Source organism: Spinacia oleracea, chromosome 4, assembly GCF_020520425.1.
Source record: "Spinacia oleracea cultivar Varoflay chromosome 4, BTI_SOV_V1, whole genome shotgun sequence".
NCBI classification, from domain to species: Eukaryota; Viridiplantae; Streptophyta; class Magnoliopsida; order Caryophyllales; family Amaranthaceae; genus Spinacia; species Spinacia oleracea.
The window spans coordinates 140,332,286-140,476,464 of NC_079490.1; the positions used below are offsets into that span (position 1 = coordinate 140,332,286).

Consider the following 144,179-nt stretch of genomic DNA (forward strand, 5'->3'; position numbering starts at 1 on the left):
TTAGTTCACTTAAAATCTAAACAACATAGTAAGAGCCTTAAGTTCCAAACTTAAAAAAATTGAGTTAAAAGGTGCCATGCCAAAATAAACACTTGCTTGGATATCCTTTACATCAATCTAGTAATAGTTTTCGCTCAGCGAGGTGTTACTTATTGGTCCTAAAGGGGTAAGGTACACAAATAATTGTGAGTACATGTTAGTTTTGGTGAAACTCAACGATATAAGTAAGGAGTCCTTTTATGTCGTGGCAAAATCGATAGGTTTACCTAATAAGTTCTTAGACGTACCTATCAACCAAGAGTAGTTTCTAGACTATTAGCAAAAGGCTTTTGCTTACCTAAAATATTTTAGAATTGAGTCAAAATTCATAATGTGCTTAATTCTTCAATGATTTTAGGGTCTTGAGATCATTTTATTCACACCTGCCGGAACATTGATTCGAATAAAATGCTAATAACTTGTTTAAATTGCATGAATGCTTTAATTTTCAAGTTATTACTCATGATAAATGTTTAGACTTTGCATGCTTCAATGTATGTTTTAATTATTGTTTATAATTAAATATCTTGCACTGCAGTAAACCCTTTTAGAAAGGTAACAGTAAATTTCCTCGATTGGTAGTGAATCCAAGAACGATTCACGAAAATGAGAGAAAATGAGCAATTTAAAATGTACGTTTCTTATAGCGACTTTTATGGTTGTTTTCGAGTATCAAAATCGAATGGCAAACCAATTGGTGCTTGTGAATTCAAAATACACTGTAGTTTTGAGATCATAAAACATTGAGCTTAAACGCTCAGCTTTACCAATGGTTAACAACCTAACATCTTTGTCCATTTAATTCTCGAATGAGTCTAGTCCCTAGACATTCGAACAGATCGATGCTTAGAGAACTTTAGAAGCTTCTGGTAAGATCATCTAGTTGAAACAAAATATTCAACATAAATTAAAATGGCAAGAACCTTGTTGGAGTGACATTGGACATGTCTAAACAAAATATAAAAGTCAACACTAAAGAATACAATTCTTAAGACTATAAGAAAGGGTACAAGAAATAGGAAAACAAGGAACAAATGAAAGAAATTTTACGATTTCGTTTCTACCTATAAGTTTATGTTTAAAGAGAAGTGACCTAGCAATCAAACTTCCTTGGTATCATATACCGCTTGAGGTTCTTACTTCAGTAATAACTCAAACTATGGAAGCTAAGCTACACTAATGGCCTATAAGTGGGAAAGGAAGCATGGCAATGCTACATTAGTTGTAGGGTCATCTAGTTTGTTTTAAGTCCTTTCAAGGCTGGAACTTAATGGTTATTTTGTTCCATAATCAGCATACCTAAATTTCTGTTTCAAACACAGAAAGACTCACATTCAAGAAGAACAAAAACAATGTTTGTTTGTTTATTTGAATGAAATGGTCATTTACGGGTTGAGTCAATATGCTTGATTAAAACAAACAACTCTTTAACAAAAGGAACTTTACTAGGTTCAAATCAACCCCTTGGTTTGAGTTCCACTAATCTTTGGCATTGTTACTTAGACCATGTCAACAAGTTAACGTTTAAAAGCTCTATTTTGATGTACTTTTGAAAGTTGATTGATTTATAGATCAATTCAAGACCACTAGTCTTACTTGTTGAAAGTAACAAAAGATATGAACTATTGTTAGAACGCCTAGACGATAGAGTTCAAAGCTAAAGAAAGGTTTTATGACTTTATTATTTCACACAGATTTGAATAAATATAGGTTTATTTACTCAAATGTGATATAAGTTTGAATCTGTTTGGCTAGTTCAAAGATTCAGAAGTATAAAATCCACTTGGCAAGAAATCAAACAGATCTAGGTTTGATCATGTTGATGATTACTTGAGAACAAAAATGATCATCAATGATTTTGTGTTGTAATTTCACAATCTAGCTCCATAAGATATGACATATCTAAGTTGGAATGATTGAAGTCAATTAGTACTTGATTCAATCAATGATGAATCATAAAGACTCACTAGTAGAAAAAATGTCATTTGCAGCGCGCATAAAAGGGACTTTTTGCAGCGTTTTTGAGCGCTGCAATTGTGATGGTTGCAAATAGTGGACTTTTATTTACAGCGAACACAAACGCTGCAAAAAGTCATTAATTGCAGCGCATGGGGTTTTACACGCGCTGCAAAAAGTCTATTTTTGCAGCCTTTTGCAGTACGTTAGGCGCTGCAAAAAGAGAATTCAAAGCCACATTTTTGAAACTATTCGCAGCATTCGCTTGACAGTGCGTGCTGCAAATAGTACATTTATTTTACAAAAAAAAATTCACTACAGTAATAATGCTTTTTTTTTGGTAAATTAGCAAAATTTATTACCAAAAGGTAGGAACCAAGAATCCAAACAAGAAACACCATAAAAGGTTAAAGGAGTACAGACCACTCCTTAACAACCAAACACTACAAAAGCGAAAAACAATGTATCAGGCCTAACTGCTTGACTGCACACACCCCAGCCCACTCCCTGCAGAACATACTGCAGATCAGGAATACAGCCCACATCCAACACTCCTGCAACAGCACCTGGAGAAGCTGAGTAGGCTACAACCAGCACCAAAACGGCCTCAACAGCAGCCAAAAACTGCAGGAAACAAGCAGACGCAGCATCAACAACATCAACCAGTAACACACAGCAGAAAGCAAAAATAGACGAAGTAAAAACAGCAGGCACCAGCAACAATCCCTAAGGAACAAAACTAGCCCTAAATATTATCTCCACATTAAAAAAAAACTAGCCCTAGTTTCAATTTCAGCAAAAAATTAGCAATTTAATTAATTACCATAACGATAATATGACAATGGAATTCATGATATGCAACTACAATGTTCAAGGAATTGTCAAGTTTAATTAAGACTTGTTTCTTTAACAATCTCAAGCAATATACAGAAATCCAATTACCAGAGCATCAATTGAATCATACAGAGTAGTTTCTAGAGTAAACAATTAAACAGGTTTGAACATTGAAGAATCTAAGCACATAAATTCAAGACGTTCTATAAGGTAATGGAAATTCATATTAAAATCTATGAGAACCATGACAAATTGCAATTAAATATAGGGCACTTAATGTGAAGAATAAGAATTACAAGAATCGCTAACACTCTAATAATGTCAAGTATTATATGTCAAACTCGATTTGGTTGCTACAAAAAGTTTACATCTAAATTTGACAAGATGGTTTGAGTGAAATAAAATCCAAAGTTCACAAGGCACAAAAGAAGAAGAGTAGCTTGTTATTAATATATACAAGAGAGGCACAGATTTTGACTAGAGTGCATGTATAGGTGTAGCTTGTGCATTCAGAAAATGGAATCCCTTCACATATAGAAATTAACCTATGTATAGACAAAAAATATTTATTTCACACCTAATCAAATGATAAAATGACGCCATGACCTAACTTCTGAAATATACCAAGTCAATATAAATTGAGGTGTTCAAATGACAAGTTAAGTAATCACTCTAGTTGCTTTGCACTTCTTCTCCCTAACCCTCTCCCCTCCCCCAACATCCCAACCCAACCCAACCCCCCCCCCCCCCCCCAAATGACAAAAAGATTCAGAAACTGTTATCGCAGTCCAATTTAAGCTCATGCATAAAATCTCCATAAAGCAATGCAGGCATAATTGCTATCTTCAGATTCTTCAAAAAGGTGAATTTAAGATCTTGTAGCTGTAGCCTGTAGGCAGTTCACATCATAACTCTCTGACTCCCAGTATAATGTCTTATTTAGTATTTAACTGTTTACCAATATGACAGCCCACATGGAAGAACTAGAGACAACATGTTACATTGCACGAGCAACTTTACACGGAACCGGCTACCTAGGTATAATGAGGATATTAAAAAAATCATAACACCAACCATCTCCAAGGTCCACACATGACACGCCTGAGACACTTCCACAATCTTGCACCTAAGCAGCCGAGCAGGTAGTGTGGTGCTCTGCTCAAATAATTCATGACAAATGAAACCGAAAAGCATAAAATGAAGCACTTCTATCAGCAAACAACAATTTCTGTCAACCGAGTGCTCCACTAATTCTTAAGTGAGCACTGAACCCTAAAGTCCTCACTTGGTCTCCTAAAATACTCTAGCACCTTTATTGTAACCCTAGACAAGAGTTTACACAAAGTAAAACTTCAATTTTGCAAGTGAACAAATAGAGATTAAGACTCAAACCAATTCGGCTAGAAAAATTAACAAAATCAACCTAAATAACATACAACAAAATTAACCCAAAAATGACCAGAATCAGTCTCCCGTCAATAAAACCACCCAAACTACAACAAAGACCAGATTTGGTTCCAATTTGTACCAGACTCAGACCAGCTAAAATATTAACTCCAGCATGGAACCGTCCCAAAGAGGAAAAGACCAAACCAATCAAACAAAAATTCAACAGCAAGATAGAGTGACCTAATCACACATGGTGAACATCATGGTTTCTATAGCCTCGGCAAGAATACAACCAACTTACTCCCAACACAAAATACATCACTAAATCTAACCCAACCTAGCTCATCCAATCAAGTTATCTCATAAAACACAAAAGTTCAAGAACACTAAAAAATCAAGTTATCTCATAAATTCGGCTTGCATAAGTAACAAGATTTATTCTTACATCCACAACCATGACATGGTCTGCCATATCTCAATGGAAAAGCACATTAATAAATTAAAAAAAAGAGCTAAATCCACACAAATGACAAAAAGAACCATAAAAGGTGACCTTTGAAGCATCAGGATTTGGAAACTCACCCTAGTAGAGGTCGGCGAGTTCTTCTTCTCCGTAGTTTTCGTTCTCCTTCATTTGAGATTTTTGTGTAAAATCAAGAAAACCTACGAGTAAAATTGATACCAAAAATCACAGATCTGATAATAAAAGAAACCATAAAACAATTTATGATAACGACGAAATCCAACCTTAACGCTAAGAGTTACTCGTACAATCTGCTACTGTACTAGTGTAATACACCTCCAAATCCCCCAAAGTAAGCATAACTTAATTATATACTTTTCATTTAGAAATTATAGAATATCACATACTACGTAGAGATGTCAAAACTGACCCGACCTAAGAACCACAAATGAACCAACCTATATTCGTAACCTCGTAACTGACTTATACCTGAAATTTGGGTAAAACAGGAAACCCTTAACCTAATCTGTATCCAACCCGATAAAACTGACAACCGATGTTGTATGACCCAAACCCGAACTCGACAGAAAGATGATCGATAATCAAATTGACCCGACCCGAAAGTGATCCGAACCCGATCAACACCTGACCCGCTACGAACCAGACAACGATTGTAACCCAAAACATGTTGTTATTGTTATTACCCGACCTGTGAGGACTCATTACCCGATGTTCAACCATATGTGAAACATGTAAAGTGTTAAACTAAAATTATCCTAAGCTTAAAACTTTTGTAAATTCAAATAATTAAAATTTTGAATCAATACTATTTGTAGATTTGGTGCACTAATGCTTTTTGTTCTGACAGTAAACGAAGAATTCTACAAGTATTATTGAATTGGGGTAAGGAAGAAATTGTGTCGTTGAGGTTGAGTCATACCAAGCTCGTACCTGTTAGGATGACATCTCCTTCCATAAGTGTCATGAAAGAACTGATATGGCTAATCAGGAATGGGATTTTGGATATCATGTCTTTTGTTGATCCTTTCTGCTTCGATTCTCCATCAACCTTTTTTCATATAATTAAACTTGTTTACATTTTTATTAATACAATCACAAACAAGTACATAGAATGTATTTAATTACAGAGTTGAACTCACATCCAACCACGGCTCCAAGTTATGAGGATCAGGCACTGCAGATACAGGAATCTGCACAAAATTGACAAACCAAGGATAAATGATCAGTCATATGCTGTCCTAGTTATTTGTCGAATTCGATATATCTTGCCATTTCACTGATAGAGGTAAACGTGTCAAGTCCTTTAGCTAGTAGCCATGGAAGGCCTGTTTCCTAACAGAAGGAAAGGAGAAAATGTGAAACAAAATGTCAGGGAAGTATCTGAAAGTTCACATCCTATAGTTTTAATGATAATGTTATAAATTGACTGTATAGATAACAGGAATACTGAAAATGGAAAGATTTCTATTTAAGCAAAGAATCCACTTACACTGTGACTAATTAATGTGTTTAAATTTTACTCTGGTTTGGTCTCACATTCCATTCCAAACAAAAAGGTGAAGGACATCTCTCACAGTGGATTCACATAACAAACGCATCTAGAATATGCTGCAGCATTGCTATTCCACGGTTAGCTTTGAAATTTTCTCCGTGAACAATGAAACTACTAATCAATGATTCAGTGTACTGTTGGCTATGCTATGATGGTTTGGTTGTGTATAATTTTGTTGGTATCCCTCCTAAAACACCTTCTGCAAGCCCATATCAATCGACACAACACCCCTTACCCTACACCCTCCATCCTCTTTCGTGTATCTCTCCCGTCTATCTCCTTCTCATCTCTCCCGTCTATCTCCTTCTCATCTTCCCCCTTCGGACCTTCCCCACCCTTACGGCCTTACCACCACATGACTGCCCATAGTCACACTGGATGAAAACTATCTCCTCCAAAAAGATAAGAAATCCAAGAACCCAAACCATTTGACCACAAATTCAACAAGATCGACCTAAATAACATCAAAAACAACAAATCAAGCCCTAAAATGACCTGAATCAGTTTAACATAGGGTTTTCCCCATATCATGAAGAAGGATTTCGACTTAGTTGTAGATTTTTATTTTAATTGCATTTTGTAAATTAACAGAACCCACCAGATTTTCATCAAATTAACAACTAAAACGAAGAACATTAAATCACCAACAATTCAACAATTAAATCAGCGAATCTTCATAAATCATAAATTCGAAGAAAACGAAGAGTTTAAAAACCGAAACCTTACCGCAATAGCCGAAGCGAACGTCGAGTGTAGTACGAGGTCGACATCGTTCTCTCTCTATAGATCGGCTTGAAAATATAACACAAAATTGTAAGAGATGAAAATATTCTACTCATCTAGATTATGAGAGTTGGAAGAAACAGGATTGTAGCGCGATTTATCAAAAAACCCATTGAACGATTTGGAAGAAAGCGGTATCAAGGAGAATAGAGAGATGGCGAATTCTAGGGTTTGACATGAAATGGGCGGAGAGTTCTAGGGAGAACGAGGGAGCTAAAATTTTAGATCTGATGAAGGTTCAAGCAACGCGTTTGTTTGGTTGGAGTTGCAATACACGGCCAATTCGCAGCGTGGGCTCACTGGGTGCGCTAAGAATGCACCGTTGATTTATTTTTTTCCAATAATCGCAGCGTTTGATAGCCCATAAAAGTTGTAATTAAATCATTTAACCTTTGACCCGCGTTGACCATGACATTTTGCAAATTCGCAGATTAGCTGAGTTGCAAGAGGAGAGTTGCAAATGATGTTTTTTCTACTAGTGACTTTTCCTATAATTTCTAAAACAAATGCTCAACTACCACCAAACTAAACCAAATTCGTCAAAGCTATTGAAAAGTAATTTCAGAATATCTTTTCATAATATATATCTAGAGAGTTGCTAAACTCAGTGGGAGCTTAGTGTTTGTTATTCGACAAACTAAGGCCCAAGAATAGATATATGTTTCATTGTGATTTATTCAAATGAGACACAAGGGTATTGTTTCTACCACAAATTTTTGAGAACATAATGTTTGTTTGCTCAAAACAATGTCCTTTTGGGGATTCGTTTCCAAAATGACAAGTGGGAGAAAATAGACCTCGAAAGTCCTCGAGGCGAACAACAAACATAAACGGACATTCCGGAGGCTTTTCGAAGTGCTTCAGAAAATCCGAACTTATTCTTTAAGGACTTTAGAAGTGGCTTTAAAGAATAGACATCTCTTAGAAGACTTTTACGAGTGCTTCAAGGAGAACAGAATATTCAAAGGACTTTCAAGTGGCTATTGATATTCTATTGTTTGATGTTCTATACCCAAGTAGGAATAGAGTTCAAGTCACTGAAACTATGAGATTCTTCTATTAGATAGTGAAGAATCATGGAGTTCAGGTCAATGAAACTATGAGATTCTTCTATTAGATAGTGAAGAAACCTACAACTTGCAGTCAAACTATTATCACATAGATTAATGAGTTTGTGACTTGTAAGAAAGCTATGACGAAACCCAGATTCCCTAAAATGGTTAGAGGCCATATATAGACTCAATGTTTTAAATGGTTAGAGGCCATAAAACATACTCAATGTTTTGATGACAAAATTGAAATTTTGTTGATTTGCAAGAATAGTTTCACACCTATTGGTTGCAAGTTTGTTTTAAGGATAAAAACCATCAAACATGAAATTGTGTTCACACACAAAGCTAGATTAGTTGCTAAAGGTTACAAGCAAATTCACGGCGTGGATTGTGTTGAAGCCTCATGCATAATCGTAAAGCTCAAGTCTATAAATCAAGCAATGATTGCATATTGGTACATATGGCAATTGGATGACAAAACTTATTCCTCAATCAAATGTTGGAATAACTATGTACATGGTATGTCATAGGATTTGTGGATCCAAATAAATGCTTGAAAAGGAAAGCTAGTTTATGAAATCTAAGTACAGATTTAAGCAAGCAATTGGGAATTGGAAATGTATTTTAGTGAAACTAATAAGTATTTTAGTTTCATAAAACGTACATAATTCTTATATATAAGAAGTTTAGTGGGAGTACATAAAACTTAATTGGTCCTATGTGTATCACACACATATCTCTCTATTGTGAAATAAACATTCAAATGCTAATGACTTAGATTTGAAATTATTCATCAATGATGGACCATGGCGAAACTTAGTACATACTGGGTATTAAGATCTATTTACAAAGATCTTATAATATTGTTTTGGATTAAGTAATGGCATTTACTAAATCAAACACGAAATACTCCATTGGAGATATTCGACCCATGTGAATAAATCTAAGTAAAAGATGTCTGAACTATGTATAAGAGTTTACTAAGTTAAACATCAAAGGATCTAAGTAAGATTCTTAACCTATATTATATGTCAAAGAATTTAGCTAGATTTAGTATCTACTGAAACTAGATGAGCTAAAGTTACATGAATAGAATTCTATTGGGAATTATTCTGCAAAAGAATTTATTATGTATGATATAATATGAGGATCGCCAAAAACGTATCGTATGACTTTAGGCATGACGAACATATACCAATCTCTATTGATCTAAGTAAAGATTAACTAGATTGAAATCAAGGAAAACTTATGGTACTTGAAAAGGTACATAAGAATAGTTCCTGATTCAAGGAAATAAAGATATGCTAAATATTGATGCTACACGCATAAACACTGGCAAAGGATCAAGCAAGATCCCTTTGGAGTTAACCATTCGGAAGGACGAGCTATAGAGCATCGTGTTTTGAAATGGCAACATGGATCGGAGACCATGAGTTATTGCGTGGGAAATTAAATATTAATTTCTATGTTCTAAGATACAGCTGGAAAGTCTTCCACATATCTATGAACTACTTGGATAAGTAAATCCAAACAAAGCATCACTAGCAACCTAAACAGTTGAAGTAAAAGTACTTATTGCCTAAGAAGCAATAAAACAGAGTTTTTTATATTAATGAGTTCTTCATTGAACTTGGGAAGATCACATGTCTGTTGACTTAATGGCTCTTCATTGCAAAATGCGTAGAACCACTAATGTAGCAAGAAAGACTAGATCACAAAATAAACATACTCAAAAGATCTTATCATCATATCTCGAAGAACATTTCGATGAAAAGGATATTAAGATTGGCAAAGCATGATAACTAAACCTATACAACAAGTGAGAAGCAACACTCACGTTGTAGCACTGGAAATCAAGCATAGCTTTGAATTCCATGAACTGTTTTAAAGATGGGTTTGAGGCCCGTGGTTGTAAAACATTGGGGTTGAACATTTATCATATATGAAATGTATTTTCATATTCCATTTAATCTTGGTTTAGTATTAAATGACGAGTCCCTTCAATTTGACGAAATATTCAAGATAGACTGTCAGGACCAGTCCTGTGACTAAGAAATGTCTATCAAGTGAACTTGAATGTCAAAAGTTGAAAAAGGTCCCTGGTCTGAGTTTTCTATAAAGATGGACGCATAGAAAACGTTAGCCGACTAGAATGCAAGATGACTAGTAGTTCTGTTTCTTGAACTATGTGGACATGGCAATGTCGTAATCATTTGCATAGATACTTACTTTGGGAAGACTAGTATCGGACAGACCTATGAAACTTTACTGTAAGAGATGAAAATCTGTCATAAGTAAATTTCATTAAAATTATTAGACACTAAATCCTCAATACCTGAGTGATTTGAGATTACTTGTTTGAGAACTAGTTACTTTGACGTTGACCAACCGTCGCACCGTAAAAGGAGGCTATAAAGGCAACGCTCAGGTAATCACCTATCAAACGAAGTCTAATATCAAGATCGCAAGATTGGGATTGTCCTCCCATAAATCGGGATGAGATGCTTAAAAGTTGTACAAGGCCACTCGGAGAGCTAGAAACTGTGAAATGTATGGCCGTGCTCGGATGAATCATAGGCTATGATTATCTGTTTATTTGATCAGTTGAACTCTGAAACCGAGAAACACCTCTGGACATAATAAGGATGACAACTCTTACCTTATGTTCAAGAGCAAGCATCGAGCGACAAAGGAATTAGGTAAATGCACACTTGTCCCTAAGGACAAGTGGGAGACTGAAGGAAATAATGCCCTTGGTCCAAGTATGCATTCAATGATAAGTCTAATAAATGCGGTTCAGTATTAATTAACAAGTTAATAATTCAGTGAGATCAAGTGAGCTGAATGCCTAGCTAGAGGCCGCTTCAGTTCAAGTGGAATTAATGATATTAATCCACAGCTTACTCTTGACTGAACCCGTAGGGTCACACAAATAGTACGTAAACAGATCAAGTATTTAATGGCATTAAATACTCTATCTATGGATATTCGGAAATATAAATATTATCCAAGTCGTAGATGTTGCCGGAAACGGAAACATGGTACGTATCGGAAAATATTATCGGAAATGGAAATATTGCCGGAATCGGAAATATTGTCGGAAACGGAAATATTGTCAGAATCGGAAATATTATCGGAATCGGAAAATAATTCCGGAAACGGAAATATTAAGTATTTGTTCGAAACGGAAATTAATTCCGGAATCGGAAATATTAAATATTGTTCGTATCGGAAATGAATTCCGGAACCGGGAATTTAATCGGAAGCGTATCGTACGAATTAGCATCGGACGAGGCCTGCTGGACGAAGGCCCAGCACGAAGTCGGGCCATCGCCCAACAAGCAAGACGCACGCCAACACGCACAGCCCATGGCAGCGCCAGGCCCACCGCAAGGCAGGCCCAGCGCGCCAAGGCGTGGCTGCGTAGCGTGGGCTGCGTAGCGTGGGCTGCGTAGCGTGGGCCAAGCGCACGCACGCGTGGGCGCCCTCGTGGCTCCGTGCGTGTGTGTGTTTGTGTCCATGCACAATTCCTAAATCTATTAGGATTTGGTGTATGATTAAATTCCTATTCCTAAAAGGATTATTTAATTAATTAGAGTCAAGGGCCTAGGGTCATAATTTATGGACATGGGATTGAAGTATTCTAAGGGTAAGTTTTAAAAGAAAAATAAGTCAAACACTTGCAAACACTTAACCGAATTTCCTAGTAACCTTAAGGGCGATTCTAGTTGGTCTAACTTGAGGCGGATCTGGACGTACTGTGGACTATCTACGGAGGGACGACATTTGGAGTCCTAAAGATTTGTTCTTGTTCGGTTCGGGCGCAGCTAGGGAGGGCACGCTACAAAGTGTATGCTCCTAAATTATGCTAAATTATTATGTGTAAATAATATGTTTCCTGCCATTAAGGTTTTTCCGCATGATTTATGTTTTGTCATATGTATCATAACCTAACATCAACCTCCCGGGTTTGTTCATCCAGACAAGCCTAAGCATGTTTGTCTACTTCGCAAGTCTATCTATGGTCTAAAACAGGCTCCTAGGGCGTGGTACCAACGGTTTGCCACGTTTATTCTGTCTCTGGGCTTTGTTAACAGTAAGAGTGACACCTCCTTGTTCATTTTTTGCCGTGGTACGGATACTGCCTACTTACTGTTGTATGTTGATGATATTATACTTGTTTCTCCCTCTTCTGCACTTCGGACTCGTATCATTGCCCAGCTCAGTTCCGAGTTCGCAATGAAGGATCTTGGTCCTCTTTCCTATTTTCTTGGTATATCTGTCACTCGTACCAAGGACAAAATGTTTCTTTGCCAGCGAAAGTATGCACAAGAAGTCTTAGCCCGGGCTGATATGTCCTCTTGCAAGTCTGCCGCCACACCTGTTGGCACTAAGTCCAAGCTTAGTGCCACGAGTGGCAAGCCGATCCCTGACCCTTCGTTCTATCGTCAGCAAGCAGGGGCCCTCCAGTATCTTACTTTCACTAGACCAGATATATCGTATGCCGTTCAGCAGGTTTGTCTATTCATGCATGACCCTCGTGAATCACACTTCCATGCTCTGAAACGGATTCTTCGCTATGTCAAAGGAACTATTGATTATGGCATGCATTTCTCTTCGGCTTCTCCTACTGGCCTGGTTTCGTATTCTGATGTGGATTAGGGCGGTTGTCCGGATACTCGTCGTTCTACATCCGGATATTGTGTTTTCCTTGGTGATAATCTGATTTCTTGGTCGTCTAAACGACAAGCTACTTTATCTCGGTCCAGTGCAGAGACCGAGTACAGGGGCATGGCTAATGTCGTGGCCGAAACGGCATGGATTCGAAACCTACTGTTGGAACTCCATTGTCCTCTTAGGCGCGCCACAGTTGTTTATTGTGATAATATTAGTGTGGTGTATATGTCCCATAATCCGGTACATCATCAACGCACTAATCATGTGGAGATGGATATTCATTTTGTTCGGGAAAAGGTAGCTCTTGGTCATATTCGGGTTCTCCATGTCCCGTCATCGTTTCAATACGCGGACATCTTCACTAAAGGTCTACCTTCTCCTTTGTTCGTCGATTTTCGCACCAGTCTAAGCGTCTGTCCTCCTCCCGCTCCGACTGAGGGGTTGTGTTAGACACAATAATATAGATATATTATTGTTACATAAATAGCATTGTAAATATAGAAACATGTAAACCCTAGTTGACTTTGTAAACTATATATATGTTGATAATCAATGCATAACCTCCTAAGGGAGAATTACACAATTCTACATCTGGTATGGAGTATTCTGTACGTATATGAATCATGTATGTATGTACAATTAGTAGGTACTCCGTAGTCCGTACTAGCTAGAGATTTAGGTGATGGAGTACTGATATAGTAATATCGTTGTTCTCGACTCCTATTTTGGTCTGTGTGGTCTAAAGATCCAATCTCATCGGACTCACTTGAGGGATTTCTCTTATTTGCCTCCTTCATCGTACCAGTTACAAAATAAATAACTTAGATACTACTCCACTAACTTTTTCAGAGGAATAGATATAACGGAGTAACTTATAAATTAGTTCATGTTCTTACTTTGTGAGGAGAGTATTCTAATGATTTACTTTTTCCCTACCTTATTAAAAAACATAGATAAAATAGTTTTTTTTCCTTTACCTTGTTAAAAACAATTCAATACTATCAAATTTTGTTGGTAAATAAATAATGCGGGCAACCAAAAGAAAAAGTAAAACGAACAAGAAAAAAAAAACGTAATCCAACTACTCCGTAATTTCGTATTATACTACTGTCCGTTTGATAGCCAGTAATAAATGGTGGGAATGAATGTAAATAAATCTAAGTGTTATTGGCAAGAAAACAATATCATGACTTCCATAGTAATGAAACGTTGTCTCAAACTTGATGTTTTTCTTCATAAATTTATATTTCCATCTAATAACACTCCCCAAATGATAATGGATGGTAATGGAAATTTATAAAGAAAAATATATATACTTTTGAGTGAACTAGCATTACCATAAGAATGTATATTAATTTTTCTTACAAATTTATGTAAAAATTCGCTCCGGTTGACACCATTTATGGCCAGCTAACAAACGGGGATTCGAGTAATCCTTTTAATCAGAATCATGTGATCTCTTACTTATTACTTTGTATGAGATATCAAAATATTATGAGAATACTAGAACAAAAAACTAGTACGAGTACATAGTTAAAAATGCATATATTCCATTCTCATAGTAGAAGTCGCCACTACAAGACACTCCTATTTTATTTTCTTGTTTTCATATGATAAAATAGGACAAAAGCAATAACATTGGAAAATCAAATTTGCGAGCTATTTATATTGTATCTCTATTATACGAAACGGCAACTTTTGTGTAAGACCGCCTTACTAGAAAGGTCACTTTGATTGTTTAATTAATTGGTTTCATTGTTTAACTAATTAGTTTTACTGTTTAACTAATTAGTTTCATTGTTTAACTAATTGTTTCCAGTGCTTAACTAATTGATTTCATTACTTAATTTATATAACATCAAGGCGGTCTTTTGTGTAAGACCGTCTTATATAAAAGTTTGTAAGACCGTCTTTTTGTTGTTCCCCTAAGGAATGTTGGAGGGTTTTTAAGAAAACTGGAATCTGGGGTTGTATTGGGATATGAGTAATGATTGGGTGTAAGAATAATGATTGGGTGTAAGAGATTATATATTTAAAATAAAGTAAGGAGAGAGAAAATATTAAATAAATAAGATAAATGGGAGATATTTTATTATTAATAACAAAAAAATCAACAAACAAACACTACTCATTAAACTCCGATTTGAAATAAAAAAATCACCCAGATTTCGACAAAAATTCGAACAAAAACCACCCAGATTCGACCATTTATCTCCCCTTGATTTCGACAAGCAATCAAAATTCGAACAAACAAGAAATCAGCAATCTGGGTGAATTAAACCCAAATAACAACAAAAATTCGAACAAAAAAATCAAGAAAAATCAAACCAGAATATTCGACTCACAATCAAGAATTCGACCAAATCAACAATCAAGAATTCGACAAACATGAAATCAACTAACAAACAAACAAACCATCAAGAAAATTCAACAAAAAAAAACCCAGAATATTCGACAATCAAGAAATCAACAATCAAGAAATCGACAAACAAACAATCAAGAAAATTCGACCAAAAAACCCAGAATATTCGACAAAATGAACCCAAAAAATCGAGAAAATTCAACCCAAAATTAAACCCAGAAATTCGAGAAAATTCAACCCAAAATTAAACCAAAAATTCGAGAAAATTCAACCCAAAATTAAGCCGAAAAATTCGAGAAAATTAACCCAAAATTAAACCCAGAAAATTGAGAAAATCAACCCAAAATTAACCCAAAATCAAACCCAGAAATCGAGAAAATTAAACCCAAAAATTCGACCAAAATCAACCGAGAATTTCAACAAAATTCAACCCAAAATTCGACCAAAATTAACCAAAAAATTCGACATAAATCTACCCAAAAAACTCGACCAAAATCAACCAAAAACTCGACCAAAATCAACCCAAAATTTCGAGAAATTTATCTAAAGTTCGACAAAAATCAACCCTAAAAATTTGAAACATGTACACAAAAATAAATTAATACCCGATTGATCTCAATATCAAGATTTTGAGGATTTCGAGGTCAAATTCGACCATCACCATCTAAAGCCATAATACGTATTCCGGAGGGTGGTGGCGGTGGCAGAGGTGTGGTGGTGGCGGCGATCTAGAATGAAACGTTAGAGGAAGATGGAAAATGAAGAAAATTTTAGTGTTCTTGAGAGAAATAGAGAGAGAAAAGTGAGAGAGGAAGGAGGAGAGAGAGAGAAAAGTGAGAGGAGGAAGATGGAAAATGAAGAACATGTTGATGTTCTTGAGAGAAACAGAGAAAGAAACAGAGAGAGGAAGGAGGAGAGAGAGAAAAAGTGAAGGAGATCTGGTTGAAAAGAAGAGGGAGATGAATATAGGGACATGTGAAATTGGGAATGGGGGATGAATAAAATAATAAAAGTGGTGAAATTTAGGTTGGAAAAATGGTAGAATCTTAGGGTTTTTTGGTAAATAGTGGGGAATCTTAGGGTAATTTGGTAAAAAAACTATGGCAAAAAATAGTAAAGATTCAATAGGGGAACAACAAATAGAAATGCCAAAAAAGGAAATGGGAACAACAAAAAGGAATGGAGGGAGTATTTTATAGTGTCTATATAAAATATCGATAACATCCTTGTTTAAGATTTACATTGTTAAAACTTAAAAATATTTACTACGTACAATGTATTACTCCGTATTCGGTAGAATATATTGCTTTATTATAAAATCAAAAGTTTAAAGGGAAATTTTCTTTGGTAACCATAAGTTTCTTATTTTTCTCTTTGGTAAAATAGAAATAAGAAATTTCTCCTTGGTAACCTTATGTTTATATATGTTATTAAACAATGACATTAATGATGATTTTACTAATTTAATTAACCATGCTTAATATTTGAATTTACGAAAACACCCTTTATAATTGGTATTCACTCACTTCAGTTGAAGCGTTTAACAAAACCATCCACCTTCTTCTCCCGCATAAATTCCTCTCTATAACCTACAAAATTCCCTGCGATAATCTCAACGAAAATCAAACAATGAAATTGAATTGGGGATTTCGCAGCAATTAGGGTAAAAATTTCAGGGTTTAAATTGTTCTTATGAGTATTATCTCGTTGCAAATTTCGGAAAATTAGGGCCAAATTCAAAAGAATTTGGGTATTTGGGGGGACATAATTGATCTTTGGATTGAATTGAGGACGACCTGGTATGTATTTACCCTTTACAATCAGATTAAATTAGCATGATTTATATGTCATATGCTCTGTTTTACAAATTATTTCAGTAAGTGATTTGGTGATATGCGCAGTACATAATATATGTATTCGAAAGCAATTTTTTATGTCTTGGAAAAGTTTCATTTATCTGGTTTGTTCAAGTAAATAGTGATTGCTTTATGGTTAATTTAGTATGAAAGTAATGGATGAGTTTGCTCCTTATTTGATATGACAGTTTGTAACTTGTGATGATTTTTAGTCTCAAATGAGTAATTGTGATAATTAATCTCAAAGTAATGCTATTTATGGGGTAATGTTGTATTACGTACTGTTGGATTTCGATTTTTGATTTCTTTAATTTGTGTAGGCATGTAGTTATGCTGGAATGTTTCTTAATTTTTTAATTGTGTAGTTATGCCTGAATGTTTAAATTAATGTGTTTCTTTAACTGGTTTAGTCTGAAAATGGATTTTTCTTATTGTTTATTTCCCAGCTTAGGATCTCGATTCTCAGCAGGAGACTTCATGGAAAAAGGTCGTTCAAGGTCGAACCTGGTCCCCACATCTACTAGGATGGTAAGAAGGTCTGTATTGTATTCAAAATATTCTCTTTCATGCGGTCGTCCTCTCTTTTGCACAAGAGAATGAATCATGCTCTTTGGAGAGAGCCCAAGTGCCGTTGACCCGTGTGGGCTTCCTATCAGTCTTTTCTTTTTTCCCGGATGAGTCTGTCGCCTCTCCAGCTTTTCCATCTTTGGACACACTGCATATCTCTGTGGCATGTATGAAGGCCTTGGCCTCGTCCAAAACTTCCGCCATCGTTCGCACACTCTTCTTGACTATGTCAAACTTGAATGATCCCTTCTTTAGACCCTTGACAAATTTGTCGAAGGAGACGCCACCGGGCAGATCTGAAATTTGTCTAGCTTCCAGATTGAAGCGTTTAACATGACTTCGCTAAGACTCATCCTTCCCCTGTTGAATGCGTCCTAGGTGCATACTTGTTTTCCTTTCTTCCTTGCATGCCATAAACCTGGTGGAGAACAAGGCTTGTATAGTTCGTTGAAGGAAGCGATTGATCTTGCAGGCAGCCGCTCAAACCATTTGGACGCTACCCCTTTGAGAGTGGCTGGAAAGTACTTGCACCATGTGGCTTCGTTGGTTCCTTGGACATACATGTGGTGGCAGTACGCAACTAGGTGCATATCTGGATCTGTAGTGCCGTCATAGGCTTCAATGGTAGGAGTTTTGACCTTAGGTTCCTTGGGAGCGTTCATTATAGCCTCGCAAAAGGGAGTGTTCATATGCCTCAACGTCAGACTATTCAAACCTTGTTGGATGTGATAAGTGGGTTCGCGACGACTTGAGATCATACGGGGACGCGTACTTACTCGGGTGGTGTCATCTGAGTGTGTCCTCGAGTGGAGGGGTAGAAAGGATGATCTTCCATAACAGGGGTGGATCCCGTGTCAGATAATTCAGACTCGGCTTCATAATGTTCTTGTCTTCTTGATAGTGGGCGCAGGGTGACCGAGGGATTTGCTCGGGAGATCGGCCGGGCTGCCGGTTCCCGCCGAGGTGGAAGGGCTTGATGACCGCGATCCGTTTCCGGAAGCTCTGCCAAAGGACTGGTTCCTCGGCTAGCTTGGGGACGGGAACTTTCCCCTACTCTCAAGACATTAGACTTGAGTGGCATCCTGCTTATCCGATTGACTCCTAGGCTGAGAGGCCTTTGTGGGGCCGATCTCTCAGTGTTGTATATTAGCATGTTCCTCCGTATTTCATCCTGCAGCGTGGTGCTCATCTGCTGTTGGAAAGTTTGATTTATTTTTCGCTGGAATCCTGCTAGGATTTCACGCAGCGATCCTACCGAGACTGGTAGGTCCAAATTCTCATCCAGCATGGCATCCCTTATGCTGGGACTGAGATGGCCGCCTGGGGGAGGTGCCTCGACGTCCGACTCTTCTTCAACGGTCACCTCGGCTTCCTGGACTCGGCGAGGTGTATTTCCAGCATTGGCGACTCGATTAGCTTCCTTTATATAGCGTTGACTCCTTTCTCGAGGTCGCCTTTCTCCCGAACTGTCGTTGTGCTCTTCGCCGTCAGATTGCAGTTCCGCCATGATACTATACCTCCCCACAGACGGCGCCAAATGTTGTGGGATCTTTTGTGGTGATGGCGTGTCACGCGTTGCTCGGAGGTATCAAGTATGCGCTGGCATGATCTTCCTGCAACCTGCAAAACAATAATATTCCCGTAGGAATATTCCCTCCGATGCCTAAGTAAGTATTGGCTAGAGAGAGAAGTAATTTGTAGAGAGAAGGCAGATCAAAGATAGTTTAAGGTATGTGGGAATGAATTGAATGCCCCTTTTACCTTGGGATCTGAACTAATTATAGGAGTATGATTTCTTGGGAATTGATTCCAAAACCCTAGCTGCATGATTGGATGACCTCTGTGATTGAGACATGTGTCCTTTAGAGGAGGTTTATAGGACTTAGCGTGCCTTCCTGTGTTGGGCCTGCTTTTGGGCTGCTATTTTATTCCCTAAAATGCGAGGCTTCTTAAGTATCCATTTCATCATAAGAAGGCCACGCGTCACTCTTAGAGAAACTTTTAGGTTAGGCCATCAACAATGTTCACAGAATTAAAGATTCGTGACCTTGTGACCACAAAGAAGATCCTCTTTTGACAGAATTTGCATCCCTCTTGCACTCATGTGACCAAGCCTCATATGCCATAACTTGTTCTTGTTCTCCGATCCTTATCAATCTCCGAGGATGCAACAGCAACAGAACCTGATAACGTAGAACCTTGAAGAAAATACAAGGTACCACGTTTTACACCTTTCAGAACCACATTCGAACCCTTGCAGACATGTAAAACTCCACCTTCACCTTGAAAACTGAAACCCTTGTTGTCTAACATACTCAAAAATATCAGATTCTTTGTCATAAGTGGAACATGCCTAACATCATTCAATGTGCAGAATTTACCATCATATGTCCGAATTTTAATCGAGCCTACTCCAACCGCTTTACAAACAGAACTATTATCCATAGAAATATTGCCACCGTCTACTTGCTCGTAGGTTGTAAACCAATCCCTACGCGGACATATACGGTAAAACGCTCCAGAATCAAGGATCCACACATCACTGTGATGCGTGTGCTCATCAGCAACTAGAGAAATATCCTCTTCATAAGTGGTATCAGCTACCGCAGCAGTACCTGGCGATTTATCCTGTTGCCTCTTCTTCTTGGGACAATCAGATTTTCAGTGTCCCTTCTCCTTACAATAATTACAGACATCATTAGGTTTAGGACCCTTAGAAAATGGTTTCTTGAATTTCTTCTTCCCCGAATTTCCCTGTCCATAACTCCCACTGGCTACTAACCCAGCAGCCTGATTATCTGTACCTATACCAGTCGCCCTATGGCGTAACTCTCTAGTATGGAGAGACGGTCTAACCTCCTCTAGAGAAATAGTATCTCTACCAACAATAAACGATTGCACAAAATTTTCATACGATAATGGTAAAGAAACTAGTAGAATTAAAGCAGCATCCTCATCTTCAATTTTAACATCAATATTACGCAATTCTAATAAAATTGTGTTTAATTGATCTAAGTGATCTCGGAGAGGCATACCTTCCTGCATTCGCAGACTGAACAGACGTTGCTTCAGAAGCAACTTATTGGTTAAGGACTTTGTCATATACAGACTCTCGAGCTTAACCCACAGACCTTGCCTCCTCCGAGACCTCGGTGATGATATCATCGGCAAGACACAACAAAATCGTCGAGTGTGTCTTCTCATCCAGAACGGCCATCTCATCGGTGATTGGATCTGCCGACTTCCTAGAAAGCGGCGCCCACAGCTCTTGTTGTTTCAACAAGGCTTGCATCTTGATTCGCCATAAGCTGAAACTATTACTCCCCGTAAATTTCTCGACCTTCACGTTAATACCAGACATCTTTCTCAACAAAAATTTCAAACCCTAGAACAGATCCGGTTCTGATATCAGTTTGTTATAACGGATGCAAAGAAATATTAAATAACGTAATTTAAGAACGCAGAGATTTAACGTGGTTCACTAACAATGTGATAGCTACGTCCACAGGCAAAGGGGAGGAAAGTTTTATTGGTCTTGAGGAGTACAGATTATATAATACAACTAGGTTATGACCTAAAGAGTTTATATAGTACTCTCTAGCACGGGGATAGCCAAAGCGAGATCCCCGTGTTGGGGCGTTACAGTAAGGGGCTTGACCGATTCAAGGCATTATCTAACACTTTGTAATCCCTACACTTACTCATATCTTCTTTTTACTACAATGAATAATTAAATCACTACTCCACTTTCATCTTATTTTAATAAATTCAGCTCACTGACCTAAAACTACGTATCGGTCAAAGTGTATCATCTATACCTAGTCTATAAAAAGCAAAACCACATTTGATTAGATGACATGTGTCAACACATTTGATTAGATGACACGTGTCGTCCATTCTTTCCTCCATCAATTTCGTTTTTTATTTTATATTTTCATTGTTGTTTGATATATTATACAACTCTAATTGTCTCTTTCACTTCATCTTCCTAATACAACATGAATTGACAATCTATTCATTCAACATCTTCCACTTTATCTTCCCGATTAACACTCAATATTAATACACTATTTAATTTATGTATTCTTTCAACTTCCAAAATTTACCTCTATATAAATCATATATTCTCTTTAAAATCACAAGCTCAACAAAATTAGAACCACTACTACAAATCGCGCACTTTAGGGACGCTTTTTCAGTCTTTTTTCGACGCCTGGGATCGTCGAGAAAATTTCCCACGACGCTTTCCAAAAGCGTCGACAAATCTATAGTCGAGATTTTTTGTCGACGCTTTTTTCCGTCTCCAGTGAAGTCGCTTTTTGGTGTCCACTCTCTTAGTTCTGCGTCGAGATTCTCGACGCCTAAAAGTGTCAAGAGCTACTGTTGGCGCCTAGAGTATCTCCTTATCGCCTCGTTCACCATTTATATTTTCGACGCTTAAAAGCGTCAAGAAGTTTTTAGTGGCAAATATTTTAAATCCAAATGAGCTTGACAACACATCAAAAGACATCCAAATTTATTTGTATAAGCTTATTTTTTTCACACCTATATATAAAATTAAATAAAAAATTTAAGTAAGGCAACAAGATCAGTAACACCTGGATTTTAAATGCTTGGTCTTCGATCAACGTAACATTAAAATTAACTTATAAAATTCTAAAAGTACATAGTTAAAATCCATCATACACGATAATGTTACTAATTAACCAAAATCCATTGCACTAACCAAATTCCATAGTATAAAAATGTTACTAACTAAATAGTCCAGACATGAAACCTCCTAAATTATATCTATGTTACTAAACCGAAGAAGTAATAAAGCCTAGAAAACTAGGATCTAACTGTGATAGTAGGTTATATGATGAAGCTCGAGTGTCCCGGCCTTCATTCATGTTGCTCCTTATCACGTTGAACGATCTTCACAAAATGCTCTATCATCCTTGACTCACACTGTGCTTTTTATCCACCTAGAAACATAAAAGTGCAAGGAAAGCTATGAGCTAAACAAAAAAAAATAAGCTTCATGCATAAATAAGCTTCATGCCTTAACCCTTAAAAGTTACAAAAAATATAAAGGACAACCGGATCAGTTTCCCTCTGGTTAAAAATAGAAATGAATATAGAAACACTTGTTATCCTATGTTACTAAATCAGTGTTATGCATCTTTACACCAAGTCATCAATGGATGTTCTTCTAGACGGAAAATATGTCTTGCTGGACCATGGCCACTAATAGCTACAAATAAGGTATAGAAATGGAAATCCGTTAACTTTATTTCTCTTGACTACATAATATGTTGCATGTCATTAAAGAGAATCAATGAGGTTCTACTTCAGATTCTTTTAATCTGGCCAGCTAGATTTGCAAGCCCAATGAGCTGAGAACCCTTGACATTAAGACCAACTATTCCTTATGTGTGCTAGATTATTAGTAACATCTCTATCTAATGCCGTATATGATAACATGGAAATTTTTTCTTTTCCTTGATCAGAAAAAGAGATGTTTCTGCAGTTCCTCTGAACAAATTATGGCCACTACACTAATCTTTTTAATGGCGTAACTTATTTTGATTTCTATATTTACAGTTTCCTAATAAAAAAAATAGAAAAACTTCTTATAGAGTAGTTCCACACAAAAAAATTACAAAATCGTGAAGGCAGTTAGAATTCAACAAAACTCGGATATCAGACTATATGCGACAGTCAGACAGATCCCACTAGCGTAATAAAAAGTTAAGGTGCTTTTAGAAGCCTTGCATATATTATGAGAAAAAATAGCACAGTGATTAATAGATGCAGGCATAGCATTTAACCATATTATGTCCCAATATCAATGTCAAAGTTAAAAACTCTATCCTCTGCTGAAAATGCCATTCCCAGCTTACAGATTACACTTGACAAACAGCATAGTGTTGGAAAACCATTAGGTATATACAAATTTTTTGAAAAGAAACAAACTACAAACTTTGGTTGTACATTGATCAATTATCAATGTCACTGCATCATTGATCTTAAAGGAGGTAAGAATTGTACAATGACATCCATCTTCTGCTTTATTAACGTAACGGATAAAGATGATTAAAAAAATCAAATTAAAAACTAGACAAAAACTTGAGAGGGGGAGGGGGGATCTAGCAATAACCTGAAGCATTTTGAATGCATGCAGCCGTATTTCAGAAGACCACTCCTTCTTTACTAAAATGAAGGAAGCACTAGCCAACACACGCACATCCCCGGATTTAAACTGCAAAATTGAAACAGTTCACTTGTATTACACAACAAAGGAAAAGAAACGAAAGTAGTAGCAAGCATATGTTGTATTAGAAATTCTAAAAAAAATATTAGAAAAGCCACAAATTCAAAGTTAAATAATCATGTTCCAAAATTACAAACGATAATTTCAAACTTCAGGGATAATAAATTGATTAAAAAGAAGGTAATTAACAAAAATCTGCCAAAAATTTCCTTTCCAGAAATGTGGAATGCAATTGACAGAAACATTGATTCTCTGAATAATCGACAAAAGACCCTAGAAACTAATAATAGGATCTGGAAAAAAAATATGAAAATAACATGTATGAGTAAACCCAGAAATCAAGAACAAGAGAAGAGAGAAAATTTATTACATTTTCAAGATTTTCATCGAGCTTTTCATCTAAGCAGTTCTCAATTGTGAGGCGTGAGAGAAAGATAACGGCGAGGCAAGAGAGAGAATGATTTTGGTGAAACTGTTTTAGGAGTTTGCGAATTGCGAGGGTGCGGGGAGCACTTGGGAGTTGGGACGATGGATACTGAGTACACGTGCAAGGCACGTGCCTTCTCGACGACAAAAGATGTCTACAACATCCTAGACGCCTGTAGGCGTCGAAAAAAAGCGGGAATTGATTTCCCACCCAGCGCTTACACCTGGGCGTCGAGCTCATAGCGTCTAGAACCTATGGATTTTATAGTAGTGATGGTTAACTTATTTGAAGTACTTAACATGAAATCCAAACATAGTTAGGGTACGGAAGAGAAAAATGTAGAGCGATATTCAGTCTAATAATCTGGATAATTATATAGAAAACTCTGTTGTACCTAGATTCCCTTGAAGTGGTAGCTCACTACTTTGCATATGCCACTGTCAAATAAAAGCCTAATTAAAGATATTAAAAGACTATACTTTATCTAACTTGATCAAAAAATATCTGCAAAGAAATAAAAGTGTGATAGTAAGAAAGTCATTAACTTTGCTTTTAAATAAATAAAAAAGAGGTCAATGAACTATCACACTCACCCCATACACATTCCGTCACCATCAATTTTGCTCCAGGAACCCCATTTTGATTGTCCGCATAACCATCGAGGCGACAACATTTGGATCTGTTGACAACTTTTAAAATGTTTTTTCACAAGAGCTTCAATATCCTTGTGTTTAACAGCTCCAGAGGCAGCAATGGCCTGCAATTTCCAGCACCCTCTCAAGCTATCTGCAACAATGGACCAAAAAATTATATCTCTATAAACATCTTTTAGCAAGATCATACCATCCATGGAGCTTGTAGTGAATTGCTATATATATTCTCGGAGATGAGTGTTAGTGATAGTTTTGACATTCTCAATAGGTCCAAGAATGGTTCTCCCAAAAGGAGTGCACTGTAAAGATGTAGCATAGAAATGATCAAAGATCACTTCAACTTATACCAGAAACAAAAACACAGACCAAATAAACTTTTAAGCAGGTGATTACATGCTAGCATTATCCTTTCCAGAATAGAGTGAATTAAATCCTCAATCAATCTAAAGAACTCGTACAAGCATAAATAGACTCCAATAAGTTGATTTAATAATTTAACCAAACTACAACAACAAAGAGATCATAATTTCAATCACAAATAAGCTACTACTGCATTTCCCACAGTTATTCATCCAGACAAGCCATTTTAAGTCCTACGTAAAACGTCTTATTTCCATATTCAAGATAATATAAATATTTAAAAACATCTAAAGAGGAGAACAAAGTCCTGAAGTATAAGTTCGTATTTTAAATTTCTGATTTGATCACCATTAAAAGCTCAACTACAAACATACTCCTAGGATTTATCATCACAAACTCACAAGTACAATTAAATTTGCAATACATTAAAATCACCGTCAAGCCAATCAAACACATAGGGGATAATTTATCTAATAACAATCAACTTAAAATTGAATCTACACAATAAATTTGTATTATTCTTTCCCAAATTTCCTATGCTAAAACTAAAAAGAAAAAAAATGCAGAAACCCTAATTAGACAAATAGAGTCGGTTAAACACATATGGGATAAATTAAATATCAGTGAAAAATCTATCAACCAAAAGCATATGAAAATTTTAGAAAACCTAAAATATACCCCTGAATCAAAATGCAACATTAATTAAATATGAAGTCAGGAGAACTTAATTAGAGAAATCTAGAGAGGAAAACAAAAGAGGAATTTGAAATAATTTCATTTCCAACGGACTCAATTCATAGACTAGAACAAGATCTGGAACATAAACTTCAACTTGAGGAAAAAACCTAAAATATCGAACAAATTCAAAACATGGGAGACAAATTATTACCTCAAAGTCTTTGAATTTCGTCAATAGTTTGCTCCACTTGAAATTGGGGCGGAATCTTAGAGCATGGGAGTAGATCTAGAACTTTCGAGGTTGAGAAGTGAGAGAGTGGTGCGGGCTGAGAGAAGAGTAGAAGACGAAGAAGAGAGAGAAAGAGGAGTGGGGTGGTTTTTTCCCCCAAACATTTGCACGCATCCTTAGCCACGTGCAAGGCATGTGGTATTTCTCTGTAATTCGCGACGCCAAATAAAGACGAGAACTAAATAGACACCAAACAACGTCGAGAAAAACGCGGATATGTAATCTTAGGCTAACGCCTTACTGCAGGAGTCGTGATCAAGGCGTCTAGAAAACGTGCATTTTGTAGTAGTGAACTTAAAAAGATAGATTAAATAACCATTATACAACCGCCGTTCTTTAAACGGGCTCAAAAGCTAGTTTAATTAAATAAGGAGGGAGTGTATGATAATATTGACAAACTCAAATTTTAGGAAATTTGCATATCCTAGCTAACAAACACAATTTGAAAATGAAAAATGATCCAAAATGGTTGGGAGAGAAAACAATTGGATAAGTCGATTTCATCCAATAATTGCATTGTGTAGTAATCAATGATTAACAACACGAAGGATAGCTTTCTAGACAATGCATATACCAAAAAGATGTCCATAACATACTTAGGACCACATTTTAGTTTCTAGCAAAATGGTCCTTCACAAAAATACTCCTAGAAACATGAACCACCTAATTCTTAATTAGTCTCAATTAAGTAACTAAACACTTTTTAGTACTAGTACTACTTACGTGGTACTACATAATTCAAGAATCCAACGTATACATCAATATCCTTATCACGGATGTAACTAATCTATTTTTGTTTCATAATGTATGTCTCATACCTAGTTTTCGTCCCTGTTATAGATCCTTCTCTAGCTCTACGTACTACGTTTTTTCTTTTCCTTTTTGAAGGTAAGTAGAATTCCCTCATTGGGGGGAGTTGGGGATCTTTCTTGTAAGGGGTCAGAATCGAACCCCTATTACAGGGGTTGAAGAAGGGCCTTATTACAACCACTAGGCCAACCATGATCCTCACGTACTACGTATATATATTACTCTCTCACAAGACCAAAAATTATCAATTATTCTCTCGCCCAGAAATGTTACACTATACAGAGTACTAGTGTTCAACTTATTTTAACTTAGCCTAAATTATTTCACACAAAAAAAATAAAATTAAGTTCAAACGAAATAAGCATTATTAATAGGTGAGTAGGTTCCATGTTCGAATTACCCTTCCTTATTTATAATTTGTTTATTTAGGTTTAGAAACATAAAAAAGTCACATGTCAAGTTATCAACGTGGCAGAGAGGCGAGAATCCACGTGTCGAAATGACCGAGAAGCCACGTGGGATGGTCCTTGGATGCTTTTTTCCAATCAGGCTAAAATAATGCAAGAAAGCAAGTGCAGGAAAACATATGATAATGTGGACATAGTAGATCTCTCTTTGCATAATATAATGTGGAAATTGTAGAAAACAAGAACAAATTCGCAGAAACTCCCAAGATATACGTTGCAGAAGCAAACAGACAATTAGTAAAAGAAATTTGCCATCACCCCCATACGCTCGTGCTCACTTGGATTGCGTTAATTAACGTGCTTACATGGCCGGTTAGATGTTAGTGCTTTGCCATTATCACACTAATCTTCCCTAACTTTACATTTTTTTTTGAGAATAGATATGTAGGCATATTATAATGCCAATGGCACGGTAACTTCTTTCGAAATTACTCAAATAGTACATACTCGGTGTATTAATGTTTTTACCGCGAGTTCTTTTTAATTCTTATCTAGTTTTAGACCCGGACATTACAATATTAATAATATTCCCATTTACTTATATTATTATTGTTATTATTATTACTAGAGTTTAGCCCGTGCGATGCACGGATTCTATTAAATTGTTTAGTTTAAATAAAACTCTTATGTATATACCAATTTTATATACGATTAGATTAGATTAGTTTTTGATTTTGCATTGAATTCTATTTTAGAATTATTTTTTTAATTATGAGATTGTTGGTTTTTGGATGAAATTGTATATGCGTAATATTAATAATTAATTAATAAAAATATCTACGTGGCACTTAATTATTTATCTACGTGGAACTCGACTTTTTTTAATTCAAAATTAATTTTGAAATCTTATTTTTCATTGGCCGAAACCATTAGATTTCCTACGTGGCGCTCAAATATTGGATTAATGTTTGATTTTAAATTGATTTTTATTTATTTTACTTCAGATTAGTGTTTGATTTTGGATGAATTTTATTTTAGATTTATTTTTTAATTATTAGAGAGTTTGATTTTAGATGGAGTTGTATATATTAGTAATTAATTAATTAAAATATTTATATGGCACCTAATTAATTATATACGTGGCAATCGATTTTTTTAATTCAAAAATAAATTAGGAATCTTATTTTTCATTGGCCGGAACCATTAGTAATCCTACGTGGCGCTATAAGAATTCAGCAAATATGCATATTGGATTAATGTTTGATTTTAAATTGAATTTTATTTATTTTGTTTTAGATTAGTGTTTGATTTTGTATAAATTTTATTTTAGATTTTATTTTTAATTATTATAGTGTTTGATTTTTGATGGAGTTGTATATATTAGTAATTAATTAATTAAAATATCTACGTGGCACCTAATTAATTATTTACGTGGCAATCGATTTTTTTAATTCAAAAATAAATTAAAAATCTTATTTTTCATTGGCCGAAACCATTAGTAATCCTATGTGGCGCTCTAATAATTCAGCAAATATGCCTCCTTTATATATATATATATATATATATATATATATATATATATATATATATATATATATATATTAGATTATTGTTTGATTTTGGATGAATTTTATTTTAGATTTATTTTTTAATTATTGGAGTGTTTGATTTTAGATGGAGTTGTATATATTAGTAATTAATTAATTAATTAAAATATCTACGTGACACCTAATTAATTATCTACGTGGAAATCAATTATTTTTTAATTATTAGATTGTTTGATTTTCGATGGAGTTGTATATATTAATAATTAATTAATTAAAATATCTACGTGGCATTTGATTTTTTTAATTCAAAAAGAAATTAGAAATCTTGTTTTTCATTGGCCGAAACCATTAGTAATCCTAGGTGGCGCTCTAATCTTTCAGAAAATATGCCTCCTTTATATATGTATATTAGATTATTATTATTATTTTGCAATATAGTTTTTTATCATTATTTTACCCGTCGTTATTAGATTGTCATTAAAAATACAATTTTTTTGTAGTGTATCTTAAATTATACAACCAAGCGAATCTAATACGATTTCATACAAGTATACGACTGTGTTATATTTTATTGAGAATTTTTAGGTTAAAGTTTTTGAAATATGATCCAAAAAATTACAACGAGACAATTTAAAGAGACAGATTACATATAAATGTTGTGACATGTGGAGTACGGATTTAGTGCACTCATATTCAATACGGATTCAATAATATGTTGAAATTTCACCAACATAGAGTTGACTCAAGCGGTAAGCAGCTTGATGCCGCTTAAGGGTTCGAGTCTCGCCTATGCAGATATGCAGAAATTTTTGTTGGGAGACTCAACCACCATAAGCAAAGTGTGAGAATAAGAAGGGTAAGATGGTAAATTTTTATATTAAAAAATATAATAAAATAAAATATAAAAAATATTATAAAATGGAATAAAACGAAAAGCGGACCGCAAATAGAAGCATGGTGCTCCGTAGTGTTACGTTAGTTAAGGGGCATGCCGGCACGGTCAATTGAGAATGGGGCCGCTGGAGTCTGGCAAAGCATGAAAATATGAAAAATGATCAGTATTGTTCTTGTTTCTTTTTGTAATTTTCATGTGGTTGTAAAATTATGTTTTAACCGTTACACGAGTGGGATCTATGTGACCATGTCCATATATATAAGGGCCGTGACTAGTAAACTAAAACGGAGTACTCCAATTATCGAACATGATTAATACCGTATATTGTTTTATAATATCAAGTAACGCTTGTGACTTGGAGGTCAGAAGTTCGAGCCCCATACATCAACTGCAAAAATGCTTGGGAGTGGCTCAAGCGATGACCTGCGGAACTAGACTGGTTAACCTGTGCTAGGTGCTGGTTCAGTTAGGGTCCCTTCTTCTTACCTGATTAAAAAAAAAAAAAAAAAGTAACGCTTGGCCTAGTGGTTATTGGCTTAAATATCACTAGAGGTGAAGATTTTTCCCTTATAGTCCCCCTCACTTCCATTGGTTCATGATCATAAGACAAATGAGTAAACGAATTAAGTAGTACTTCGTCCTTTGTGTTCGTGGAAATATAACCGTTTTCACCATTTATCTTGAATCGATGGATTTCATTTTTCCGATTGCTGGTTTTAGGGGTTAGATATTTTCAGTCTCCCCATCTTTAAGAGTCTGACCTGATAGAAATCATAATTTAGTTGTATAGATTTTCTTGTCAAAGCACCGATTCTTTTTATTTCTAGAGGTGGCAATGAAAACTCGTAATAACATTATATTTGCAATAATAATAATATAAATTACAAATGTGAGAGGAGAATAAAACCTAAGATCTTCGCACATATGCGGATATGCCCCTCATTCTTGGTAGCAATATTCGTGTATAATCGCAATAGAGTGTTGTTGGCAAATATGTTGGCTTATTATCTCAGTTTTGTGTTTGTGTAAAAATAAACTGGTTGAAAATCTCTCAACTACACCCATCATATCTTTATCATTCTCCAAATAGTAATAAGAATAGTAAAATAAGCTTAGGCACGATATTTCGGGCCGATACGAGGGCACATGGACCTGGTGTTAGTAAATGATAATAGTTTAATACTAATATTCGGTACAATTTATCATTTTTTAATGCTAATATTCGGTACAATTTACAATTTCGATAAATGATATTTCGATAAATGATAATAGTTTAATGCTAATATTCGGTGTAATAGTTTAATGCTAATATTCGGTACAATTTACAATTTAGATAAATGATATTTCGATAAATGATAACAGTTTAATGCTAATATTCGGTGTAATAGTTTAATGCTAATATTCGGTACAATTTACAATTTACTATGTGCAGCCATTTTTGGGCGGCAACCTCTTTAAAAAAAATGTTATTTATAAAATTTCAGTTATAGTTGATTATTGTTTTTGAAAATTATTGTTATTATTATTATTAATAGTATTATTATTACTCCCTCTGTCCCTTAATATTCGCATCGTTTTGACTTTTTGCACTATTCACATAATTCACTTTGATCCTATTTTATTTCTAGTATATGCAATTAAATGTTAGTATATAATATATTGTTGGCTTCATCTTAATATATATTTTTAAAATATGAATAGTTTTATAAGTTTTTATAATATATAGTTAAAGATATTGATGGTCAAAGTTGTGCATTGGCAAGCGTGTCCAGTCAAAACGGTGCGAGTATTAAGGGACGGAGGGAGTATTAATATTATTATGGGGATATAATTTTATAAGGGTAAAATTGCCTTTTATGTAAAAAACGCGGGCGACTTTAGCATTCGCGGACGTCGAATAGCGATATACTAGACTTTCTACCTTGTATTACTGTATGTCTGTATTGGTATACGGTCGTGTATAAGGGAGATTTTTGAAAGAAAATATATGAGCCATTGATTTTTCATTCAATGGTTGATATTGATCAAACTCTACCGTGTAGAGTTATTTTAGAACTCTAGAAGATCCAAAACCCAAATCCATCCAGTCAAATCCTCTCAAAAATAAAAATAAAAGTTGAGAACTCAAAACCAAACAAAAAAAGAAGTAAAACACATCGTTTCGTTATCATTTGAAAACTCAATAAAAACCATACGGCACCGTAGAAATGCAGAATCCAATGCTTTTCACCGTAGAAAAATACGTTGACCCCGTATAATTATACGGAGTACATATTCAGACCCCCTTCTTCATCTCCTCTCTTCTTTCCCATCAGAAAATCCTTTCTTTCCAGTCTAAGCTCACTTTCTCTCTCCTCAATCAAACTTTTCCACTTTCTCTCTCCTCCAAAAATCCAAAAAGCTTCGACCTTTAACTTCAATGGCGGATTTAACAACTCCCCATTTGCTTAAACAATGAAGATCACCCCAAACACCGACCTGTCTGCTTTACTCTCCTCGAAAAACCCACTCCAGCCACAAAAAGCCCCAGATCTTCCCAAAAAGCCCCTCCGTAAAACTCCCCGGAAAACCTCCCGGAATACCCCTCGTCTGTCTAAAAAGTCCGGCCCCCCTACCCCTCTGCTTCGGTGGAAGTTCCACGAGGAGAGAGAAAATGGTGGCGGGGGAGGCGGTGGTGGTGTGAAGGATAGTAATGGTTATGATGGTGGGAATGCCGTTGAGGAGAAGTCGCCGGAATGTCGGCGGAAATCCAGGAGAGAGAAAGTGGGTCCCCCTGTTTCAGCAAGGAAGCTTGCTGCTACTCTTTGGAGGATGCAGTTGGTGGTTCCGGAAAATGGCAGCGGAAATGGTGGTTGTGGCGAAGGCGGCGGTGGTGGTGAGCAGCTGAAGGAGCGGCGTGGGAAGAAAGAGAGTGAAGATCGATTAGGGTTTAAGGTGCGTTTTAACTCGTTGTTTGAGACTCAAGATCTGAACTTGAATTTATCCAAGGTTGGCTCATTTTTTGTTCTTCCTGCTAAAAAAATTCCAAAAAAATCGTTTTTTTTAAAAAAAATTTCTTAATTTTTTTTAACAAAGAAATTATATTTTGTTATTGCATATTAATAGCCTAGCTAATTTGAACTTTTAATTGGTGGAAAATATAGCCAATTTATGTTTCGTATAACATTCCTGTATGAACTTTGCCAATCATATATGGTAATTAATTAATGTTGTACTTGGGCTTTAGACCAGTGCAATAATTTTCTTGTTGCATTAAATTATATGGTTTTGGAGTTTATGGGATGTGTTGAAGATGATAAATTAAGCTGGTATTGTCTAGTTTATGTTCTGAAGAAATTGAAGATCATTTTAGGATATCCTGTTGATAACTTTCTGAATTATCATGATCTCATGACGGGCTGGCCTACCCGTAGTCTTGTGTGTGTGATCGCAATGCCTTTTGGAGTAGGGTAGATGTTTAATAATGCAGGTTTTATCTCTTTGCTTATCGAATTCGATCTCAATTATGTTTGATGGATAGTGTAGTGGTTTCTGGTTGGTGTCACATGTAATATTGTTGGGTCTATTCCATAATCCATAGGTGGTTGGTTATTAGGACTCATTTATCTGTCTGTATGTCCTGATTGCATCTTTGTGTTTTGTGTTGATCATGGCATCGTCATTGGCCAAGGATTGTGAATTTGTGAAGGTTTCCTTCCTTGGTGTTACTTTTGGAATCCATAAGAAGCATTTAGCTATAGCTTGATGTCTTTTGTTCTATTTTGCAGCCTGCGAATGGAAATGGTGGCGATAGGTTATCCTGTCATCATGCTAGCAGAGAGTGTGGCTCTGAAGCAAAAGACCGGAGCCCGTGTTCTGTCAATGGTCCAACCAATGGATATCATTGTGAGGTATATCTCTAACATGACCTTTGGAATGATTTCATCTTCTTTCATGATTTGGAGGATTTTTTCTGTATGGTAAAATCTTAGAAGGTTATATAGTATGGTGTATTTACAAACAATTTATGGGCATGGGCTGGAGTGATGCTTGAAGAATTGTTCTAATTGCATCCTTTTGTTCGATATACTTCCTTGCTTGATCTAATGCGTTATGTTTCCTTTGTTAGCGGCAACCTCCATTTCGCTTTACTAATTACGCAATGGAGGGTGCAACAAAGTGGGACCCAGTGTACTCAAAAGAATCAAATGAGCATCATGATGATTTGAAATCCCTTGAACAAAAAGTAAATGCTGCCTCGAAGATCTCTTCACTTGAGAAGGAAGTTGAGCAGGGTCGGGGGAGAATCGAAGAGCTGGAAGCAGAGAGACGTTCCTCAAAGAAGAAACTTGAACACTTCTTGAAGAAGCTTAGCGAGGAAAGGGCAACATGGCGGAGCAGAGAACATGAGAAAGTCCGTGCTATTATTGACGATGTTAAAGCTGACTTGAGCAGAGAAAGGAAGAATCGGCAAAGACTTGAAATTGTTAACTCAAAGTTGGTGAATGAAATGGCAGAAGTGAAGTTATCAGCAAAGAGATATATGCAGGAGTATGAGAAAGAGAGGAAAGCTCGAGAGTTGATCGAGGAAGTATGCGATGAGCTGGCAAAGGAAATCGGGGAGGACAAGGCTGAAGTTGACTCGCTCAAGAAGGAGTGCATGAAAATCAGGGATGAAGTTGAAGAAGAGAGGAAAATGTTACAGATGGCAGAGGTGTGGCGAGAAGAACGTGTACAGATGAAGCTGGTTGATGCAAAAGTAGCTCTTGATCAGAAGTATTCACAAATGAACTATCTTGTATCAGAGCTTGACAAATATCTCAGGTCTAAGGGTGTGAACCTTGATATAAACGAGATGAGGGAAGCTGAGCTGTTTAAACGAGCTGCTGCATCTATAAACATTAAAGATGTAAAAGAGTTTACATATGAGCCATCAAACCCAGATGATATATTCGCTGTTGTTGAAGAAATGGTGATGGCAGAAAGCAATGTGAGAGAGATTGAACCGTGTGTTGATGATTACAGCCCAGTGAGCCATTCTTCCAAAGTTCATTCTGAAACCAACAACCATAGCAAAGAGAGTTTTCACAGACTTTCAAATAATGTATATGGAAATGGCAATCAGAGTGGTGAGATGGATGATGATGGGAGTGGATGGGAAACTGTGAGCCATGCAGAAGATCAGGATCAAGGATCTAGTTATTCACCGGAGGGAAGTATGATGTCGGTTAATAGAATGTACCGGGATAGTAATGCCTCAGGTAGCTGCAGTGAATGGGAAGAACAGGTGGGTGATGAAACACCCATTACAGAGATCAGCGAAGTCTGCTCAGTTCCATCAAAAAAGGTGAAATCAATCTCAAGGCTTTGGCGATCAGGTGATAATTACAAGACAATATCTGTGGATGGGGTGAATGGAAGGCTTTCGAATGGACGGGTTTCTAACATGTCACCTGATCGTGGATCCAGTAAGAGCGGGGTTAGTCCGTCAGCTATAGTTGGGTGGAACTCACCTGATAATAGAGGGATGAAAGGTTGCATCGAATGGCCTCGTGGAGCCCATAAAGGCAGTTTGAAGCATAAGCTCCTGGAGGCAAGAATGGAGTCTCAGAAGATCCAATTACGGCAGGTATTAAAACAGAAAATATGAAGTAATAAAGAGGTGGAAGTACCTCTCATTCTATTCTTCGCCCCCAATCCCATGTAAACTACAGAGGCGCCAGTAGAAGATTGAGATCGAAACCATAGGTAATAATACCGATCTTATGCTAGGAATTTTGGTTTAATCACTCTTGCAACCCACAATGAAGGTGAAATAATGACAGACTTAAGCTTAGAGCAGCTAACTATGTCTATGTTAGTCCTCCATATTCTTTGTAATTAGAATGTAAGGAGTAATGTAGTTATGGTCAAAGTGGGGGTTTACAAGAGAAGATATTTCTTTGTATTTGTACCAGTAGAATCATCTATATTTGTAACCCATCAACAGTTGAGGAAAGTATATTCTCAGGTTCGCCTTTTCCTCAATGGAAGTCTTGTTAACTCATTACTCTCTAACCATGACCAACTATAGTGTTTTTATTCCAAAACTACTCTCCTTGTTTAGTGCTTAAACTCCAAACCACTTCATACAGGGAAAACAAATCGTTTATGTTCTAAATCAAACTACGACACCAGTACTCGCTACTTAGAGCCAAGGTCAGAGAAATTGTTACATTATCATAAATGTGGGAAGTAATTGGTATTATACCCGTATAATAGTAAACTCTAAACGATTGGCTTTGGACCAAAACGTGAAGGAAAGATTAACGAATTCATCTCCCCTCTTACTCAAAAACTCTTCTATCTCTCTAAAAACCCCTTCTCCCAAAAACTCAAACCCTAGCCACCGCCACCGCCCTTAGCAGGCTCGTTGGTGGCCGGAGCACCTCTGCTCGCTCAGGTCGCCGGCGAGCCTGCTAATTTAGCGCTTCACCGTTCCTAGTGAGTTAATCTTTGTAGATAGTGTAGTTTTCCGGCCGAGAAGTGAAAGAGGAACCAAGCCGCCACCGTCTCGCGGTTTCCCCATCCTCTTAGTTCGTCGATCTCGCCGGATTTCTTGTTCAGAATTAGTCATCTCTGTTGTGTTCAAGTGTGGAGTTGCTGTGTTCAAATAAGGAATTATTGATCGGATCAAAGTTCACAACCTCGGCGTCCTATCTCCAAAGCTAACCCAAGCGCCGCCGACGATAATCTCGCTGGTAAAGGTAAAAGTTTAGGGTTAGGGTTTCTTGTTTGGGTTAGGATTTTGCTAGTTTAGAGGCTTATTTGATCTGATTTTGGATTGACTACTTTACCGGATTTAACCTTGTCGCCGCCGTCTTGTGGTGTCGGAGTAACCCGATCTTGACGGTAAAGGTAAAGATTTAGGTTGTATTGGTATTAGTTGTAGTCGTTTTTCTTGAAATCCTAGTTGTCCCTAATTGGTTTAGGGATGTGCGTGGCTTTCTCCATGTGTTGCTTGTTTTTCGACAGGGTTGATTCGTTTTTGAGTTTGTTTATTTTTAGTTCTTGTTGGTTTTGGTGGGTTGTAGTGTGTTGGTTCTCTTTATTTTCGTTGGATGTGTTCCTATATGAGGTTGTTGCATTTGTTGTTAAACACATGTTTTTGGTTGTGTGAGTTGTATTAAGGTGTCCTATGTGGGATAGCCTTTGTTGGAAGATTGATGGAGAAAAGTTGGGATTAGTTAATAGGTTGTTGGAGGCAGTGATAATAGATGTTGTTTCCTCCTTCACAGATTGGAAGTCGTCATGTGGAGGAGAGGGGTTGGGATGTAAGTTGAGGGAAGAAGGTATGTGGGGGAGGGGGTTTTGGTATTCATGGGTCATGGTTGTCTGTTCGTTGTTGAGATTAACTAATGTTAATTCTCAATTTAGGTTAGCGATGACTTTGTTTATCGCTTTCAAAAACTTTTATTTCAACGCTGCTCCCCGTTCTACGGGGGTTCATAGCATGCTTTACGAGTCACTTTTGGTGATTCTTATAGCTTGTGAGCAAATCTCAGGCTCTTTGCAACCGGCTCGTGTCGTTACTACTCTTCTAATTCTTTCCTTGTATGTCAAGTTTTACAGGTTCTTAAGGTCGCCTCCAATAGTTTACCTCCCCAGCAAATCAGTCTTCAAGGAACTCACTAAAAAAGGCTTTGGCACGCTATGTGTGGTCTGGCGTTGTAAACAAAGCCAAGTCAACAATCGAGGGTCCAACGGAGAAGAGCCTATGCATTTAGTTGTTTTGTAGTATGTGTAATGGTCTATAAAGACCCTAATACTTTGTTTAGTGTGTAAACTTTTTAATTTATGTAAAATTAAGCCTATGTCAAAAAAAAGAAAAAAAGAAGTAAACTCTAAACTCTTTTAAGAACCCGTTCAAAAATGGGACAGTTTGGGGCGCTCTTAAAGGGTCTCAACAACTTGATTAGTCTAAAACTCCAAGTTTTGAAATGACGGACTTTATAAGCCTTCTTTAAGAGTTTACATGACTGATATATATATCTTTCCAACCTTCTTACAACAACACCTGGTTTTCACTTTGTCTTATCGTATGTGACACGAAAATTTGGAGATAACTTGAGCAAAACATTATAAGTTAGCGAGAATTTATGGTTATACTTTTTTAAATTTGACCCAAAATGCAATGGGACAAACATTTAAGGACAAAGGGTGGAGTAGTTAAATTAAATTAAGACATATTTAGATTCAATTATTGTTATAGGTTGGTGATACTTTATGGTCAATGTTTTTTAAAGTTAACCAAAAAAATTACAATAGATAATCTTTAAAAGACGGAGAAATGTTAATATAACTATAAAAGAAGTATTAGAAAATCGATAAAATGTTACATTACTATATGAGATTATGGTAGTAATGTAGTATTTTGGAAATTAAACACAAACTTACGTCAAGTACGGACGAGAACTCGAGTCCGAGTGAAAGACGTATTGTTTATTTATGCATACAAAAACAAATACATAGTGTGGAAATATTGTTGCAATAGAATATGGTAACAAATCGGCACATGTACATCAATACATTAGGAAATTGCATCACTTTTTCTTGTTTCTTTGCCTTTTTAGTTTACTAGTTTAATGGGAATTATATTGTGTAATTAGGATGTGAGAATGTAATCTGATTAATCAATAATGATCATATATACAGAGATACGTAATCTAGGGTTAGGGTTTCCTAGGATAACCTAGGGTAATTAAGTAAATACATAATTAATTTATATTACAAATAATACATAAATACATATGTCTAACACACCCCCGCAGTCGAAGCGGGAGGTTTGCGGACGCTTAGACTATCCCGAAAGTCATCAAAAAGTACGCGCGGAAGTCCTTTAGTAAATATGTCGGCGAGATGATAGCGGGACGAAACATGTAATACACGTACCTCTCCACGTTGTACTTTCTCCCGTACAAAGTGTATGTCCATTTCTATGTGTTTAGTGCGTTGATGTTGAACTGGATTGCAGGAGAGATATATCGCACTAACATTATCACAATAAACTAATGTTGCCTTCTTGATAGGACAATGTAGCTCAAGAAGAAGATTTCGAATCCAACAAGACGCGGAGACAACATTCGCGACTCCCCTTTACTCGGCTTCAGCACTGGATTTAGACATTGTGGGTTGTCTCTTTGAAGACCAAGATACAAGATTATCACCAATAAAAAACACAATACCCAGACGTGGATCGTCTGGCATCCGAGCAACCGCCCCATTCTGCATCCGTGTAGGACAATATAGAGTGAAGAGGGGTCTTGTACAAATGCAAACCAAGATCAAGCGTACCTTGCACGTAGCGCAGAATACACTTTAGGGCCTCCATGTGCTCGACTCTAGGGTCGTACATAAATAAGAAGACTTGTTGAACCGCATAAGAGATTTCGGGTCTAGTCAAAGTGAGATATTGTAATGCACCGGCCAAACTACGGTGGTGGGTCGGATCAGTATACGGTGTGGCAGATGTTGAGCTTAGCTTGCCTTTGGTATCAATTGGCGTGGCACAAGGTTTGTAGGATGACATGCCTGCCTTTTCTAACAATTCAGTGGCATAAGTCTTTTGTGACAAAAATAAGCCATTGTCATTCCGGGTGACAGCTATACCCAAAAAGTAACTCAACGGGCCAAGGTCTTTCATTGTAAATTCTGAACTTAACAAAGACATTATGGTACGGCGCAAATGATCGGAGGAGGCAGTGAGTATTATGTCATCAACGTACAATAATAAATATGCAATGTCAAACCCACGATGAAATATAAATAGAGAGCGATCCAATGAACTGTGAGAAAAACCAATAGTTGCAACAAACTTAGCAAACCTTTGATACCAGGCACGGGGGGCTTGCTTGAGACCATAGAGTGATTTTCTCAATAAGCAGACATAGTCGGGATGCGTGGGATCTTTAAATCCCATAGGTTGGTGCATATAAACTGTCTCTTTCAGGTTCCCGTGCAAGAATGCATTTTTGACGTCGAGTTGATGAATGGGCCAAGATTTGGACAATGCAATAGTAAGTACTGTCCGAATAGTTGCTGGTTTGACTACCGGGCTGAATGTCTCATCACAATCAATACCTGGACGTTGAGACCTGCCATCACCTACAAGACGGGCTTTGTGCCTCTCAAAAGAACCATCAGAATTCTTTTTATGTCTGAAAACCCACATAGAACGTATGACATTAACATTACATGGACGAGATACTAAGTCCCACGTCTTATTTTCAATCTGAGCATTTTATTCATCCAACATGGCAGATTTCCAATTTGGGTCATTAAGTGCACTCATCGGGTTTCGGGGAATATGAGAGATGGCTGGAGTTGTGGCACTTAAGGCATGGTATTTTCCATTGGGTTTGAATATCCCATGTTGACTCCGGGTAGTTATACGACTAGTAGTTTGTGGGATTGTGGCAGTAGGAGCAGCTAGGCTTGAGTGGGGGAGGTCCACTCGCATTTGGGCTTGGAGTGGAAGGCCCAATACGTAGATGTGAAGGAAGGGAAGGTCCTTGGGGGCTGCTGCCAAGTAGAGAAGGAGTAGAGTGAGGTGGAGAAAGAGGTTGGGCTTGCTCCTGGCGGATTGGGCTTGTTTGCTCATGATGGGAGTTAGTAGGAGTAGCATGGTCCATTGGATTAGGAGAATGGCCAGCAGTCTGAAGATGGTGCAAAATATGGGGCGAGAGATTGTCATCCAGGAATTGATAATCAATTGGTTTTGGAGAATTTATTTTCGAAAATGGAAATTCATTTACCTCAAAATTAACATGGCGAGAAATGATGGTTTTACGGGATGATAAGTCATAATACTTGTAGCCCCGATGATTAGTAGGATACCCCAAAAATACACAAGGAGTGGACCGGGCTTGTAATTTGTGGATAGATGTAGATGGGAAAAGTGGGTAGCATAAGCACCCGAATATACGAAAGTGGGAATATGATGGATTTTTCTGATATAGAATTTGAGTAGGAGATTGGTAGCCCAAAACCTTGATAGGAAGAATGTTTTGGAGATAAGTTACCATTTGAAGAGCATGGTGCCAAAAAGATGGTGGAATAGAGGAGTGAGCTAGGAGGGTGCAGAAAATGTTATTGATGCTCTTTATTATTCTTTTCGCTTTCTCGTTTTGAGGGGAAGTGTGGGGACACGAGAAACGAAAAGTCATGCCATGTTGAGCACAAAAGTTTTGAAAGGGACCATTGTCGTATTCTCGGCCATTGTCACATTGAAATGCTTTAACTTCCCTTTTGGAATGTGTTTTAATGTATGGCCTAAATGATAGAAATATTTTATGGACTTGAGATTTGTGAGATATTGGGTATGTCCACAAAAAATTGCTATAATTATCAAGAAATAGGGCATAATAACGATGATCGGAGGAGCTCAAAATAGGTGACGTCCATAGATCGCTATGAACAATATCAAATGGCATAGTAGTAAAGGAGAGAGAGTCATAAAACGGTAACTTAATTGATTTCCCAAGAGGGAAAGAATGACAAAAAGAAGTACGAGCCTTATTACATTAAATGAAATTACTATTGCGAAGAGTACTAAGAATTGCATTTCCCGGATGACCTAGGCAGGAATGCCAAATACTAGGGGAAATAACAGTAAAAGCTGATGGAGTTGTTGATGAGGAAATGGCCCGACTAGTGGTTGAAAATGGATAGAGGTCTCTCGTACTCTCACATCTCATGAGGTGGCTCCCCGTCTGTAAATCCTTCACAGAAAACCCAAACGAATCAAATTCAACAGAAACCATATTATCATTAGTAAATTTACGCACCGAAATAAGGTTCTTGATGAGATTAGGAGCTGAGCATACAACACGTTTTTGAGGTTTAGAGATGGGTGAGAATGAGTTAGTGAGGCACTGCCATAACCGTGAATTGGAATTATATTGCCATTACCAACAGTTATGCCATTATTTTTGCTCAATTTAAAATAAGACGAGAGAGTACCTTGATTTGCAGTCATATGAGATGTTGCAGCGGTGTCCATATACCAATTTTGATCGTCCGGTGGCTGCACTGAGAGAGTATGCATGGCCTGCTCTATGTCAGTAGGTGCATACGAGCTTGGGGCTGAGACATTGAAAGATTGGTGGGGGCGAGCACCTAAAACTCCCTGCTGCTGCCTCGGTATCATGGCTGGGCGTTGAGGATGGCCACTGGTAGGGTATGGGCACGGTGGAGTTGCCCAGAACTGGGGAGGCCACGCACCCTATTGTGGGTACTGCCACTGTTGTGGCGGAGCAGCGGGTTGCCACTGTTGCTGCTGGTTGTTTTTCCGCGGTTGATTCTAAGCATCACCTCCACGGCCACCACCGCGGTTGCGGTTGTCATTTCCGCCGCGACCGCGGTAATTGTTTCTCTCCCCACGGTTATCACCACAGATGTTGGAGTTTCGGTTGTGGGCATGAGGCTCATTAGACTGTCCATCATTAACATTAATGTTGCCAATATTAAAATTCACAAGAAGGGCAGAATTTGAACCTGATTCCACTTTCGCTCGTTTCTTCGTGGTGGATTCCTCCATTCTGAGTTTGTATCGAACATAAGCGAAACTTAGAAGGGGGTCGCGCTGCTGCTACAGGGAGACAAAGGTGGAGTATGACTCAGTCAAACCGGCGAGGAGACGCAGCACCAATCTCTGATCCGAAACTTTGGCCCCAACATTGGCCAACTGGCCGGACAGAGCTTTCAAGCGTTCAGTGTAAGCATTGACATTAGGAAAACCCTCTCGAGGTGGATAGCTCGTGCAGCCTTGTTGTCCTGGAACAAATCCTCGAGCCTTTTCCAGGCGTCAGCGGCCTTGTCTTCTTGTTCAATGATGGTGTTGAGGATATCGTTGGAGATGGTGCCATAAATCCATTGGAGGACGATATCATCGAGCCGATTCCATAGGGTAGGGTCTGCTTCCTTCCTAGCCGCTGCGTCCTTGGCTGCTGCATCAGCCGTCGAAGGAATGATATGGTCTATGACAAGGTTGGCTCGGGTGTGAAGTTTAAAAATCGTGGCCCAATTGATGTATTGAGCAGATTCAAAGTCAAGGATGATGGGAATGGTTGTCTTGATGTTGGTGACAGTAGTAGCAGGGTGGAGTTTGGAGTCAGCCATTGAAGAAGAGAAAAGAAGAGAAGAATGGCAGCTAGGGTTTGCGGTTTAGGATCCCTAAGCGACTGATACCATGTGAGAATGTAATCTGATGAGTTTCTCATCAATCAATAATGATTATATATACAGAGATACGTAATCTAGGGTTAGGGTTTCCTAGGGTAACCTAGGGTAATTAAGTAAATACACAATTAATTTATATTACAAATAATACATAAATACATATGTCTAACATAGGAAACTATATATATTTTTGGTAAACAATCAATTATATTATCGAATTGATGTTGGTTAAGGAATCTACTATTACAAAGTCTTATGTCTATTATTATAGTTATGTTATACTGTACTAGTTCCTACATAAAGTGTGAGTGAGGTTATATTAATTGGTAGATTAAATTCTCTTTAGTTTAACAAAAGCTAATTATAATTGGTAATGATGGAGTGTTCAAACAAGAAGGTGGTGAATGAAAGAAGACGGCCTACGGCTTTGGCTGTAGGGGATGCACCATGGCTTGTGTATACGCATGAAGATTCGAAGAAGTATGAATTTCAAAAATTCTGCACGGTTTCTCCCTTACCCCCTAACAACAATATTTATATGAGGAACATCCCTGAATTGCGCGGCAACACTATCCAAGCTTCCTGCCATGGCTGGTTAATACTTCGGGATCTTAACAAATTGAACATGTTTTCTCTATGGAACCCAATCACTTCACAATTACTCACTCTTCCTCCATTGCCATTGCCAGAAGCTGATTTGTCGGACTTATCTACTTGCACACTCACATATACTGTACCCCTTGATCGTGATCTTGATCTTGAAAATACTTGTTTGCTTATTTTGTTTTTTGTAGGCCAAGTTTTGTACTCCCGTCCTAGAATAAATCAAAATAATTATGGTAGTAATAGTATTACTTGGGTGATTCAAAGAGTTGAGCTTGAGGTGAGAGTGTAGTGATAAACAACACTGCTACACTGAATGGGATCATATAGTGAGGCTAATGTGATGGATAGCGATGGTAGTACAGGTAGACAGTGTTTTTTGAGTACAAACTCCATCACCTTAAAGTCCTTGGAGCTGAAGCAACCAGATTATGGTTACAGTTTTATTCATTCAAAGGACTTTCTGCTTGAATCTTGCGGTAATATATACTGCGCAAGTGTTTTAACACGCAATGGAGTGGAAAAACAAATTAGCGCAGTCAAAGTGTGGGTGTTGGATTTGCTCGTTGATCAAAATTGGGTGGAGCTCAAGTCTTTGGATATATGACCGCGCCTTTTTCTTAGGTCAACGTTCTTCTACCTAGTGTTGGTGTTTGTGTTGGTGTTGGGGATCTAATATAAATTCTAATTATAATTATAATTCTACTACTGAATCATCATTATCAACCATATCAGTAGGAAGAGGAGTCCAAGGGAATTGTGTGTACTTTGTTAATGATGATGATCTCAAATTTTTATATTCTTACAGCCTAATAGATGACAGGGTGACCTTGTTTTTACATTGCCCCAACTTACAAACCCCTGTCAAATCTCCTGTCTGGTTTAATATGATGCCACAACATCAACATCAACATCAACATTACCATCAACATCAACATCAACATCAACATCAACATCAACATCAACATCAACAGGACAAGTTAGTAATTAATGTACCCACTCGATCAGTATTCATTCATACGAAGTATATGACTATTTCAGTTGTTATTTTTATTATGTTGTGACAGATTACTAACTAGACTAGGTGATGATGTTTCGGGCCAAGGGATGATCATCAGTGATACGAATGTAAAATTCCCACAACAAGAAGAAGATGAGAGTGAAGGAAGAGAAATTAGCCAAATCACTGAGCTTCCTCAAGACATGATATGTTTATTCTCAGAATATATACATTTGTTCGATCTTGGGAACTTCCGAGCTACATGTAAGACTATTCGATTAGCAGTTTAGCCGATCCCCCCTCGGTGGAAAACTAAAAAAAACATGGTTCCTTTGTTTATCTCCTTTAAGAATGATGATAGTGGATCGTGTTAAGTAATAGACCTATATCGTAATGATTTACATTACAACAACCTCAGAATATCTACAGGTTCTTTTAATGTAGATTTCTCCAAGGATGGTTGGCTTGTTATACTTACTTGGAGGAATTGTATCTTGGAATCACTACACTTCTTCAACCCACTCACTAGGTGAGGGGAGATTATATTGAGCCTAATGATTACCTAAGTATTTCGGATATCAGAAGTATCAGCTTCTCAACTTACCCTAATTCCCGTTACTGTTGCTTTTATAGATGCTTTTGTAGATGAAGGATCAACAGTCGTCATATACCATATTCAACATGGGGGATTTCAATGCAGTTTTATTAGCTGCTGATAGGGTAAATGGCAATGCAGTTACAGAAGGGGAAACTAAGGATTTTGATAGCTGTATGGATGCTGCAGGGTTGGCTGAGCTTAAGAGTTGTGGGAGTTACTACTCTTGGAGCAATAAGGGGCAAGGTAACTTGAGAATCTGTTCCAGAATAGATAGGGCCATTGCTAATGCATTGTGGCATTCTAAGTTTGTTGATGCTGTGGTGGATTATTTGCCTCCAGGAATATCTGATCACTCACCTCTGGTTATGTCTTGCAATATTCATCTGGGAGGAAGGAGTAGACCCTTTAAATTTTTTAACTATATGGCTGATCATGTTCTGTTTCTTGATGTAGTTAAAAAGGGATGGGATGTGTCCTGTCCAAGGGGTGGAGCCATGTTCAAGGTTTGGACTAAGCTGAAAGCAGTAAAGCAAGGATTGAAGGAGCTTCATCATAAATATTTTGCTAAGCTTGATGAGAGAATTGAGGGGTTAAGGGATGATTTGGGTCAAATTCAGATTCAGTTAGCTTCTTGCCCTACTGATAGCAATGTGCAACAAAGTGAGAGGGATTGTAGTGAGACTCTTAAGAAGTTTTTGCATATTCAGGAGAGTGCATATAGACAGAAAGCAAGAGTTCAGTGGTTGCAAGTAGGAGATTCTAATTCTAAGTTCTTTTTCAGTGCAATGAAGGAGAGGATAGCTAGGAATAGCATTGATATTTTGTATGATGATTCTGGGAAGAAGCTTAGCACTACTCAGGAAATTCAGGAAGAAGTTAGCTCTTTCTATAAGAAGTTGATTGGTACTGCAGCTAGCTCCTTGATGGGTGTGGATGTTGGAGTGGTTAGGAAAGGGAAGCAGCTTTCTGCTGCTGATGCAGAAATGTTGGTGGTTCCTGTTTCAGATGCAGAAATTGATGCAGCTATCAAAGGTATTGATATCAATAAAGCCTCTGGGCTGGATGGTTTCAATAGTTTGTTCTTTCTTAAAGCTTGGGAGATTGTGAAAGCTGATGTTTATGAAGCAGTAAGAGAGTTTTTCAGAACTGGGGTGATGTTAAAGCAAGTGAACAACACTTCAGTTACTTTGGTTCCTAAGATTCAGAATGCTTCTTGTGTGAAGGATTTTAGGCCAATTGCTTGCTGCTCAGTTGTTTACAAAATTATCTCCAAAATTCTTACTGCTAGAATGCAAGGTGTTATTGGTACAGTTGTAAATTGTTCTCAATCTGGTTTCATCCCTGGTAGATGACAGGCTAAATCGCACTCCTATCAAAGATAAACCTAACGTTCACCAACTAAAAATATAGCAAGGGAAGCAGGGATCGTATCCACAGGGAAACAGTGTTCTTTCTACTATTAAAAGACTAATCTAGACTATTGGTAACAAGAATTGGATTGGTTTGTATATTAAACTAAAGCAAATAATCAAATCGGAAGATAACAATATTAAAGGAATCTAGGGCAGCGGTTCACCATAAATGCAGACCGGGATTGGACAACGGACAATAACAATCAATTAACAATCATAACTAGGAAAACATGCATCTCTCGAATCTTATGAATTCCTTAGGATAGAACAACTAGCGGGCTCTCGCTACGTACTAGAAATAATTCCTATCTAATAGCCACAAACCAAAAACATCATATTTATACCTCTCGGCGCATAATCTAAGGTTAATCAAACTCAAATCAAAATAGTCCGGCCGAACAGAATTGACGAGCAATAATAATAAGCTATAGAAATTATAATCAATCAATCAATTAATCAAGTCCACATATAATCCCAATCATGCATTCATGGATCCCCTAAACCCTAGAAATTAAACTACTCACTCATGATAATAAATAACAAAGCAATCAACATAATAGAAAACATGATCAAGCAATAAGATAAATTAAAGCAAGAAGCAATACCTAATTGAAGAACAATGAATAATGAAAGCTTGAATTTTTGATTGAAAATAAAACTAAGTATTGGAACAAATTTGAGAGAATAATAAGCTAAGAAAATAAACTCAAGGTTCAAAACTAAAAATAAAAGGTGTTCTCTAAAAACAATTAAGGCTTGCTTATATAGTTTGCCCAAAATAAAGCCCAAAAAAACGGAAAGAAAACTCGCGCATAAGTGCTGGGGGTTGGCGTCGCCCGATCGGGCGTCGCTTCGCCAGATCGGGCGATCCACTCGATAGTCGGCCCGATCGGGCCAAAATCCGCCCGATCGGGCGGTTTGTGAACTCTCCATACAGCCTCCAGATTGACCGCCCGATCCGGATCGGGCGAGATGCGCCCGATCGGGCGCGCGTTGATGATTCCATATTGCTTATAAATCCGCCCGATGGTTGCATTTCGCCCACAGCTTCCAGGGCGATTTGCAATCTTCAATGTAGCTCGCCCATATCACTGAGTCTAACTCCCGGGGCTCAACCATAAGCATCCAAGGCTCCCGAAAGTCGACGATGGAGGTCCCGAACTTCTCGGACTCATATAGTGGCCTAGATCAACAATGAAACGGGTCTAAAACGACCAATTTCTCATAATCAAACCTGAAACTCAAGGCACACTCAATAACACACATTAGTACTAGAAACGGCTCCTAAGAGCACGTTTGACACATAAAAGCACTAAGGGACGGGGGTAAAAATACTATATAAAACATGCATATCAAACCTCCCCAAGCTAGATCCTTGCTTGTCCCTAAGCAAGGAAATCATCGATGAACACAAAACCAACTTCACCCCCGACATAATTCAAAATGAAAAACATAATTCGAGGCGAAATCCAACAAGCATGCATCAATGTTAACCAATCAAATTCATTCAACCGCCAATCCACCTCAACAATCGTCACGCAAAGCGAACCACAAGTGTACAATGGAATTCAAGACTAGTGCTCACACACTCGTCACTCATTTATGTGGCGGATAAAAAATGTACCCGTTCGCTCTCCTCCCAACATATATGTGTACAATGCCCTCCCAAACTCACAACACTCGTGTGTCTAGAAAAACATGCACTCAACCTAGTAGTCGACTCGGAATGTGTCATGTCATAACTTGCATTGATAAACAACTACTTTCACATTAATATGACTCTATGCACAAAGGTCGGAAGGTCTTCAAAGCTTGTAATGTTAGGCTTAGGTAGAGGTGCGGTAAATTTGGGTAAAACGTGAGCTTAAAGCCTTGGCTTTGGGGAGCATAAATCCTAGCAAAACCATGGTCAACCACAAATGATGACCACAACCACAACTTCCCACTCAACACATGATGAAACAACAAACAAACCACACTATACTTTCTTGCCTTTCTTTCACAATTAAAATCAATCACTCATAAAGATAAGAAATTACAATACTTGAGTGAAACAATGCTTTGAATTTTCTTGAGAATAACGATTTTTCCTTCTTATTTTTTTTCTTGCTCAATCTCATTTTTTTTTCTTTTGGAACCTTCACACGATTTTTTTCTATTCTCCTCATCTCATTCATTTTTCATTTCATTTTTTTCAACAACAATCATGATAAGAAGAACTTCCCTTTTCAATACTGATCATAAAATGTACCACACTACAACTCCCTCACCTCACTACTATTAGCTCCCCCAAGCTAGGCTTGGGACTAGTAACCAATGGGGAATTTACGGGCTTGTAATGTGGTTAGTCACCGAATAAATGGCACAAGCACAACATGGGTAGAAAAAGAGGGAACAAACGTATCTAATTTCATCTGAAGGCTACCTAAATAGAAAAATTCCTTCTTCCTCCACAATGTGAATGTATATGAGTCATAAAACATTACTAATAGTTGCAAACCAATACTCAATCAATGGCACACCAGAAAGCTATCACACATCCTAACCAAGTCAACTAGTCAAGCACCAAGTCCACAAGTAGTTAGTCGGAGTTGACTCATGTTTAGGCATCAAAACAATCGAACATCAAATCATGACTAACACATCTACATTGCCCATCATCAAACACCAAGAATCAAAACAATTTTCAATCAAAGGGGCACAGGGAAGCATGATTTTGCATTCATCGGAACGTATTTTTGTATTTTTTTTTTAAAGCAATAAACTAATCTAGAAAGCATTAAACACACCAAAATAAAGAAATGCGAAAAGAAAAGAAAAACATACCTACAATGTACAAGTAATGTGAAACCCCCCCCCCCCAACCAAATCAGACAATGTCCTCATTGGCTCAAGGGTATCGAACCAACTCGATCTCATCTCCATCATTGACGGCCATTGCCGCCATCATCATCATCATCACCATCATCTCGGCCACCATGCCCACTAGGACCCGCTCCCCACCCTCCGTACTGGGTGGGTGTGAAGGTGCCCATAGAACCCGGAGCTCCATATCCCTCCGCGGGATAGGTATATCAGGTAGGGTGCTCGTAATCTGGGGCAATATAGCCCTGCCTGGCATACTGATCATAAAATGGGAACATGGTCCTCTGGTGATCAGCTCCGAACTCCCGGAACCCGAGCTCAAGTCTGCTCAACCTCTCATCAATGGACCCCTGCTCCTCATGAACTACCGGGCCACTCTGGGGCCTCCCCGTGTCTCGACGCCCCCTCCTGAAGTAGGTGCGAGGCTCTGGCTGGTACTGATGGGGCTCTGGCTGAGGTTCAGGCTGAGGATGGGGGTCAGGCTGAGGCTCTTGCTCAAATCCAACAAATAGATAATGAGCCTGACCGGGTCTGAAACTAGTGCGGCCCTGAGGGTCGGGCAAGGTGAAAAGCCTGTTTCCCTCGAACATCCAGTACATGGCTCCCGGCCTAAATAACCCATGCTCCCCCTGTAGCCTACGGAGTCCAGCAAAATAAGCCAAATCAAGCAAGTTGCTACCCAGAACTGGAATCTGGTTAGCCTCAGTAAAGTTGGCCGTGGCCATGGCTATGTGGGTGATCAACCCACCAATGGTAATTTTGGTAGTATGTGTGGAGGTGGCTATGGAGTAAAATTGAGAGGCCATGTGATGTGCAAGGTTCATTTTGTAGCTCTCCTCTCCTTCGCAAACGTAGCCTGTGAGGTTATGATACATATGACAATTCATAAATCATGCGGAAAAACCATAAAGCCAGGAAAGCATATTATTTACACATAATCATTTAGCATAGTTTAGATGCATACACTTTGTTGCGTGTCTTCCCTAGCTGCGCCCGAACCGAACAAGAACAAGTCTTTAGGACTCCAAGTGTCGTCCCTCCGTAGATAGTCCACAGCACATCCGGATCCGCCTTAATCTTGACCAACTAGGATCGCCCTTAAGGTACTTAGAATTTTCGGCTACTATAGGCAATTGTATGACTGAATTTTTTCTCTCAAAAATCACTTTGAATACTTGAATACTCTATACAAAATAATGACCCTAGGCCTTTATTTATAGAGGTATGGAAAGGGAATCGTAATCCTATTAGGATACGAATTAATTAAACTAGAATCCTAATAGAATTCTTATTTAATTAATTCATCCTTTTAGGTTTAGGAATTTAATCATTAGACGAAACCTGATAGCTTTAGGATTCGTATAGCACACCAACACACACGCACGCACAGCAGCCCACGAGGGGCGGCATGCGCGCGCGCGCAGCCCGCCAGCTCGCAGCCCATTGCTGCGAGGCCCACACGCTGCCGCAGCGTTGGCTCGCGTTGGGCCTGCCTTGCGGTGGGCCTGGCGCAGCCTTGGCTGGTGCGTTGTGGCGCGCTGGCTTGCTGGGCGATGGCCCGGCTTCGTGCTGGGCCTTCGTCTGGCAGGCCTCGTCCGATGCTAATTCGTACGATACGCTTCCGATTAATTTCCCGATTCCGGAATTCATTTCCGATACGAACAATATTTAATATTTCCGATTCCGGATTTAATTTCCGTTTAGAACAAATATTTAATATTTCCGTTTCCGGAATTATTTTCCGATTCCGGCAATATTTCCGATTCTGACAATATTTCCATTTCCGGCAATATTTCCGATTCCGGCAATATTTCCATTTCCGATAATATTTTCCGATACGTACCATGTTTCCGTTTCCGGCAACATCTACGACTTGGATAATATTTATATTTCCGATACGATCCATATTTCCGTTTCCGGCAATATCATCGTTTCCGGAGCATTCATTTCTTGCCTGTGACGATCTCAGCTCCCACTAAAACCAAGATCCGTCGATTCCGAAAATCCATAGATGGAGTATTTATTTGTGTGACCCTACGGGTTCAGTCAAGAGTAAGCTGTGGATTAATATCATTAATTCCACTTGAACTGAAGCGGCCTCTAGCTAGGCATTCAGCTCACTTTGAACTAGGCATTCAGCTCACTTGATCTCACTGAATTATTAACTTGTTAATTAATACTGAACCGCATTTATTAGACTTAACATAGAATGCATACTTGGACCAAGGGCATTATTTCCTTCAGTCTCCCACTTGTCCTTAGGGACAAGTGTGCATTTCTTAATTCCTTTGTCGCTCGATGCTTGCTCTTGAACATAAGGTAAGAGTTGTCATCCTTATTATGTCCAGAGGTGTTCCTCGGTTTCAGAGTTCAACTGATCAAATAAACAGATAATCATAGCCTATGATTCATCCGAGCACGGCCATGCATTTCACAGTTTCTAGCTCTCTAAGTGGCCTTGTACAACTTTTAAGCATCTCATCCCGATTTATGGGAGGACAATCCCAATCTTGCGATCTTGAGATTAGACTTCGTTTGATAGGTGATTACCTGAGCGTTGCCTTTATAGCCTCCTTTTACGGTGCGACGGTTGGTCAACGTCAAAGCAACCAGTTCTCAAACAAGTAATCTCAAATCACTCAGGTATTGAGGATTTAGTGTCTAATAATTTTAATGAAATTTACTTATGACAGATTTTCATCTCTTACAGTAAAGTTTCATAGGTCTTGTCCGATACTAGTCTTCCCAAAGTAAGTATCTATGCAAATGATTATGACATTGCCATGTCCACATAATTCAAGAAACAGAACTACTAGTCATCTTGCATTCTAATCGTCTAACGTTTTCTATGCGTCCAATTTTATAGTAAACTCCGACTAGGGACCATTTTCAACCTTTGACATTCAAGTTCACTTGATAGAAATTTCTTAGTCACAGGACTAGTCCTGACAGTCTATCTTGAATATATCGTCAAATTGAAGGGACTCATCATTTAATAAACCACAAATTAAATGGAAAAATGAATTCTTTTCATTTGCTGTGAATGATTAACCAATAATGTTTTACAAAGATTTAAACTCTAAAACTCTAAAACATTAAACAGGGATATCAAAGCCATTCTCCAATATGTTCGCCTGCGGCAGAGGTTTAGTCAATGGATCTGATATGTTGTCATCAGTTCCAATCTTGTTTATCTCGACTTCTTTTCTTTCAACGAACTCTCGTAGAAGGTGAAATCTACGAAGTACATGCTTGACTCTCTGGTGGTGTCTAGGCTCCTTTGCCTGTGCAATAGCTCCGTTATTATCACAATACAGGGCTATTGGTCCTTTAATGGAGGGGACTACACCAAGTTCACCTATGAACTTCCTTAGCCATATAGCTTTCTTTGCTGTTTCATGTGCAGCAATGTACTCCGCTTCAGTTGTAGAATCCGCAATGGTGCTTTGCTTAGCACTTTTCCAGCTTACTGCACCTCTGTTGAGGCAGAAGACAAACCCAGACTGTGATCTGAAATCATCTTTGTCGGTTTGGAAACTTGCGTCCGTATAGCCTTTAACAATTAATTCATCATCTCCACCATAGACCAGGAAGTCATCTTTGTGCCTTTTCAGGTACTTCAGAATATTCTTGGCAGCAGTCCATTGCGCCTCTCCTGAGTCTGACTGGTATCTGCTCGTAGCACTGAGTGCGTACGCAACATCCGGGCGTGTACATATCATAGCATACATTATTGAACCAATCAATGATGCATATGGTGAAGGAAATAATGCCCTTGGTCCAAGTATGCATTCAATGTTAAAGTCTAATAAATGCGGTTCAGTATTAATTAACAAGTTAATAATTCAGTGAGATCAAGTGAGCTGAATACCTAGCTAGAGGCCGCTTCAGTTCAAGTGGAATAAATGATATTAATCCACAGCTTACTCTTGACTGAACCCGTAGGGTCACACAAATAGTACGTAAACGGATCAAGTATTTAATGGCATTAAATACTCCATCTATGGATATTCGGAATCGACAGATCTTGGTTTCAGTGGGAGCTGAGATCGTCAAAGGCAAGAAATGAATACTCCGGAAACGATGATATTGCCGGAAACGAAAATATGGATCGTATCGGAAATATAAATATTATCCAAGTCGTAGATGTTGCCGGAAACGGAAACATGGTACGTATCGGAAAATATTATCGGAAATGGAAATATTGCCGGAATCGGAAATATTGCCGGAAACGGAAATATTGTCAGAATCGGAAATATTATCGGAATCGGAAAATAATTCCGGAAACGGAAATATTAAATATTTGTTCGAAACGGAAATTGATTCCGGAATCGGAAATATTAAATATTGTTCGTATCGGAAATGAATTCCGGAATCGGGAATTTAATCGGAAGCGTATCGTACGAATTAGCATCGGACGAGGCCCGCTAGACGAAGGCCCAGCACGAAGCCAGGCCATCGCCCAGCGAGCCAACACGCACCATCGCATGCCAAGCCTCGACCAGGCCTAGCGCAAGGCCAGGCCCAGCCAAGGCCTGGGGCGCGCGCGCGAGAGCACAACAGCAGTGGGCCCAATATGTACTGTGCTTCTCCTAGATCTTTCATCGAAAAACATTTCCCAAGCCAAATCTTGACAGAGTTCAACATAGGAATGTCATTTCCGATAAGTAATATGTCGTCGACATATAATACTAGGAAAGCAATTTTGCTCCCACTGACCTTCTTGTATACACAAGATTCGTCTGCGTTCTTGATGAAACCAAAGTCACTGACTGCTTCATCAAAGCGTATATTCCAGCTCCTGGATGCCTGCTTCAATCCGTAGATTGACTTCTTTAGCTTGCATAGCTTTTTAGCATTCTTTGGATCCTCAAAACCTTCAGGCTGTGTCATAAACACAGTTTCTGTTAAAACGCCGTTTAAGAAAGCAGTTTTGACATCCATCTGCCATATTTCGTAATCGTAATATGCAGCGATTGCTAACATTATCCGAATAGACTTTAGCATTGCAACTGGTGAAAAGGTTTCATGGTAATCCACACCGTGGACTTGCCTGTAACCTTTTGCAACCAATCTAGCTTTGAAAACTTCAAGTTTCCCATCCTTGTCCTTTTTCAGTTTGAAAACCCATTTGCTTCCAATGGCTTGGTAGCCATCTGGCAAATCGACCAAATCCCATACTTGGTTTTCAGACATGGAGTCTAATTCAGATTGCATGGCTTCTTGCCATTGCTTGGAGCTAGGGCTCGTCATAGCTTGTTTGTAAGTTGCAGGTTCATCACTTTCAAGTAATAGAACGTCATAGCTCTCGTTCGTCAAAATACCTAAGTACCTTTCCGGTTGAGATCTATATCTTTGCGATCTACGCGGGGTAACATTTCTAGATTGACCATGATTCTCACCAGATTCTTCTAAAGATCTCTGAGTTTCATCCTGAATGTCATCTTGAGCATTCTCTAGAGTTTGTTGTTCGACTCGAATTTCTTCGAGGTCTACTTTTCTCCCACTTGTCATTTTGGAAATGTGATCTTTCTCCAAAAAGACACCATCTCGAGCAACAAACACCTTGTTCTCAGATGTATTGTAGAAGTAATACCCCTTTGTTTCCTTTGGATAGCCCACAAGGATACATTTGTCAGATTTTGGATGAAGTTTGTCTGAAATTAATCGTTTGACGTATACTTCACATCCCCAAATCTTAAGAAAAGACATATTTGGAGGCTTTCCAAACCATAATTCATATGGAGTCTTTTCGACAGCTTTAGACGGAGCTCTATTTATAGTGAGTGCAGCTGTATTTAGTGCATGTCGCCAAAATTCTAATGGAAGTTTGGCCTGACCCATCATTGACCTGACCATGTCTAGCAAGGTTCTGTTCCTCCGTTCTGACACACCGTTCCATTGTGGTGTTCCTGGAGGAGTCAATTCTGATAGAATTCCACATTCTTTCAGATGGTCATCAAATTCATAGCTCAGATATTCACCACCTCTGTCAGACCGCAGTGCCTTACTCTTCTTGCCTAATTGATTCTCTACTTCACTCTGAAATTCCTTGAATTTGTCAAAGGATTCAGACTTATGCTTCATTAGGTAGACATAACCATATCTACTGAAGTCATCAGTGAAAGTGATAAAGTAGCTGAAACCACCTCTAGCATTTGTACTCATTGGTCCACATACATCTGTATGGATTAAACCCAATAGTTCATTTGCTCTTTCTCCAACTTTAGAGAAAGGTTGCTTTGTCATTTTGCCAAGTAAACATGATTCGCATTTACCATAATCCTCTAAGTCAAATGGTTCTAGAATTCCTTCCTTTTGAAGTCTTTCTAAGCGTTTCAAGTTTATATGGCCTAATCGACAATGCCACAGATAGGTGAGATCTGAATCATCCTTTTTGGCCTTTTTGGTATTTATGTTATATACTTGTTTGTCGTGATCTAATAAATAAAGTCCATTGACTAATCTAGCAGATCCATAAAACATCTCTTTAAAATAAAACGAACAACTATTGTCTTTTATTAAAAAGGAAAATCCCTTAGCATCTAAGCAAGAAACTGAAATGATGTTTTTAGTAAGACTTGGAACATGGAAACACTCTTCCAGTTCCAAAACTAGCCCGGAGGGCAACGACAAATAATAAGTTCCTACAGCTAATGCAGCAATCCGTGCTCCATTTCCCACTCGTAGGTCGACTTCTCCCTTGCTTAACTTTCTACTTCTTCTTAGTCCCTGTGGATTGGAACATAAGTGTGAGCCACAACCTGTATCTAATACCCAAGAAGTTGAATTAGCAAGTATACAGTCTATAACGAAAATACCTGAAGATGGAACGACTGTTCCGTTCTTCTGATCTTCCTTTAGCTTTAAGCAATCTTTCTTCCAATGCCCCTTCTTCTTGCAGTAGAAGCATTCGGATTCAGAAGTGGGTTGACTGACCTTCCTCTTTACAGATTTTGCGCCAGTTTGCTTAGTTGGGCTGGCCTTGTTGCCACCTTTCTTAGCATTCCTCTTCTTTCCAGATTTCTTGAACTTGCCCCCACGCACCATAAGCACATCCTGCTTATCACTTTTGAGCGTCTTTTCAGCGGTCTTTAGCATACCGTGAAGCTCAGTGAGCGTTTTGTCCAGACTATTCATACTGTAGTTCAGTTTGAACTGATCATACCCGCTATGAAGAGAATGGAGGATGGTGTCTATAGCCATTTCCTGAGAAAATTGTTGATCCAGCCGACTCATATTCTCAATGAGTCCAATCATTTTGAGAACATGTGGACTTACGGGCTCGCCTTTCTTAAGCTTGGTCTCAAGAATTTGCCTATGAGTCTCGAATCTTTCGACTCGAGCCAGATCTTGGAACATGTTCTTCAACTCACTGATGATTGTGAAAGCATCTGAGTTGATGAACGTTTTCTGCAGATCTGCACTCATGGTGGCGAGCATTAGACATTTCACATCCTTGTTGGCATCAATCCAACGATTGAGGGCTGCCTGAGTGACCCCGTCGCCTGCGGCTTCGGGCATCACCTCTTCTAGGACATACTCCTTTTCTTCCTGCATAAGAACTATTTGCAAGTTCCTTTGCCAGTCAAGGAAGTTTTTCCCGTTCAACTTCTCCTTTTCGAGAATTGATCGAATGTTGAATGAATTGTTGTTTGCCATATTTAAAACTACAATTGAAAAGAATAAACAAATAAATAACCATTCACAGTTTCTCTTAATAAACTTAAATTCTAGCATACATGCATAATTCAATGTTCATTAAGCATTTTATTCAAGTTATGTGTTCCGGCAGGTGTGAATAAAATGATTCCAAGATCCTAAAATCATTGAAGAACTAAGCACCGTTTGTCGACTTAATCCTAAAACATCTTAGGTAAGCAAAAGCCTTTTGCTAATAGTCTAGAAACTATTCTTGGTTGATAGGTACGTCTAAGAACTTATTAGGTAAACCTATCGATTTTGCCACGACATAAAAGGACTCCTTACTTATATCGTTGAGTTTCACCAAAACTAACATGTACTCACAATTATTTGTGTACCTTGCCCCTTTAGGACCAATAAGTAACACCTCGCTGAGCGAAAACTATTACTAGATTGATGTAAAGGATATCCAAGCAAGTGTATATTTTGGCATGGCACCTTTTAACTCAATTTTTAAGTTTGGAACTTAAGGCTATTACTATGTTGGTTAGATTTTAAGTGAACTAAAATCCTTAATCATGCAACATAATCAAGCTTTTGATCTCATGCATTCTAAGGCATATTTAAAAGCAATAAATAACTTAAAACATGCATAAGATAAATGTGATCTAGTATGGCCCGACTTCATCTTGAAGCTTTAACTTCAAAGTCCGTCTTGAAAATCTCCGTGGGAGGCACCATTTTCTTCAAATAGGATAAGCTATAATTAAAACTAATTACAACTATTTGATGGTACGCAGACCATATTTGAATTGAAAAACAACTTTGGTTCTTTAGACCAATTACATTCAAATTAATGGTACGCAGACCATATTTTCTATCCTATTTGGGCCATACTAGTCACTTCATAACCTGCAAAACAGTACATATACAGTATATACCATTCACCCATTCATTATCATGAATGGCCCACATAGCTGGTTAGTAAAACACATTATGCATCACATAAACATTTGCAGCAATTAATCAAGGGCACCAATAATCTACAAATTATTCAGTCCTTATTAATTCTAATCAAGTTGTTTTAACCTTAAGGATTTGTAGACCTAATCAAGAGTTTATGACTAAAAAGGGCTCCCACTTAAACCAATAAATTCATATGATTTACTAATTTTAAACATAAAAATGTATTTCTAGTCTAACCGGAAACATACAAATTTAATTAAAATTTAAAGCTCATATAAATTTATAATTGAATCCAAAAAGTTTAATTTAATTTCAGTCGTATTTAAATTAATTCATGATTTTAATTTTAGTAAAATAATTAGAATAAATAAAATTTATTATAATTACAATATTCAAAATTAAAATCCAAGAAAATAATTTAAATTATTAATTTAAAAATTAATTAAAATTACGTAAACTGGAAATTTCAAATTAAAATTTCAAAACGATCTAATCGCAACGCAACAATCTCAAGCAACGCACGCCCATGGGCCACACGCACACAACCATCGCTGCCCATGTGCGCGCAACCCATGCACTGCGTCGCATCGCTGCTGCTCACCATCGCAAGGCATCACGCGAGCTGGTGCTCCCTGCGCGCGCCAGCGCTCGACGCAACAAGCATGCTGCCGCAGCCCATCGCTGGGCGCAGCGCTCGTCGCACGTCGCAACAAGCAAGCTGCTCGCCATCGCTGGGCGCAGCGCTCGTCGCACGTCGCAACAAGCAAGCTGCTCACCATCGCTGGGCGCAGCGCTCGTCACACGTCGCAACAAGCATGCTGCACGCCATCGCTGGGCGCAGCGCTCGTCGCACGCACAATAGCGCTCACTGCGCGCGAGCGATCGATGCTTGGGCGTAGCACTCGTGGCACGCGAGCTTGCGCTCGCTGCGCGCGAGGCTCCGCACGCTTGCGCGAGGCAGTGCGCTCTGTGGCGCAGCTCGCTTGCTGCCCACACGCGACTGCTCGTGCCTTGCTCTCGCCCTCGCCCATTCGCCCATCAAACACAGCCCACGACACAAGGCAGGGCTGCTGCCTTGTGCTCGTGCACCATGGCCTTGCTCATTGCATTCGTACCGCATGGACGTCGAGCTCCCTTGCTCGTCGTCACATGCCCGCACTATACAACACCCCTTAAGGGTAACACGTAGCGTCCATTGCTTTGTGCGTGCAAGTTATATGAGCGAATCGCATAAAAAATTTAAAATTTATATTAAAAATTAATGACAAATTAATAAATAATATTAATTTCATAATTTTAGGGCGAAAAATCGAAAATTTATTATTTAACTGATTTCCGATTAACATGGATTCAAGTCTAGGTCATAAAAATTTAAAATTTATCATAAATTTACAATTTTTATGGTGGTTTTCAATCATAGGTATCTAATTAAATTATAACTAATTATGAAAATCAAATTAATTCTAAATTATTCCAATTTTCAACAAATTAATCATAATTACAAATTAGATTGCATAATTAACAAGGCTAGGCATTCAAACTTGTTAAACATATACAGTAGGTCAATCAAAAATTCAAGATTTATCAACAAGAAACGCAAATATTTAATTTAACATCTTAAATTTACGAAATTTTGCATTCGAAAAACTAAAACCTCCGAAAAGTCATAGTTAGGCTTCGAATTTGAGAATTCTGGGTTCGGCCGAAAAAAACTACTTTTGTCAAAATTTTAGAATGCCTTTTATATGCGGAATTGACACAAAAATCACTCGATTTGGATGAGTAACGAAGAAACTGCCGAAAAACTGCGTACGTATAATTAAATAAACGTAATTTGCAATTAATTAACAATTACGAAAATTAATCATCCCTTTTAATTCTTGCAAATTTGTAATATTTAACCATGTTCATGCAATTTAGATTATGAAAATAATAAGAGGCTCTGATACCACTGTGAGGTTATGATACATATGACAATTCAGAAATCATGCGGAAAAACCATAAAGCCAGGAAAGCATATTATTTACACATAATCATTTAGCATAGTTTTGATGCATACACTTTGTTGCGTGCCTTCCCTAGCTGCGCCCGAACCGAACAAGAACAAGTCTTTAGGACTCCAAGTGTCGTCCCTCCGTAGATAGTCCACAGCACGTCCGGATCCGCCTTAAGTTTGACCAACTAGGATCGCCCTTAAGGTACTTAGAATTTTCGGCTACTATAGGCAATTGTATGACTGAATTTTTGCTCTCAAAAATCACTTTGAATACTTGAATACTCTATACAAAATAATGACCCCAGGCCTTTATTTATAGAGGTATGGAAAGGGAATCGTAATCCTATTAGGATACGAATTAATTAAACTAGAATCCTAATAGAATTCTTATTTAATTAATTCATCCTTTTAGGTTTAGGAATTTAATCATTAGACGAATCCTGATAGCTTTAGGATTCGTATAGCACACCAACACACACGCACGCATAGCAGCCCACGAGGGGCGGCATGCGCGCGCGCGCAGCCCGCCAGCTCGCAGCCCATTGCTGCGAGGCCCACACGCTGCCGCAGCGTTGGCGCGCGTTGGGCCTGCCTTGCGGTGGGCCTGGCGCAGCCTTGGCTGGTGCGTTGTGGCGCGCTGGCTTGCTGGGCGATGGCCCGGCTTCGTGCTGGGCCTTCGTCTGGCAGGCCTCGTCCGATGCTAATTCGTACGATACGCTTCCGATTAATTTCCCGATTCCGGAATTCATTTCCGATACGAACAATATTTAATATTTCCGATTCCGGATTTAATTTCCGTTTCGAACAAATATTTAATATTTCCGTTTCCGGAATTATTTTCCGATTCCGGCAATATTTCCGATTCTGACAATATTTCCATGTCCGGCAATATTTCCGATTCCGGCAATATTTCCATTTCCGATAATATTTTCCGATACGTACCATGTTTCCGTTTCCGGCAACATCTACGACTTGGATAATATTTATATTTCCGATACGATCCATATTTCCGTTTCCGGCAATATCATCGTTTCCGGAGCATTCATTTCTTGCCTGTGACGATCTCAGCTCCCACTAAAACCAAGATCCGTCGATTCCGAATATCCATAGATGGAGTATTTATTTGTGTGACCCTACGGGTTCAGTCAAGAGTAAGCTGTGGATTAATATCATTAATTCCACTTGAACTGAAGCGGCCTCTAGCTAGGCATTCAGCTCACTTGATCTCACTGAATTATTAACTTGTTAATTAATACTGAACCGCATTTATTAGACTTAACATAGAATGCATACTTGGACCAAGGGCATTATTTCCTTCATAGCGACCTAGGATCTCTAGCTCCGTACTCCTAATGTTATGGGTCTCATCCCTACCAAAGATTGTAAATCCTAGGAACCTGTAAAAGACAATGGGTACCGGGTGTTGTATCTTGGAAGCATGCAAATGTTGCATACTCCCGGGATTATCATTGCCCGTAAGCTTTCCCCACATGGTGTAGTTGTTATGGGTCTCCTTAGGTTTCCTACTATATGTGGTAGATAATCCAAAAATCCTACCAAAATCAGATAAGCTCATGGTGTAGGTTCTATTCATCACACGAAATTGAACCGATGACACGGTTCGATAGCCATCCCTACGCACATTAAAACTACTCAAGAATTCTAGAGTCAACCGTCTAAATGTGAGACGGAGCATACTATACATGTTACTCATACCAACACCAACAAAAACACGTTTTACATCACGCTCAATTCCCATTTCATGCAAGGATTTTTGACATATAAAGCGAGTAGGGATTACCTCCCTCAATTTGAGGTGCATGAATCGTGCTCGTTGCTCCTCCGTAATAAAGATGACATCCGGAAAATCCGTGTCGGGCTCGAATTGCGGTGGTGGAGGTGGTGGTGTCGGTTCCCGAGCTCGGCTTGTGGAAGCCTCATGTTGATTTCTTGGTACCCTCGTGAATTTTCTTTGTGGTCTATTTTCCATTGATGAAAAATCTGAATTTTTGAGTTTTTTGAGCTTTTTGGGTGAATTTGGGGATTTTGTGGGGATGAGAGAACACTTAAATCGGTTAGGTGTAGGCTGTAGAGGATGATGAGAGGATGATTTTGATGAAAGAATTGTTGAATTTGGTGGAGATTTGAGGGAGATATGGTGGTTTAAAGTTTTTGGAAGTTGGGGTTTAATGGAGGAAGTGAGAGAAATTTAGGTTGAAGATGAAGAGGAAGTGAAGAAAGAAAGGGTGGAATCGTTGGTTTATTGCTGAAATCGCGTCGCGCCCGATCGGGCGACATTTCGCCCGATCGGGCGGAATGCGATCCTTTTCTTTTCATCCGTGCGCGCCCGATCGGGCGCACCTCGCCCGATCCGGATCGGGCGATTTGCGAATGCTCATTTTCTTGACTTTTTCCTGCCCAGAATCATCCTTGACTTTTCCTCGAAAATTTCATCAACCGCCCGATCGGGCAAAATAATTTCGCCCGATCGGGCCTTCCACTCGTCTTCTGCGCTCGATCGGGCAAACAAACGCCCGACTCGGGCGTTCCACTCGCCAAACCGCCCGATCGGGCGAAATAATTTCGCCCGATCGAGCATTCCACTCGCCGGGCAGCCCGATCGGGCATGCTTCGCCCGATCGGGCGGAAATAAACTGCAAGAAACTCATCCGTGCGCGCCCGATCGGGTGCACCTCGCCCGATACGGATCGGGCGGTTTGCAGCGTGTTTGGCCTTGTGCGTAATTTCACTTTCTCGAACTTGGAGCTTTAGGCCTGCACACTATTAAACACCCAAACAGCGTAATGCCCTCTTCTCGCCTCACTAACACCAAAAACAATACTTAAACACACTTAGGTATGGAAATACTAACTAAACACAAAAAAAAAAATCAAACTTATACTACTTAAAGCGATAAAATATGGGTTGCCTCCCGCGAAGCGCTGGTTTATTTCTAGGTCCCGCTCGACCTTGTTACCTTGAATATGCAGTTTATGAGGCGGAGGGATTGAGGTGATGGACCTCAACCACTCCTACAGTAGCCCCATCATGGTACAACTTCAGACGTTGCCCGTTGACCTTGAATCGTTCACCATTCTCATTCTCTAATTCAACAGACCCAAACTTGCTTACCATAGTCACAGTGAACGGCCCAGACCACCTAGACTTAAGTTTTCCAGGAAATAACTTAAGCCTAGAGTTAAAAAGTAGAACCTTGTCGCCCACCGCGAACTCTCTATGCAAAATGTGATTGTCGTGCCACTTCTTGGTCTTTTCCTTGTAAATCCGGGCACTATCATAGGCTTGTAGTCGGAATTCATCGAGCTCACCCAATTGAAGTAACCGCTTCTCACCGGCTAGATTTGCATCCATGTTGAGCTGTTTGATTGCCCAATAAGCCTTGTACTCCATTTCTACTGGTAAGTGACACGCCTTGCCATACACCAACCGATACGGGGAGGTACCAATAGGTGTCTTAAAGGCGGTTTTGTATGCCCATAGAGTATCATCTAGCTTATCGCTCCAATCCTTCCTAGACTTTGCCACCACTTTCTCAAGGATAGATTTGATCTCTCGGTTGGAGACCTCAACTTGACCACTCGTCTGAGGGTGGTAGGCTAGTCCAGTGCGGTGATAAACTCCATACTTGCGCAGTAGCGCATCCAGATGCTTCTCATGGAAGTGTGACCCTCCATCACTGATCAAAGCGCGCGGAACCCCAAATCTAGGAAAAATGATCTTCTTGAACAGGGAGATGACTGTCTTAGCATCGTTAGTAGGTTAGGCAACGGCTTCCACCCACTTTGACACATAATCTACAGCAACAAGGATATACAAGTTACCCTTGGACGATGGGAATGGTCCCATATAATAAATTCCCCACACATCGAAAATCTCAACCTCAAGGATCCCGTTCTGTGGCATCTCATACCTCCTCGAAATAGTGCCGGCCCTCTGGCACGCATCACAAGCCATAATAAAAGCCTGTGCATCCTTGAACATAGTAGGCCAGTAAAAACCACATTGTGACAGCTTAGCGTTTGTTTTAGACGGTCCATGGTGACCACCATAAGGTGAAGAATGACACCTACTGATAACACCTTGAACTTCCCATTCTGGAATACAACGCTTGTATAACCCTTCAGCAGTCTCACGAAACAAATAAGGGTCGTCCCAAAAGTAGAACCGGACATCATGTAGGAATTTCTTCTTCTGTTGATATGAAAGATCGGCCGGAAGAATTCTACCTACAATGTAGTTAGCAAAATCTGCGAACCATGGTGACTGACTGGCAAGTGCAAGTAAATGATCATCCGGAAATGAATCATCAATCGGTGTAGATCCCTTACCATCGTCATACCTCAATCTAGACAAGTGATCTGCAACCACATTCTCAGCCCCTTTCTTGTCGCGGATCTCTAGATCGAACTCCTGTAGCAGTAGTATCCATCGAATAAGCCTAGGCTTGGCTTCCTTCTTAGAGAGAAGATACTTATGGGCCGCATGGTCAGTATAGACTATCACCTTGGATCCAATCAGATAGGTGCGGAATTTATCCAAGGCATAGACTATAGCTAGAAGCTCCTTCTCAGTAGTTGCATAATTAACTTGAGCTTCATCCAAGGTCTTACTTGCATAATAGATTGCATGTAAAACCTTCTCCTTTCTCTGACCCAGCACTGCCCCAACTGCATAATCACTTGCATCACACATTATCTCAAACGGAATATCCCATCCGGGAGAACGGATGATGGGAGCCGAAATCAGTGCCTGTTTAATCCTGTCAAAGGCTTCAAGACAAGCATCAGTAAACACAAACGGGGCATCCTTGAGGAGGAGCTGGGTAAGTGGTTTAACAATTTTAGAGAAATCCTTGATAAAGCGGCGATAAAACCCCGCATGACCAAGAAAACTTCTAACACCATTCACATTAACTAGAGGGGGTAATTGTTCAATCACTTGGACCTTAGCTCGATCCACCTGAATGCCCTTATCAGATATCAAATGTCCCAAAACCACCCCTTCAGTACAAAAAAATGACACTTTTCCCAGTTCAAGACTAAATTGCACTCTTCACATCTTTTCAAAACTGTAGTCAGATTTAGCAAGCAAGAATCAAAAGAAGTATCATAGACGCTAAAGTCATCCATAAACACTTCCATGATAGACTCAATAAAATCAGAAAAGATACTCATCATGCAACGTTGGAAAGTAGCAGGTGCATTACACAGACCAAAAGGCATCCTACGATATGCAAAGGTACCATAGGGGCAGGTGAAGGTGGTCTTTTCCTGGTCGTCTGGATGTATGGGAATTTGAAAGAAACCAGAATAACCATCCAGATAACAGAAAAACTTGTGACAGGCTAGCCTTTCTAACATTTGATCAATAAAGGGAAGGGGAAAATGGTCCTTTTTAGTAGCAACATTAAGACGCCTATAATCAATGCACATGCGCCAACCTGTGACTACCCTAGTTGGTATCAACTCATTTTTTTCATTTCTCACCACAGTTGTCCCCCTTTTCTTAGGCACTACCTGAACGGAACTCACCCACTTAGAATCAGACACAGCATACACTATACCCGCATCAAGCAATTTCATAACTTCAGCTTTTACAACATCTTGCATGACAGGGTTCAAATGACGCTGGGGTTGAATGCATGGTTTATGATTTTCATCTAGATGTATCCTATGCATACAAAAGTCAGGGCTAATACCCTTTAAATCATCAATACTGTACCCAATGGCCTTTTTGTGCCTTTTCAACACAATAAGAAGTTGGGATAACTGGTCTGCATCAAGTGCAGTACTGATGATCACAGGGCAAAGTTGTTCATTATCTAAAAACGCATACTTAAGGTTAGCAGGAAGAGGCTTAAGTTCGGGTTTCTTTACCTCTTTAACAGAACAAATCGGCCGAACTAACCTCTTCAATTTGGTGCTCTCCGGCTCAGATTCTCCACCATTAAGAGCCAACTCCAGAGCATCCACTTCAGCACTCCAAGAACTGCTATCACCTGCAGAAGACTCACAACAAAGCACTGCATCCAAAGGGTCTCTTTCGAGAACTTGGGAGACGTTATCACGAGTAATAAAATCGACTACATCTATGCGATAGCATTGTTCCTCCTCTAGCATGGGACTTTTTAAGGCACTATTCAGATTAAAAGTCACCTTATCATCCCCAACAGACAATGTCAATTTCCCACTTTTAACATCAATTACCGCCCCCGCCGTGTGAAGGAAGGGTCTACCTAAGATTATGGGAATTTGAGAATCCTCCTGCATGTCTAATACTACAAAGTCCACAGGTATATAGAATTTACCTACTCTAACAGGGACGTCCTCTAAAACACCTAAGGGGTATTTGACAGAACGGTCGGCCATTTGTAGAGTGATATTGGTAACCTTAAGCTCACCCATATTCAGTTTAGTACAGACAGACAAAGGCATGACAGACACACTAGCACCTAGATCACATAAAGCTTTATCAATAAATACGGTGCCAATGTTACATGGGATGGAAAAACTCCCGGGGTCCTTAAGTTTAGGTGGAGACTTGTTTTGCAAATAAGCACTACATTCCTCAGTGAAAGCTACAGTCTCTACCTCACAAAAAGCACGTTTTCTGGTCAAAATATCTTTCATGAATTTAGCATAAGCAGGAACTTGTAAAATTAATTCAGTAAAAGGAACCGTTACCTGCAAATTTTTGACCACTTCCAAGAATCTGCCAAACTGCTTGTCTAGCTTATTATTGAGTTGTCGGTTTGGGAAGGGGAGTGCAGTAGGTGGTACTCGTATATCCGCCCCCTTCTTAACCGCAGTTGTAGCCTCATTCTCATTGACTACCTTTTCAGCTTCCTTTTCACCCATAACTATCTTCGGGATTTCCTCACTGACCAGATCACTAGCAGACACCCCGGAATCAACCTCAACCGGCATAGAATGACCATCATAATCCCTACCACTCCTCAATGTAATTGCATTAGCAGTCTCCCTATTTTCGGGCTGTGAAGGAAGTTGGCCTGGTGGCCTCCCTGCAATAGTAGTAGCCATCTGTGCCAACTGTGTATCAATGATCTTGTTATGAGCAGTAAGAGCATCGATTTTTGCATCCTTTTCACTTAGAGATTTTTGCATTTGTAGCATCATGTTTCTCATCTCTACTAGCATAGGGTCAGGCTGTGTGGCTTGAGGTTGTGGTTGTGGGGGTGATGTGTGTTGTCTAGAGAACCCAGGTGGCCCACTAGACTGTTGGTTGTAGTTGTTTCGGGGTTGGTAAGATTGTTGGTGTGGGGGTTGATATGGTTGTGGTGGTGGATGTTGAACTTGGTGAGGGTTTTGGATATTGTTGCTCCTGTAAGAAAGCAGAGGGTTATTTTTGTAACCCTCATTGTAAGAGTTGGAGAATGGGTTGTTTTGTTTGTAGGATTGAAATGCATTACATTGTTCAATAGAGCTTCTACATTCCTGTGCATAATGACCAGACATTCCACAACTTTCACAAATAGTAGTAGGTTGGGCACTCATAGCAGCTACACTAACAGGTTGGGCAGATTGAGCATTGGCCGCTTGCATATTATCGAACTTATAATGTAAAGCAGTCAATTGGGCAGTTAATTGTTCAATAGAATTTAAATCATGCTTACCACCCCTGTTAGATAGACCTCTAGGATTTCCATACTGGGCATTGTGAATGGCTATCTCCTCAATCACCTCCATAGCTCTAGGCACCTCAAGTTGCATGAACCTCCCACTGGCAGCTGAATCCAACAAACATCTAGACTCATTTCCCAGACCATTATAAAACTGCTGAATCAAGAACCAATCTTCCAAACCATGGTGCGGGCATTCTCTTTGCAAATCCTTGAATCTCTCCCAAACCTCGAACAAACTCTCATCCGCTTGTTGTGAGATACCTAATATATGACCCCTCAGAAGAGCCGTTTTCTCAGGTGGAAAATATTTAACATAAAAAGCAAGAGCCAAGGATTCCTAATTATTGATTTTCAAAGCCGCCCGATTCAACCCATTAATCCACAGTTTAGCTTTCCCACTCAAAGAGAACGGGAAAAGTATCTCCATAGTCTGCTTCGGAGTCAATCCCCTTTGCTTGATGGTGGAGCAATATTGGATAAAGGACTGAATGTGAAGATTCGGATCTTCACCTGGTTCCCCACCGTACTGGCGTCTCTCGATCATGTTAATCAATGCAGGCTCAATCTTGAAGGTCTCAGCTGCAATAGAAGGCATGATCGCCTTTGGTAGCACGGACAGACTTGGCTTAGAATAGACCGTAAGCCGTGGGGTAGGTGGCGGTATCAAATTTTTGTCACCCATCTCTATCTCTGAAACTGAATCTGTATCTGAAGGAAAAAGATCGCCAATATTATGATCAGAATCAGAGTAATTCCCACACTGTGCAATGAAAGTTCTTCGTCTACGAAAGGTTCTTTCGGGCTCAGGATCGAATGGAGTAAGATTACTAGTACCTACGGTCCTGGGCATAGACAAAGACTACAAAACAATGTGAGATCCGGTCTCAAGGAACGTGAGTTCCTTGAGTAGTAACAAACAATAATCTAGGATAAGCAATCAACAACAGAAAATAAAACCGTCTCCCCGGCAACGGCGCCAAAATTTGACAGGTTAAATCGCACTCCTATCAAAGATAAACCTAACGTTCACCAACTAAAAATATAGCAAGGGAAGCAGGGATCGTATCCACAGGAAAACAGTGTTCTTTCTACTATTAAAAGACTAATCTAGACTATTGGTAATAAGAATTGGATTGGTTTGTATATTAAACTAAAGCAAATAATCAAATCGGAAGATAACAATATTAAAGGAATCTAGGGCAGCGGTTCACCATAAATGCAGACCGGGATTGGACAATGGACAATAACAATCAATTAACAATCATAACTAGGAAAACATGCATCTCTCGAATCTTATGAATTCCTTAGGATAGAACAACTAGCGGGCTCTCGCTACGTACTAGAAATAATTCCTATCTAATAGCCACAAACCAAAAACATCAGATTTATACCTCTCGGCGCATAATCTAAGGTTAATCAAACTCAAATCAAAATAGTCCGGCCGAACAGAATTGACGAGCAATAATAATAAGCTATAGAAATTATAATCAATTAATCAAGTCCACATATAATCCCAATCATGCATTCATGGATCCCCTAAACCCTAGAAATTAAACTACTCACTCATGATAATAAATAACAAAGCAATTAACATAATAGAAAACATGATCAAGCAATAAGATAAATTAAAGCAAGAAGCAATACCTAATTGAAGAACAATGAATAATGAAAGCTTGAATTTTTGATTGAAAATAAAACTAAGTATTGGAACAAATTTGAGAGAATAATAAGCTAAGAAAATAAACTCAAGGTTCAAAACTAAAAATAAAAGGTGTTCTCTAAAAACAATTAAGGCTTGCTTATATAGTTTGCCCAAAATAAAGCCCAAAAAAACGGAAAGAAAACTCGCACATAAGTGCTGGGGGTTGGCGTCGCCCATTCGGGCGTCGCTTCGCCCGATCGGGCAATCCACTCGATAGTCGGCCCGATCGGGCCAAAATCCGCCCGATCGGGCGGTTTGTGAACTCTCCATACAGCCTCCAGATTGACCGCCCGATCCGGATCGGGCGAGATGCGCCCGATCGGGCGCACGTTGATGATTCCATATTGCTTATAAATCCGCCCGATGGTTGCATTTCGCCCACAGCTTCCAGGGCGATTTGCAATCTTCAATGTAGCTCGCCCATATCACTGAGTCTAATTCCCGGGGCTCAACCATAAGCATCCAAGGCTCCCGAAAGTCGACGATGGAGGTCCCGAACTTCTCGGACTCATATAGTGGCCTAGATCAACAATGAAACGGGTCTAAAACGACCAATTTCTCATAATCAAACCTGAAACTCAAGGCACACTCAATAACACACATTAGTACTAGAAACGGCTCCTAAGAGCACGTTTGACACATAAAAGCACTAAGGGACGGGGGTAAAAATACTATATAAAACATGCATATCAGTAGATCCATTTCTGATAATATTTTGCTGGCTTGTGAGTTGGTGAAGTGCTATTCTAGAAAACATGTTTCTCCTAGGTGTATGATTAAGGTGGATCTGAAAAAAGCCTATGATTCCTTAGAGTGGCCTTTCTTGAAAACCATGCTGTCAGAACTAGGATTCCCTATGAAGTTTGTGAATTGGGTGATGCAATGTCTCTATTCTGTTTCTTATTCCATTCTGATAAATGGTTGTCCCACTAAACCAATTCCTGCAAAGAAAGGGTTGAGGCAAGGTGATCCCATGTCACCTTATTTGTTTGCTTTGGGTATGGAATATCTGTCAAGGTGTCTTGCTGCTCTTGCTGAAGATACTAACTTCTCTTATCACCCTAGATGCAAAAAGTTGGATCTCACCCATATGATGTTTGCTAATGATTTGTTGATGTTCTCCAGAGCTGATGAGGGTGCTGTCAAAGCTCTTTTTGATGCTTTTACCAAGTTTTCCTTGGCTTCTGGTTTGGAAGCTAATTTACACAAAAGTGAAGTTTACTTGGCAGGTGTTTCTGATCATGTTGCTTCCAATATTGTTAGCTCCATTGGGGTTCCTAAGGGATCTTTCCCATTCAGATACTTGGGTGTCCCTCTTACAACTAGGAAGCTCTCCTTCACAGACTGCAAGCCTCTCATTGATAGAACTGTTGCTAGAATCAAGAGCTGGACTTCTAAGTTTCTTTCCTATGCAGGTAGGCTGCAACTGGTGAAATATGTACTCTTTGGTATCCAGCTCTACTGGTGTCAGATCTTTGTTATGCCTAAAAAGGTGATGAAGGAGATTCAGAGAATTTGTAGATGTTTCTTGTGGACTGGTGTTGATGCAGATTCTAGGAAAGCTTCTATCTCTTGGGAGCAATTGTGTTTCCCTAAGAGTTGTGGAGGGTGGAATCTTAAAGACCTAACTGTGTGGAATAAAGCAGCAGTTTTGAAGCACTGTTGGGCTTTAGCTTTGAAGCAGGATAGGCTTTAGGTGAGGTGGATTCATGCTTATTACATTCAGCATAGAGACTTCTGGACTATGCCAATTCCTAATGGTTTAACTTGGTCATTAAGGAAAATTTGGCATAATAGAGAAGTATTTCTGCAGGCAAATGGAGTGGATCAGTTTGTGCAAGCTGATAAATTCAGAATTCAGAAAATGTATAAGTTTCTTCATCCAGTTGGAGCTCAGGTGGGATGGAAGAGATTAATTTGTAATAGCCATGATAGTCCAAAGAGTACCTTCATTGTGTGGCTAGCAGTGCAGAACAGACTTGCTACAAAAGACAGATTGATAAGATGGCAGCTGAGTATTGATGGTATTTGTGGTCTGTGTCAGGTGGAAAATGAAAGCTTGGAGCACCTTTTCTTCTCTTGCTCCTATTCTCAGGAGATTTGGAAGCAGGTTCTGCTTTCTTTAGGTGTGAATAGAACTGTGTTGCCTTGGCATGAGGAGGTTCAGATTGCAGTGAAGAAAAGCAGAAGCACACAGAAGCAAGCTTGCAAGTATAGTATAGCTTTCATTGAGTCTGTTTACTGTATTTGGTTGCAAAGAAATGCTAAGGTCTTTAGGGATCATGTTGATCCAGTTAAAACTGTTGTTAGCAACATTATGTTTAATGTTGAGTGTAGATGTCAGTAGTAGCCTCTGTGTACTTTAGCTAGCTTGTGTTGGTTAGCTAGGTGTTTGGTTGTGTCTGTTGGACAGTTGGTGTTTTCAGAGTTTGTTAACACTCTGATTACTTGGTAAATAAATCTCATTATTATTTGCCAAAAAAAACATGGGGATGAAACATGGAATCGATGTGATTTTAATGATAATCATATCACTTAGTTGAGTGTGATAGACAACTTGTAGCTGTATTTGTAGGGTACATGGGAATATGGGTTAAAGTGTTCAAGTTCGATCTTTGTAAAAAAACTTGGGTCCAACTTAAAACCCTTGGTAACTACAGCTTGTTCATTAGCCAAAAGTCATCTTTTTCGGCAATGATTACAGAGGTTGGGATGAGAAATAAGATCTATATCTCCAGGCTTAAAGGGAATCATATACTTTTCTACTCCCTAGAGACTGGTATGTTTCATGTTGTAGGAAGTGAAGATCCCATAGGGTTTTTTTACAATACGAGTGAGCAACTGCATTATTTTTGGCTTTAGGTTTTGTCTTGCTTAACCTTTTCCGATTATAGCATTACCATATATTTCACGAATTGATCCATTGGAATTTCACATACCGTTTCTTATTACTATATCATGCTGTGCATCATGACAAATTATTATACTCCTACAAGTTCAGTTCAACACATATATAGATACCTTATATAATATTTCATCAAATTATTATAGATGTAAACTTCAACAAATTAGTGACTTATTCATACATAACATTACTTATTTATATACATAGCTTATTTAATTCCAGTTGGCTATTTCCCGAGTCTTTCAGCTGGATTTATACTATTTCCTTGTTCTTTAGAAATGGGGGGTAAATGAACTCAGATACCTTCTGCTCTATTGCTCTAATAACGAATGAAACCTCTGTTAGAAATCAAAAGCAGCTTATTTTGTCTAAGAACATCACTTACCAAATTGTGTTAGATCCTCAAACATTGTCTTAACAGCAGAGTCCATATATGAGTAGGTTCAACAGTTGTTGGGCAAACTTCCTCCAGATTGATCCGACCATCATCATGTCATCGTAGATTCTGCATCAAACCCACCGCTATTTGAGCGGGTAAGAGGCATATCACTGTACGAATATCCATATGCCAGCTTTGGTGAGCATGAATAACAAAACTCATACCTTAATTACTTGTTTATCTAATTTTGTTTTACTTTTTAGCAAGCCTTTAATAGCGTATATAGGATTTGAACCTACATCATTGTGCAATTGCACAAAGCTCTACTAATTGAGCTAATAGGCTTTACAATTAGAAAAGCATCACAATATTGTTTTCAAAGTACTTGGACCATGACGCCATTAAATGGAACATATGTAATATGATGTAAAGCGACAAAGATATAAACAAAAGTCATGCGATAAATTCAAACTTGCACTTCTTCGAAGTAAATCTAACAAATACGTACATTAGAGTAAATCAAACGTTGTAGAAGCTCGACTAGCAAACTGTAACTTCTAATACATCATTATCCAGTGATTACAGTTAAAATGAGAAGTCTCATTAACGCATATAGTAGAAAGTTCAAAGAAATAATGCAAAACTCACAGACTGCCGCTTTGCCTTCTCAGCATTCAACGGTATAGTTCTGCAAAATCCATATTTCTATACAGGCACCGAAACAAACTGAGCAACAGTACATGTTGTGTTTGTGTTAGGTTATGATACATATGACAATACATAAATCATGCGGAAAAACCATAAAGCCGGGAAAGCATATTATTTACACATAATCATTTAGCATAGTATAGATGCATACACTTTGTAGCGTGCCTTCCCTAGCTGCGCCCGAACCGAACAAGAACAAGTCTTTAGGACTCCAAGTGTTGTCCCTCCGTAGATAGTCCACAGTACGTCCGAATCCGCCTCAAGATTGACCAACTAGAATCTCCCTTAAGGTGCTTAGGAATTTTCGGCTATTATTGTGCAAGAGTGTGGCTGAATTTTCTTTCAAAAACTAACCCTTTGAATACTTCAATCGCATCTATAAATTATGACCCTAGGCCCTTATTTATAGAGGTTTGGAAAGGGAATTGGAATCCTAGTACGATACGATTTAATTAAACTTAGAATCCTACAAGGACGTACTCTAATTAATTAAATAATCCTAATAGGAATAGGAATTTAATCACACACCAAATCCTAATAGATTTAGGAATTGTGCATGGACACAAACACACACGCACGGAGCCACGAGGGCGCCCGCACGCGTGCGCTCGGCCCATGCAGCCCACGCTGGGCAGCCTTGCCTTGGCGCGCTGGGCCTGCCTTGCGGTGGGCCTAGCGCTGCCTTGGGCTGGGCGTTGGCGCGCGTCTTTGCTTGCTGGGCGATGGCCTGGCTTCGTGTTGGGCCTTCGTCCGGCAGACCTCGTCCGATGCTTATTCGTACGATACGCTTCCGATTAATTTTCCGGTTCCGGAATTCATTTCCGATACGAACAATATTTAATATTTCTGATTCCGGAATTAATTTCCGTTTCGAACAAATATTTAATATTTCCGTTTCCGGAACTATTTTCCAATTCCGATAATATTTCCGATTCTGACAATATTTCCGTTTCCGGCAATATTTCCGATTCCGGCAATATTTCCATTTCCGATAATATTTTCCGATACGTACCATGTTTCCGTTTCCGGCAACATCTACGACTTGGATAATATTTATATTTCCGATACGATCCGTATTTCCGTTTCCGGCAATATCATCGTTTCCTGATTATTCATTTCTTGCTTGTGACGATCTCAGCTCCCACTGAAACCAAGATCCATCGATTCCGAATATACATAGATAGAGTATTTAATGCCATTAAATACTTGATCCGTTTACGTACTATTTGTGTGACCCTACGGGTTCAGTCAAGAGTAAGCTGTGGATTAATATCATTAATTCCACTTGAACTGAAGCGGCCTCTAGCTAGGCATCCAGCTCACTTGATCTCACTGAATTATTAACTTGTTAATTAATACTGAACCGCATTTATTAGACTTAACATTGAATGCATACTTGGACCAAGGGCATTATTTCCTTCAGTCTCCCACTTGTCCTTAGGGACAAGTGTGCATTTCCTAATTCCTTTGTCGCTCGATGCTTGCTCTTGAACATAAGGTAAGAGTTGTCATCCTTATTATGTCCAGAGGTGCTTCTCGGTTTCAGAGTTCAACTAATCAAATAAACAGATAATCATAGTCTATGATTCATCTGAGCACGGCCATGCATTTCACAGTTTCTAGCTCTCCGAGTGGCCTTGTACAACTTTTAAGCATCTCATCCCGATTTATGGGAGGACAATCCCAATCTTGCGATCTTGAGATTAGACTTCGTTTGATAGGTGATTACCTGAGCGTTGCCTTTATAGCCTCCTTTTACGGTGCGACGGTTGGTCAACGTCAAAGCAACCAGTTCTCAAACAAGTAATCTCAAATCACTCAGGTATTGAGGATTTAGTGTCTAATAATTTTAATGAAATTTACTTATGACAGATTTTCATCTCTTACAGTAAAGTTTCATAGGTCTGTCCGATACTAGTCTTCTCAAAGTAAGTATCTATGCAAATGATTATGACATTTCCATGTCCACATAGTTCAAGAAACAGAACTACTAGTCATCTTGCATTCTAGTCGTCTAACGTTTTCTATGCGTCCAATTTTATAGAAAACTCCGACCAGGGACCATTTTCAACTTTTGACATTCAAGTTCACATGATAGACATTTCTTAGTCACAGGACTGGTCCTGACAGTCTATCTTGAATATATTGTCAAATTGAAGGGACTCATCATTTAATACTAAACCAAGATTAAATGGAATATGAAAATACATTTCATATATGATAAATGTTCAACCCCAATGTTTTAAAACCATGGGCCTCAAACCCATCTTTAAAACAGTTCATGGAATTCAAAGCTATGTTTGATTTCCAGTGCTACAATGTGAGTGTTGCTTCTCACTTGTTGCATAGGTTTAGTTATCATGCTTTGCCAATCTTAATATCCTTTTAATCGAATGTCTTTTCGAGATAGGATGATAAGATCTTTTGAGTGTGTTTAGTTTGTGATCTATTCTTTCTAGCTACAAGAGTGGTTCTACACATTTTGCAATGAAGAACCATCAAGTCAGCAGACATGTGATCTACCCAAGTTCAGTGAAGAACTCTTTAACTTAAACAACCCTGTTTCATTGCTTCTTAGGCAATAATTACTTTTACTTCAACTTTATAGGTTGCTAGTGATGCTTTGTTTGGAATTACTTATCCAAGCAGTTCACAGATATGTGGAATACTTTCCAGCTGTATCTTAGAACATAGAAATTAATATTTTAATATCCCACGCAACAACTCATGGTCTCCAATCCATATTGCCATTTCAAAACACGATGCTTTATAGCTCGTCCTTATCAATGGTTAACTCCAAAGGGTCTTGCTTGATCCTTTGCCAGTGTTTATGCGTGTAGCATCAATATTTAGCATATCTTTATTTCCTTGAATCAAGAACTATTCCTATGTACCTTTTCAAGTACCATAAGTATTCTTGATCTCAATCTAGTTGATCTTCACTTAGATCAATAGAGATTGGTATATGTTCGTCATGCCTAAAGTCATACGATACGTTTTTGGCGATCCTCATATTATATCATACATGATAAATTCTTTTGCAGAATAATTCCCAATTGAATTCTATTCATGTAACTTTAGCTCATCTAGTTTCAGTAGATACTAAATCCAGCTAAATTCTTTGACATATAATACAGGTTAAGAATCTTACTTAGATCCTTTGATGTTTAACTTAGTAAATGCTTATACATAGTTCAAACATTCTTTACTTAGATTTATTCACATGGGTTGAATATCTCCAATGGAGTCTTTCGTGTTTGATTTAGTAAATGCCATTACTTAATCCAAACATTAATATAAGATCTTTGTAAATAGATCTTAATACCCAGTATGTACTAAGTTTCGCCTTGGTCCATCATTGATGAATAATTTCAAATCTAAGTCATTAGCATTTGAATGTTATTTCACAATAGAGAGATATGTGTATGATACACATAGGACCAATTAAGTTTTAGGTACTCCCACTAAACTTCTTATATATAAGAATTATGTACGTTTTATGAAACTAAAATACTTATTAGTTTCACTAAAATACATTTCCAATTCCCAATTGCTTGCTTAAATCTGTACTTAGATTTCATAAGCTAGCTTTTCTTTTCAAGTATTTATTTGGATCCACAAATCCTATGACATACCATGTTAATAGATTCTTCCAACATTTGACTGAGGAAGATGTTTTGTCATCCAATTGCCATATGTACCAATATGCAATCATTGCTTGAATTATAGACTTGAGCATTACGATTATGCATGAGGTTTCAACACAATCCATGTCATGAATTTGCTTGTAACCTTTAGCAACTAATCTAGCTTTGTGTGTGAACACAATTCCATGTTTGATGGTTTTTATCCTTAAAACAAACTTGCAACAAATAGGTGTGAAACTATTCTTGCAAATCAACAAAATTTCAATTTTGTCATCAAAACATTGAGTATGTTTTATGGCCTCTAACCATTTAAAATATTTGAGTCTATATATGACCTCTAACCATTTTAGGGAATCTGGGTTTCGTCATAGCTTTCTTACAGGTCACAAACTCATTAATCTATATGATAATAGTTTGACTGCAAGTTGTAGGTTTCTTCACTATCTAATAGAAGAATCGCATAGCTTCAGTGACCTGAACTCCATGTTTCTTCACTATCTAATAGAAGAATCTCATAGTTTCAGTGACTTGAACTTTATGCCTACTTGGGTATAGAACATCGATCAAACAATAGAATATCAACAGCCACTTGAACGTCCTTTGAATATTCTGTTCTCCTTGAAGCACTTGTAAAGTCTTCTAAGAGATGTCTATTCTTTAAAGCCACTTCTAAAGTCCTTAAAGAATACTTGTTCGGATTTTCTAAAGAACTTCGAAAAGCCTCTGGAATGTCCGTTTATGTTTGTTGTTCGCCTCGAAAACTTTCGAGGTCTATTTTCTCCCACTTGTCATTTTGGAAACGAATCTCCAAAAGGATATTATTTCGAGCAAACAAACATTATGTTCTCAAAATTCGTGGTAGAAACAATACCCTTGTGTCTCATTTGAATAAATCATAATGAAACATATATCTATACTTGGGCCTTAGTTTGTCGAATGACAAACACTAAGCTCCCACAGAGTTTTGCAACTCTCTAGATATATTTTATGAAAAGTTATTCTGAAATTACTTTTCAATAGCTTTGACGAATTTGGTTTAGTTTGGTGGTAGTTGAGCATTTGGTTTTAGAAATTATAGGAAAAGTCTTTATGATTCATCATTAATCGAATCAAGTACTAATTGACTTCGATTATTCCAACTAAGATATGCCATATCTTATGGACCTAGATTGTGAAATTACAACACACAATCATTGATGATCATATTTGGTCTCAAGTAATCATCAACATGATCTAACCTAGATCTTTATGATTTCTTGCCAAGTGGATTTTATACTTCTGAATCTTTGAACTAGCCAAACAGATTCAACTTATATCACATTTGAGTAAATAAACCTATATTCACTCAAATCCATGTGAAATAATAAAGTCATAAAATCTTTCTTTAGCTTTGAACTCTATTGTCTAGGCGTTCTTACAATAGTTCATATCTTTTGTTACTTTCAACAAGTAAGACTAGTCGTCTTAAATTGATCTAGAAATCAATAAACTTTCAAAAGTCCATCAAAATAGAGCTTTTGAATGTTAACTTGTTGATATGGTCTAAGCAACAATGCCAAAGATTAGTGGAACTCAAATCAAGGGGTTGATTTGAACCTAGTAAAGTTTTTATTGTTAAAGAGTTGTTTGTTTTAATCAAGCATATTGACTCAACCCGTAAATGACCATTTCATTCAAATAAACAAACAAACATTGTTTTTGTTCTTCTGAATGTGAGTCTTTCTGTGTTTGAGACAGAAATTTAGGTATGCTGATTATGGAACAAAATAGCCATTAAGTTCCAGCCTTTGAAAGGACTTAAAACAAACTAGATGACCCTACAACTAATGTAGCATTGCCATGCTTCATTTCCCACTTGTAGGCCATTAGTGTAGCCTAGCTTCCATTGTTTGAGTTTATTACCGAAGTAAGAACCTCAAGCGCTATATGATACCAAGGAAGTTTGATTGCTAGGTCACTTCTCTTTAAACATAAACTTATAGGTAGAAACGGAATCGTAAATTCCTTTCATTTGTTCCTCGTTTTCCTATTTCTTGTACCATTTCTTATAGTCTTAAGAATTGAATTCTTTAGTGCTGACTTTTATACTTTGTTAGACATGTCCAATGTCACTCCAACAAGGTTCTTACCATTTAATTTATGTTGAATATTCTGTTTCAACTAGATGATCTTACCAGAAGCTTCTAAAGTTCTCTAAGCATCGATCTATTCGAATGTCTAGGGACTAGACTCATTCGAGAACTAAATGGAAAATGATTTTAGGTTGTTAACCATTGGTAAAGCTGAGCGTTTAAACTCAATGCTTTATGATCTCAAAACTACATTGTATTTTGAATTCACAAGCACCAATCGGTTCTCCATTCGACTTTGATACTCGAAAACAACCATAAAAGTCGCTAAAAGAAACGTACATTTTAAATTGCTCATTTTCTCTTATTTCCGTGAATCGTTCTTGGATTCATTACCAATCAAGGAAATTTAATGTTACCTTTCTAAAAGGATTTATTGCAGTGCAAGATATTTAATTATAAATAATAATTAAAACATACATTGAAGCATGCAAAGTCTAAACATTTATCATGAGTAATAACTTGAAAATTAAAGCAATCATGCAATTTAAACAAGTCATTAGCATTTTATTCGAATTTATTGTTCCGGCAGGTGTGAATAAAATGATTCCAAGATCCTAAAATCATTGAAGAATTAAGCACAGTTTGTCGACTTAATCCTAAAACATCTTAGGTAAGAAAAAGCCTTTTGCTAATAGTCTAGAAACTATTCTTGGTTGATAGGTACGTCTAAGAACTTATTAGGTAAACCTATCGATTTTGCCACGACATAAAAGGACTCCTTACTTATATCGTTGAGTTTCACCAAAACTAACATGTACTCACAATTATTTGTGTACCTTGCCCCTTTAGGACCAATAAGTAACACCTCGCTGAGCGAAAACTATTACTAGATTGATGTAAAGGATATCCAAGCAAGTGTATATTTTGGCATGGCACCTTTTAACTCAATTTTTAAGTTTGGAACTTAAGGCTCTTACTATGTTGGTTAGATTTTAAGTGAACTAAAATCCTTAATCATGCAACATAATCAAGCCACAATCTCATGCATAATTAAGACATATTTAAAGCAATAAATAACTTAAAGCATGCATAAGATAAATGTGATCTAGTATGGCCCGACTTTCATCTTGAAGCTTCAACTTCAAAGTCCGTCTTGAAAATCTCCGTGGGAGGCACCATTTTCTTCAAATAGGATAAGCTTATAATTAAAACTAATTACAACTATTTGATGGTACGCAGACCATATTTGAATTGAAAAACAATTTTGGTACTTTAGACCAATTACATTCAAATTAATGGTACGCAGACCATATTTTCTATCCTATTTGGGCCATACTAGTCACTTCATAACCTGCAAAACAGTACATATACAATATATACCATTCACCCATTCATTATCATGAATGGCCCACATAGCTGGTTAGTAAAACACATTATGCATCACATAAACATTTACAGCAATTAATCAAGGGCACCAATAATCTACAAATTATTCAGTCCTTATTAATTCTAATCAAGTTGTTTTAACCTTAAGGATTTGTAGACCTAATCAAGAGTTTATGACTAAAAGGGCTGCCACTTAAACCAATAAATTCATATGCTTTACTAATTTTAAACATAAAATTGTATTTCTAGTCTAACCGGGAACATACAAATTTAATTAAAATTTAAAGCTCATATAAATTTATAATTGAATCCACAAATTTAATTTATTTTCAGTCGTATTTAAATTAATTCATGATTTTAATTTTAGTAAAATAATTAGAATAAATGAAATTTATTATAATTATAATATTCAAAATTTAAAATCCAAGAAAATAATTTAAATTATTAATTTTAAAATTAATTAAAATTACGTAAACTGAAAATTTCAAATTAAAATCTTAAAACTCGACAATCGTGACATGACGAGCACTTGGGCTTGCGCCCAAGCCCCGTCGAGTGCACGACCCATCGATGTCCATGGCACAACGTCACAGCAGCCACGCGCAAACGCAGCAAGACAAGCCACGCTTGCGCGCAGCCTGCCTGCCCATAGCATTGCAGCAGCTACGATGCTCCTCGCTCGATCGCTCGCTCGCTCGCTCGCTCGATCGAGGCCACGTGTTGTGGTGCGCTGAGCAGCGATCGCTGGGCGACCAGCTCTCGCTCGCTCGCGCGCCCATAGCGTGCCATGGCTTCGCCCATCGCCCATCGCGCACAGCGCTCGACACAAGGCAGGGCTGCTGCCTTGTGCTCGCGCGCCATTGCCTTGCTCGCTGCATTCGTACCGCGTGGGCGACGAGCTCCCTTGCTCGTCGTCGCACGCCCGCACTATACAACACCCCTTAAGGGTAACACGTAGCGTCCATTGCTTTGTGCGTGCAAGTTATATGAGCGAATCGCATAAAACTTAAAAATTTTATTTTCAAAATTAATGACAAATTAATAAATCATATTAATTTCATAATTTTAGGGCGAAAAATCGAAAATTTATTAATTAATTGATTTCCGATTAACATGGATTCAAGTCTAGGTCATAAAAATTTAAAATTTAACACAAATTTTCAATTTTTATGGTGGTTTTTAATCATAGGTATCTAATTAAATTACTAACTAATTATGAAAATCAAATTAATTCTAAATTATTCCAATTTTCAACAAATTAATCATAATTACAAAATAGATTGCATAATTAACAAGGCTAGGCATTCAAACTTGTTAAACATATACATTAGGTCAATCAAAAATTCAAGATTTAACAACAAGAATCGCAAATATTTAATTTAACATCTTAAATTTACAAAATTTTGCGTTCGAAAAACTAAAACCTCCGAAAAGTCATAGTTATGCTTCGAATTTGAGAATTCTGGGTTCGTCCGAAAAATATATTTTTTGTCAAAATTTTAGAATGCCTTTTACATGCGGAATTGACACAAAAATCACTCGATTTGGATGAGTAACGAATAAACTGCCGAAAAACTGCGTACATATAATTAAATAAACGCAATTTGCAATTAATTAACAATTACGAAAATTAATCACCCCTTTTAATTCTTGCAAATTTGTAATATTTAACCATGTTTATGCAATTTAGATTATGAAAATAATAAGATGCTCGTGATACCACTGTTAGGTTATGATACATATGACAATACATAAATCATGCGGAAAAACCATAAAGCCAGGAAAACATATTATTTACACATAATCATTTAGCATAGTATAGATGCATACACTTTGTAGCGTGCCTTCCCTAGCTGCGCCCGAACCGAACAAGAACAAGTCTTTAGGACTCCAAGTGTTGTCCCTCCGTAGATAGTCCACAGTACGTCCGGATCCGCCTCAAGATTGACCAACTAGAATCGCCCTTAAGGTGCTTAGGAATTTTCGGCTATTATTGTGCAAGAGTGTGGCTGAATTTTCTTTCAAAAACTTACCCTTTGAATACTTCAATCGCATCCATAAATTATGACCCTAGGCCCTTATTTATAGAGGTTTGGAAAGGGAATTGGAATCCTAGTACGATACGATTTAATTAAACTTAGAATCCTACAAGGACTCTAATTAATTAAATAATCCTAATAGGAATAGGAATTTAATCACACACCAAATCCTAATAGATTTAGGAATTGTGCATGGACACAAACACACACGCGCGGAGCCACGAGGGCGCCCGCACGCGTGCGCTCGGCCACGCAGCCCACGCTGGGCAGCCTTGCCTTGGCGCGCTGGGCCTGCCTTGCGGTGGGCCTAGCGCTGCCTTGGGTTGGGCGTTGGCGCGCGTCTTTGCTTGCTGGGCGATGGCCTGGCTTCGTGCTGGGCCTTCGTCCGGCAGGCCTCGTCCGATGCTTATTCGTACGATGCGCTTCCGATTAATTTTCCGGTTCCGGAATTCATTTCCGATACGAACAATATTTAATATTTCCGATTCCGGAATTAATTTCCGTTTCGAACAAATATTTAATATTTCCGTTTCCGGAACTATTTTCCAATTTCGATAATATTTCCGATTCTGACAATATTTCCGTTTCCGGCAATGTTTCCGATTCCGGCAATATTTCCATTTCCGATAATATTTTTCGATACGTACCATGTTTCCGTTTCCGGCAACATCTACGACTTGGATAATATTTATATTTCCGATACGATCCATATTTCCGTTTCCGGCAATATCATCGTTTCCGGAGTATTCATTTCTTGCTTGTGACGATCTCAGCTCCCACTGAAACCAAGATCCGTCGATTCCGAATATCCATAGATAGAGTATTTAATTCCATTAAATACTTGATCCGTTTACGTACTATTTGTGTGACCCTACGGGTTCAGTCAAGAGTAAGCTGTGGATTAATATCATTAATTCCACTTGAATTGAAGCGGCGTCTAGCTAGGCATTCAGCTCACTTGATCTCACTGAATTATTAACTTGTTAATTAATACTGAACCGCATTTATTAGACTTAACATTGAATGCATACTTGGACCAAGGGCATTATTTCCTTCAGTTTGCACACTAAAAAAAAATATTCAGATACTTTTCCGTCCATACTTTTATTTATGCAAGTATCCATAAGAAACATGGAGCATATAACTTCATAAAAAGCTAATGAGTCTTGTTCTTTCACTTCGATAAATATATCTTTTTAGGAAGTACTTTTATTGTTAATAAATAATAATACAAATCACATAAGCGTAATAATTTACCAATAAACTCACCTGATACAATATGACCAATAAACTCACCTGATACAATATGAGAACATGATACGAAAAAAATGCAATCCCAAAATTTTCTCTCCCTGTAGGAACAAATCAAATAAATAGCAAGCAAGCAAAACTAGCAGTATCTTTATAAAGAGAAACAATCGTTGGAATTTAAAGATGGAAAAGTGCGATCAAAACCTGCCTTCCAGGTTTTTCAAAACCGGCAGGTTTCAAGCGCAAGTTGAAAAACGGACTTAAAAGGCCTTTTATGAAGTGCACTGAAAACCGACCTGTTTTGAAAACATAGTAGTTTATGAAGGTTTCTTTTGTACTCGGAACCGGCAGGTTTGGAGAAACCGATCGGACTGGTTTTGAGATCACTTCTTTGGTTTTGTCCAGTTTTTGAGTTCCTCTTTGGATTCCTTCTCTTAAACATCCTTGTAATTGTGATTTGAGGATGTTTATTATTCTGATTATTATGATTGAATGTAATCCATTATTTCTATTGATTATGGAGGTTATAATCCCTTCATCATCATGGGTTTAATTGAATGTTTAAAGATCATTGGATTCCTTTGAGTCCTTTGATTTCTTTGGTTATATTATCTCCTCCACTAATCCTATATATACTCTTCCTTTTCTGAGTTTGGGGATAGATTTATCTCTTCCTCTCTTCTTTCCTTTCTCTTTGTTTTGGATGGAAGACTTTTAGTTCATGATTAAGTCATGATTATTCGTATCTCTCCAAACCTATTCATTCTTATTCTTTTGGGCATAAGTTTATGTGGCACCATCTCTCACCAAAAAGTGCATGAGTTGTGTAAACCTTAGGGAACGAAACGGTGAATACAATTGTGCACCCCGGTTGCACCGAATCTCGTTTTCAAGGCAGTGGTTTGGTTACCACGGCACAACGATTTCCTAAACTCGATCTTATTCTCATTCTAGTATTTTGCCTTGAAAACCTAATTATTACAACAATTTGAAAACGATATATATTTCAATGGCTCAATACTTCATATGATTTGTGAGGAAATTTATATTAGTGAGTTTGAGTGAAGGATAAAGGGAGTTTAGAGGGTTTCCAAAGATATTTTTCATTTGCGTTTTTCTAGGAGCAGTCTCAAAGATCGACCTTGATCGAAGATCATATGTGGTATGATTGTGCTGAAATTTTGACACAACATCCGACACATTCTGGCTTGATTTTCAACGGTCGGATTGTCAATTGATGACCTTGTTCGCCAGTTACAACTTCAAAAACGAACCTGATTTTTCTGGATAAGAAAAATCAAAAGTAATTTCTTAATAATTATTTCTAGTTATTGAGCTTATATAATTAATTAATAAAACAAATGACATTGTTAATTATTATTTTTTAATTAAATCATTTTATTTAATATTAATAATCACTTAGATTTGTAAGCTATTTCAATTATTATTATTTTTTGATAAGAAAAATCAAAAGTAATTTCTTACTAATTATTTCTAGTTATTTAGTTTATATAATTAATTAATAAAACTAATGACATTGTTAATTATTATTTTTTAATTAAACCATTTTATTTAATATTAATAATCACTTAGATTTGTAAGCTATTTCAATTTATTTTTTTGTTTTTTTGCTAATTTTTGAATTTGAAATGAAAATTAAAATAAAATAAAATTTAGATCACATAATTTATAAAACAAAGAGATACATAAACATTTAAAATACAATCTATATTAACAACGACGTTGGTCTTCTTAATCTCTTCATTCGTTACCTAAACGACCGCATATTTGCTCAACCAAGTTGTTTTTTTAATGCAATACGGGTCTCCCTGTCACGAACATTATTTATGTTCGCCATATAACCACTTAAATTGAGCTTATCTAATCGTCCACTTCTCACGGTAAATGGTTGGTTGTTGTTACCGTTTGATGATCCAACTACATTTTGAGGTTGATCATTGATAATTCTGATGCATCGTAATGCAAATATCCATCTCGCTCATCTTCAACAATCATATTGTGCATGGTAATACATGCCATTACCATTTTCCATAAAATTTCAGTCGACCATGCTAGACCTGGTTGATGTATTATTGCAAATCGAGCTTGTAACACTCCAAAGGAACGTTCAACGTCCTTTCGGAAACTCTCTTTCTTCTTGGTAATTAATTTTTGCTTATCGGTTTGTGGATGTTTGATTGATGGGATTAATGTTGTCCATTTCGGAAAGATATCGTGTGCAAGATAATATCCCATGCATATTGTATGTATTTTCGTTGACATTGAAGCTAACCTCTGGAGCTCTCTCCTCACAAGTATCAGAGAACACCAACGACCGTTGGAGGACATTTATATCATTACAAGAACTTGGTGTGCCAAAGAAAGCATGCCGTATCCACAAGTGTTGTGAAGCAACAACCTCTAAGATTACCGTCGTCGTTTTACTTCTACCTCGATGCATTCATTTCCATGCACGTGGACAATTTTTCCACTCCCATTGCATGCGATCAATGTTTCCCATCATGCCATGAAATCCACGAATATGAATTTCCTGGAGGAATCGCTCTGTATCCTTCCGGTCCAAATTCAGAGACGACCCCTTCAACAAAGGGAGAGAGACATTCTCTTGCAGTACTTGACGTGACTTTAAGATATTTGTCAATTGCTTCGGCTGATGTACCGTATGCTAACATCCGAATTGCTACAGTGCATTTTTGGAGGGGGGATGCACCTAGTCTTCCGGTGGCATCTGACCTTTGTTGGAATTAAACATTACTTTCTCTTAGTTGGTTAACAATACGTGTAAACACATTTTTACGCATGTGAAACCGTCGGCGAAATATATCGTATGTGCACTATGGCCAGAGACTAAAGTAGTCGTTATATAACCGTATATCAGCATCTTCTCGATCTCTTGGTATATACCACCTTTGGTACGTAGGTTCAGGAGTGAAGGGGACCTGGTAAGTAAAGGTTACAAGGGGAACAACAGATGTATTGCTCGCTTCCTCGATCAATTCATCTTCTTTTCGCCTTTTAGTAATTGATTCATGCCACTCTACAAAGTCGTTCACCATGTAGTCAAATAACCCTGAACTAGATGAACTGGAAGAATTTGAATCAGAGTTCATTTGTGATATTTTTTTGTTGAGAGGAGGAGAGTATTTTGTTGCAGAAATGATACTTATATTTGTGTGTTGAACTATGAAGTAAAACCCCCGTATATAGAACTTCTGAAATAATTCAAAGCAAATAACTATTGTTTATGATGTATGGGCAAACAAGTATAACATATGTGATTTTTGATAAGGTTTACAGATTTTCTTCATTGGTAATTCAATGAATGGGTAAACAACTCCAAAAGATTAGATTTTTGATATGGTTTGTAGATTTTTTTTTTTGTGACAATTCAAGTATGAGCACACATAACTGTAAAAGATGAGATTTCCTGATGATGTTTATAGATTTTCTATCAACATGTGACATTTCAATGTAGCATGCAGTAATTTTTGCAGGTCTGTAGAATATTTCAACATAATATTTCTCATTATGGAGTTAAAATTAATAATATAATTATTTACAATAATGTTTTTTGAAATTAATAGAAATAGAGAAACTATAATAAAAATATGAACTGCATTACATTAAGAAATAACAATAAAATGTTACAAAGTATATTTAAAATAATAAAGGTAACATTACATCAATTAAAACTAGCATAATATAGATAGTTTAACTAACTTTATTGATGTCTAAACTAGCCTAAAACTTCTTTGTGTTGTCCTTTTATCACATTCATCTCTGATAGGGCTTGAGTAAAAGACTCTAAATTTTGAATTTCAAAACTAGCAAAATTTTGAATTCCAGAACTAGCACCAGATTTACCTTTTCTTTTTGTTTTTTTCAACCCACCAGGACGGCGCCGACGAGTGCGAGTTATTGGACCTTAATCAGTTGGAGTATCTGGTTCTGCTCTTTTCGAACTGCCACCACCACTAGAAGGTCCTTCTAGGTCTATTGGTCTCCATTTGTCTAAGTATCTCAACATCTCCCAACAACCAATTAAACCAGTCGTGAACCATTACACGTCCCTCTATATATTTCATGAGCTTCAGTCATCTCATCATGAGTGTTGGTACCACTCTTATGTCTTTTTATCGCCTCAGTATTGCAACCAACCCATGTACTCACATCTCTATTTATTCTTCCCCACTGACTTTTCATAGATCTCAAACTTCTAGGGCGCATGGTGGATGGATTATCTTCTCTAGCCTGATCATATAGGGCCATAATATTTCTCCACATTATGGCCAAAATTTGATCCGTTGCTGTCTCTTGATCTTCAACTGCACATTCTATCCAAACCAAGATGAGTGCGCCATCTTCTTTTGCACCCTATTTCTTCTCGACACAATGGTGTTGCTCCCATGTGGAGCTTCAACAACATCGTCATCAGCACCATCAACATCATCATCATCTTGTTGTGGAACCCTTGGATCTTCGGGTGGGGTTAAGTTACTGCTTCTTTCTCCTCCGGGAGTTATTGGACTATTTTGAATTATTTGGTTTACACCACAATGCTGTGAAATTGAGAACATAATACAAGATGGATACTTTTGGGGAATTTGTGGCAATTTTTGATTTGAAAACTGGTTTGGGAATTGTTGTGGGAAATTTGGGTTTGAAAGTTGATTTGGGAATTATTGTAAACATTATTGGTTTGGATGCATTGGTTGGTTAGGCATGTTATAAAATAACATCCTTTGAGCATTTGGATTAGTAAGGTTATATGGATCAAAAGGAAAGTTTACGTTGAAATTTTGAAGAATTGGAAGATCGATAATTTGGTTAATTTTGAGAGGAACCACTTTCGTAATTAGGATTATTAAGATCCATAATTATGAAATATTTTTATATGTGAATACTATGTAAATTTGATTTTACAATGATAAAAGAGAAGGGTAAAATTTTAAGGGTGCAAAACTATATCAATATTGTGCTCTATTTATAGATAAAATTATAAGAATGTTGTTGGTGTAATTATTTTTTTGATTTTTTTTAAAATAAGTTGTCAAGTTACTGGTAGAAAATTAACAAAGGAAAAGTAATATAGACGTTGATATAATTTTCCCGTTGCAACAAAACCCAGCCAAATGAATCAAAGAATGGGTAGTGCATGAGACACTTGTCACTACTTAATTGGACCCCAGTGGGACTGCTGACGCGTGTCAGAAAATGGCAGACATAATTTTTTTTAAAATAAATAAAACAACGTCGTTTTGGTTGATTAACAGCAAAAAATGAAGATTTCCTGCTTAGTGGGTCCCGTCAGTCAGCTTACACTTCAATGGTTGCATCCCCTCTCCATGGTATAATTGTGAGTTACCACCTTCAATGCTGAGTTAACTCACAAGTAGGAGAGAAAGCATGACGAGTTACTACTAACTCACCATTGATGGTGCTGTAAGCGTATCATTTGACACAAACACTCCGCTTTTTAGATATAGATTTTTTTGTTTTAAATTTATGTCATGCACCGGATTATGCACCGGTCCGGACCGGACCGGAGGACCGGATCCGGAATCTTGGTTTTTTGTGTTTGGAGACCGGTCCTGAATTATTCGGACAAGACCAGTCCTACGCTGAAAATTCCGGATCAGATCAGTTCTAGACCTATTGGTGCAGTTTTTATAATTTTTGCAATCTTTTTTGTTTATTAAAGAAAAAAATACTAGTATTTGTTGTATTCTCATAAATTATTTTAAATCCATACAATCAAAATCCAAATTTGGAAACATGAAACCGAATCCACAATTTAAGGTTCTGTTCGGCATGGATTTCGTTTTGTATTTTTCTGTTTTTTAACCAAAAAAATCAAAACAAAGTTGCTCGCCTATTTTGTTTTTAAAAACAGATATTCTGCAAACTTGAGATATTAAAAAGACACAACGAACACCACTTTTGGTGGTTTTGGTTTTTTTTGTTTTATTAAATTCAAGGTCTCGATAAGAGCACTATAAACATCATAGTAGCAACCTCCCATGGCCACTAATCTAGTAAACCCAAAGGCCCTGTGAAGTTTATCTCATCACTCTCTTTCGTCGTTCCACCGTCAAGTCCATTGCGGCCAAGTTTCATCGCCACCTGTCATCGTCTTCATTTTACATCTCTAGGGTTACAACAACTAGAGGTGTTAATTAGCCGAGTAGAGATCGAGCCTTGATATGCTTGGCTCGAGCTCGAAACCCGTGAGGCTCGAGCTCGAGCTCGAGCTCGAATTATGAAATCCGAACTCGGATCGGCTCGAAGCTCGATAGACTCGTTGAGGCTCGATAGGCTCGCTCGAGATTGATCATCAAATGTTTAATTTAAAAAACATGTTTATCAATATTTTCATGTTTTATACGTTAAAAACAAACTAGCTTTTGGGCCCGTTTTTCGCACGGGCTTTTACTCACTTAAAACTATTTTTTTGAGGGAGAAACTACAATTTTTCAAACGAATGATAAGTTACATTAAGCAAAATTGCACAAGCTGCTATTATAATGCTTAAAAGAAAAAATAACAGCAATCTACCTACGAATGCATATATTTACAAAGAGAATGTCAATTTTAACCCGCAAAAGAATGGTTTCATCTAATATGGATCAATAATTTTGCTGTCTAAAATTGTAGAAAATAGTCTCTCATAACTGAAACCATTTTCCAAAAATTTAAAACAATCTCTCATCACCCCAATGTTTAACATGGCCCCTTTTCTCCTTATAATCCAATCCTTTAGTAGAATATCTTATTGCTGAATTCTGCACATTGGTTTCAATAATAATTATGAGCCAGCAGTAAAAATATCAACTAGCAACTGCTCATATATACATATAAATGGAATTCAACTTAAAATAGAGTGAAAGAGATAGCAAGTCACCAGAGATCTTGAGGCAGCCGACAACGTTCAATTGTGCCTTGATAGTTTGGGATGAGCAATGCAATCCAAGTGAGTATCTGCAAATGAAGTACTTATAAGGAATGTTGAATTTGTAAGGGATGTTATGAGTTAAATGACAAACTCAATTCAGTTACATTGGAAGGGAAGGTGGAGGGAGAAGAGGAGAAGCTTAGGAATTGAAAAAATTAATTCATTGAATTAAATTGAATTAAATTTGGAGGTTATAGAAGCTGAAAGGGAGGATTGAAGACCACGTGTCTTCAAAATGATGTTGCTTACGTGTCTGCCATATGTCTTCAAAATAATGTTGCTTATGTGTCCTTGAAATGGAGATGGTTATGTTTTTTAAATACCAGGTATTGATATTTATTAAAGTTAGTTTATGAAAAAACTTATTTTATACAAAATACTTATATTAAAAATAACTCGGGCTTATTCACGAGTTTTCGAGCCGAGCCATTGATAGCTCAGGCTTGGCTCGTTAAGTTCTTGAGCCGAACCCGAGCTCGAGTCGAGCCTGCTCGAGCCGAGCTTTGACCGAGCTTTGTCGAGCCGAGCATCGAGTAGTTCGCAGCAGGCTCGGCTCATTAACACCCTAGCAGCAACGCCGACATTGTGGGTCTTGGTCACCGTCGACGTATTTTGCGGTTGTTGTAGGTGGCTTGTAAACTACTTGTTTATGTCATTCTACTATATTACTGCATCTAATTAACAACCATCATGACCATATTAATTCTTATTTTAGATGATACACAAGCCTAATTGAATTGCCGAATAAAAAGCTTTGGTTACTATATTGATTCCAACCATGAAGATGGAAATTATCGGGAAAAAAAGAGAGAGAGAATTCTAATTTCCTTTGGTTTATTTCAATTTTTTATTAGGAACTTTTAATGCTAAATTGTTGCTGATACCCAATGACGTTAGGAGTAGATTTTTGTAGTTTTGGAAAACAATAAAACTATAAACAGAAATCAGTTTGTAGTTTTCTTAAAACAAAAAACTAAAAATCATAAATGATTTCGCACGGGGCCTAAGCTATGAGTTTTATTTTTTTCAATTAGAAGAAGAATCAAGAAAATCAAAGCAAAATGAGATAAAATTACAGAAAGCCATCAAACTAACATATACGCACATTCTTACATAAGCTCGTAGCAACAATAAGTCAACAACCCCAAATTGAATTGAATTTGGGAGTACGATAATTTGATGTCGTCGCTCGTGCTCTATTCTTTCATCATTTGTTGTCAAAGAATTCTGGATTTAGTTTCACAATTGCGATTCTAAATTAATATTTGAAGTGAAAAGAATTAGGGTATGGAAGTTTTTTTTTATTATAACTTTGTAAAGTTGAAATAACAAAAAAAAAGAGAATGAATACATGGCATCATTTGTGTGTAGAGTGATATGTCGTTACATACTCGCATAAGAGATGCTTAGTAAAGATACGTCGGAGGAGACCAGTTTCTCGGTGGTGGTGGCTAGAGAGTTGAGATCTTGAATTGGGGAGAGAGAATGAGGGAGGGAGGGAGGGAGGGAGGGAGGGAGAGAGGAGAAGAGGTTGTTCGCGATTTTACGTGACTGCGTAAGAACACACACTCAACATAAACCTAAATCCCAAATTTGGTATTAACCTTGGAAGAAAAAAAATTAATAAGTTATCCGAGTTTCCGGAAAATCCTGGAGTTACCTGGTTTTTGTCCGACCCGGTCCTAAATCCAAAATGTCTATTTTGGAAGGTCCAGTATCCTGTCCTAAATCCATTGGTTTGGAACGGTCTAGACAATTCATGTTTGATTTCGGACCGGATTCAGGCTCCGATCCAGTCCATTTCTGCACACTTTGACCCTTCACTAATTTAATGAAATATTGCATATGAGTAAAAACACCAATTTGATCTTTTGCAGCGATGTGTCTTTTTCGTTCACATTCTTTGGATTTTCTATTTTTAGTTATTTTATTATTTGCTTCGGTTTCATGTTACTATGTCTATATTGTGCAACTTTTTCAAATTCTTCTATATTCAACTTAGAAGGTTGTCTATACCCTTGCTTATATTTCTCCAATTTGTGATCGTGCTTACTTATATTCAAGTCAACCATTAGTTTCCAAGATCCTCCAACTTGTTCAACTCCAACAGGTTGAAAGGGGCAATGATCCTTTTTTGTATTAGTGTTGTTTCGATGTTTTTTTTTTCTAGGTGGAGGAACGTTATACCTATATGGCGCACTTTTTCACATCCAATATAAATCCTGCCATTTTTCAACCTATTGGGTCGTATAGAACATTGAATGATAAAATATGTACATATGATTTTCCTTAGCAACATAATTAACCCAATCTAACAATTTTTGGCGATCATCAAATTTTGCATACGTCATAAAAAGATAAAAAAAATCAGAAAATGGTTGAGCGTTTTCATCGGGCATAAAACAATCCTGCAATTGTTTTGACCAAAAACTCATTAATAAGTAAAAGTGATTGTAAACACAAATTGAAGTCTGCAGAATAGTAAACTCAAAATAACGTGAAGAAAATTATTTTATTAATTTTCTTTATTTGGTGTACAATCTCTAATATTTGGTCATCTGATTCGATCTCCACTTTGAATTTGATTTGGTTCATGGACTGATTTGATTTGGTTCTTGAATGAGGGCCTTCGGGATTGATCTCGTTCAAGGATGTTGATGTAGAATAGAACGGCACGTCAATTTGTTTGCTTGTTGTTCTTCTTCCACCGGGATGATTTAATGTCGATTTGGTGTTGCTCACGAAAGGGTTTTGATCTTCTTGAATAAGGGCCTCCGGGCTTGATCTCGTCCAAGGTTGATCTTCTAGAATGGTACTGCACATCGATTTGATGCGTTCTTCTTCTAGGGAGGGAGTTGTGACTTGACTGGGAGGAAGTTGTGACTTGACTAACAGAGAGAGATTTGAGAGTTTTAGGTTTTGCCGTCTGTTTCTCCCCTACTTCAAAAGTGAAGTGCTTTATTTATAGAGTTTGTGAACTTTTAGGGTTTCATTGTACTTTGGGCCTGTTTAGTTGGACTTAGCAGTCATGACCCATTAAATAGTTTTAACCCATTTTATTGGGTTTTAACCATTATAATAATAAATGAGTTCAATCAAAATAACTAAAATGGCTAAATTATTTTGTTCTCCCAAATTAATTAATTTTAATTGACCGGCAAATTTATACCGAGTCAATATTTTGACTTTGACCCGAATAATACCCAACGTGGCACACTGATAAATTTTTCTGCCTACAGTGATTAAGATACCTTATCAAACTTATCAATTAACCTTCACTTAAAGATGGTTTTGGGACGATCGTGCTATGGGTCTGCCCATATTAAACCCACTTCTGACTCGTTGTGCCGGGCTGAAAAATTAAAAAATGTGTCTCATGAATGACCCAAGCCCACGTGCCCTCTTCGGACCGGGTCAAGCCTTTGCCCCTCCCTATTTTTACTCAATTTAACATGATTTATCGTGCTTTTTCCACATAACATATAACCCCTACCGTCCTACCCAACATCCGGACCCTGCTTTTTCCATGTCCATGCCGCACTGTGATTTTTCCGTATCCGTATCCGTGCTGGCCGTACCATACATCGAGTCGGCCCGACCCAGTGCCAATCTTTACCTCCGCTCTTTTTTTGACCTTCATTCTTCATCTTCTTAGAATATTTTCAAATGAAGAACAATGAGCCATCAGATAAAATTACCGACTAATGATCCCTGTTTTCATTTTTATTACCAACTATTAAACCTAGTGGCAAACGGTATTCTTTTTTATCCTCTGAAGTCTACACTGGTTCTCTCCTAACCGAAGTGTTCATCAACGTTTGAAGCGAATCTCCATATCCAGGTACTTCAACTGCAATTTCACAATCATGATTTATTTCACAACATTTGACAACAAAACCCTAGTTCTCCATATAAACCCTAATTCAACAACTTTAGGGAATCTTCACCTGGTTATCACTGATAGATTAGTTCTTCAATGAAACGCCAATGTCTGTTATCATCATCCAAAAGATTAATTGGGGATTTGAATTGTATAGTTTCTGATTTGGGTATGCGATTGAATTCAATTTTATCATTGTATGTTCCTCTTTGTGGTGATATGCAAGCTCCTGTGCAATCTAAGAGTAATCTTGATTTTATGTATCTGAGACCCCCTTCATATTGTGTTGCCGGGTTGGGGGGTAGGCCGGTAGGTCTACTGGGTTTACGGCCTGGTCTGATATTGGGCCTTCTAGACCGGTTATGGATATGCCTGACCGGTCTGCCGCCCCAATTGGCAGTGCTCCAGCTCCTGATAGGGGAATGGGGTGGGGACGGGGGCAGGGCCAGGGGCTGGGTCTGGGGCAGAGGTAGGGCGGTGAAAGGGTGATGAGAAGGAAGGGAAGGGTTAAAGGTATGATGAGAATCAGAATTTGACGAGTTTGAGAAGAATGATGTTGGATTGCTTGCTTCTGCGGAATATGATGAGGACAATGAGGAGGCGGATGTAGTGTGGGAGGTGATTGAAGAATGGTTTAAGGTAGAACGAAGAATAAGAATGGACATAGAGAAAAGGAGGAAAACCTAGGAAAGGAGGGTAAAAGAATAGGTGGGCACCAACTAACAAGTTTTTGTATGAAATCCGTTAACTGGTGTCAAAAGCCAATTCTTTAAGGTGGTAAAATTAAATTGAATTTAACTACGGTGTTAAAAAACAAAAGTAAGTTTTTGTAAGTGTTAAAGTCAAAAAAATCCTTTATTTGACTGTGAGTTTTATTTACAGGGTTGATATTTATTTGGTTATTAACAATTGGCGGATCGCCTGAATTACATTTGAATGGCTTGGAGGAGGGTGTCTGGTAGAAAGGTCTGTTCTTTGTTTTGTTATTCTTTTTTCCTTCACTCTTTAGGTTTTATTTGCTTTTTTCTTGATTTTTTTTATAATATTCTTGATTTTGGGGTCTTGTTCTGGGGTTTAGCATGTAAAGATTTGTATGAATTCTGATTCCGTATCATTTGAGTGTCTATAGTAATGTTTTCACTTCTGCTTAATTTGACTCGGATCTTTACTTTAATCCCCAACGGAATCCGACTTTCACCTAACCCTTACAAGAAAAATTGTATTATTATTTTCTATTATCTGATGCAAAGAAGGATTCTTTTAATTTGTGGTCATTGAATTTAGTATAAACTAGAAACACATTTTTAATTAGAAACTTTCCGAGCACCAAAAAATCTGGCTTTTGGACTTCTCTTCTTGGTGTTCTTGGTTCCTACGTAATGTGAAGTATGGAGTATAAGTTGTCTACCTTTTTGTTGCATTTTTATAGACTGCTTTGTTTATTGTATTGTTTTCCCCAACTAGTTTGAAATACTGTTACCTGATATAAGGTTAGATTAAAAGGCTTTGTAGTGTGTTTGTGTGCTGCTTTTGCTTTATATTTGTTTGAGATGCTGCTTTTGACTTTTAAGTTGCTGGTTAGGACAATTCCGATACTAGGAACTGCTAATTGCAGAATTCTGTAAGATAAATTGTTATCATTAGTCAAAGCGTGAGCAGTAGCGAATCTTATTTAGCCTTTGGTTCACTTGGTGACGCCTGTTCATTAAGGAACTTTTACGACTTAGGAGTTGCTGAACATTGAAATCTCACATGCAATGAAATCTTTAATGACTAGTTAGTGTGAGAGATTGTCATTGAGTAAGGTCATATGGAACAGGGTGGGAATGTAAGGATGGGACTTAAGAAGGGTAAGGACTGAGTGAAAAGCTGAGTCATCAAGGGGACCATAAGCTCGGTAAGGTTTGAGTTCTACTTTCATGAAACCAAATGAAGTAACAATTTTGGATTTAGTTATTTTCTTTTAATAAGTACCTTCCTGTTTTAAGGAGGCTTGGCTTGATGTTTATGAAGGAAAATTTGAACACTGTGATGTTGTTTTTGTACACCAAATGTGAACATGTAAACCACTTTTGTAATCTTGGGTTAACCCTTTTTTTTTGGCAATTAAATAATGTTACTAATTCCTAAATATACAACATAAATAAGGTTACAGATAAGAGGAAGCCACTAAACCTCTGCAAACTGGTAGCAGCAACTAAAAAAGTTAGTCTGTCTGCATAGAAAATAGTAAGTCCAGCACTGACTAGCTGGTTAAGACCCTGGTCTGAGTTTTCCTATACTCCCACTGATAGGGTATGTCCGTGTCATCAAAAAGGGTAAACTCTTATTTTTCCTGTATTAAGAGTTGTCATGAAGTTTACTCTTGATTTGTAAATTCCTTGTTGGCACAAATTGTACTCTGTATACTCCTGTTTCTTTGGTGAGTTTGGTTACTTTGGTATCAAAGATATGCTACCAGTTTAACACCAGCACTCAAATATCTTTTTAACTGTCCTTCATGTACACGTGTCCCTAATCCCTATGAATTTGATGATCCATAATCCATTGCATGTCTTGAGGGACTGTGATCAGCCTACTAGACATGGACGTTTGGTACCAATTAAAACTTGTTTTCTAGCATGGCTTTTGCATTACCAACCTGTAGCTTTATCTTTACCGTATATTATAACAATATAACCAGTGAGATTGGAACTGACCTGCAGGCAGGATCAAAGTGAATACCATATTACTCTAAAAAACGATGCCCTTGTTACTGGTATGCCAGGAGTTTTAGAGATGAAAGCAAAATGTGTGAAATTGGTATTAGAAGTGTGATTAAGGCTGAACTTGGATTTCAGGATGGCCCTGTCCTCTAGTCATTGGCTCAGTAAATTAGCTGATAATATATGATCTTAATCCTACGAACGACTATAAGCTGGACATCAAACTGACGATGGAAGTTAGGTGTAGCCCATAACCTCCCTGCTAACTCAATTCTGGATTGCTGAGGCATCAAGGATACCGTAAACTCGGTCAAGTTTGAGTTCTACTTTCATGAAACCAACCAGTTAGTTAATCTACCAACAACGAAAAGTAACAATTTTGGGTTTAGTTTTTTTCTTTTAATGAGTACCCTCCTGGCGGTTTTAAGGAACCTTTGTACAATGTTTGTGAAGGAAAAAATTTAAACGCTGTGATATTTAACACTTAATGTTGCTTTTGGATAAATGTTAAGAAGTAACGTGTAAGCCACTTTAGTAATCCTGGATTAACTCTTTTTTCTTTGACAATTAAATAATGTTATTACTTCCCTAAATATACAACATAAAGAAGGTTACAGTCTTACAGATAAGAGGAGGCCACTATACCCCACCAAAAATTACTGCTAGCAACAACAACTAAAAAATTTAGGGAGTCTGTAGAAATAGTAAGTCTACCGCGGACTAGCTGTTTAAGAGATAACGCCGTTTAGCCCGTCTGTGATTGGTCCTATGCTCCCAATAATATGTCCGCTGACCAGCATATCCATGCAGTGCAAAGGTTTTCTGGATATGATCTGACTCCTGCTCGGGCCCCTAATGAGCTTGGACCGGACCATATCCCGCTCTAGGTCCTAGCATATCACTTCAGAGCACCCTCTATCACAAACAAAGAGCTCTAGAGTCCAGGGATACGTTTTATCCTTTCCCCATCATCTTGGACACTAGGCATCATTGTTTAGCATATTCTGTTTGATTGCATACAGGAACACGTTAGGATATTAGTTACAACATATTTTTCCCACCTTGCTTGTGATCTATTTTTCTCTTCCTAACAGCGTGATTCGGAAAATTGTTTCATCAGTGTGTTTCTGATTTTGCTTGCTTATTTTAGGTAACTTACATTGCAAATCTAGAAAACGCTTTGGCTATTCCCGTCCCTGGGGGTGCATTGGCGTCAAGATCTTACTCCAATCATGCTAGTAGGTCAATCATAGAATCAGAGATATGGATGTCAGGTAAAGTCAAAAGGTGCTTTTCCTTGGTTCTGGTCCTGCTGTTTAATTGTGATTGGTATTTGACAGAGTTCATTTATCTATGTATTATTCTAGGGAAAAACATTCTTCTACTATTTTTTTCCTTTCATTTTTTTTTTTTGGAACTTTGGTGTGTTTGTGTGTGTTTTTTATTTGGGCAGGGGTGCTAGTGGAGATAGTTTCTTTAAGTTTTAAGTATAACCAGGTTGATAGAACTTGGAAGTTGGAACTCCTTGAGTCCTTGATATGGTTCGTTCTTTTGAAGCTTTACTTAGGAACTAGCTAGACGAGATTTAATGTGACTCAAATCTAGGTAATATTAATTGACTTTTTTCAAATTTTGTTGTCATAGGGTCATTAGACAAGCTACAGTTTCTTGGTGGTCTCAGTCCGAAGGCGTTGACTCGACGGCCTTTAGTGCGGTAAGCTAGAATTTTTTGTCTTAGTTTACATGTCGGGTCTTATTGAAAAATCTTTTATCATTCCTTTGTTTTTATCCGCTCCTGTTTTATTGTCATAATATTGTTATCTATTCTTTTTTCACAACTACTGAATCTTCTTTTAGTGATGCGGAGGGGCTTTGAAGCCATAACTTAAATAAATTAGAGGATGGCCAAGGTTAATGCCAATTGGAGGTGGGGCCAAGACCTACCACTAAATACTTCTCTACCTTAAAGACGAGGATACATGGGGTTTAACCTGCAACCTTTCTGCCACTTTAGATCCCATCTTTTGACATTGTTAGAGTTTGTAATTTTCTCCTTTTTGAAGATATATCCACTCTTTTATTGGTAGGTTGGGAACTCTTGCCATAATATCTGGTAATGGTATAAGTTAGTGAAATTGCTCATGGCTGCAGATCAGACTTAGTTTCCTTCCTTCATATGGAAGTTAATTTTTGCAGTACAAGTTTTTCCATATGGGTCAGCTTTAGAGTTCATTTGAGGAACTGAGGTAAGGGTTAACTGATTAATATCTATGGAAGTAGTTGATGAGGTGGATAGCTCAGCGAGAGTATTATTTAGTATTCAGGAGTATGGAGATGTCTCTGTGAGAGGGTTACTATGTTTCTGTGATTCCAATGCTCTCTGTTGCTTTATGAATCTTTCTTTCTATTCTTTTAAAAGTAAAAAATAAACAAAATGTCAAGAGACTTGGGTGGGGGGAAAAGGATTTTGGTAGAACAAAGATAAATAGCCCAACATGTGAATAGGGCTTTGGTATGATCCATAACTTTTTGCAGTTTATGGAGAAGAGTGGGTGTATCCTTTGAATTATTAGTTTTAGTTGTCATATTAGTAAAATACATACAATTTCAAAATAATCAGTGATTAGATCATTTATATTTTTTTTGGTTTTAATAAATCCAAAGCTTTTATTTATGAAAAATGATAACGTAATCAACTTCATGGAATGCTGAGTAAAGAATCTAAAATTTCAATTACTTCGTACTTCGTATTACTTAACTAATAGTTTGAGGACTTCCCTCGAATAAAAAATAATAATTTTGGGGACTTGTTAATCAAGGGGGGATAGATTTGTTCAAGCAATTTAAGAACTACTTAATCATCCCAGATGAACCACTTGCAGTGAAGAATCACTAGTGGGTTAACCATGTCAATGCCTTAGAATTATGCTGTGCTCTAATTTGTAGCCGATAAATTATAATTCCAGATGAACCACTTGCAGTGAAGAATCATTAACGGGTTAACCATGTTGATGCCATAGAATTATGCTGTGCTCTAATTTGTAGCCTATAAATTGTAAGGTATTATTTGCCATAAACCTGATGGAATTAAGGGTAATTGTTCTGTTTGACTCTATAATTTTCTTAAGTTCTTCAATCTGAGGACAAGCCTTGCTATTAATCTAGTATATATATATATATAAAGGGGAGTTTTTTAGAGAGCATTTAGAGCGTCCACGTAGGATTTCCACATCATCAAATACTAATATTTTAAGTTTATTAAAAAATAAATAAATAATATTAGAGTCTTGCTGTGATTAAATTTCCGTTGGAATGTTAGGTACCAAAATCCTACTTCTACCTTTTTGTATACTTCGTATTATGTTAAGAGACCTGACACCTAAAATTTTCGTTGGAATGTTACGTTAGGTACCAAATACTACGGCCATATCATTAACAACTATTTTAGCTTATGAATATGATAAAAATTAGACCCCAACAAAAATTTATCCCTCTTATTCTATAAATTACTCATGACTTCGTTAATGATAGAGTATTACACATATAGGTTAGACACAAGAAAAAGTGAAACACAAACTTTAATTCAAGGAGGGCGATTGTTGCACCATATTATAGCAGATTGCTCCTGTGCAATTAATGGGAAATGGTTGTCGTTTATCCGGCACAACGAACCATAATTTAGGTGTGAAATTTACACCAACGTACGTGCGTAGGAAGTACAATCTATTACTATATACTAAAAGACCACACCAGGAATGACACGTGTCATTTCCTGGTGCGATTTTTTTCCGCCAAAATATATACTTTTTAAACTTTTTTTAAAAGATTTTACTTTGCATTTTTTTTAGGAAAACTAAGATATAAAGTGAAATAAAAATATAATTGAATTACCATTGATAGAATATGCAGTTATTTTGTAAATATTGTGTATTAATTAGATTCCTAATTAATAGCCTCATGTCACGCTATTGTACAACAAATAGTTTGTATATATATTGACAATACACATTCAATGAAAGTCAGGGGAATTATTTCTCACAACCATAAATGTAACTACGTAGTACATGATGTATTATTGGAGGAAAGATGAATCATTATTATTTTTTCCTTTACAATTTGATTTTATTTATGTATTATAACTTTTTAATTAATTTATACAATATTGAAGAATTTATTTCTAATGTTAGTCTAATAATAATACACGGTGAGTACGGATGTTAATTAAAATAATAATAAGTGGTAAGTATACAACTATATAATCCTTAACTTTGTACTCCGTATTGTACTAATATGCATATTTAGCTTATTTGGATATTTATTTTATACACTATGAATTCATACTTTTGCATATATTCTTTTTACTTTAATTTCACGTTTTCCTAATATCACAAATCTTTTATTTAGATACTATTGAAATAATAAAATATTTTAGTAATAACCGTGCCTTGCACGGGACCTAACCTAGTGGTAAACGAAGACATTGTCGGGGTTGCAAGCCCACATCTATTCATAACATTCACCGCAAATTCAAGATGGGCAGTTATTAATCACTCCGTATATAATAGTGTCCGAACCTTTTATTACGAAACACTCCGTACTATTATTAATCTTTGTTAAAATGACCAATATTTAAGTAAGTAATTTAGGAGTTATACTTGTTTCCTCGAACTTACATTACTATGATAAGAAAAAAGAATCATTAATAAAATTAATACTTAATATAAACCATTTGATTAGCGACACTACAAGAAATTGTACTATTAACGACGGGTCGCGAACCCGTCATAAAAGGGGTCGTCGTTAATGAAAAATCCCGTCGTTAACCCTTGTAAAGGACATTTGCGGCGGTTGTTCCCGTCTTTGTTGGGTTGTTATCCCTACCCGTCGTTATTAGGTTGTCATAAAAGATACAAATTTTTGTAGTGCGAGTTATCTTAAAGTTTTTTATTTTAAGAAAAGAAAAAAGTTAATGGATATATATAATAGTCAAGAAAAAAATAGATATAATAGTCAAATTGATAGTACGGATTAATTTATACTTTGAGATAATTATCAAGCATGTAATAGAGTTTTATTTACATTAAACTTTGATATTTGGATCAACTCATATCTTAAATTTGATTATGATAATTATTATCGTCATCATAAATTTAAATGGATAGGTAACACACTTAATGATAAATTATTATCTTTAAAGATATTAATAAAGAAAAAAATACAAATAGAATAATCACCTAAGTACTACGTCAATGATCATCTAGTTTGCATTGCTGTCATTACAACTACCCACACAACCTTCATTAAAAAGCTTGCTTTCAAACCAATCCCCTCTTGATTCACAAAAATAAAATTATGTTAATGTTACTATACAAATTATAAACATTCGGTTGTATACTTAAAAAAAATATATATGTGGTTATATTATTTCCTCTATCCTTATTTGTTTGCTCCATATGCAAAATGTGTTTTGTTAAGCAAAACATTGTGTTAATTTTTATGAGTGCATGTAAGTGGGATAAATGACAAGGATTTAATACTATATAAGAAAATGAAGAAATTTTTAAGGGATGGACTAAATAGAATATGGGGTAAAAAAAATAAAGAAAGAGAGAGTACATACTTATAATTATACAAATTATATGTAATTATTTTGTTGAGATCACATGAATAACTAACTCGAATTTTTCCATCATTAAAGTAACCATTTTATAACTCGATTTTTCTATGAGTGCTTTATGCATAAAAATTAAAATATTAAGAAAATATTTATATTTCAACTTGAATAGGGACCTATTTTAACTTTCTATAATAAATACAATTTGAAAAACACCTATTTATATATGATGATATAATAAGATAAAGATGTACGAAATTGACAAACCCGTGCATCACACGGGCTTCAAAGCTATTCTTTAAATAAAATCATCAAATTCCTTGCTAAATGCCAAAATTGGTTCTTTTCCACTTTTATATTAATGGGTGGCAGCTTTAGCTCATTGAGATCAATGATTAATTTGTTAGTAACTTCTCGGATAAAAACGTGCCATTATACCTAAACTTATTGTATGAGGCTTGAACTTTTAACAGGCATTTTCATGCGAGCCTCCAGCTATTGGCTAAAAAAAAAGATGAGTCATTTGGTTTGAAGACTGCCCGAAGAGAGAAGTACTATGTGAAGAAGGCAGGGAAGACACAACCTCCTGTCGATGCCCCGTACGTGCCTCCTACAGTTAAAAAGAATATCAAGCAAGTGCCAGATAAAACAATTGATATATTTGAAGGCATAACGGTTGCTGAGCTTTCCAAGTGCACTGGAAAATCAATACATGCTCTTCAGGATATCCTGATAAATGTCGGGGAAAGGGCTTGCTCAGAGTTTGACTCCCTTAGCATTGATGTTGCAGAACTGGTTGCCATTGTACGTGTTCTATGGTTCTACAGTTCTACCTGTTACTGTTTGTCTTCTGTGGAACCCATTTCAAATTAGGCGTATTAGAACAATTAAGTGCAAATTCTAGAAACATGAGGGTCTAATGTGATCAACTTAACTTCCCAGAACTTTCAGTTGTATTTGCTAGTCTCTGAAAAAAACAAATGTTTATCTGTGCCAGGAAGTTGGTGTTCACGTGAAGAGACTACACTCTAATGAAGGTTCAGAAATCTTGCCAAGGCCCCCGGTTGTGACAGTAATGGGTCATGTTGATCATGGTAAAACTTCCCTTTTGGACGCATTACGACAAACATCCCTGGCAGCTAAAGAAGCTGGTGGTATAACTCAACATGTCGGTGCGTTTGTTGTGAGCATGCAGTCAGGGGCATACATCACATTTCTGGATACACCAGGTCATGCTGCTTTCAGTGCTATGCGAGCTAGAGGTGCTGCAGTCACTGATATAGTTGTCTTGGTGGTTGCTGCTGATGACGGAGTAATGCCACAAACGCTAGAAGCCATGTCACATGCTGTAGCTGCAAAAGTTCCAATTGTAGTTGCAATAAATAAATGTGACAAGCCGGGTGCAAACCCTGAAAGAGTTAAAGTGCAGCTTGCCTCGGAGGGTTTGGGTTTAGAAGAGATGGGTGGGGATATTCAAGTGATTGAAGTATCTGCAAAACAAAATACTGGATTAGACAGTTTGGAGGAGGCTTTGCTTCTCCAGGCTGAGATGATGGAACTCAAAGCACGTGTTGATGGACCTGCACAAGCCTATGTGGTGGAAGCAAGACTTGATAAAGGGCGTGGTCCGCTTGCCACTGCTATAGTCAAGGCAGGGACGTTAGTTTGTGGTCAGTATGTAGTTGTGGGTGTAGAGTGGGGTCGTATAAGAGCTCTCAGGAATATGATAGGGAAGTTAACAGAAAAGGCAAACCCTGCAATGCCCGTTGAGATTGAAGGACTGAAAGGTCTTCCAATGGCTGGTGATGATATTGTTGTTGTAGAGTCTGAGGAGAGAGCAAGGATGCTTAGTGCGGGTAGAAAGAAAAAGCTAGAGAGAGATCGACTTCTGAAGATTGAACAGGAGAGGTCAGAAATTGCTTTGCCCTCAGAGGAGGAGGAAACTGAAAAGGTTGAAATGGTTGAATTGCCTATCATAGTAAAAGCAGATGTCCAGGGAACTGTTCAAGCTGTTACAGATACGTTGAGAAGTTTGACTAGCCCTCAGGTATAGATTATGCATCTCATCTGCCTTTTTCTCTCCAAGTCATTGTCTTTTAGTTCAACATTGCTCTAGTCCTTGTTTGCTACTCTTTTATTTCACCTACTTGTTAACCTTATATGTATGAATGTATTTTTTTGTGTACTATCTTGTAATAGGTTCCTAAATGAGCCTCTACTAATATTTATATCTGCCTTTTCCTGCATGTAATCTGAAAACCTGTCTTTTCAGGTCCTTGTGAATGTAGTTCATGTTGGAGTGGGTCCTATATCTCAATCTGATCTGGACTTAGCTAAAGCTTGTAAAGGCTGTATTGTCGGGTTCAATATTCGTAGTCCGCCTAGTTCCATCACCCGAGAAGCCAAGCAGGCCGACATAAAGGTGCGGACAATGCTGTTGTGCTTTGCCAATATACTTTTTCTGAATTACTGACCGATTTTGTTATAATTTGTTTAAAATTCCTTTTTCTATTTCAGCTAGTACTGCATAGTATAATCTACAACCTGTTGAACGAAGTTGGTGCTTTGATAGTAGAAAAAGCCCCAGGAACACCCGAGATACAGGTGGCTGGGGAAGCACAGGTGCTTAGTATTTTCGAGATCACTGGTAGAAGCAAGGCTAAAGGCGCTGATGTTAAGATTGCAGGTTGTAAGGTAATAACGGGTCACGTAGCCAAGTCTTCAACTATGAGGCTTTTAAGAAGTGGAGAAGTTGTTTTTGAGGGAACTTGTGCATCACTCAAGCACGATAAGCAAGATGTGGAAAAGGTTTTGAAGGGAATTGAGTGTGGTGTTGTCATCCAAGATTGTTTCGAATTTCAGATCGGTGATGTAATACAATGCTTGGAGGAAATCAGACGTAAGCCCACGTTTATATCATCAAACAACGGCGTTTTTCGAATTGAATGCTGATATTTAAACATAGCTAAATTGGAGGGGTACTCTGGATAAACAAAAGGGGAGTCGGAATTTTTTAACGATATTGTTACCTGGCTAATTTTCAGTTGTTTTTAGTTTATGATCTACCTTATACTGGTTGACTGGGCATACATACATTGAAGTTTGATTAATAGGGTTGATTAGGAATTTTGGCATCCTTAGTTTGGAGAGTGGTAATTAAATCAATTGTATATAAGAGATGTAACTCAACTGATTCTAGATAACTGTTGCATTTTACGGCTTTGCTGTTTCGATCAATATTTGGTCTTATACAATGTTCAAGTCTTGGAAGCCTTTTTCAGTCGATGAATATATGTTTTCATGTTCAGGAACCAAAGAACAAGAAAACCTATTTTGCATACTTCTGTAAATTTGGAGGGCTGTACTCTATTAGATCAAGCCAAAGATCTGTGACTAAATATTCAAAATGAACGAAAGGTGCTGAACTAATGTTTGGGTGAATGCTTTTTTTCTTTTTTTGCAATCACTCGTCAATGCAATGTTGATCAGGTTATGAAGAAATTGTATGTTATTGTTAGTTTAATGTTTGACAGGAAGATTGTTAGTTTAATGTTTGACAGGAAGATTATTTAAGTTTGATATTAACTAAAAATCCAATTCCCAATCAAAAAATTGAGAAGGGAAGGTTATATCAAAACATTTTCATTTGACGGCAATTCATTCTTCAAATTTTAATATCTAAAATTTAATTGGAGTGTTATGGAAAAATGAAAATGCAAAATCAACATTTATGCATGTTAGCAAGAATCATGTTTTATCTAGAGTCTCTGGATTCAGATTTTGAGCAACTCAAATAACGTGGGTTGAATAGCACTATAGCAGGGCAGAAGAATCGAACAGAGATGTTTGAGGGGGGTTTCAGAAATGTATGAACATTTTTACCAACAAAACTCAGCCCTGTTATACAAATTTGAAACATATGCATAAATGTTAGTAAATACGAGTAGTACTACTGTACATCTAACCCGCAAAATGTGATTGGTAATTAGAAAAAACACAGGAAAGATCACAGAACAGAAGATTAATGCAGGAGTACTACATTGCTAGCTCAACAGCTTGAAACTTTCACTTTTTCTTCGCAGCACCCTTCTTTTTTATCTTCTTAAAACTTCTTCCGCTTTCCTGTCAAGAACAAAATAAACCCAGTTGGTCTACTTCTCTAAAGCACAAGTAGAAATGTTATGGTGTTACATTCACTCCCTGAATTCCCTCATGAAGTGGAAGGAAGAATTTCATGTTACAAAGACATATGGAATGCAAAGCTTAACATACTAAGTTACATGAGCAGAGCTATCAGAAAAATAAGGTAATAGATACCTTTCTATAATGTCTGTAAGCAAGTCGACCTGTCAGTTCTTTTCCATTTTTGGTGATATACACCTGAAAAAGATTAGTGCAGTATATTAAAAAAACTGATGACAATGATTAAACAGAACTGGACATAATGTAAAAGTTATATGTTAACCTAACTCTATAATTAGACAAGTATACAACAGACGAAAGCCAATAACAAAAACGAGAAACAAAGTAGAAGTCCGTGACCATCAGCGAATACAAGGGGTGGAGGGGTCTTCGAGTAGTAATAGATAACTGCTAATTGCTTAATTATGTTCCTGAATTGTCAATATTGTGAACCTGAAGGTTGAATAACTGTTCATTTTTCTATTCTTTCAGCTAACCAGGATAGCTTAGCAATATTCAGAAAAATCATTGTACAAGTACAGCTAAATCTACCTTCTCTTTCCTATAAAAAAAATATAAGTATATACTTTCTGTTTGCACACATGACTTCATCCAGTAAGAAACTTGCAGCAACTTATAACTAGCCAAAACTGATATCAACATGAACGCTAATTGCTTAATCAAACAGGCAACTGTGGTTCATCAAGCACACTTGTGTCCACTAAATTCTTACCTTCCTTCCATTTTCTGTAAGCCACTGACCAGCAGATTGACCATCAGCATGAATCCGTCTCCTGGCAGCATCTGTTGGAGTGCTGGTGCTGGCTGTCTGTTTGGGATTAATCCAGTTTCCAGAATCAATGGATGTTTCTTCTATACTAGAGTTCTTAGATTTCTTTCTTCCCCTTCTGGAACTTTTCTCTAAAGAGACTTTTCTGCCAGTTTGCCGATTACCATCATCCTGACCGAATTGACTCCTGAACCCAAACAGCAATGAAATCATTAGACGCTGGATCTTAAGAATTATCAAGTGTATAGAAACGCACAAATTAATGAAGAGCAGCATAGTACATGTAATCTATAGATGATGCCTTATGTGATTTTGATCCGGCATCAGTAGCAGTCAATGGGAAAAAGTGAGGTAAACGACTGCGGACTAATCTCTGGATCCTCAAATCAATATGAAAAAAGTAATGGTGAGATGGAGGAAAAACAGATCCTGAATCTTGGTGTTGCAATATTATATTGGCATCGTTCATGCTTAATTCCTGTGTACTTGAACAGAACTTGTGAGAACCTGGAGCTGGCTTGCTTGATTTTACAGCTTGGAAATATTCTTTGCAAAGTTCATCAAAAACAGGGGTCTGTACAGCACACTTATCACTGACACAAAAATCTTTCCACAGATCCTGCTTCTGTGAAATAGGAGGCAACAAATCTGTATTTTTTTCAAGGGACATTCTATGGCTTCCGTGGTTGAATTCTTTCTGTTCAATGTTTTTGGAAAGTTCAACCCCATTAGATACCCTGTCAACGCGTTCACCAACTGATGGATCATCTGGTTCTGATTCAGAATCAAGTAGCTTAAATCTTTCTCCAATACTGTATTCTTTTTGTCCATTGCTTTTTGAGAAGTTAACTCTGCTAGCTTCCCTATCAATGTGTACATCTGATGAATCATCAGGTTCTGATTCAGAATCAAGTAGCTTGAATCTTGCTCGAATATCGTATTCTTTTTGTTTGTTGTTCTTTGAAAAGTCAACTCTGCTAGCTTCCCTGTCAATGTGTACATCTGATGGATCATCAGGATCTGATTCAGAATCAAGTAGCTGAAACCTTCGTAGGGGGCTTGCGGTCAAGTTTGGAAACACAGCTTTTCCCTTATTTGAACCTAAACTTGTAGAGGGGCAGCTCGAATCTTGTTTTCCTTTTCTATTGTTTACATCACTTTCCTGTTGTCTCACCAAAACCCCACATCCAGATAAGGGCAACTTTGAACTGCTACACGAAGAATGGTGTTGAGGTGCCGGAAAATCATCTGCTATCAAAGCATGATAAGACATATGCTATACGTATTCAGGCAATACATATTAAGAGCTCTCAAAGAAAAAAACTATCATATATCAGAAGAATAAAACCATCACAAATACATATGATTGTTTTTTCAATAAGAAGTCGAGTATTATGCTATACAACCAGCTTAGTCACATTTTTAAGATTTATCATTTCTCCTCCCAAGCGATAACGAGCAATAAACCCAAGAAAACCATCTATAAGCCAGTAACCCGAACCAACAATGACACTGTGAAGCATCCATTTTGTACTAAATTCAACCAAGTCTAGCTTTCCTAGCTAGACTAACAACTTTGAACCCACTAACTCAATCTTCATAGACATGTCACTTCTGTCACTACTGGCTTGTTAGATACAGGTTGCATATTAATGGAACATTATTCAGTTCAAGTACCATTGTATTTACTCCATATACTATACTTTATGAATGCCCATGATAACCCTTTACTAACTAAGCATCTTCCTTTCACCTCCTCATTATCATTCATACCCAGAACTTTTAAACAGTAATGAGTGGTAGTAAAAATCAAATGAAGAAAAATGCAGACCGGTGATGAAGGTGCAATACTGGTAAGGCGATACAATACCATCTTCCCATGGACCTTCACATGAGACATTCAATGCAAAATTACACACGTACTTATTACTAATCCCCCAAATAAGAACCTTATAGACATGAACTCCACATTCACTTACACAGTTACACATGAGTCAAAATTATTCGGTGAAACTTGTACACAGAATACTTATATCCAGTGTCCAGTGAAACAACATACCACTTATGAGCTTTAATAGTCCAAAGGTGCACCGTAAATAATTAAGATCAAAGATTTTAAGCCAGGTTCACTGGAAAATTCAGACTTCCTCTTTGATACCATGAAAACTGTATAACATATGCCCCAATAGTCCAAACATATAGGTATTCTAATTAACATTTAGCTCCTCATTGCACAATAAATATCACCGTTTTTCCTGTAAATTACATAATTTTGACGCAATACTAAGAAAATCACATCTCCAATTTCTAGGTTCCATAAATTTTTGGATCTAATTGAATTCACTGAACCCTTGAAATTAAACCCAACAAATTCTCACAGAAGCAATCAGTAAATCACACAAGTTAATAACTACCCAGAACAATATCACTAAAAACAAAATCAAATTAGCAACTTATTTGTGTGTGTGTGTGTGTGTGTGTGTGTGTGTGTGTTTGTGTGTGTGTGTGTGTATATATATTTTGATGGACAATTAGCAACTTATTACCTCTAAATGACAAACAAAATTTTAAAAAGTAACCAAAAAACTTACTAGTGCGAGCAATTTCCTCCTCAGAGAAATTCTCAATTTCATCATCAACAGAATTCGAAATGAGGGGAAGCGAGTGATTTATTTTTCCTCATTTTGATGTGAGTCATATGACACAGGAGAAAGGAATTAGAAGGATCAATTTTCCTTTCCTTTTTATTATACTAAATCCTTCTTCACTACAAAGTATTGGAAAGATTGGGAAGGAAAACAATCTCACTCTTCTGCTTATCCCTCCTCCCTTTCTCTCCCCTTTTTTCCCCTCCACAAATGCTAACCAAACACACTGTAAATGACTAAATGTTATCATTACTTTTCTCGAGTGGTGTCAAGCAATAAACCTAGAAAACCATCTATAAGCCAGTAAGCCATGCTAACAATGACTTATTATGAAGCATCCCTTTTCTACCTAACTCAACCATATACCTAGCTTTTGTAGCTAGATAACAACTTTGAACCCACAAACTCAATCCCATAGATATATAACTTCTTACACCACCAGCTTGGTAGATACAACCATACAAGGTCATATGGTACGGAAGCATTAATCAACTCAAAATTTATTATATGAATTTACCTGTTTGAATTCCCAATGCTCATGATAACACGTCACATCACTACAAGTAAGCATGTTCTTTTCATATGCATTCATGGTTACTTACATGAGTTACATCCACTCCTCTAGGGGGTAACAAGTGTACGTAGTAGAATTGAAATGATGGAAACTATATGCCAGTGACAACGATGTGATACCGGTAAGGGGATACTTTACCATTATCATGGACATTCACATGAGACATTCCGGATGTAAGACCTTGTATACCAAGTGATACTCCATATTCACTTACAGGAGTCTACAATGTCCAGTGAAACTACAAACTGTCTATGAGCCTTCATAATCTGGACTCTGGAGGTGAACATCAATTATTGAACCCACATTAAACCATAATATTCCAGAAGAAATTGCACTAAAGATCAAATATTTCGAGGCATTCAAGCCGGCTTCTGCAGAAAATCCGGAATTTCTTTTTATGCCATTCAATATGTACAATTGTAGAAGATATGTTCCCATACCAAACATATAGGTGATGTAATTAACATTTAGCTATACATTGCGCAACATAATTTCACATTTTCTCCTTTTTTCACATAACTTTTGAAGAAAATTAAGCCAGACATATACTCAATTACCAATTCCACATTACATCAACAATTATCTAGGTCGAATTGCTAAATTACAGAAACCCTTAAAATTAAACCCACCAAATTTCAACCAATACACTCAATAACTCACTCAAATTAGAACTACCCAGAAACCATATCACTAAAAAAATATCAAATCAGCAACAAATAATCTCTAATTAACAAACAAAAAATTAACCAAAACCATACTTGTTCGGGCAATTTCCTCGTCAGAAAATTCCTCAATATCATCATCTACAGAATTGAAAATGGGGGTAGAAATAGGCTTTGGAAAGGATGGCCCACCACGGCGAAGACGAAGGAGAAGAGACCGGGCCGATATTTCCGGTGATTCGGGTTCGGAGTCGGATACTCGCAACTCAAACTCGTCGTAATCTTCAAGTTCTTTTACCTTTTCTTTTCCTTTTTGATGGAGCTCAACTGCTCCAGGAATTTTGGGGGTCGGCAACCCCCAGATGGGCGGGTGATTTTGTGAGGGCTCGAAGTCTAAGTCTAGGCCTAAGGAGAATGATGGAGGCTCAATGTCCGCCATTAGAGAAAGAAGTGATTTTTGGAGAGAGAAAAGGAGAGAGATAGTGCGTTTTTTTAGCTGATGAATTTTTGAGTTTTTGTGTTTTGCGCCAAAGTTGAAATTGATTGAATTTTATTAGAAAATTTACATCCATGTCTCTATTTATTTGGCTCATTCGTCATTTTAGCCGGTCTTCAAAAGATTTCCCATTTACAATAAATGCTCATAGAACATCAATTTTACTTTCACTTATGACATATTTGGCCTACTATTTTTATCTCTTCTCAATTTTACTTACCCATTTCTTATAAAGCACATTTGTTTAATGGGATAAACAATAAGGGATTGAGGGAGTAGGTCTTCAGTTACTTTGTAAATTACTACCTATTTTGTTAAAAGTTGTCAATTACATCTAGGTGTTTAATTATTGCTATCAATTACTACATTAGCCATATTTTGGCTAATTAGTCACTAATTATATCATGATTATTATTCTGTATTAGTTGCACTTTAATTATCTTAATTACTCCCTCCGTATTTATTTAAGAGATACACTTGAGCCGGCACGGGTATTAAGAAGAATAAACAAGTGGGGTTGGGGTAGATTTTTTTAATAGATAAAGCAAGTGGTCCCATGTCCTTTTAGGAGGGGTGGGGGGGAGGGGGGTGGGGTTTCCTGCCAAAATGTAAAATAGATTTCTGGCGCAATTCTATTTCTGTTTCCCTCCAAAACAACACAACAGTCCAAAATTAGTACATCTGTTATTTCTGATCTAAAAATACAGCTGGTTTCCCTATATAAAATTCACCAATATATTTGGTTTCCCTCTATAATTACAGGAAGTGTATAAATTCACCAATTATTTTGGTTTCCCTCCAAAATTTTGACTAAAATTTAAAACTTCCTAAAATTCTGAAAATTTTAAAACTGAAAATGCTGATATAAAAGCCCTCAATTGAATGCTGCCCCTCCTTCAATTTACTTCAACCTGGAAAAAAAAACCAAACACAAAAACAGGAGAGAGAAAAGGAAGACCAACATATAAACGGGATGGGGGGACGGGTAGGATTAGTGTAAAATAAACCTCTCAGAACAATTTCATCACAGAGGTTTTGGACCGATTAGCTCACCAACAACTTAGCCTCGATCAAAACAGAAAAGAGAAGCATAAGTTGCCTCTTCAATCTTCTGTTTTGGTTGCTTTAAGTTGGGCAGGCATAATGTGTCCTTTTACGAAACAAAATCTGAGTGAAAAAGAGAAAAGACAAATTTCAGAGCATTTACTTACCCAACAGAAGCCAAATGGTAATACGCATACGGGAGCCGTCAAAGAGTTAGCCATCAAGTATTGCTACACCAGAAACACCATTCAAAGGGTCTGGAAAGTGGCCAAGGCGAGTAAGCAACAGGGGAAGAGCTTGAATGTGAAGTCCAACAGAGATAAGTGTGGAGGCAAAAGTTTATCCCTGATCTTGATAGGCTTAAAAGAACCCCATGCCACAAAAAGCAAAACATCAGAGCCGTAGCATTTGCCTTGCAATGCTCTATTTTCACTGTTCAACGACTGATAAGGGAAAAAATTATCAAAGCACACAACAATTCAATCAAGCCATCACTCACAGATCACAAAAAAATAACGAGGTTGGAATGGTGCTTGCAAGCAATTGACGCTAATACAATTGATGACAACCCATGCTTTGAAGACATGTACAACACTATTCATATAGATGAAAAGTGATTTTACATGACAAAAGGAAAGCAGAAATACTACTTACTTGCGGGTGAAAAGAGACCATATAGACACTGCAAAAGCAAAAGATTCATTTCAAAGGTCATGTTCCTTGCTGCAGTTGCAAGGCCACGATTTAATGCTGTTGGGGTTTGCACTTTTGATGGAAATTTGGGAATTTTCCCATTTGTTAAATGGGTACCAGCAAAGAGAAGAAGCAAGAACAGACCGGCAAGAACCCCGGAGTTGAAAGCAATGAATACAGTGACCAAGGATGCATATAGAAGGATGTTAATCAGACAACTCATACCAGCCATTCAAGAGAAGTGGCCAACTGATCATGAAGGACCCATTATCATTCAACAAGATAACGCGACACTGTAGACACCTACTTTTGTCCCCATTCCCGAAAGGGAAGGTTCGATGATGAGAATATAAATCTCCACTTGGCAACACATCTCCTATAAAATAACGAATCTCGATCACCCTTTTCATTTCACCCGAACCTGCTATTTATAGAAACCTGCTAAAAATAGTAACTGCCATAATAGGTAGTTGTTAAAAGTGGCAAGTCATAAAAGATAGAAACCTGTCAGAATTAGGTGTTGCACTCCAACATAAATCCTAAAAGAGATAGAATTTGCAAGAGGAATCCTATTCCTAGTATAATTCGAAAATAAGAGTTACGTATTGATTAAAATCCTAACGAACCTAGAGTTTGTAACGGGCCCAGACGCATTCCGTCATAAAGTTAATACGCACTAAAAGACTCGGATAAGTCTCAAACACTCCGGATTCTAAGAGTCCAAATCTGACAAAGAACTCGGCCCAAACATCATTTTCAACGCCCGGCCATGGGCGCTGAAATTGCCTGGATCCCATTTTCAACGCCCAGAGCTGGGCGCCGAAATCTTTAACGCCCAGCCCTGGGCGCTGAAATTACCTGGGTATGTGTTCTCTCCTAATTCTTCTTGGATTAGTGCTCTAAAATTCTATCTTTCCACGAACTCTTTTCTATAAATACAACCCCAAATTCGACGTGAAACCAACACACAATTCATATTCTGAGTATTGACTCCAACCCCTAAGCCTAAGCCTCACGCTGCGAAATTGATCCCGCGTTCTGTCGCAATCGATCCAAAAATCGAACAGAACGTATCCTGTCCCTTGTAGCTGAATAATTAAGCCCGGAAACTTGAGATTCGTTAAATAAAAGGAGAAACAGCAAAGCCAAAGTGGTTAGTTTTCTGAGAACCATGACGCACCTCTCAAGGGTGCGTCGTAATGTGTCCATTCGCATGATTTAATCGCTTTCCTCGCCCTTTAATAAAACTGTTAAACTGTCAATCTGATTGTTCTATCACGCCTAACAAAGATAATATCTGAGACAATCGAACTATCATGCTAGGTCCCTTAAATCAATCTAAACAAGATAATCACGATCGATCTAGTATTATGTGTTGCATATTATTAAAATCAATTCAGATTAGTTTAATAGTTAACGCATGTCCCTTCAATTATTTATGCTGAGCTAGTAAGGATATCCTGTCTCTGGAGTTATCGAAGAGCGAGTACTCCTCTCGGTAGTTACAGTCCCCCGAACCCTCAATCTTTGCCCTGCGGGTGTACGTTGAGCGATCCCCACACCAGGGATCACAAGGGAACCTATGGCCGTCGTGGTCAAACATAATTGCACTCCCTTTATGTCACGATAACCGGGTTTTGTCAGTTTTTCTCATTGTCGTTAAAAACTGAATGGCGACTCCTATATTACTAGTCGATTGGGTGTAAACTCACAGGAAATCCAATTACACTTGATCTGACAAAAAGAAACGTCACGCCCACGAGGGACGAGGTCACGCATTAGCCTCGTGCTTTTTCGACCCCTCAAAGTGGCGACTCTGCTGGGGATAGTGAAGGAAATACTCGTGCTCGTAGGTAATCAAAATAGCCGAAGGGTGAAACGATCCTACCCCGCGTTTATTTCCCCATCAAGTTGGGACGACCTGAAAATCAGCATATTAATGTGAACGGACAGAACCGCATAACGAATCTTGGCTCCCTTGGATGTTTCATCTCGGGAGTTGGGACTAAGGATACCCATCGCCAACCGGGGGGTGCATACGCTTCGAATGTTGTCCACTCGGCACTTTTCGCTAGTAGTACACCCGTCCCAAACCCAATCGCTCGCCCACTAGGTCCCTCTCATTGGTGCATGCCCCCTTGGCTTACATCGTGATTGGCCTCTTGGGCGAAATTCGTCTGTTGAAGGCACTACCTCGACCGGGGCATGTGTTGGATCTGCGATAGAAGCGGCACCAAGCCGGCACAAATACTACCCATAGAAGTAAACTACATGACATATTATTATTTTGCCTCATGGTGTAATGTTAGTTATGTGTAGCGAATTATGTGATTGTGTGTGACATATTATGCTAGAAAACCAACGACCTTAAAAATTGCCCAAACATTCATAAACCAATTGGCCAAAGAGTTATACCAAGATACGTGTTCCGCGACTCCGAACGATCGCCACAAAAATAAGCGACGCTCAGGAGGGCCTGTAACGAATCCCACAACGCTGCACAACGCGTAAAGGACGTTATTAGGCAAACACGCAAAATTAAGTCGTACCTACGAAAAAAGGATACGTGAACAGAATACGAGTACCAGTCAGGGACGCATTTTCAGCGCCCCTGGCTGGGCGCCAATAATTCTCACGCCCTTCGCTGGGCGCTGAAGTTGCTGCCTGGCCTTTTGGTCAGGCACAGCAGCCCCGACGCCCACGCATAAAAAACGTAGCAGTAAAAAATTCACAAAATTGCAACGAGGACGTATGAAAAAGGCACTCGATTCTAAAAGCGACTTATAAAAAATAAATAACTCCTTGTGTCGTTGTTAGGCCTCCTATGACGACAATGTTCGGCACCAAAACCGAGCATGCTAATAGCTTTGAATGTCACATGGGCAAAGTATTCAAAAAATGGTGTTCAAATAAAGTTTTCAAGGAAAAATAATGTTCGAATAAAAAATAAATAAATCCGAGTCTAGACTAGGTTACAATCTAATAAATCCTAAGTCTTAGTTGTCTTATACATAGAACCGGTCCTAATACTTGGTGTCGTTCTGCAAGTTAAAAGGTTAAACCATATTGAGTCTCCCTTCCTAACATTTAAATCAATAAGCACCCATATGTAATTGTCATCCCTTGCTAAGAATCTACGGCCTCAATACTCTCTCTCACCAATAAAAAGAATATATTATAGTATTTGCAAAATGGAAACAGTCACATTCTGAAAATCATTCCCCCATAGTCGCACAACCCCCAAAGTGAACCTAAGGTGTCAATACCATTGGCAAAGAAAAATTTAATGGCCTCAAGGCTTATGATCACATTGGGTCACGACTATCATAGTCCTCTCGAGTCACTCGCTCCTTGAAATACTACTAAGTACGGACTAAAAGATTTTCCATGAATGCAACATGACCAACCATAAAAATACCCAAATCGGCATACCATAAGGCTACCATTGGGGTAAAGCAATACACACTAAGAGGGAAGCTGCACTAATGATTCTAGTCTTGCAAAAATAAAAATTCGATCTCCCCAACTAACTACCTTGCCAACATTAAGCAAAATGGCGCATGACAAATGAACACCCAAGGGTTAAAATCTAAAGTGTCAACCAACGGAAGTTATGGTCCAATTAGCCTAAGTCTGAAAGTTGCTTGGTCAAGTATTATAGGCTTACGCCACGTCATTATTTTGAGTCTAGGCCACCTCCTTGTATTCATACACGGGTTATAATCAAAAAATTAATGAAAGTTCGAGTCTAAATCACAACTTCCAGTTTAATCCCGGAAACTGGAATCTGAAAAGAAGCAAAAAAATTATTTTCGATGTAATTCTTTCGTTAAATTTCAATAAGGTAAAAATAACATTTTGAATCTACGCTATTTGCACATTTTAAGAAACGACTAAATACGCTTGCAAAGTAAGACAATTTAAAGGTCCACCCTAGGCCTACTAAAATTAAAGGTCCACCCTAGGCCTACTAAAGTTAAAGGTCCACTATAGGCCTACCAAACGAGGCTCACTCAGTCTCGCCTCGTGACTCAAAGACCACAACCATCTACCTTTTAGCCCAAATAAAATTTTTTGAAGGATTTATGTTGGGGAGAAATCCCAAGCAAAAAGAGAAAATAGAAAGAGAAAAGGGAGAGCGAAGAGAGCGAGCCATGAAATACTTAGCCCGTACCACCCAAAGTGCAATAAAAAAAAAAGAAAAAAAAATAGAAAGAGAAAAGGGAGAGCGAAAAGAGCGAGCCATGAAATACTTAGCCCGTACCTCCCAAAATGCGAAATTTACCCAAGTAAACGAAGGGAAAGAATTGAGTCAACCAATCCAAATTATGCCACAAAAACTACATAAAGTTCTATGATGTCTACCCTTTCCAATCCTTATGTTCTTAGACGCCTTCGCTCTGGGGCCCCTGTTCAGCTCATTTAACCCATCCATGTTCTCATTGCCATAACCCAAGAAACCATTACCTCGACTCTTGTTCTTGAACTTGTTGTCAACTGCAAACCACGTACGGCCATTGACACGTGCGTCATACCCATTATTTCCAAAGCCCAAACCTGCTCTTACACCACCATTAGTATAATGACCATATAACTTGTTTGGATACATCCTCGAGCCGTCCCCATGCTACTCATTGGCCTTGGTTGATGTAAACTCATGACAATAGCACGAGGCTGCAAATTGTGAGTCCTAGCAGATGTAATCCTCATGCTTGACCAATACCTATACAAATTATCCTATCTCATTCAACCCATCTTTCAAACCGTCTTGAGTCACGAATAAAAAAAAGAAGACAAATGAAAAGTACAAAAAAAATAAAATAATAAAAAAGCAAACTTTGCAAAGCGCCTTTAAAAGTTCGTCTAAAAAGAAAAAGAAGCATTTAGCGCACCAAAAAAAGATCCGCCCAGAAATCATTTTCAGCGCCCACAGCTGGGCGCCGAAATCTTTAACGCCCCAGCCTGGGCGCTGAATCTCTCTGCTTGCCAAATTTTTTCCAGAAGTGCTCGTCATTTTATCCGCACATGCACGGAAAAATAACGAACACTTGGAGGAGTACAACACGTATTCAGATATACGTACCAAAAAAACACATGAAAAGATATACGTACCAAAAAACACATGAAAAGATTTTTGTGCAAATACATGTACTTAAAAAATAAAACAAAATTTTGGCTTACGGCAAAGCGGCAGATTAAAATAATAATAAACTTCACTTATTTCACCCTATTTCAAACATTACGATTCCACTCGAACGTACTTGTTTAAAATCGACATTCTAGGAAACCATTTTCTGGCTAAGAACTACGCAAGACCTGATTCCAAATTAAATCTATTTAAGGCGGATACGTAGGCAATCCATGATTCGGTCCAACCAATTTGCAAAGATGTTAGAGCCTATAGAATAACAAGAATAAGAAATAGAGTCCCTTATTGAAATTTAATTACTTGCAACCCAAATCGAAAGAAAAATTTAAGTCAAAGGAAGAATCCAAGTCATCAAGATGCCAAAACGAGCACACATCGAAAAATAATAAGGGCACGTACCCTTGCCAGAAGGAGCACTCACACTCCTAGGCACTTAGCCAAGACTCAAAAGATCGCTTTGCCTCAATTGAATGGGGGCGCAAGCGTCCATGACCTCTAAAGTACTCGACTTGACCCTCCCTAAAAGCAAAGTAACTCACTTAAAGACCTTCTTTCACCACTAGACACAGTCATAACCGCCAACAAGTAGTAAAGGCAGTAAGCTTGCAATAAAGAGGATTGTTCTACGACATCGCCCCATCGTTCCTTCGAACTCAGGGCACCCGTTCATGGTAATTCGAATGCTTGCGAATCCCCTTTGAAAAAATCAGACATTGTCAATAGGACTTGGCACTTAACCAAGGCTCACCCCACTTAGACATATGACACGGGCATCTAAAATCGAAATCTGAAAGCATCATTAATGAGAAGACATAATAGCAACTGGGGGCTAAAAATTAAAATGAAAGAGCTAGGGAAAGAACTAAGTATACCTTGACCTTTTGTGCAGACATACACCAAGTAAAATCTGTGTCAATTTGAAAACGGTTTATATTCCCGCAATTCTGGAAAAGATGGCCCTAAAAGCCTAAAACATTGCCACACGGGCACAAGTAATACCTTGACGCCTGCACCCTGGCTTCCAGCAAATCCTTAGACAACATTCCAAAAATCGTAACAGTATTTTGATTCACTCATGTAATCCTGTACGAACCCTTCTATAAGTCAACTTACTTAGGACACCTCGGATTATACACAGTAGGACTCGGACTTCAAATAATTTTCAAAGACTTCTTCAAACATAATAAAGTGTCGTTGGTTTAAGCTAAGTATGCGTTTATCTCGATGTTGTAAGTGAGTCAAAAGATTTCTAAATATGGTTATGGGTAAAGAAAGGCACCTAGCTTTTGGTCAAGGCACACTTCAACATGCGACTACCTTGACCATGGCAATGTCGCACAATACGACATTTACAAGAGAAGTAACAAATCACTACTCGAACGTACCTCGCACTAAACGAGTCTGGTTCAAACTATTCATGATCCATGTCACCATGAATGCATAAAAACGTATGCCAAGCATTATAGCACCAAGCCAATCCCGTATCTACAATTGGGGGCTTGAGAAAAACACTCTAAAAATGCTCGAAATGACGATTTTATCGCAAATTCTCGACGCTAATGCTATACACACGTCATAGGGGCACAATCCTAAGGTTTGATCGTGTAAAACGAACCTTAGAATGGCTACAACCCCTCCCAAATTCTAAGCGCTACTTAGAATATATAAAGTCACCCCACTAACAAGGGTAACTGAAAATCGCGAGTCACTAAAACTCCGATCAAACTACTGCACATAACGCTCGCCCTACAAGCGCCCGTTACACAGTCTACGTCGTTCCAAAGAAAAAGCGAAAAAAAATCAAGGATAATATATATAAAAAAAACATCTATGAATCCTCGCATCGAACGAAGTAATAAGCCGTGCACACCCACGCAGAAGGTGCTACACTTGTTCGGGCACCTGAACGAGGCGTGATGAAGTACTCCAATGCAAAAAATAATAATGATATCCCAACACCTGGAGGAATATTCTAAGACACGATGTTGGGCCACACAAGCCTACGTCGCACCATAAGTTCAACCATCCCACGGTACAAGTCTAAAAAAAAAAAGAGTAAGGCATATTGCACTAATGCGAGCACGACCAAGAGCATGTGTAAAAGAGGCAAAGACTACTTATCGCCCAAATTCAAAATGCAAGCCACACGACTTCTACACTAAGGATTAAAGGTAGCAAAGTATTACCTACCACGGAAGGATAGCTCGCACCTACACGAGCGGGACCCCAAGGCATCTTTCTCGAAAGAACCTACAAAAATCGTACGCCAAAAAGAAGCATCCCAACATGCATGCTTGGGGGCTCCAAGCTACGAAACGACCATAGCAAAATAAAAAAAAAGTCTCAAAGCAAACGTTTGAACGATCAAAAGGGCACGATGCCTGAGCCCACTTCATGAATGGGCCTGAACCCTATCAAGCTTCTAAGCAAACTATTCAAAATCAGTCATTGCTCAAAAAAAAAAAATGATGATTCAACCAAACTGATTAATGGACCGCACGCAACGGCCATTCTATGAACGCTCGTTCGCACATACATATCATCATTCTAAGTATCGAACATTCACGAACGCGTTCAAAAAAAAAATATATATTCAACAACAAGAGCGATCAAAGTCTTACGCCTCAAGGTATGTTCCTCGGGCCATATAGACTCGCCCGACTATTGCAATAACTGTACGCCTTAAGAGCAACAATTCCTTTAAATAATCGCCCCAAAGCGACAAACACCGTAGTCCACCAATCGGCTACGGCTTCTCGAGAAATCATCACGAGAAAGTCCTGCCTGGGACGCACTTTCAACGCCCAGGACCAGGCGCCAGATATTCCGACGCCCAGCCCTGGGCGCTGAAAATCAGCTCAACTCATTCTGATCTCTAAAATTCTACGTTCCAAAAATAAGGAAAAAAACAAAAGAGAAGAGAATACGTAGAATTCCCAAGTAAAAAAGAGGCCAACTGACCAACCCAAACAACATTTTCAACGCCCAACCTAGGGCGTGAATTACTTCAACGCCCAGGCCTGGGCGCCGAAAATGAACCCAGGCTCAAAAAAGGCCCTGACTTCTATAGGGCCCTGCCGTATCCATTCGACTCGAAAATTGCCGATTTCTTTACTGAAAGTCGCACCTCACGACTTTGTTTAGAGTAGCACACCACTACAAAGATCACTCGCACTTACGAGCACGATCCCAAACACGATCAAGGACATTAAAAAATGCGTATCCCCAAGGAACCTCTTTGACAAGAAGTGACCGTCAAGCACGAGTGCTTGAGGGCTCGAAAAAAAAGTATATCTTAAAAGAAAGTATGCAAAGTTAAAACAATATTCCCAGACTACGCTGTACGAAGTCCCGTGTTTGGATAATCTCAAAAGATAAAACCAGATTACGACCTCAAGACAAAGGTCGCCGTTGATACTTATACATAGTCCCCTAATCAAGGACCCAGGTAGTGGCAAAATTGAGCCGTAAAGACTAGCTCAAAATCATGAAAGATGATGACCACGAGACAATGGTCCGTCTAAGCACGTTGTCAACCCACATTCAGGTTGCAACTAAATCCGAGCATCCCTCGAAAGAAAATAAATTCTTCTTAAAAACAAAAAACAGGCTCGCCATCTTCAGCCGGCGGGGTCTGCGTCACTAACCGCGCAGGTCCTCAGTTTTCGAAAATGAAAAGAAAATAGAATCTTCAAAACAAAGCAAAAAACAGGCTCGCCATCTTCAGCTGGCGGGGTCTACGTCACTAACCGCGTAGATCCTTATTTTCAAAACTTCAAAACAGATTCGTCGACTTCTATCGGACGGGGTGTCCACCCTTAGCGGACAGGCTCGCCATCTTTAGCCGGCGGGGTCTACGTCACTAACCGCGTAGGTCCTTATTTTCAAAAAAAACACAAACAAATTTCAAAATAGATTCGTCCACTTCTATCGGACGGGGTGTCCACCCTTAGCGGACAGGCTCGCCATCTTTAGCCGACGGGGTCTGCGCCACTAACCGCGCAGGTCCTTAGTCTCTGCAGTGATAACTTTTTCTGGTTTTCCCTTTTTCCAAAAATTAAAGGACTGGTTTTTTCTTTTTTCCAAAAATTAAAGGATTGGTTTTCCGTTTTTCCAAAAAAGAGCGATGTGCTGGATTTTCCATCGTTTTACGTCCTATAAAAACAAGGGGTGTAGACACCTACTTTTGTCCCCATTCCCGCAAGGGAAAGGTTCGATGATGAAAGCATAAAAAATCCACTTGACAAGGCGTCTCCTATAAAATAAACGAATCTCGATTCCCCATTTCATTTCACCCGAAACCTGCTATTTATGGAAACCTGCTAAAAATAGTAACTGCCGTAAAAGGTAGCGTCTAAAAGTGGCAAATCATAAAAGATAGAAACCTGTCAGAATTAGGCGTTGCACTCCAACATAAGTCCTAAATGAGATAGAAAACCGCGAGAATCCTATTCCTAATAGGATTCGGAAATAGGAGTTACGTATTAATTAAAATCCTAACGAACCTAGAGTTCGTAAAGGGCCCAGATGCATTCCGTCATAAAATTGATACGCGCTAAAAGACTTGAATTAATCTCAAACTCTACGGATTTTAGGAATCCGAATCTGACTAAACAAAACTGCCCAGACCCTATTTTCAACGCCTGGCTCTGGGCGCCGAAATCTTCGGCGCCCAGGCCTGGGCGCTGAAATCTTCGGCGCCCAGGCCTGGCCGCTGAAAATACCTGGGTACGTCTCTTTTCCTAATTCTTTGTGGATTAGAACTCTGCAATTCTATCTTTCCACGAACTCTTCCCTATAAATAGGCCCCTAGTTTCGACGTGAAAGGACACACAACACAACAACACATAATCATATTCTGAGTATTGACCCCAACCCTTAGCCTAAGCCTCTCGCTGCGAAACTGTTCACGCGTTCTGTCGCAATCGATCCATAAATCGAGCAGAACGTATCCTGTCCCATAATTGAGATTCGTTAAATAAAAAGGAGAAATAGCAAAGTCAAAGTGGTTAGTTTTCTGAGAACCGTGACGCACCTCTCAAGGGTGCGTCGTAATGTGTCCCTTTTCGATGATTTAACTGCTTTCCTCGCCCTTCTTATGAACTGTTAAACTAACCTAATCTGATTGTTCTATCACGCCTAACAAATATAATATTTTTGGGAAATCGGATTATCATGCTAGGTCCCTTAATGCTATTTAAATCAGATAATCACGATCGAATTAGTGTTATATGTTGCATATTGCTAAAATCAACTCAGATTAGTTTGATAGTCAACGCATGTCCCTTCAGTTATTTATGCTGAGCTAGTAAGGATATCCTGCCTCTGGAGTTATCGACGAGCGAATTACTCCTCTCAGTAGTTACAGTCCTCCGAACCCTCAATCTCTACCTTGCGGGTGTATATTGAGAGATCCCCACACCAGGGATCACAAGGGAACCTACGGCCGTCGTGGTCAAACATAATTGCACTCCCTTTATGTCACGATAACCGGGTTTTGTCAGTTTTTCTCATTGTCGTTAAAAACTGAATGGCGACTCCTATATTACTAGTCAATTGGGTGTATACTCACAGGAAATCCAATTACACTTGATTGAATAAAAAGAATCGTCACACCCACGAGGGACAAGGTCACGCATTAGCCTCGCGCTTTTTCGACCCCCTCACACTGGCGACCCCACTGGGGATAGTGAAGGAAATACTCGTGCTTGTAGGTAATCAAAATAGCCGAAGGGTGAAACGATCCTACCCCGCGTTTATTTCCCCATCAAGTTGGGACGACCTGAAAATCAGCATATTAATGTGAACGGGCAGAACATCATAACGAATCTCGGCTCCCTCGGGAGTTGGGACTAAGGATACCTTTTTTCGCCAATAGGGGGGTGCATACGCCGCGCATGTTTCCCACTCGGTACTTGTGTAGGTAGTACACCTATCCCGAACCCAATCGCTCGCCCATTAGGTCCCTCTCGCCTGCATGCCCCCTTGGCTTGCACTTGCGGGTTGGCCTCTTGAGCGAAATTCGTCTGTTGAAGACACTACCTCGACCGGGGCATGTGTTGGATCTACGATAGAAGCGGTACCAAGCCAGGCACAAATAAACTACCCATAGAAGCCTATCATAAACTACATGGCATATTTAATTTTCAAATCCATGTTTGTAATGTAGTTATGTGTAGCGAAATATGTGATTGTGTGTGACAAACTATCCTAGAAAACCAACGACCTTAAAAACTGCCCAAACATTCATAGACTAATTTACCAAAGAGTTATATCGAAACACGTGTTCCGCAAACCCGAATGATCGCCACAAAATAAGCGACGCTCGGGATGGCCTGTAACGAATCCCACAAACGCTGTTACGCGTAAAGGACGTTATTAGGCAAGCACGCAAGTCGAAGTCGCATAAACAGAAGACAGAAAACGAGAACCAGCCAGGGACGCATTTTCAACGCCCCTGGCTGGGCGCCAGAATTTCTCACGCCCCTAGCTGGGCGCTGAAGTTGCTGCTTGGCCTTCTGGTCAGGCGCAGCAGCTTCGGTGCCCGCACGAAAGGAAAATACGTAGCAAAAAATGTTCATAAAAAAAGAATTGCTACGAGGGCGTAAGAAAAGCACTCGATTTCAAAAGCGACTTGCGAAAAATTAATAACTCTTTGTGTCGTTGTTAGGCCTCCTACGATGGCAATGCTCGGCACCAAAACCGAACCTGCTAACAATTATGAATGTCACACGGGCAGGTGTTTCGAAAATCCAAAGAATGACCAAAATAAAAAAAAAAAACCAAAAAAAGTGTACCGACAGAAGAAAGAGCGAAAAAAAAACCCAATTTAGAGAGTCGAAGTCTAGACTAAGTAATGCTTGAAACTTTGGGAACCTAAACTTTAGCTTATCTTATGCCTAGGACTGGTCCTGCCACTTGGTGCCGATCAGGGAATCAACGGCTAGTGCGTCTCGAAGATACATCGCCAACACCAGGTTTAGTAACTCCAAGCTCCGTCCGTCGTCCCTCATTTCAAGGATCTCCGCTTCCCCAACCTCGATTCGCACCTCCAAACATGTCCATCGAAGATTTGCGAGACCAGATGGTCCAAATGACCCAACTTATGGGCAAACTGAAAATGGAAAACGAAGCCTTAGCGGCTGCGCAAGCCAAAAATGACCTCGAAAACGAGAAGAGGATTGAAAAAATGGTCCTACAGCAAACCATGGGGAGCAAATACTTCTCCCTCGAGCCTGAACCTTTTCCTGGAAAATTACCAGAAAAGTTCAGTTCATCTGACTTACCAAAGTTCAAGGCCACGGACAACCCCCGTGATCATCTACTGAGCTTTGTGAATACCATGAACTTGAAAGGCGTGGACAAGTCCATGTACTTACCTGCCTTTCCTTTGTCCTTGGAACCTGTGCCGCTCAAATGGTACTATCACCAGGACCCTAAGCTCTTCCCCACTTGGGAAGACTTTGTCAATGTCTTCATCAAGCAATACTCGTCGAACATGGATTTCCAAGTCACCATGCGCGAGCTGGAAGTTCTCTTCCAAAAGAAAAATGAGGGTTTCACAACCTACTTTGCTAGATGGAGGGACCAGGCAGCCCAGCTAATCAATAGGCCTCCCGAAACAGAATTGGTCCAAAAATTCATTGACAACCTGGACCCGGCTTACAGACAACAACTTAGGTACCTGGGACTCGACACTTTCAAAAGAGTTTATGATGTGGGAATAAAGATCGAGGACGACCTCGCCAAAACCATACAGAGCAAACCCACATATAAGACCAACACCTATAATCGGGGTAACACATCCCAAGCCCAAGAAGTCCATGCTGTAGAAGAGGCTCCCGCCCAAAGAAACCCTGTAAGATGGGTCCGAGACCGAAAGTTTGCCCCACTCGGGTCAACTTTGGTACAAGCCTTTGAAAGACTAACCAATCAAGGAAAGTTGAGACCTATAGGCCCCACCCGTGACCCTCCTGTCAAAAACAAATATTGGGTCGAAGGTACTTACTGCAAATTCCATCAAGGAAATGGGCATGACACTGAAAACTGCTGGACTCTAAAACATACGATCCAGGACATGATAGAGGATGAAGTAATACCTCTCCCTAATGTTGGCAAACCCAACAACAACAAGAGCCCACTCGGCTCTTGTCACATCTCTCTCGACCAACCAGAGAATTTCGACCCCACGGTGTATATTACACCTCAAGGTGCACCACTCGCTGTGGTCCCTATGGATCGAATCGAGAGGGAAGTGTGCGGTGTGTGGAACGATGATGCTGAAGATATTTACCTATCTCAAGTCTCGGGCCAGGACCTCTTCACTGAAACCTGGCCCGGGTATGCTCTCATTGACACCACCCCTCAGGAGCCCGAGGTCGACAACCTCACCCGATCCGGAAGGATATACCAACCGGATATTCAGCCGCCTACTATGGACGACATCCCGGTTAGGCAAACTCTTGAGAATGGACGGCACACCACCGTCGCGGAAGTCATTGAAAATCCTCTCCTGGAGCAACTAAAAAGAACCAAGGCTGAGATTACCATCTGGGATCTTATGTGTACTTCAAAGGAACATCGCGAAAAGCTTATTCGCTCACTTGACCTCATCTCAGTACCTACAGATATCACACCTGACTCATTGGTTAGCCATGTCACGAGAGATGCCGGGGAAAAGGCCATAGTTTTCACTGATAAAGACTTACCCAAAGAGGGGGGGTGCTCACAATAAAGCCCTTTACCTAGTGGTTGGATGCAAAGGACAAAACATCCCCCTAGTGCTCGTAGATAATGGTTCGGCGGTTAATGTCTGCCCATTGCGAACCGCCCATTGCTTGGGGCTAGGAAACGATGATTTCCAAACCTCCGCGCAAGGGGTACGAGCTTATGATAACTCCCGAAGGCCTGTATTGGGAAAAATCAACCTTACCATACAAACCGGGCCTATGGCACGCACCACGGAGTTTCAAATTATCGACATCAAGCCCACTTTCAACCTCCTCTTGGGGCGACCTTGGCTCCATGACTTAGGAGGTGTGGCTTCTACCTTGCACCAAATGGTTAAACTTAACCATAACGGGGTAATACTAGAAATCCGCGCCCCTCCTCTCGACGTCAGTTGTACTATGGTTGGAACGGCCGAAACTGCAGACGACCTTTATGGGTTTCAAATGGAAGAAACAATCCAGTTCATCGAAGATTATGATCCAGCATTCCTAGACCCGCATGCATCCCGAGTCATCCCTAGAATGTTGTTAGCTCAAGGTTATTTCCCAGGAACCCCATTGGGCATAAGGAAGAAGGAATACACGTTCCATCCTTTTCCCGACAAATCTACTCCCTTTGGCTTAGGTTATGAACCAACGGAGGAAGATATTGCTGACCGCCTATCTAGGCTACGCCTTAACAAAACCAAACAAACCACCCTCCTTCCCCCATATCAAAGGACCCTTAACGGGATGTTCATTCGGGAAGGAGAAGAACACCCATGCTGTGATTTCCCTGAACCCTTCGTTCAGGATGGCTTGCTAAAACCCGAATTTGAAATTTTCCATGACTGCCACACCTTGGATGAGGCACCCCACTTCACCAAGACTAAAACAGCTGAAATATTGGACAACCAGGCTCTGTGGACATTGTTTAACGAATCGAGGCCTATGGAGGACGAGACTGTGATGACTACCCTAGCTTTACAAGATGAAGGTTTCGATCCAACCCGGTTAATCTCTCCTGCATCAACATTAGAAGAGGTCGAGAACGGATGGGTGAAGACATATCAGTGGGTCAACGCAAAAGGAATGGAATTCAAGATGAGTACCGGTGAAGGACCGAAGTTTTATGAGACTAAACCCCAGGCTTGAGCCATATAGAGCACCATTAGTAAAAAGCGCCTAGTAGTTCTTTAGATTGATAGAAAAAATAATAGAGACTTTAGATGGTCCTAAGGCCCTTTAGAATATGGGTCAGTTTTATTTCAGTGTGTTTTCCTTACTTTCCGAATCAATAAAGGCGTAATATTTCTCCTGAAAATTTTATTCTAACACTAATTAAACACCAAATGTACTTGCAAAATAAAAAAAATAAAGAAGCGGCCCACTATAGGCCCAACAAACAAAGCCCACTCGGTTTTGAAATAGTGCCATGAGAATCAATTCCCGAAACCCACAAAATAAACCACACTATCCCATTCATATCCCCAAAACCTAAAAAGCCAACCAGTGTCAGAACCAATCCATGCAACCTAAAATCAAAGGAAATCAAAAATTTAAAACAATGCAAATGTTACAAAAAAAAAATAGATTCATAAAACATAGATTCCATCATACCCTTCACTACCAACCTACCTCCAAAGCCTACACAAAGATCTTCATAAATTCCGCACCCTAACTCCATTTTCAAAACTGTTTTGAATCACCAATAGAAAAAAATTAATCCGGACAAAAATGCGTTTCACGCTAACAGTCAAAAAAGCCTCCAAAATAGCCTCAAAATTAACTTTAACTACAAAGCAAAATATCAAGGCACAAAAAACGAAATATAAATAAACGCAAGAACATGTGAAGCAAAGCGTCAAAATTGACCGCCCAAGTCATTTTCAGCGCCCAGGGCTGGGCGCCGAAATTTCTGACGCCCCAGCCTGGGCGTTGAAACTCTCTGCCTGCCAAAAGTTTTCTTTTTGAAAGTGCTCGTCATTTTATCCGCACACAACGGAAAAATAACGAACACTTGGGGGGTACAGTACGTATCCAAATAGGTTTACCAAGAATATAGCTATACAAATTGGTCGAATTTTACGCAACCTATGGCAAAAAAACGACAGATGAAAATAATGACAAATACTTCACTCATTTGACCAATTAAGTAATATGTTTCCACTTCAGGACATATCTACCGAAATCCGGCATACTAGAACTTATTCTAAAGCTAGAACTACGCGCGACCTGATTCTGACAAGATACGTAGGCAATCCTTACCAAGGATTCGGTCCAAATAAAAATAAATATATATATATATATATATATATATTCTTTGTGTAAAAAAGTGTTAGACATATAAAAGAGGAGAAACAAAATTAAATGAAAAATAAAAATACGCCTTTATTAAAATATAATAAGAAGGAAAACAAAGTGCTAGGAATAAAAAACAAACACAACTGAAATAAATAAAGGGCACCTACACCCTAGCAAAGAACTACACTACTCTAGTTCTTCCGGATCATCAAATAAAGTCTTGTAGAGAGCAATGTTCGCAGGATCCACCCCCATAGTCTTCTGCGCTGCCCCAATATCAATCTCCATAAGAACCGGCTCCTAGACACTAACTTCCAAAGATGCCAAGGCTTCAGAAACATTCTCAGTTATAGCCCGCTCAACCTCAAGGGCACAAACAATGGTGGGAGAAGGATTATTATCATTAACTGGACCAGCCACCGTTTCTACAGGCGGCTGAGCCTTCCTAACCCATACATTGTTCCGGCGATGATCTCCGCGAGAGCTTGCATTTCTTTTAACAACAGCAGGCCCCTTCATGTTAGGCATCTTTTTAGGCCTGAAACTGGAACGGGGAGGAACTTCCTTTCTCTTTCGATCAGGACGAGCTTTCATAGTCTTAAAACTATAGGTACGAGGTCTGGCAGAATCAGGACCCTCATACTTAACACGAATACGAGGTATCAAAAGCTCAGCCGGCTCCCCATTTCGAGCCTCGATCCTCACATCTTTGTCATCGGAGCTCATCCACAACTTGTAGTTTTCAGAAAGACCCACAAAGACATTTGTAGCTACGGCCCAACGCGGAAGGCCATCATAATACTTGGCCCACGCTAGGACCCGTGTTTGTGCAAAGGCCGCTACCTTAGGTGGTACCGTATCAGAAAAGGGGATAGTCTGCCTTAAACCATATTAACGCATGACTCGGTAAGGGAAAATATAAATGGGACGAGATAGCCCCAACAAAGAAACATAAACCGATACATCAGACCCCCCTGTCATGGTAGTCAAACCCCACCATGGTACCACCCACTTAATAGAACAAATGGCATAAGTAAAAAAGGAGGTCCATTCGGCCTCGTCCTGGCCTTGGTGCAAGTATTTTCGAATACCCAAAGCTATAGGGCGATAATGTTTAGGATCGGCAGGAGCTTCCAAAAGTCTAAGCCGTTCCGCAAGCCAAATCTGCAAAAACAGGTACGATCGAATCAAAAGAATGAAAAGAAAGAAAAAAGGGTTCCTGGGGCGCAGTTTCAACGCCCAGGACCAGGCGCCGAATATTCCAGCGCCCAGCCCTGGGCGCTGAAACTCAGCCCCAGGCAAAAAGAAATATATGCAAAAAAAACGTACATATGCGCAAGGAAAAGATCGATTACCTGCAGTAATAGGGGGCTCCCCTTAAAATGTTCGGATTTGGCATCCTTCTTCAGTACATCCGCACTCAGCAAAGTCTCAGCAACAACCAACGACATAATGGAATAACAACTTTCCATCTGGCTAATCAAGGGGATCAACCTTATGTCACCGAACTCACCATTGTTATTCGACAGCAAATAATGATTCAACAAGCAAAATACAAGGGCTCGAATGTTCAATTTTTGTTCGGTCATATTCTTACTAGGCCTAAAGTGATGTTTTGCAAGTTTCGCCAAGTTAACCTTATCATCTACAACAATTTCAGCAAACATGTTATCATCTAGCCCTAGGAAAGCCCTTATGGTTGTTTTACCCTCTTCAACAGTGCCAGGGGTAACAGGAGTAGCATTAGTAGGATAACCAAGGATCGCAGCAAATTCATCAGGCAAAGGACATATTTCATTGCCCCGAAAGGCAAAAACATGATGATCGGAGTCCCAAAAGTCTAGGGCAACATGCAGAAAATTATAATCAATATTAATTTGTTGTAAGCCTTAAAGTGCCTCTAAGTGGTATTCTTTTAACAAAGTTTTTTCTGTGGGAGTAAGGGCCCGTAGCCAACGCCTAACAGTTCGTTGGAGTGAGAAAGTAGGGATCGACATGGCAAAAGCAGTAAATAATTAGAGCACAGCAAAAAGAGAGAAAGAATTTGAGAGTGATGGAAAATAAGGACGTATCTAGCCCGTATATATAGCTGGACGCACCCCATGACATCCTGATCCCATTCGGAAACGTGTTAGGAAATCCGAAAGTCAAATATTACCAGGAAAGGACTTTCAGCGCCCACCCCTAGGCGCCAAAATGTTTAACGCCTGAACTTGGGCGCTGAAAATGCAGCCCAAGGCCCAGATTTCACAAAACACGGAATAGGAAAGGACTTAAGACCGTGTTGCTAAAACACGAGGCCCTATTGCAAGTAAGATCAAGCCCAAAGCACCTTTAGCTCCCAAATAAGCAAAAAGAAAAAAATATATGAAAACTTAGTTGAAACTTAGACTCGTCTCAGAAAATGCTCATGTACATTTTTCAAAAAAAAAAAAAAGCAAGTTAAATATCATGGTCATTCTTCGAAATACCAAAAATATGTGTCGTCAAGTCATTGGTTTTCCAAATAGAAAATGTCTGTCTGTCAAAGGGATAATCCGGGCCAAGCCAAAACCGGATGTCGCCTGAAAACTAAAGTCGCACTCCACGGCTTCGCTAAAATAACACACTACTATAGGAGGTTGCTCGCACATACGAGCGTGACCCCAAACATGATTACAAGATGCAAAAAACAACCGACGAGCCCCAACGCTTGGGGGCTCGCGAAACAATAAACTCCAACGAGGAGCGCGCGATCAAAATCACATTCCCAGACTGCGCCATACACCATATCATGTTTGGATATCTCAAAAAAATATATTGTTAAACAAAAATATACACCGTGTGGACCCACTTATAGGACACATCTAATCAGGAAATACTGCAACCCACCAACAAGTTGTAATCACAAAAGCCCTTCTACATAGGCAAAATAAGAAATTCAAAATGGGCTCGCCCACCCTCAGCGGGCGGGGTCTGCGTCACTAGCCACGCAGGTCCTCAGTTTTCGACAAAAAATAATAATAAAGTTTTCAAATTTAAAATAGGTTCGCCATCTTCAGCCGGCGGGGTCTACGTCACAAACCGCGTAGGTCCTTATTTTCAAAACATCAAAACAGATTCGTCCACTTCTATCGGACGGGGCGTCCACCCTCAGCGGACAGGCTCGCCCACCTTCAGCGGGCGGGGTCTGCGTCACTAACCGCGCAGGTCCTTAGTCGCTGCAGCGATAACTTTTTTCGGTTTTCCCTTTTTCCAAAAATTAAAGGATCGGTTTTCCCTTTTTCCAAAAATTCAAGGATCGATTTTCCCTTTTTCCAAAAATTAAAGGATTGGTTTTCCCTTTTTCCAAAAATTAAAGGATTGGTTTTCCCTTTTTCCAAAAATTAAAGGATTGGTTTTCCGTTTTTCCAAAAAAGAACGATGTGCTGGATTTTCCTTCCTTTTACGTCCTATAAAAACAAGGGGGTTTTCTCGTTTAGCTAGCGCTGAAAATGAGAATCTTTAAAAACGTTTAACCTCGTGATTGGGCTTGGCCAGGCCCAATTACACTTTACAGCTTTAATTTCGAAAACATCTGTAGCTACTCCCAACGACAAAGTGAGGGAGTTTCTACGCACCTTTAGATCCTTCCAATGACAAAGTGAGGAAGTTTCTATACTATCAGTTGACAAATCCCAATGACACGTGAGGGATATGTCGACACTTCAAGTGATGACCCTTAAGTCAAATGTTATCACTCGGGGGCTCGTGAGACCCTCGCAAAACAGGTCATATACGCCATGGCTTGTGTGACGCACTCCGTCTAATACTTTGACCATCGTCTTACTCCAAGACTCAGTCAAAGTGGGGGCTAACTGTAGACACCTACTTTTGTCCCCATTCCGGCAAGGGAAAGGTTCGATGATGAAAGCATAAAAACTCCACTTGACAACGTGTCTCCTATAAAATAAACGAATCTCGATTCCCCATTTCATTTCACCCGAAACCTGCTATTTATGGAAACCTGCTAAAAATAGTAACTGCCATAAAAGGTAGCGTCTAAAAGTGGCAAATCATAAAAGATAGAAACCTGTCAGAATTAGGCGTTGCACTCCAACATAAGTCCTAAATGAGATAGAAAACCGCGAGAATCCTATTCCTAATAGGATTCGGAAATAGGAGTTACGTTTTAATTAAAATCCTAACGAACCTAGAGTTCGTAACGGGCCCAGACGCATTCCGTCATAAAATTGATACGCGCTAAAAGACTCGAATTAATCTCAAACTCTACGGATTTTAGGAATCCGAATCTGACTAAACAAAACTGCCCAGACCCTATTTTCAACGCCTGGCTCTGGGCGCCGAAATCTTCGGCGCCCAGGCCTGGGCGCTGAAAATACCTGGGTACGTCTCTTTTCCTAATTCTTTGTGGATTAGAACTCTGCAATTCTATCTTTCCATGAACTCTTCCCTATAAATAGGCCCCTAGTTTCAACGTGAAAGGAAACACAACAACACATAATCATATTCTGAGTATTGACCCCAACCCTTAGCCTAAGCCTCTCGCTGCGAAAACTGTTCACGCGTTCTGTCGCAATCGATCCATAAATCGAACAGAACGTATCCTGTCCCATAATTGAGATTCGTTAAATAAAAAGGAGAAATAGCAAAGTCAAAGTGGTTAGTTTTCTGAGAACCGTGACGCACCTCTCAAGGGTGCGTCGTAATGTGTCCCTTTTCGATGATTTAACTGCTTTCCTCGCCCTTCTTATGAACTGTTAAACTAACCTAATCTGATTGTTCTATCACGCCTAACAAATATAACATTTTGGGAAATCGGATTATCATGCTATGTCCCTTAATGCTATTTAAATCAGATAATCACGATCGAATTAGTGTTATATGTTGCATATTGCTAAAATCAACTCAGATTAGTTTGATAGTCAACGCATGTCCCTTCAATTATTTATGCTGAGCTAGTAAGGATATCCTGCCTCTGGAGTTATCGACGAGCGAATTACTCCTCTCGGTAGTTACAATCCCCCGAACCCTCAATCTCTACCTTGCGGGTGTATATTGAGAGATCCCCACACCAGGGATCACAAGGGAACCTACGGCCGTCGTGGTCAAACATAATTGCACTCCCTTTATGTCACGATAACCGGGTTTTGTCAGTTTTTCTCATTGTCGTTAAAAACTGAATGGCGACTCCTATATTACTAGTCAATTGGGTGTATACTCACAGGAAATCCAATTACACTTGATTGAATAAAAAGAATCGTCACACCCACGAGGGACAAGGTCACGCATTAGCCTCGCGCTTTTTCGACCCCCTCACAAGGGGGTTTTCTCGTTTAGCTAAACCCTGAAAATGAGAATCTTTGAAAAACATTTTACCTCGTGATTGGGCTTGGCCAGACCCAATTACACTTTATAGCTTTGATTTCGAAAATATCTGTAGCTACTTCCAATGACAAAGTGAGGGAGTTTCTACACATCTTTAGATACTTCTAATGACAAAGTGAGGGAGTTTCTACACATCTTTGGATACTTCCAATGAAAAGTGAGGGAGTTTCTATACTACCAGTTGACAAATCCCAATGACACGTGAGGGATATGTCGACAATTCAAGTGATGACCCTTAAGTCAAATGTTATCACTCAGGGGCTCGTGAGACCCTCGCAAAACAGGTCACATACACCATGGCTTGTGTGACGCACTCCGTCCAGTACTTTGACCATCGTCTCATCCCGAGACTCAGTCAAAGTGGGGGCTAACTATAGACACCTACTTTTGTCCCCATTCCCGAAAGGGAAGGTTCGATGAAGAAAACATAAATCTCCACTTGGCAACGCATCTCCTATAAAATAACGAATCTCGATCACCCTTTTCATTTCACCCGAACCTGCTATTTATAGGAACCTGCTAAAAATAGTAACTGCCATAATAGGTAGTTATTAAAAGTGGCAAGTCATAAAAGATAGAAACCTGTCAGAATTAGGTGTTGCACTCCAACATAAATCCTAAAAGAGATAGAATTTGCAAGAGGAATCCTATTCCTAGTATAATTCGAAAATAAGAGTTACGTATTGATTAAAATCCTAACGAACCTAGAGTTTGTAACGGGCCCAGACACATTCCGTCATAAAGTTAATACGCACTAAAAGACTCAGATAAGTCTCAAACACTCCGGATTCTAAGAGTCCAAATCTGACAAAGAACTCGGCCCAAACATCATTTTCAACGCCCAGCCATGGGCGCTGAAATTGCCTAGATCCCATTTTCAACGCCCAGAGCTGGGCGCCGAAATCTTTAACGCCCAGCCCTGGGCGCTGAAATTACCTGGGTACGTGTTCTCTCCTAATTCTTCTTGGATTAGTGCTCTAAAATTCTATCTTTCCACGAACTCTTTTCTATAAATACAGCCCCAAATTCGACGTGAAACCAACACACAATTCATATTCTGAGTATTGACTCCAACCCCTAAGCCTAAGCCTCACGCTGAGAAATTGATCCCGCGTTCTGTCGCAATCGATCCAAAAATCGAACAGAACGTATCCTGTCCCTTGTAGCTGAATAATTAAGCCCGGAAACTTGAGATTCGTTAAATAAAAGGAGAAATAGCAAAGCCAAAGTGGTTAGTTTTCTGAGAACCATGACACACCTCTCAAGGGTGCGTCGTAATGTGTCCCTTCGCATGATTTAATCGCTTTCCTCGCCCTTTTATAAAACTGTTAAACTATCAATCTGATTGTTCTATCACGCCTAACAAAGATAATATCTGGGACAATCGAACTATGATGCTAGGTCCCTTAAATCAATCCAAACAAGATGATCACGATCGATCTAGTATTATGTGTTGCATATTGTTAAAATCAATTCAGATTAGTTTAATAGTTAACGCATGTCCCTTCAATTATTTATGCTGAGCTAGTAAGGATATCCTGCCTCTGGAGTTATCGAAGAGCGAGTACTCCTCTCGGTAGTTACAGTCCCCCGAACCCTCAATCTCTACCCTGTGGGTGTACGTTGAGCGATCCCCACACAAGGGATCACTAGGGAACCTATGGCCGTCGTGGTCAAACATAATTGCACTCCCTTTATGTCACGATAACCGGGTTTTGTCAGTTTTTCTCATTGTCGTTAAAAACTGAATGGCGACTCCTATATTACTAGTCGATTGGGTGTAAACTCACAGGAAATCCAATTACACTTGATCTGACAAAAAGAAACGTCACGCCCACGAGGGACGAGGTCACGCATTAGCCTCGTGCTTTTTCGACCCCCTCACTGACACCACACATTCAAACAGATGATGCAGATTGGTTAGAAGCAATCAAAGAAACTAACATAGATATCAGGTTAGTTTTTCAGCCACCAAACAGCCCTGATCTTAATGCATTAGACTTGGGGTTTTTTAGAGCAATTCAATCTTTAAAAGACCAGACATCCCCTAGAACGTATCAACAGTTGCTAGGAAGTGTAAAAAATGCATTTAATTTGTTTTGTCCAATTAAGGGGAATAGGATATTTTTGAGCCTTCAATTAGTCCTAATTCAAATCATGAAGGCTAAGGGTAGCAATGATTATCAGCTTGCAAATATTGCCAAGGAAAGTTTAGCACGACAAGGCATACTACCCACAGTATTATTCCTATCCCCCGAGTTAGTTCAAGAAACATTTGATGGTTTGCAAGCAATGGAAGTGCAAAGTTGGTGATCAACGATAAACTTTTGAAGCACATAACACCTTTTGGAGCTACACTTTTGAAGCAACAAAACAAGAACATATCAGCATGTTACAAATGCTCATTTTGTAAGTATTAGTGTTGTAATTCAGTAGAAATAGCCTAACACTTGTATACCTTTTTGATGGATGTGTTAGAAGGATTAATGATGTAATCAGAAAGTACATGAATTAATATGTCAATTGCCTCTCAGGGAGTGATTAATCATCTTTGATAAACACGATGCTAACAATCACATCACATCAATACAACTCGTCAATTAGAATTTCTACAAGCTGGTTGCATAAGGTAGAGTAAATTGAATAAAAGATTAAGTCAACTAACATCAAAGACGGCTCATACATCATAGAGGACTCATCTCTCAGTATCAAATTCATTTTCATCATGTTGACTTTTCTTTCAAACCAATTTAATATACGCAAATACCACATCAGCAATGTTAGAAATCTAATGGCAAGGATCGATATGTTAGGCCGTCAAGCATACAATCTCTATTTAACTCCATTTTCATCATTGAGGACTTATTCAACTTAGGGTCAGGGACAACCAGTTCAACATAAACAGATAACCAGTCCAACCAGTTCAACATAAACAGATAGCCAGTCCAACAAGAACACAAACAGCTAACCCGTTCAACAATTACGCAGATAACCCATTCAACAATTACCAAACAATTACACAAACAGATTACTCGTTCAACAATTTCCAAACAATTACATTAACATTAACAATATTAAGGATGTTAATCATCAAAACCCAATAAAAAAATCACCAAGCAGATAGTAAGAGGTAACCATTGGTGCTCGAACTTAGAATTCCTGTGTTTCATCGGAATCATACTTATCTGGTGCCTGGGTTTCATCAGAATCAGAGATGAATTCAAGAGTCTTTCTGGTGCTCGGCTCAAGCATGGAGGACTCAGGTGCAACTTCTTCAGAAGCTTTATTGGCAGGCGTTTTAGGCACACAATCCCCATCATCGTCCTCATCGTCTTCAGAATCATTAAGGGTCTTCCAATTCAGGTTTGAGGCCTCCTTTTTTTTCTATTTAGAGGCTTTTTCCATCATAAATTCCTTCCAATCTCTATGATCATCCTCAAGCTTTTTCTTCCAATTCATCATAAAAACATGACAATCAGGGATTGGCTCCATGGCAGGCAAATGCAGCCTCAGCCTAGCCACATACTCCTCGTCAGTTTCTGAAGGAGTTCGATGATAATATGGATCCATGAAGAACTCAGGTAAATCCCCAAAGTGAAAACTATAGTAATCCAATAGCCCAAACCCTAAGTCAACGAATTGTAAAAATCCCCAATTTTAAAACCCTAAATTAACCCCTAAATTGAAAAAATCCCCAATTTTAAAACCCTAAATTGTCGAACTTCCCACACCCTAAATTCGAAAAATCCCCAAATTTGAAACCCTAAATTGGAAAAATCCCCAAACTGACGAAAACCCAAACCCTAATTGACGAAAACCCAAACACATACCCTAATTGAAGAAAACCCATACCCTAATTGACGAAAACCCATAGCCTAATTGACGAAAACCCAAACCCTAAGTCAACGAATTGAAAAAAACCCCAATTTTAAAACCCTAAATTAACCCCTAAATTGAAAAAATCCCCAATTTTAAAACCCTAAATTGTTGAAAACCCATACCCTAATTGACGAGAACCCATACCCATACATTGACGGAAAGTCGAAAACCCATACCCATACATTGACGGAAATAGAAAAACCCTAGATTGCCGAAATCAGGAAATTAACATCATTAAGACATGAACCCTAATACTCCACACAAAATCCCCAAATTCAAGATAGCCATAAAACCCGAAAATCCCCAAATTTCCCCCAAAATCACGACCCTAAACACTAACCCCAATTTTAAGACATGAGAGGAGTGGAGAAGATCAGAGAGAATAGAAGAATTCACAACAGAAAAAGAGTTAAAAAGAGGTTACTTGGTCGTTCTTGAAGAGATGTAGTGAAAACCAGGAGCGAAAAAAGAGTAAACATGGGAAGAGCTGAATAACGAGATACAGTGAGAGAGTTTTCCAGAAAAGAGAGATGAGAGAGAAAATGGAATTGAATCTGAAAAGGGGTCTTTTATATGGGAGGGAGGGGGTGGGGTGGGGGGTGGGGTGTAATTGGGAAATTATTTGTTTAATAAAGTGGCGGGGCATAGAAATGATGGTGGGGTTAAAAAGTTGCCAAAAATAGCAAGTGTATCTCTTAAATAAATACGGCCGGAAAAAGCAAGTGTATCTCTTAAATAAATACGGAGGGAGTAATTAATAAAATGAAATTTAAAAAAATTAGGTGTATCCGGGTGCTGCATGCACCCAAGGATATTTTAATGCACATTGGTGGTTCATCTCACATTTTCTCCTCGCATGTAAAGGGAAAATGTGAGAGGGTGCACCTAATATGTTCTAGTTTTTTATTATCGGTTTTCATACTGTAATTATTTGGATTATTCTTTTCATTATTGGGATTACATGCTTTTCATATTCTTGAGTTAATCATTTCATTACTCTATTTTAATGGTATTAGTTTCTTATGACCTGTCATTCTTTGGTCGTTACAACTTCATTCTTTCACTTCTTCTTTTTATGATTTTAATGATTTAACTAGTTTTTGAGTCCGGGCGATGCTCCGCGTTACTACATTAACAATATTCACATTTACCTATATATATATGAAGTATATTTTATTTTTTACAAAGATAACATGAAACATGTAATACCTTTATAAACAAAGCGTTACGTGTCACTTATGCTTTTTATAGACGCCTTTTATTATATAGTATAGATTGATGGTTATTATCCTTGTTTAGGGGGACATAACAAAGCTATTCATTTTCATGAATTAATTCTTTTGATAGTCATTGATCTCTTTTGATCTTTTGATTTCTTTTGGTGTTTAGTTTTTCCATAACTCGTTATCTATATTTTTCCGTTGAAAACCAACAAGGGATAATTTTTTTGTATATTTCATTTGAGTTCAAGAAGGGTATATATAAAAGTTTTGAGGTTGATACGAGATGATTCATACATTTCTTTAAGCCTTCTTTTTTAACTCCTTATTTTTTGGGGCATAAGTTTATATGTGTGGCTCCATCTTATCACTCAAAAATGTCATTTGTAGGAAATATGACTGTAAAATCGGAAAATGATAAGAAAATGTGGGCCGAATATTTGATGTATGTAAAGCTGTGACGTGTTATAAAACACTGTCTTAGAAGCAAAATTACCCCCGATTATGGTGCAAACGGAAATGGCGATGCCCCCCAAGATTTAACACATCGTTCATCCGAAATGTGCACTCAACTAAGGAGGAATTTGAAACTCATAATAATGCTCAGAATGTAGGTGAAGAAAAGAGAAGAGAGAGTTAGAATTTTCGGTGTTTGAAACTGAACCCCCAAAATTGATTATAAAGCAACAAAGATTTTGTAACCGAAATCATATTTTAATGAGGCAATCAAAATGTTTGAAACCGAAAATCAGAATTCAATTGGGTAATTAAAACGGAGACAAGAATCAAGGAAACGTTTTTCGCAAATCAAGCGCCAGTTACGAAATGGACTTAGTAACTGATATGTCTCATAAATGCTGGACTATCCGTTAAAACTTGGCCCAAAAGGTGGCCCCACCGCACCGTGCACGTGCCACGAACTCGAACCGGCCGGACGGCGACTGCGGCGCGCGTGGGAATGTCTCCTCCTAGTCCACTTCAAACATTATAAAGCTTACTACTTTATTTAAACTAAAGAAAACATCCTTTTTTCCCTCAATGTGGGACAACCACATTAGCTTTAAATAGTACGCTTCAAAGCCATCCTTTTGCATTTCTACCAATGCGGGACAAACCCATTTTCACAAAATGGTAGAGTTTAAAAACTAACTCTTTGCATTATATCCAACAATCCCCCATAAATGCAGCGATCCATTTGAAAACGATAAGAAAAAAAGTTCTGAGCATTCTAAGAAGGTTTGATACTTAAATGTTTGTGTCTTTCGATTGAACCAACACATAGTGAAAATTAGGCAATTTCTTTATTGAGAAAGTGAACAAATCTGGAACTATCCCAACTGAGAAATAAATCCTAATAACACATATCTTACCTTATACCATTATGAGTTCCACGATAGCCAACTGACAACGGCCATTATACTTGGGATGCTCATGAGTGCTCTAGAAAAACTTGCCCAAGTTTCCGTATAAGGTGGCCAAACCTTCAAGTAGGTGATTTCATCAAGTCTATCACATAGACCACACATATACTGTGATATAAAATCATTAAGAGCTATTGCTCAACCTCTCAATACACAAGCAGTGAACTCATCAAGTCCTTCTCATTAGGACCACCCAAATCCTGGGATATGAGTTTTATTAAAAGCTAAAAATCTTAACCTCATAAAAAATGTACAAGCCATAGGAATGGGAATAGTACAAAAATGAGTCTTTCCATGGCTTCGTTAGACCACAAGAAACCTTGTATGAACAAGGTCGGGTGTCCATCATGAATTCCTCAACTAATGGGCTTAAGCCCCATTCCCCTCGACGTATCAATGACTAATCTTCTATTTAGTCCCTTAGTTAAAAGATCTGCTATATTCCTCTCAGATCTCACAAATTCCATAGTGATTACACCACTCTCTATTAGTGTCCTCACAGATTCATGTCTCACATGAATATGTCTCTTTTGCCATTATAAGCACTATTTTTACCAACACAAATAGCTGCTTGAGAATCACAATGTAGAGATACAGGTGGAGCAGGATGCCCCCACAATGGAATATCAACCAATAAGTTTCTCAACCACTCTGCCTCTTGGTCGTCCAAGTCTAATGCAATAAATTCGTACTCCATAGTTGACCGGGCAATACAAGTCTGTTTAGAAGACGTCCAAGAGATGGCTGCTCCACATAAAGTAAATACATATCCATTAGTGGAACTCACCTAATAATTACCAGATACCCTGTTAATTTGCATCACAATAACCTTCAAAAACAGCAGGAAATCCAACATAATGCAAACCCCAATCCATATATAGTACCTCTAAGGTACCTTAACAAACGCCTAAGAGAATTCCAATGATTTCTACTAGGGTTATGGGTATAGCGGCTAATCCTACTCACTGCATAGGCTATGTCAGGCCGAATGTAATTCATAAGAAACATTAAACTCCCAATTATTTTAGCATATTCAGATTGTGACACACTATTGCCTTTGTTCCTTTTTCAAGTGTATGCTAGCATCATAATGAGTTTTAAATGGCACAACATCAAAACTGTTAAATTTCATTAACACTTTTTCCACATGGTGAGATTGGGACAAAGAGAAACCATTACTAGTTTTGGTGACTTTAACACCCAAAATCACATCAGTTTCACCCATGTCTTTCATTTCAAATTGAGAGGATAAAAAAATTTTAGTTTCATTAATAACATCAATATGTGTACCAAAAATCAACATATCATCTACATATAAGCAGACAATAACACAATCAGACCCAAACATTTTTTAGTACACGCAAGAATCAGCACGGTTCACAATAAATCCAAAACTCAAAATAGTTTTATGAAGCTTTTCGTACCATTGTTTTGGAACTTGTTTCAAACCATATAAATATTTCTTTAACTTACACACTTTATGTTCTTGTCCTGGAACTACAAAACCAGGAGGTTGAACCATATAGATTTCCTCTTCTAAGTCGTCATTCAACAAAGCCGTATTTACATCCATTTGATGGACAATTAATTTATAACTTGAAATTAATGCAAGTAAAGCACGAATTGTGGCGATCTTAGTTATAGGTGAGCAAGTACAAAAGAAATCAACACCAAATTTTTGTGTGAAACCATTAATTACCAGTCTCTCTTTGTACCTGTCAACTGCACCATCAGTTTTCCTTTTCCTTTTAAAGATCCATTTACCACCAATGACTTTACTACCTTTAGGTAATTCAACTAATTCCCATGTATGATTAGACATAATGGACTCTATTTCACTGTTAACCGCCTCTTTCCAAAAACTAGCATTAATTGAACTCATGGCCTCATCAAATTTTTTAGGCTCATCAATAAACAAGTAAAGAAATACAACTAATCCATCTCTTTCATCCACATCATTGAGT

The 144,179-nt window shown here is 38.4% G+C and overlaps 4 protein-coding genes, 1 long non-coding RNA gene and 1 other non-coding gene across 10 annotated transcripts; 3 read left to right on the forward strand and 3 right to left on the reverse strand.

Annotated features, from left to right (window-relative positions):
- Window positions 1-3,968: 3,968 nt before the first annotated feature.
- Window positions 3,969-7,305, reverse strand: LOC130459249 (uncharacterized). The gene is made up of 4 exons (XR_008918515.1): window positions 6,981-7,305; window positions 5,842-6,034; window positions 5,633-5,750; window positions 3,969-4,881 (listed from the first exon to the last, which is right to left on the reverse strand). It is a non-coding gene; the product is annotated as an uncharacterized lncRNA (long non-coding RNA).
- Window positions 7,306-32,172: 24,867 nt separating this feature from the next.
- On the forward strand, window positions 32,173-35,879 carry LOC110778869 (uncharacterized). 2 transcript variants are annotated; one of them, XM_021983412.2, is made up of 3 exons: window positions 32,173-32,861; window positions 33,641-33,763; window positions 33,982-35,879. In XM_021983412.2, exons 1-3 carry the CDS (start codon window positions 32,328-32,330, stop codon window positions 35,500-35,502), a joined length of 2,178 nt encoding a protein of 725 aa, XP_021839104.1. In that variant the 5' UTR covers window positions 32,173-32,327; the 3' UTR covers window positions 35,503-35,879. The 2 variants fall into 2 exon arrangements, with proteins under 2 accessions (XP_021839104.1, XP_021839105.1); XM_021983413.2 differs by having other exon boundaries at window positions 32,175-32,807.
- A 6,714-nt stretch (window positions 35,880-42,593) lies between these two features.
- Window positions 42,594-43,010, reverse strand: LOC130471956 (uncharacterized). Its single transcript, XM_056842325.1, has one exon. The coding sequence runs from the start codon at window positions 43,008-43,010 to the stop codon at window positions 42,594-42,596; it is 417 nt and encodes a 138-aa protein (XP_056698303.1).
- Window positions 43,011-67,993: 24,983 nt separating this feature from the next.
- On the forward strand, window positions 67,994-68,100 carry LOC130460218 (small nucleolar RNA R71). Its single transcript, XR_008920155.1, has one exon. It is a non-coding gene; the product is annotated as a small nucleolar RNA R71 (small nucleolar RNA).
- A 26,441-nt stretch (window positions 68,101-94,541) lies between these two features.
- Window positions 94,542-106,339, forward strand: LOC110777758 (uncharacterized). 2 transcript variants are annotated; one of them, XM_021982343.2, is made up of 8 exons: window positions 94,542-94,720; window positions 95,642-95,725; window positions 98,615-98,738; window positions 99,109-99,178; window positions 103,552-103,882; window positions 104,076-105,125; window positions 105,351-105,500; window positions 105,596-106,339. In XM_021982343.2, the coding sequence occupies exons 2-8, from the start codon at window positions 95,696-95,698 to the stop codon at window positions 106,028-106,030; spliced, it is 2,190 nt and encodes a 729-aa protein (XP_021838035.1). In that variant the 5' UTR covers window positions 94,542-94,720; window positions 95,642-95,695; the 3' UTR covers window positions 106,031-106,339. The 2 variants fall into 2 exon arrangements, with proteins under 2 accessions (XP_021838035.1, XP_056682778.1); XM_056826800.1 differs by lacking the exon at window positions 95,642-95,725 and having other exon boundaries at window positions 94,543-94,720.
- Window positions 106,340-106,934: 595 nt separating this feature from the next.
- On the reverse strand, window positions 106,935-112,506 carry LOC110777759 (uncharacterized). 3 transcript variants are annotated; one of them, XM_056826874.1, is made up of 5 exons: window positions 112,127-112,506; window positions 108,332-109,298; window positions 107,994-108,237; window positions 107,396-107,458; window positions 106,935-107,200 (listed from the first exon to the last, which is right to left on the reverse strand). In XM_056826874.1, the coding sequence occupies exons 1-5, from the start codon at window positions 112,371-112,373 to the stop codon at window positions 107,144-107,146; spliced, it is 1,578 nt and encodes a 525-aa protein (XP_056682852.1). In that variant the 5' UTR covers window positions 112,374-112,506; the 3' UTR covers window positions 106,935-107,143. The 3 variants fall into 3 exon arrangements, with proteins under 3 accessions (XP_056682852.1, XP_021838036.1, XP_021838037.1); XM_021982344.2 differs by having other exon boundaries at window positions 108,332-109,301; window positions 112,031-112,505; XM_021982345.2 differs by having other exon boundaries at window positions 112,031-112,502.
- Window positions 112,507-144,179: the final 31,673 nt, after the last annotated feature.

Coding starts and splice junctions, on each gene's coding strand:
- LOC110778869 (XM_021983412.2), top strand. CDS start 32,328: ATGAAGATCACCCCAAACACCGACCTGTCTGCTTTACTCTCCTCGAAA. Junction 32,862..33,640: donor TGAACTTGAATTTATCCAAG/GTTGGCTCATTT, acceptor TCTATTTTGCAG/CCTGCGAATGGAAATGGTGG. Junction 33,764..33,981: donor CCAATGGATATCATTGTGAG/GTATATCTCTAA, acceptor TTCCTTTGTTAG/CGGCAACCTCCATTTCGCTT.
- LOC110777758 (XM_021982343.2), top strand. CDS start 95,696: ATGGCTTGGAGGAGGGTGTCTGGTAGAAAG. Junction 95,726..98,614: donor GGAGGGTGTCTGGTAGAAAG/GTCTGTTCTTTG, acceptor TGCTTATTTTAG/GTAACTTACATTGCAAATCT. Junction 99,179..103,551: donor ACTCGACGGCCTTTAGTGCG/GTAAGCTAGAAT, acceptor AACTTTTAACAG/GCATTTTCATGCGAGCCTCC.
- LOC110777759 (XM_021982344.2), bottom strand. CDS start 112,373: ATGGCGGACATTGAGCCTCCATCATTCTCCTTAGGCCTAGACTTAGAC. Junction 108,238..108,331: donor GCATCATCTATAGATTACAT/GTACTATGCTGC, acceptor GTTTGGGTTCAG/GAGTCAATTCGGTCAGGATG. Junction 107,201..107,395: donor CTTACAGACATTATAGAAAG/GTATCTATTACC, acceptor TGTTCTTGACAG/GAAAGCGGAAGAAGTTTTAA.
- LOC130471956 (XM_056842325.1), bottom strand. CDS start 43,010: ATGGCTGACTCCAAACTCCACCCTGCTACTACTGTCACCAACATCAAG.